Below are 121,896 nucleotides of genomic sequence, written 5' to 3'. Positions count from 1 at the left end.
GGTTGTGGTAGATATCACTACATTACTGTAGCTGTGTTCTATAAAGGGTTGTGGTAGATATCACTACATTACTGTAGCTGTGTTCTGTTAAGGGTTGTGGTAGATATCACTACATTACTGTAGCTGTGTTCTATAAAGGGTTGTGGTAGATATCACTACATTACTGTAGCTGTGTTCTGTAAAGGGTTGTGGTAGATATCACTACATTACTGTAGCTGTGTTCTATAAAGGGTTGTGGTAGATATCACTACATTACTGTAGCTGTGTTCTATAAAGGGTTGTGGTAGATATCACTACATTACTGTAGCTGTGTTCTGTAAAGGGTTGTGGTAGATATCACTACATTACTGTAGCTGTGTTCTATAAAGGGTTGTGGTAGATATCACTACATTACTGTAGCTGTGTTCTGTCTGTAAAGGGTTGTGGTAGATATCACTACATTACTGTAGCTGTGTTCTGTCTGTAAAGGGTTGTGGTAGATATCACTACATTACTGTAGCTGTGTTCTGTCTGTAAAGGGTTGTGGTAGATATCACTACATTACTGTAGCTGTGTTCTGGAATTGTATGTTTTTCTGTTATTGTTTTAACAGAACACTGGATAAAAATGCTTTGCAATGTAGTCCATTTGTCACATCCCTCGCTAAAGGTAGTCAGAGTCTATGAATGGGGTACATTACTTTATCGCCCTCTTGATCAGGTCATACCCTGAGGACCACTGTCTCAATCGGATCTACGGGAGTTGGTGATTTGATGTACCCCTCTCTGGACTTAGCCTTCGGGTCGGTGCGGGACTTCCTCCCCTTGACAGACGTGACCAGTACGCCTCCACGGGAGGCAAGAAGCCGGATTCCCGGGGTCCTTCTGGTAATAACTTGATACATTTGTCTAAAACATAGTAATTTCAAACATTTCTATACAATCACATTGTGTCTCTCTACTATGCGTGGGAATACTTAAGAAAATATTTCTTAAATAAAAATCACGTGGAGCTGATTTCCTGGTGTTTTTTACAGTATTTTATGGCCAACAATAAAAATTTGGCACAAAAACATTGTTATATTTTGCTCAGAAAACTCGGGGGCCCAAATAAAACCACTCCCGGGCCAAATTCAGCCACCAGTTGGGGAACCCTGACTTACAGATTCATGATATTGGCTAAACAATTTTTTTTAACTTATCTAGATTTTGTTTGCCAACACATATAGCCTCTGTCTGTCTGTCTGTCTGTCTGTCTGTCTGTCTGTCTGTCTGTCTGTCTGTCTGTCTGTCTGTCTGTCTGTCTGTCTGTCTGTCTGTCTGTCTGTCTGTCTGTCTCTCTCTCTCTCTCTCTCTCTCTCTCTCTGTCTCTCTGTCTCTCTGTCTCTCTGTCTCTCTCTCTCTCTCTCTCTCTCTCTCTCTCTCTCTCTCTCTCTCTCTCTCAATTTCAATTTCAATTCAATTCAATTTCAATTCAAGGGCTTTATTGGCATGGTAAACATGTGTTAACATTGCCAAAGCAAGTGAGGTAGATAATATATAAAGTGAATATATAAAGTGAAATAAACAATCAAAATTAACAGTAAACATCACACATACAGAAGTTTCAAAACAATAAAGACATTACAAATGTCATATTATATATATATATACAGTGTTTTAACAATGTACAAATGGTAAAGGACACAAGATAAAATAAATAAGCATAAATATGGGTTGTATTTACAATGGTGCGTGTTCTTCACTGGTTGCCCTTTTCTCGTGGCAACAGGTCACACATCTTGCTGCTTTGATGGCACACTGTGGAATTTCACCCAGTAGATATGGGAGTTTTTCTGTCTGTCTGTCTGTCTGTCTGTCTGTCTGTCTGTCTGTCTCTCTCTCTCTCTCTGTCTCTCTCTCTCTCTCTCTCTCTTTGTCTCTCTCTTTGTCTCTCTCTCTCTCTCTCTCTCTGTCTGTCTGTCTGTCTGTCTGTCTGTCTGTCTGTCTGTCTGTCTGTCTGTCTGTCTGTCTGTCTGTCTGTCTGTCTGTCTGTCTGTCTGTCTTGTCTCTGTCTCTCTCTCTCTCTCTCTCTCTGTCTCTCTCTCTGAGACTACCTCTCTGTCTCTCTCTCTCTCTCTCTCTGTCTCTCTGTCTCTGTCTCTCTCTCTCTCTCTCTCTCTCTGTCTCTCTCTCTCTCTCTCTCTCTCTGTCTCTCTGTCTCTGTCTCTCTCTCTCTCTCTGTCTCTGTCTCTCTGTCTCTCTCTCTCTCTCTGTCTCTCTCTCTCTCTCAATATGTATATTGCAGCAAATGTAAAAACATGCCCTTCCACATCTCCTCTGCATCATAGTGCTGAGTGTGAGACAGAATACCAATCTCCCTGTGATCTCACTGCAGCACTTTCCTATTGGTCGTTGTGGTGCTGACATTCCTGATGCATCACACACACAGACACTGGTGGGGGGTCAGGGGAAGGAGAGGGGGCTGGCTGGCTGTATATAAACGAGGGCTCTGCAGCGTCGCTGAGCTGGTGCAGTGCAAGACACTCGCTCATCCTCACCGATGGTCTGCAGAACAAGGGGGACTTTAAAAAAAATTAACATCTGAAACAAAAAAAACATCCTACATTAACAAAAAAAAATCTTGAAAAAATAACAAAACAACAAAAAATCCATCATGAGCTACGATCCTTATATCTCCTACCGCCGCACTTGGGACAGCTACCGAGGCTCTTCTCGACCTTCCACTACCAAATCCTTCATGTACCCCCCTCTCTACTCCTCCTCTTCCTCCCGAGCCCTGGGCCTGGCGGCTGGGAAGCAGCGTCCACCCGCCTCTTCCTCACTGCCGGATGCGTCTGCACGGATGGACCTGGCTGAGGCCTCCAGCCTCAACACAGAACTGCTGGGGCTCCGCAGTCAGGAGAAGGAGCAGCTGGTGGGCCTCAACGACCGCTTCGCCACCTACATCGACAAGGTGAGGCGCCTGGAGCAGCAGAACCGGGCCCTTCTGGCAGAGCTGGAGGCTCTCAGGCGGAGGCAGAGGGACCCGTCTCGTCTTCAGGGGCTCTACGAGGGTGAAGCCCGGAGCCTCAGGGCTGCAATCGACCAGAAGACAGGAGATAAGATGCGCATGGAGGCAGAGAGGGACTACCTGAAGGACGTGTACGGGCAGCTGAAGGAGCGCTATGAGGAGGAGGCGCAGTGCCGTGCGGTTGCGGAGGAGGCCCTGCAGAGGGCCCGGGAAGAAGTGGGGCGGGCCATGCTGTCTAACTGCGATGCAGAGGCCAGCGTTGTCTCCCTGGCCGAGGAGATGGGCTTCCTGAAGAAGGTGTTTGTGGAGGAGCAGGCGGAGCTGCAGGCCCAGGTTGTGGCGGCTAACGTGTGTGTCGACATGGAGGTGAGCAGGCCAGACCTGTCTGCGGCACTCAAGGAGATCCGGGCACAGTACGAGCGGCTGGCCAATAAGAACATGCAGGCGGCAGAGGACTGGTACCGGGGGAAGTTTGAGTCCGTGGCGGAGATGGCATCGAAGAACAACGAGGCGGTGCGCTCCATCCGGGAGGAGACCATGGAATACCGCCAGCTGCTCCAATCACGCTCCTCTGAGATCGAGGCCCTGCGGAACGTCATCGAGTCGCTGAACAAACAGCTGGAGGAGCTGGAAGAGCACCAGGGGGAAGAGGTCACGAAGTATCAGGTACAGAACCACTCAATCAATCAGAACCAGGGGGAAGAGGTCACGAAGTATCAGGTACAGAACCACTCAATCAATCAGAACCAGGGGGAAGAGGTCACGAAGTATCAGGTACAGAACCACTCAATCAATCAGAACCAGGGGGAAGAGGTCACGAAGTATCAGGTACAGAACCACTCAATCAATCAGAACCAGGGGGAAGAGGTCACGAAGTATCAGGTACAGAACCACTCAATCAATCAGAACCAGGGGGAAGAGGTCACGAAGTATCAGGTACAGAACCACTCAATCAATCAGAACCAGGGGGAAGAGGTCACGAAGTATCAGGTACAGAACCACTCAATCAATCAGAACCAGGGGGAAGAGGTCACAAAGTATCAGGTACAGAACCACTCAATCAATCAGAACCAGGGGAAGAGGTCACGAAGTATCAGGTACAGAACCACTCAATCAATCAGAACCAGGGGGAAGAGGTCACAAAGTATCAGGTACAGAACCACTCAATCAATCAAAACCAGGGGGAAGAGGTATAGAACCAGGGGGAAGAGGTATAGAACCAGGGGGAGAGGTATAGAACCAGGGGGAGAGGTATAGAACCAGGGGGAAGAGGTATAGAACCAGGGGGAGAGGTATAGAACCAGGGGGAGAGGTATAGAACCAGGGGGAGAGAGGTATAGAACCAGGGGGAGAGGTATAGCACCAGGGGGGAGAGGTACATGGTCTGAGAGGGAGATAAGGTACACAGTGACATAGGTATAGATGTCATAATGTGACCATTTCAAACTGGGGTAAGAACATAGCCAAAAACTCTTGTAGATATAGATGTGATCATGTGAAAGAGCAGTAACAGGCTGCTAGCAGCGCACGGGGTAGCTTACTCTGATGCTGCTGTGACTCTGATTTGGTCCCTACTCTATATGGAGAGTGTTTCACTGCACCAGCTTTCCCCAACCCCCTTCTCTCCTCTCCTACCCCCTTCTCTCCTCTCCTACCCCCACCTCTCCTCTCCTACCCCCACCTCTCCTCTCCAACCCCCAACCTCTCCTCTCCTACCCCCCCCTCTCCTCTCCTCTCCAACCCCCACCTCTCCTCTCCTTCCCCCACCTCACCTCTCCAACCCCCACCTCTCCTCCCCAACCCCCACCTCACCTCTCTTACCCCCACCTCACCTCTCCTCTCCAACCCCCTTCTCTCCTCTCCTACCCCCACCTCTCCTCTCCTACCCCCACCTCTCCTCTCCTACCCCCACCTCTCCTCTCCTACCCCCACCTCTCTTCTCCTACCCCCCTCTTCTCTCCTCTCCTACCCCCACCTCTCCTCTCCTACCCCCACCTCTCCTCTCCAACCCCCAACCTCTCCTCTCCTACCCCCCTCTCCTCTCCTCTCCAACCCCCTTCTCTCCTCTCCTACCCCCACCTCTCCTCTCCTACCCCCACCTCTCCTCTCCAACCCCCACCTCTCCTCTCCAACCCCCACCTCTCCTCCCCAACCCCAACCCCTCCTCTCCAACCCCAATCTCTCCTCTCCTACCCCCACCTCTCCTCTCCTACCCCCACCTCACCTCTCCAACCCCCACCTCTCCTCCCCAAACCCACCTCACCTCTCCTACCCCCACCTCACCTCTCCTCTCCAACCCCCACCTTTCCTCCCCAACCCCCACCTCATCTCTCCCCCAACCCCCACCTCACTTCTCCTACCCCCACCTCACCTCTCCCCCCAACCCCTACCCCTCCTCTCCAACCCCAACCCCTCCTCTCCAACCCCAACCTCTCCTCTACTACGTCCACCCCCCCCACATCTCCTCCCCCCCCCATCTCTCCACTCCACTCCACTCCTCGACCCCTGGTCCTCTCTCCCTCTCCTCCCCTCCCGCACATCTCCTCCTCCCCCCACCTCTCCCCACCTATCCATTCCACTCCTCCCCACCTGTCCACTCCACTCCTCCCCACCTGCTCCTCTCTCTCCTCCCCTCCCCCCACATCTCCTCCCCCCCCTCCCCACTTCTCCTCCCCCATCTCTCCACTCCACTCCTCCCCACCTGGTTCTCTCTCCCCCTCCCCCACATCTCCTCCCCCCCACTTCTCCTCCTCCCCCACCTATCCACTCCACTCCTCCCCACCTCCTCCTCCCCTCCCCCACATCTCCCCCACTTCTCCTCCTCCTCCCCACCTGCTCCTCTCTCTCCTCCCCTCCCCCACATCTCCCCCCCCACTTCTCCTCCTCCCCCCACCACTCCACTCCCTCCTCCCCACCTCCTCCTCTCTCTCCTCAGTAGTAATAGATCAGTCTGTGCAGGGAGTCGTCGTGGTCATTGTGTAGAGGTGAAGGTCTCCCAGGTTTGTCAGTATTCATGGACACCTCCATAAGGAGGCAAAATGACAGAGGAAGGTCACACCAAAGCTGTTATTCAGCTGAATATGTCCTTCCACTGTTTCTATATTTAGAATAATAAAAATCTGGTCTGAGACCTGGGCTGCATCTCAATACCACCTAATTTCCCATATAGTGTACTACACAGGGCTCTGGTCCAAGGTAATGCATTACATAGGGAACAGTTAGGGTGTCATTTGGAACACAGGCCCTTGCTGTTTAATGGACCTGATTTTTTTTCAAAGTGATATTGTTTCAGGTGAGGATAAATGGTCTGTTGTTTCAGGATAAATGGTCTGTTGTTTCAGGATAAATGGTCTGTTGTTTCAGGATAAATGGTCTGTTGTTTCAGGATAAATGGTCTGTTGTTTCAGGTGAGAATAAATGGTCTGTTGTTTCAGGTGAGGATAAATGGTCTGTTGTTTCAGGTGAGGATAAATGGTCTGTTCGTTTCAGGTGAGGATAAATGGTCTGTGGTTTCAGGTGAGGATAAATGGTCTGTTGTTTCAGGTGAGGATAAATGGTCTGTTGTTTCAGGTGAGGATAAATGGTCTGTTGTTTCAGGTGAGGATAAATGGTCTGTTGTTTCAGGTGAGGATAAAGGGTCTGTTCGTTTCAGGTGAGGATAAATGGTCTGTTGTTTCAGGATAAATGGTCTGTTGTTTCAGGTGAGGATAAATGGTCTGTTGTTTCAGGATAAATGGTCTGTTGTTTCAGGATAAATGGTCTGTTGTTTCAGGTGAGGATAAATGGTCTGTTGTTTCAGGTGAGGATAAATGGTCTGTTGTTTCAGGATAAATGGTCTGTTGTTTCAGGTGAGGATAAATGGTCTGTTGTTTCAGGTGAGGATAAATGGTCTGTTGTTTCAGTTGAGGATAAATGGTCTGTTGTTTCAGGTGAGGATAAACGATCTGGAGTGCGACATCAACGAGGCAAAGCAGGAGATGTCTCGCTACCTCAGAGAGTACCAGGACCTTCTCAATGTTAAAATGGCTCTGGACATTGAGATCGCGGCATACAGGTAACCTTAACCTTGGTCAGCCACTATCAGCCACTCTCAGCCACTCTCAGCCACTCTCAGCCACTCTCAGCCACTCTCAGCCACTATCAGCCACTCTCAGCCACTCTCAGCCACTCTCAGCCACTCTCAGCCACTCTCAGCCAGTATCAGCCACTATCAGCCACTCTCAGCCACTCTCAGCCACTCTCAGCCACTATCAGCCACTCTCAGCAACTCTCAGCCACTCTCAGCCAGTATCAGCCACTATCAGCCACTATCAGCCACTCTCAGCCACTCTCAGCCACTCTCAGCCAGTGTCAGCCAGTGTCAGCCACTGTCAGCCACTCTCAGCCACTCTCAGCCACTCTCAGCCACTCTCAGCCACTATCAGCCACTCTCAGCCACTCTCAGCCAGTATCAGCCACTATCAGCCACTCTCAGCCACTCTCAGCCACTCTCAGCCACTGTCAGCCACTCTCAGCCACTCTCAGCCACTCTCAGCCACTCTCAGCCACTCTCAGCCAGTATCAAATTACATCAAGGTTAATTTGTCATACGCACAGTATGCAGCAAGAAATACACAACACAACGAAATGCTTTACTTTCAAACATGTCAACCTGGATCTACAACAACTTGTGTTTGATACGGCCAACACATTGATACGACCAACACATTGATACGACCAACACATTGATACGACCAACACATTGATACGACCAACACATTGATACGACCAACACATTGATACGACCAACACAGTGATACGACCAAGACATTGATACGAACAACACATTGATACGACCAACACATTGATGCGACCAAGACATTGATACAAACAACACATTGATACGACCAACACAGTGATACGACCAACACAATGATACGACCAACACATTGATACGACCAACACAATGATGTGACCAACACAATGATACGACCAACATATTGATACGACCAACACAATGATACGACCAACACATTGATACGACCAACACAATGATGTGACCAACTCATTGATGTGACCAACACAATGATGTGACCAACACATTGATACGACCAACACATTGATACGACCAACACAATGATACGACCAACACATTGATTCGACCAACACAATGATACGACCAACACAATGATGTGACCAACTCATTGATGTGACCAACACAATGATGTGACCAACACATTGATACGACCAACACATTGATATGACCAACACAATGATACGACCAACACATTGATTCGACCAACACAATGATACGACCAACACAATGATACGACCAACACATTGATACGACCAACACATTGATATGACCAACACATTGATACGACCAACACATTGATACGACCAACACAGTGATACGACCAACACATTGATACAAACAACACATTGATACGACCAACACAGTGATACGACCAACACAATGATACGACCAACACATTGATACGACCAACACAATGATGTGACCAACACAATGATACGACCAACATATTGATACGACCAACACAATGATACGACCAACACATTGATACGACCAACACAATGATGTGACCAACTCATTGATGTGACCAACACAATGATGTGACCAACACATTGATACGACCAACACATTGATACGACCAACACAATGATACGACCAACACATTGATTCGACCAACACAATGATACGACCAACACAATGATGTGACCAACTCATTGATGTGACCAACACAATGATACGACCAACACATTGATTCGACCAACACAATGATACGACCAACACATTGATACGACCAACACATTGATGTGACCAACACATTTATATGACCAACACATTGATAAGACCAACACACTTATACGACCAACACAGTGATACGACCAACACAGTGATACGACCAACACATTGATTCGACCAACACAATGATACGACCAACACAATGATACGACCAACACATTGATTCGACCAACACAATGATACGACCAACACAATGATACGACCAACACATTGATACGACCAACACATTGATGTGACCAACACATTTATATGACCAACACATTGATAAGACCAACACACTTATACGACCAACACAGTGATACGACCAACACAGTGATACGACCAACACATTGATTCGACCAACACAATGATACGACCAACACAATGATACGACCAACACATTGATACGACTAACACATTGATACGACCAACACATTGATGAGACCAACACAATGATACGACCAACACATTGATACGACCAACACATTGATACGGCCAACACAATGATACGACCAACACATTGATACGACCAACACAATGATACGGCCAACACAATGATATGGCCAACACATTGATACGGCCAACACAATGATACGGCCAACATATTGATACGACCAACACATTGATACGACCAACACATTGATACGACCAACACATTGATACGACCAACACATTGATACGACCAACACATTGATACGACCAACACAATGATACGACCAACACATTGATACGACCAATACATTGATGTGACCAACACATTTATATGACCAACACATTGATAAGACCAACACACTTATACGACCAACACATTGATACGACCAACACAATGATACGACCAACACAGTGATGTGACCAACACATTGATATGACCAACACAATGATGTGACCAACACAATGATGTGACCAACACAGTGATACGACCAACACAATGATACGACCAACACATTGATACGACCAACACAATGATGTGACCAACACAATGATGTGACCAACACAGTGATAGGACCAACACATTGATACGACCAACACAATGATGTGACCAACACAATGATGTGACCAACACAATGATACGACCAACACATTGATACGACCAACACATTGATACGACCAACACATTGATACGACCAACACATTGATACGACCAACACATTGATACGACCAACACATTGATTCGACCAACACAATGATACGACCAACACATTGATGCGACCAACACATTGATTCGAACCAACACAATTATACGACCAACACATTGATGTGACCAACATATCGATACGACCAACACATTGATGTGACCAACATATCGATACGACCAACACATTGATGTGACCAACATATCGATACGACCAACACATTGATGTGACCAACATATCGATACGACCAACACATTGATACGACCAACACATTGATGTGACCAACACATTGATGTGACCAACATATCGATACGACCAACACATTGATGTGACCAACATATCGATACGACCAACACATTGATGTGACCAACATATCGATACGACCAACACATTGATGTGACCAACATATCGATACGACCAACACATTGATGTGACCAACATATCGATACGACCAACACATTGATGTGACCAACATATCGATACGACCAACACATTGATGTGACCAACATATCGATACGACCAACACTTTAATATGTATTTTCTTCACAGGAAACTGCTCGAGGGAGAAGAGTTCAGGCTGACCTTCTCTGCCCTGAACTAAATCCTCTTCACACTGAACCCCAATAACCCCGAACCCCAATATCTCAATAGCCTATACCCTAACCTAAACCATACTCTTTAGTCTTATAGCCCTACCATTGGTCTTCCTTCCACCCGTACCTAAACCCCATACTACCCCACCCTTACCTAAACCCCATACTACCCCACACTTACCTAAACCCCATACTACCCCACCCTTACCTAAACCCCATACTACCCCACCCTTACCTATACCCCATACTACCCACCCATACCTAAACCCCATACTACCCCACCCTTACCTCTACCCCTACTACCCCACCCTTACCTAAACATCTTACTACCCCACCCTTACCTCTACCCCATACTACCCCACCCTTACCTAAACCCCTTACTACCCCACCCTTACCTAAACATCTTACTACCCCACCCTTACCTATACCCCATACTACCCCACCCTTACCTAAACCACCTACTACCCCACCCTTACCTAAACCCCTACTACCCCACCCTTACCTAAACCCCTACTACCCCACCCTTACCTAAACCCCTACTACCCCACCCTTACCTATACCCCATACTACCCCACCCTTACCTAAACCCCATACTACCCCACCCTTACCTAAACATCTTAATACCCCACCCTTACCTAAACCCCATACTACCCCACCCTTACCTAAACCCCTACTACCCCACCCTTACCTAAACCCCTACTACCCCACCCTTACCTCTACCCCTACTACCCCACCCTTACCTAAACATCTTACTACCCCACCCTTACCTCTACCCCATACTACCCCACCCTTACCTAAACCCCTACTACCCCACCCTTACCTAAACCCCATACTACCCCACCCTTACCTAAACCCCTACTACCCCACCCTTACCTAAACCCCATACTACCCCACCCTTACCTCTACCCCTACTACCCCACCCTTACCTCTACCCCTACTACCCCACTCTTACCTAAACATCTTACTACCCCACCCTTACCTCTACCCCATACTACCCCACCATACCTAAACATCTTACTACCCCACCCTTACCTCTACCCCATACTACCCCACCCATACCTAAACATCTTACTACCCCACCCTTACCTCTACCCCCTACTACCCCACCCTTACCTAAACCCCATACTATCCCACCCTTACCTAAACCCCATACTACCCCACCCTTACCTAAACCCCATACTACCCCACCCTTACCTAAACCCCATACTACCCCTCCCTTAACTAAACCCCATACTACCCCACCCTTACCTATACCCCATACTACCCCTCCCTTACCTAAACCCCATACTACCCCACCCTTACCTAAACCCCATACTACCCCACCCTTACCTAAACCCCATACTACCCCACCCTTACCTAAACCCCATACTACCCCACCCTTACCTAAACCCCATACTACCCCACCTTTACCTATACCCCATACTACCCCACCCTTACCTAAACCCCATACCACCCCACCCCACCCTTACCTAAACCCCATACCTTCCTCCCCATAACTCATCCCCACTGTACCACCCTAATCTAGTACCACCCTAATCTTGAACAAACCCCCCTAAGCGTCCTGAACATCACCCTTCCGAAGACAGATGTGCCCTTGTTCTACACAAGAGGTCCACGATGAAGAGGTCCCCCTTCTTCTCCACACTGATGTTGTGACATCATACATCAACAAAATGGCCGCCAGGCAGAAGACTGCAGAGATACGCTGCACTGCATTAGCTCATACAGCTCAGCCTGTGAGCAATATCCTCCTGCTAGAGTTCCCCATCTCCGTTAGCCTGGTCCCAGATCAGTTTGTGCTGCCATGTCATCGGCTTATGGTCTCTGTCACACCAGCAGAAACAGATCTGGGCTACATCGCCATGATATCCAAGCATCAGGCTCAGTATTTCATTTGACTATCCCCTCCCCCATTGTGCAAACATTTGACCAATTGTTTGTAAAGGAGGACTTTATTAAAATGTCATTTAGCTTTGGATGCTTGGATTGTATCTGTGTGTTGTTCTCATGCTGATAGAAAGCTGTTGTGGGCGTATTGATTAGGAATATATTGATGTGGAGCTCTATCAACAGGATATTGATCCTGAACTGATCAGCACCCCTGGTTCTGTAACCGGTGGAACAGTAACCTTAAAGTTTATTTACCTTCTCTGTTACTCTTTCATGATATTTCCATCCTCTTATCAAATTTCCACAAGCTTCAGTCAGGCGAAGATAAGACAATAATTGGTTTTGGCATGTTGTTCATGAAACATAAATACTAAGCCAAGCGGTCTCTTGCCGTGTGAATGACAAGCTGTGTGTCAGGAAATGTCATGTAAAGACTGCATTATTAAGAGCTTAGTTACTGGTTTCTCCCTGTGATCTTAGAGAAATAACTCTTCTCTTCTGTTAGCCCTTTTCTGTTCTGTAAGACCTTCCGAACCTAGCCTGGGTACCAGTCTGTTTGTGCTAACATTCCGCTCCTTGCCGCCCATTGTCATACCAAACATGTTTGTCATATGACACGGTGTACAAGGGGTGGAATGGTAGCACAAAACACGTCTGGATTTCAGACTGGTCTGAACCTACAAGCTACAAGTAAATAGTTAAACAACGGAAGAACAACTTAGCCTGGTAACAGAAGTCTCCAGCCTGGTATCTCAAGCTCTTTGCTGTGCATATGTACGCCGACTGATCCTAGATCTGAAACTATCCCAAGTCTGCCCCTTATACTGTATGCGTGGTATACCTGTAAGGGCCAGCAACTTGCTGAATAAAATTACATAACTGAACTGCAAATTATTGCGTAAAATTGTTTTATATTTTTATATAATGTGATTGAATTATTCTAGCGTCGGGTCAAACAAAAGCATGTCTTGTAGGCTTTGGTGACCTCTTTATTACTAAAGTAGAAGAGCCTCTTCCTGTCTTCATCTGATATAGTGACCCATCCATCCAGGGTGATGTAATGTGTAGACTATAGATAACAGTACAGGTGACCTAGTAAAGAGATGTTCTTAACCAGAATAATAAGTCTCCCAGTGATCTGGGGTTATATATATATATATATATATATATATATATATATATGTTGTTTGTGGGTATAGATCGTATGTTAATTACAGTGTATATATATACAGAGCACACACCTTACATATAGGTCAGACACTGAGCAGCACTGCAGCATATCCCACAAACCCCTGTTCCTGGCAGGCAGCCGTGTGAAAATGCTATGTGTTGGCGGCTTGGTGCTGCATTGTTGTATCAGCACGATTCTATCCAGCCAGCAGGATGCAGCATATCCTTAACATACTGCACCCAATGGGGGAGACACAGAGAGAGAAAATATCTCCAACTCCAAATCAGACACAACCCAGCAGGCACAGGTCGTTGTATGACGGGCAGATTGTGGTTGTTTTTGAAAGGTTTTTAAGAGTTATTTCTTTAGACATCAATACGACGTCTTCTAGACTTCTAAAGACAAATTTAAAAATATATATTCAACAAGGAATATGACCTGCCTAAGAGACGTCTTTTTTCTGGCGTCTCTCGTAACTCATATCCAAACAAAAATATGACCTGTTTATTTACGACCTCCCAATATTACAAATGAAACGCTGTGCTCATACATCTGACAGCAGCCATGTTCACTGCAACCCATATGTATAGTACGTCACACCACTACACCCAGCTCCTATGACAACGGTGAGATCTTCTGTAAAGAGGAAATAGGCTTTTTAAAATAGCAAACACATCCTAAGGTCACATTCACAATCACTGTTGAACATGTATTTTGTACCAGCATATAATTAAGCAATAAGGCCTGAGGGGCTGTGGTAAATGGCCAATATACCACGGCTAAGGGCTGTACTTAGGCACGATGCAACACCGAGTGCCTGGACACAGCCCTTAGCCGTGGTAAATTGGCCATATAACACAAACCCCCGAGGTTCCTTATTTCTATTATTTTGGTTACCAACAAAATTTTGGTTACCAACAAAATTAGAGCAGTAAAAAATAACTGTTTTGTCATACCCGTCGTCAGCCAATCAGCATTCAGGGCTCGAACCACCCAGTTTATAATTTTGATTAGACAGATATTTATCTTGGAATAACAAAACCCCATCAGTAAGGAAAATAAATCTCTAGGTCAAATAACGTCTTTATTAACTGACATGTATAAAAGCAACAGATACCATTAATAAGAAGGTGCTAGAAGCGTATTATATGGTGAGCTACCGAGTGGCTAGGACAGGCAAGCCCCATACTATTGTGGAGGACTTAATTCTTCCTGCTGCCGCAGATATGGCTGGGACAATGCTGGGGGAAAAGGACAAACAAAATCAAACAACACTGTTTCACGACGCATCAGTGACAGGAGATGTTGAGACAATTACTGCTTCACATACAAGCCAGTGAATTCTATACAGCTGGATCAAATCAAATCAAATGTATTTATATAGCCCTTTGTACATCAGCTGATATCTCAAAGTGCTGTACAGAAACTCAGCCTAAAACCCCAAACAGCAAGCAATGCAGGTGTAGAAGCACGGTGGCTAGGAAAAACTCCCTAGAAAGGCCAAAACATAGGAAGAAACCTAGAGAGGAACCAGGTTATGTGGGGTGGCCAGTCCTCTTCTGGCTGTGCTGGGTGGAGATTATAAACCTAGAGAGGAACCAGGCTCTGAGGGATGGCCAGTCCTCTTCTGGCTGTGCCGGGTGGAGATTATAACAGAACATGGCCAAGATGTTCAAATGTTCATAGATGACCAACAGGAGATTATAACAGAACATGGCCAAGATGTTCAAATGTTCATAAATGACCAGCATGGTCAAATAATAATAAGGCAGAACAGTTGAAACTGGAGCAGCAGCACGGCCAGGTGGACTGGGGACAGCAAGGAGTCATCATGTCAGGTAGTCCTGGGGCATGGTCCTAGGGCTCAGGTCCTCCGAGAGGGAGAAAGAAAGAGAGAAGGAAAGAGAGAATTAGAGAGAAAACACTTAAATTCACACAGGACACCGGATAAGACAGGAGAAGTACTCCAGATATAACAAACTGACCCTAGCCCCCCGACACATAAACTACTGCAGCATAAATACTGGAGGCTGAGACAGGAGGGGTCAGGAGACAGTGTGGCCCCATCCGAGGACACCCCCGGACAGGGCCAAACAGGAAGGATATAACCCCACCCACCTTGCTAAAGCACAGCCCCCACACCACTAGAGGGATATCTTCAACCACCAACTTACCATCCTGAGACAAGGCTGAGTATAGCCCACAAAGATCTCCGCCACGGCACAACCCAAGGGGGGGCGCCAACCCAGACAGGAATATCACATCAGTGACTCAACCCACTCAAGGTACGCACCCCTCCTAGGGACGGTTTGAAAGAGCCCCAGTAAGCCAGTGACTCAGCCCCTGTAATAGGGTTAGAGGCAGAGAATCCCAGTGGAAAGAGGGGAACCGGCCAGGCAGAGACAGCAAGGGCGGTTCGTTGCTCCAGAGCCTTTCCGTTCACCTTCCCACTCCTGGGCCAGACTACACTCAATCATATGACCCACTGAAGAGATGAGTCTTCAGTAAAGACTTAAAGGTTGAGACCGAGTTTGCGTCTCTTACATGAATAGGCAGACCATTCCATAAAAATGGAGCTCTATAGGAGAAAGCCCTGCCTCCAGCTGTTTGCTTAGAAATTCTAGGGACAATTAGGAGGCCTGCGTCTTGTGACCGTAGCATACGTGTAGGTATGTACAGTAGGACCAAATCAGAGAGATAGGTAGGAGCAAGCCCATGTAATGCTTTGTAGGTTAGCAGTAAAACCTTGAAATCAGCCCTTGCCTTGACAGGAAGCCAGTGTAGGGAGGCTAGCACTGGAGTAATATGATACATTTTTGGGGTTCTAGTCAGGATTCTAGCAGCCGTATTTAGCACTAACTGAAGTTTATTTAGTGCTTTATCCGGGTAGCCGGAAAGTAGAGCATTCCAAGTAGTCTAACCTAGAAGTGACAAAAGCATGGATTAATTTTTCTGCATCATTTTTGGACAGAAAGTTTCTGATTTTTGCAATGTTACGTAGATGGAAAAAAGCTGTCGTCGTCGGGAGCAACTGCTTGCACGCGCGTTACCATTCCACTGTGGCGTCGGGATCCCCGAGCTGACGAGGTAAAAATCTGTCTTTCTGCCCCTGAACAAGGCAGTTAACCCACTGTTCCTAGACCATCATTGTAAATAAGAATTTGTTCTTAACTGACTTGCCTAGTTAAATAAAGGTCAAATTGACCGTTTTTTTTTTAAATTGAGAGACGAGCTTAAATGTTCTTTACTGACCATCATTTTCACTTCTCTGACCGCTTGCATGACGACGAGTTTCTCACACGACTGGCCTATCTGGGTGATGTTTTTTCTCACCTGAATGATCTGAATCTAGGATTACAGGGACTCTCCACAACTATATTCAATGTGCAGGACAAACTTGAGGCAATGATTAATACGTTGGAGCTCTTCCCTGTCTGTATTAACAAGGACAACACACAGGTCTTTCCATCAATGTATGATTTATTTTACGTGCAAATGAACTCCAGCTTACAGACAATGTCAAATGTGATATAGCAAAGCACCTGAGGGAGCTGGGTTCACAATTATGCAGGTACTTTCCCAAAACGGATGACACAAACAACTGGATTCATTATCCCTTCTCTTTGCATATTTGAGCTGTTCTTACCCTAATGTGGACTTAGAACCTATTTGGTAATATACCATCTTCTGTATACCACCCGTACCTTGTCTCAAAACAACTGATTGGCTCAAACGCATTAAGAAGGAAAGAAATTACACAAATTAACTTAAGGCACACCTGTTAATTGAAATGCATTCCAGGTGACTACCTCATGAAGCTGGTTGAGAGAATGCCAAGAGTGTACAAAGCTGTCATCAGGGTAAAGTTTGGCTACTTTGAAGAAACTAAAATCTAAAATATATTTTGATTTGTTTAACACTTTTTTGGTTGCTATCTGATTTCATATGTGTTATTTCATAGTTTTGATGTCTTCAGTATTATTCTACAATCTAGAAAGTAGTAAGAAACAAAGAAAAACCCTGGAATGAGTAGATGTTTCCAAACATTTTTTGCTTGGTACTGTATATACTTGATTTTGAATAGGCCCCAAGGTGTCACAAAGGCTGTCCTTCTACTCGCTAGCAGGATCCATCTTCCAGTAGCCGTTAGATGGTCAAGGATTTCCTGGAGGTTAGGCATGGGATGGGCATCCAGGTGTTTTTAATTCAGACCTCGGTAGTCAACACAGAATCAACCAGCTGTATTGATGATAGGCGATAAGCCTTCTTCCTGATTGGCTGTTCATCTGTGGTAAGGATGGTGTGGGTCACCACCTGTCTACACAGACCTTTGGCCATTGGTGCAGGACATTATGTAAGGCTTCCTGGGTGGATGTGTGCACAGCAGCCTTTTCCACAAGAGCCATGATGTGCCTGTCCCTCAGATGGTCACTGGGGGGCACTGTGCCTGTCCCTCAGATGGCCACTGGGGGCGCTGTGCCTGTCCATCAGATGGCCACTGGGGGGCGCTGTGCCTGTCCCTCAGATGGTCACTGGGGGGGCACTGCAAGACACAGCCATACCGCTGACAATGCTTCACAGCTGGGCTCTTCCGATCTGACATTTCCCTGGAGAAAAGGATGGTACTCCTGCCATCCGTCATGTTGCACGCCTGTCTGGAAGTTGAGCCAGACCCAGCACGGTAGGGAAGGCCAGACCCAGCACGGTAGGGAAGGCCAGACCCAGCACGGTAGGGAAGGCCAGACCCAGCACGGTAGTGAAGGCCAGGTGTAACTTGTGTATCACTAAGTGGAGAGCAGCTTGGCATGTCCACAGGACGTATGGCTTTGTCCATCTGCAAAGACAAATACTTGCTCAGAACAGGGCACTGTATTCAGATGGACTGTGGATCAAGTTCCTTTGCCTCCATCTGGTGGCCGCTTCTCCTGGTCCTTGCTGGACCTCAGGCAGAGAGCAGTTAAAGCCAGAGACGGCATTCACCCAGTTCTAGTGGGTGGTCTGGCCTGCCTGAGACGGCATTTACCCAGTTCTAGTGGGTGGTCTGGCCTGCCTGAGACGGCATTTACCCAGTTCTAGTGGGTGGTCTGGCCTGCCTGAGACGGCATTCACCCAGTTCTAGTGGGTGGTCTGGCCTGCCTGAGACGGCATTCACCCAGTTCTAGTGGGTGGCCTGGCCTGCCTGACAAGTCAGCTTATATGAGGGTCCCAAGCCGCACCAGCTCATCATGTGTGGGCTGCCCTTCTGAGACTGCTGGACTATTTCAGGTTACAATTTCCAAGTATGAGATTGCCCATTTCCTTTTTCAGCGGGACCAGGCTTCCAGTACACACAATTCTGCAATGGCAAGCAAAGTCTTGGATGCTCTTTTTGGCCTTGAATCCTCTTCGCCCCGTCCCCTCAGTCTTCAGAGAGAAATGACCAGAGGAATGCAGTCTTCAATTTGCCCCAGGTATTAACCTGCGACCTTTCAACTCGCCACCAGTCTATGGCTGTGACCTGTAGCACAGTAGTCACCAACAGCTCACACACACTATAGACACACACACACACACAAAATAAAATTTGATTTGACAATATAGACACCTATTTCAGTTGGGAGGAGGTCTTGTCTTCTGTCAATCATACCCACTAATATTAATATTTCATAACAGACACCCCCCCCCCCCTACAGTAATTACAGCTGAGGAAATCTGTGAGTTGATATCTACATATACTATATCTACTCCAACCAGGGAACCGTGTTAAAGAAGAGAGGATTAGTCATGACTGAGTAATTAGACAGGTCAGTGTGAAAACAGTAACGTGTTCATATTACACCACACACAAAATAAATCAAAGTATAATCTGAAAGATCATTTTAATGATTCATGGAATGTGTCTGTAACCAAAAGATTTGAAACACAGAAACAAGTCAAGCAATGACATGATGCCATTCAGATCAAAGTAGGTAAAGTCAGGTCAACAGACAGCAAATTATGTGTTCAGAAAATCTATTTTGTCTCCTGTTCTACCATGGCTACCTGCAGAGGTTAAACTGCTAAACATTGCCATCTGGTGGACAATAGCAGTATTGAAATGACAGTCTCAACAGAACAAATGAAAAACAGACATACCTGGTCTAAATCACTGTGTATTATGGCTTTCAGCTAGTTTAGTTGTGTTCCCATCGTCCACCCAGTTCTACCTTTGGCGTATTCTCTTGATTATACATTAATACACTTCTTTAAGTCGCAAAATAAAGTCTTTAAAATAAAAGTGGTGCACTTTGATATGAAAACGGACAATATAAACACAACACAATTTAACAACGATCCTCTCAAATTCCTTAACACGTTGAACTAAGGAAAAACACCAAAGACCATTCCTGATAACACTACATCAAGGAAACCTGTTGTTTCATCCATATGTGTAACAAGGTTTCCATCCAATCTTTTCACGAGTGTAAAGCACACGACGTTTAAACAAACAAAGTCACAACAGATCTGATGCAAACAAACATTTTCGGGAAACTTTCCAAAAGTCGACAAAACATGAAACCAGCCAGACTTTATGAAGCAAATATTGATATAATAACCATAATTTCTAAGTTAACTTGGAGTCACAGTTGTGTGGTCCTCCCACTACGACTCAATGGGAACATGTAGTTTATTAAACTAATAAAATAAGTTATGAACTTCAGGGTGGTGAAAGTCCACGGTGATGAGCTTGATGCTTCTTTCCAATAAATGTCGAGGGTCTTAATCTGCTGACATGAAGATCTATGCTTGACTGCTGTTTGACAAATACAATGATTCTCTTTTGTCCATAATAATAACACATCTCATGTAGGCTATAGGTGCGCTCCAGCCAGCGGCCCTGTATCTGCACACTGCCAGCTGTTGGCTAGAACGAACGTATCAATACCAGAGGGGGTACACACTTTATAACCAAAACCTTTTTTATGGAAAAAACCCCAGTCAAATCGCAAAAAAGTTTTCATGTGCACTATGTAAATCACACACAGCCCGTTATCTACAACTAGTCAATTTGATGGAAACACAGCCCGTTATCTACAACTAGTCAATTTGATGGAAACACAGCCCGTTATCTACAACTAGTCAATTTGATGGAAACACAGCCCGTTATCTACAACTAGTCAATTTGATGGAAACACAGCCCGTTATCTACAACTAGTCAATTTGATGGAAACACAGCCCGTTATCTACAACTAGTCAATTTGATGGAAACACAGCCCGTTATCTACAACTAGTCAATTTGATGGAAACACAGCCAGTTATCTACAACTAGTCAATTTGATGGAAACACAGCCCGTTATCTACAACTAGTCAATTTGATGGAAACACAGCCCGTTATCTACAACTAGTCAATTTGATGGAAACACAGCCCGTTATCTACAACCAGTCAATTTGATGGAAACACAGCCCGTTATCTACAACTAGTCAATTTGATGGAAACAGCCCGTTATCTACAACTAGTCAATTTGATGGAAACACAGCCCGTTATCTACAACTAGTCAATTTGATGGAAACACAGCCCGTTATCTACAACTAGTCAATTTGATGGAAACACAGCCCGTTATCTACAACCAGTCAATTTGATGGAAACACAGCCCGTTATCTACAACTAGTCAATTTGATGGAAACACAGCCCGTTATCTACAACTAGTCAATTTGATGGAAACACAGCCCGTTATCTACAACTAGTCAATTTGATGGAAACACAGCCCGTTATCTACAACTAGTCAATTTGATGGAAACACAGCCCGTTATCTACAACTAGTCAATTTGATGGAAACACATCTTTGGTGGGAAAATGCGTGTTTTGTTTTTGTGCAGTTTTTAGAATCTTCGCATGAAAATCCTGTCGCCAGCTGGATGGAAATCTAGCGTGTGGGAAGAAAGAATAAGAAAAACAAACTCCTCCGTCTTCCATAATGAATATCTACATAACTCCCTGTGTGGCCCTGATGAGGACTTATGTCGTGGAGAGAGAGACATGTCGTTTGACAATAGCATCCATACAGGCAACAGGCAATCAATATATCAAGGCTTTCTCCAATATAAAGTGAATGAGAACATAGCAGGGAACATGTCAGTACAGGGAACATGTCAGTACAGGGAACATGTCAGTACAGGGAACATGTCAGTACAGGGAACATGTCAGTACAGGGAACATGTCAGTAGAAGCCGTGATTCTGTCCCAGCGGTCCATTCCAAAAAACAGGATTAGCAAATTAGCCAGCTAACTTTGAAAAACAACAGCGACATATACACTACATTTCCTAATTGATAAAAAAAAAAAAAAAGATTTGTTTATTGGTTGTTGAGTCAATTATAGCTTATCGAATTTGAAGTCTACTTATATAACTTTTACATTTTTTAAAAAGCATATTTGAAAAGTAAGCCTGGGGGGGAAGACCTCTGATCCAGCTTCCAGGACCAGGTTATTGGTGTGTGGTTGTCTGCTGTTCACTTGTTGACCTTGTCCCTGTCGATGCCCTTGTGTTGTGGCACGTGTCTGAAGATGCAGGTATTGTGTCGGACACAGCCTGTGGTTCTCCAGAAGTAACACTCCTGACTCTTCTCTCTGTAACACACGGACAAGAGCTTTCAGAATACACAGACTGAAATGTTACCTAGTGACAGCTGCCGATGTAAAAAGGGCTTTATAAATAAACATCGGGTTTTTAGAAACTCAGGGGGGTCCGTTAGAATAGTAAAATACACAAGGTGCAATTTTGAAATGTCGTTGTGCATCAGCAGTTCCTCTTATGTCAGTCACTGACAATCAGTCATTTAGCCATGTCAGCTAACATGGTTTCAGATTGGTAAATTAGCCAAGCCGGCTATCTAAGCATGGTCGAACTACCGACCGGAGGGCCCTCATTGATTTTGATAGTCACATTACTAAAAACTGCAAACATTTTCTCTAAAGTCAAAATGTATAGAATTGCATGACATTTGGTAAAATGCTGAATCTTCTCTCCACCCCATGGTAAAATGTGTAGAAATGAACTCTAAAAATAAAATAATAATCTCTCCACTGTCAAGAGGTGGGCTGCTAAAATGTTTTGCTCCAAATGTGGTGGGGTCTGCACAACTGTGGCCCCTCATGATGAGTTCAGACTTTGTATGAGTCTCTCTATGTGAATCAGATTTTGGAGCTCTGACCACGTCGGATGCCAACCACCCTACCCCCTCCCAGATTGTCCTGGGGAATGTTGTCAGAAGTTCTCTCAGAAAAGTTCTCACTTGACATTTATGCGCCATGTCTGACCATTAATGCAGAGAGTTTACTCGCCGAAGAAGAAACTGAGGCGTCAGAACTGGGACTGCTGCTATGCCTCCACAATATAAATACAATCACGACTTTCCTTCCTGGTTGAGGATCAAACAGAGAACCCCCCCACCAGAGAGGAGGGGGGGGTCTTATGACTAACGACCGGTCGTAAACTCTCTCTGGACCTGCGGAACAAAGGAATCTGATGTGTGTGTAGAGAAGAGAACGTGCCGCCAAAACTCCAACATCCGAAAGTGGATAATGAGACAATATTTCTAACAAAGAATGTGGGAAATGGTTGGTGGGGATGGAAACAATAATTATGTCATGTCATTTAGCATGCTGTGATGTCATAACATCTAAATGTTGTAAAACTTATGATTAAATATGGAACTACGCTAAAAGAATGTGAATTTAGCCTTCTAAAAATGAGATAATTGTTATCATATACAGTTTTTCCCTGTCAGTAACCACACCCACGTGAACACAGACATTATGCCAAACGGATGGAACACCCCCTTTTTAAAGAGTGCATAAAAGGACTGCTAATGAAATTTACACCAGGACCGTGTGGAACAGTGGCTACATATTGAAATGGTTTAAAACTACCAGAACAGAAAATGGTAAGACTCAAAACTCTTGAGTGAAGAAGATTGAATGTTCCGATGTAGTCTGTCTGCAGCTGTCTAAGTACTTTAGTCTAGTAAACTCGGCTGAGAACCATCCGAGGGCGTACCACTGACGTATCCAGTCTAACGAACTCAAGAGACAAAGAAGCCTCCTACAACTGAGGACATTGTGAACTCCAGTGGACAACCAGAGACTTATGTCGACCTACTCTCCAGAGACGGATAAGTGGTTTCAACAGAGAGATGACAACCGCAAAGAAGTGTAAATATATGTGTTGCATTTCTTTTCGAATAGGCGGTCGTTCATGTGCAAACTATTCATTTTTCATGAGCATAGCGTCCACATGTATGTACCAGCCCACTTTGTCTCTCCCTCTCTCTTATCTTACCATTGTGTAACAAGCCATCATATCGGGTTAGTCCACTAGGGACTTTCATTGCATTATGTTAGTAATCAATTCAACGTGTGTGTTTATGTATTTAAGCCAATTTGTGTATCGCTGAATCATCATTTAGACTATGGTTCGTGCAGATATCCAATAATTTTGCGACGTTCAGAATGAGACTGATATGAGGTAATAATGACTAATAGATGACTGGTATGATAATGATATATTCTGATATATTCTTGAGTTCATTCGGGAAACGGTAACTCATTAAACAAACTTTATCCGTGGTGCACCAAGTTACTAATGAGTTAATTGTTACATGATTCATTTAATCCCGTAATAACTAAACATAGTTAGTTGATGTGATAAAATAGCCGTCATCACATGAATGATAGACACGTCACGACAACAAGAGGCTGGGTGTGTGTTTTCTACTCACGGTGCGTTGGTGAGGGTGAAAGCTAATTGGGACAAGCCCAGTTTCTTCTGCATCACTCTATCGGGGTGACGGACAGCCAGCATCACTCCGTTCAACACCTCACCCTGACAGACAAGAAACAGAGACAGACAAGAAACAGCTGGAGACTCAGTGCAGGCTGATAGAACCAAGTTCTATCTCTGCAAATCTAGGTTGACAGGCTGATATATGACAGAGAACAATATATATTAGATGTCGACCGATTAATCGGAATGGCCGATTAATTAGGGCCGATTTCAAGTTTTAATGACAAATCGGAAATCGGTATTTTTGGGCGCAATGTATTTTTTTATACCTTTATTTAACTAGGCAAGTCAGTTAAGAACACAGTCTTATTTTCAATGATGGCCTAGGAACGGTCGGTTAACTGCCCTGTTCATGGGCCGAACGACAGATTTTCACCTTGTCGGCTCGGAGGATCCAATCTTGCAACCTTACAGTTAACTAACTAATCTAACAATCAATCAATCAATCATAATCACTAGTTATAACTACACAGGGTTGATGATATTACTCATTTATCTAGCGTGTCCTGCGTTGCATATAATTGGCTGGGGGATGATTTAACAAAAGCGCATTTGCGAAAAAAGCACAATCGTTAGACGACTGTACCTAACCATAAACCTCAATGCCTTTCTTAAAATCAATACACAGAAGTATATCTTTTTAAACCTGCATATTTAGCTAAAATAAATCCAGGTTGGCAGGCAATATTAACCAGGTGAATGTGTCATTTCTCTTGCGTTCATTGCACGCGGAGTCAGGGTATATGCAACAGTTTGGGCTGCCTGGCTCATTGCCAACTAATTTCCCAGAATGTTACGTAATTATGACATAACATTGAAGGTTGTGCAATGTAACAAGAATATTTAGACTTATGGATGCCACCGGTTAGATAAAATACCGAACGGTTCCTTATTACACTGAAATAATAAACGTTTTGTTTTCGAAATGATAGTTTTCGGATTCGACAATATTAATGACCAAAGGCTCGTATTTCTGTGTGTTTTATGTTATAATTAAGTCTGATTTGATAGAGCAGTCTGACTGAGCGATGGTAGGCAGCAGCAGGCTCATAAGCATTCATTCAAACAGCACTTTTGTGCGTTTTGCCAGCAGCTCTTCGCAAGCACAGCGCTGTTTATGACTTCAAGCCAATCAGCCTAATGGCTGGTGTAACCAATGTGAAATGGCTAGCTAGTTAGCTGGGTGTGCGCTAATAGCATTTCAAACATCAATTGCTCTGAGACTTGGAGTAGTTATTCCCCATGCTCTGCAAGGGCCGCGGCTTTTGTGGAGCAATGGGTAACGCTGCTTCGAGTGTGGCTGTTGTCGATGTTGTCGATGATGGGCGAAGAGGGGGACGGAAGCTATACTGTTACACTGGCAATACTATAGTGCCTATAAGAACATCCAATAGTCAAAGGTATATGAAATACAAATGGTATAGAGAGAAATAGTCCTATAACTACTATATTAACTACAACCTAAAACTTCTTACCTGGGAATATTGAAGTCTCATGTTAAAAGGAACCACCATCTTTCATATGTTCTCATGTTCTGAGCAAAGAACTGAAACGTTATCTTTATTACATAGCACATATTGCACTTTTACTTCTCCAAGACTTTGTTTTTGCATTATTTAAACCAAATTGAACATGTTTCATTATTTACTTGAGGCTAAATTGATTTTTATTGATGTATCATATTAAGTTAATATGATACATCATTGTCATTATAACAAATAAATACGTTTTTAAATTATAAAATATATATATATATATATATACATACATACACGCCTCCAACTCAATCATCAAGTTTGCGGACGACACAACAGTGGTAGGCTTGATTACCAACAACGACGAGACGGCCTACAGGGAGGAGGTGAGGGCCCTCGGAGTGTGGTGTCAGGAAAATAACCTCACACTCAACGTCAACAAAACTAAGGAGATGATTGTGGACTTCAGGAAACAGCAGAGGGAGCACCCCCTATCCACATCGATGGAACAGTAGTGGAGAGGGTAGCAAGTTTTAAGTTCCTCGGCATACACATCACAGACAAACTGAATTGGTCCACTCACACAGACAGCATCGTGAAGAAGGCGCAGCAGCGCCTCTTCAACCTCAGGAGGCTGAAGAAATTCGGCTTGTCACCAAAAGCACTCACAAACTTCTACAGATGCACAATCGAGAGCATCCTGGCGGGCTGTATCACCGCCTGGTACGGCAACTGCTCCACCCTCAACTGTAAGGCTCTCCAGAGGGTAGTGAGGTCTGCACAACGCATCACCGGGGGCAAACTACCTGCCCTCCAGGACACCTACACCACCCGATGTTACAGGAAGGCCATAAAGATCATCAAGGACATCAACCACCCAAGCCACTGCCTGTTCACCCCGCTATCATCCAGAAGGCGAGGTCAGTACAGGTGCATCAAAGCTGGGACCGAGAGACTGAAAAACAGCTTCTATCTCAAGGCCATCAGACTGTTAAACAGCCACCACTAACATTGAGTGGCTGCTGCCAACACACTGACACTGACTCAACTCCAGCCACTTTAATAATGGGAATTGATGGGAAATGATGTAAATATATCACTAGCCACTTTAAACAATGCTACCTTATATAATGTTACTTACCCTACATTATTCATCTCATATGCATACGTAGATACTGTACTCTATATCATCGACTGCATCCTTATGTAATACATGTATCACTAGCCACTTTAACTATGCCACTTTGTTTACATACTCATCTCATATGTATATACTGTACTCGATATCAGCTACTGTATCTTGCCTATGCTGCTCTGTACCATCACTCATTCATATATCCTTATGTACATATTCTTTATCCCCTTACACTGTGTATAAGACAGTAGTTTTGGAATTGTTAGTTAGATTACTTGTTGGTTATTACTGCATTGTCGGAACTAGAAGCACAAGCATTTCGCTACACTCGCAGTAACATCTGCTAACCATGTGTATGTGACAAATAAAATTTGATTTGATATATATATATATATATATATGTATATATATATTTTTTTAATTGTCTGATTAATCAGTATCGGCTTTTTTTCTAATATATATATATTAGATATATTATCACTGGCAGACGTACGGCGGCAACAGACCTTAAAAGGAGTCCAGCCATAGGCAGACAGCAACAGACAGTAACCGACAGTAACCGACAGCAACAGACAGTAACCGCCAGCAACCGACAGTAACCGACAGTAGCAGGCAGTAACCGACAGTAGCAGGCAGTAACAGACAGCAACAGACAGTAGCAGGCAGCAACAGGCGTACAGCAATAGACAGTAGCAGGCAGCTACAAACAGTAGCAGGCAGTAACAGACAGCAGCAGGCAGCAGCAGACAGCAACAAGCAGCAACAGGCGTACAGCAATAGACAGTAGCAGGCAGCTACAGACATTAGCAACAGGCAGCAACAGGCATCTTTGAGCAGTCGCAGATGTCCTGATATTTTCTAACATGTTTGATTTTATGAGCACAAAATCTGCAAAGATCTTGAAGGTGGAGCTGAGGAAGCGACACATTTTGAGAACGATGAACAGCAATAGCCAATGAGAGCTCGCCAGAGAAAAATCCAGTCTCATCGTTTAGTGGGTGACCCAGTCTCCCCCACATCGTTTAGTGGGTGTCCCAGTCTCCCCCACATCGTTTAGTGGGTGACCCAGTCTCCCCCACATCGTTTAGTGGGTGACCCAGTCTCCCCCACATAGTTTAGTGGGTGACCCAGTCTCCCCACATCGTTTAGTGGGTGACCCAGTCTCCCCACATCGTTTAGTGGGTGACCCAGTCTCTACCACATCGTTTAGTGGGTGACCCAGTCTCTACCAAATTGTTTAGTGGGTGACCCAGTCTCCACCACATCGTTTAGTGGGTGACCCAGTCTCCACCACATCGTTTAGTGGGTGACCCAGTCTCTACCACATCGTTTAGTGGGTGACCCAGTCTCTACCACATCGTTTAGTGGGTGACCCAGTCTCTACCACATCGTTTAGTGGGTGACCCAGTCTCCACCACATCGTTTAGTGGGTGACCCAGTCTCCACCACATCGTTTAGTGGGTGACCCAGTCTCTACCACATCGTTTAGTGGGTGACCCAGTCTCTACCACATCGTTTAGTGGGTGACCCAGTCTCTACCACATCGTTTAGTGGGTGACCCAGTCAATACCACATCGTTTAGTGGGTGACCCAATCTCATCGTTTAGTGGGTGATCCAGTCTCCACCACATCGTTTAGTGGGTGACCCAGTCTCCACCACATCGTTTAGTGGGTGACCCAGTCTCTACCACATCGTTTAGTGGGTGACCCAGTCTCTACCACATCGTTTAGTGGGTGACCCAGTCTGTACCACATCGTTTAGTGGGTGACCCAGTCTCTACCACATCGTTTAGTGGGTGACCCAGTCTCTACCACATCGTTTAGTGGGTGACCCAGTCAATACCACATTGTTTAGTGGGTGACCCAGTCTCATCGTTTAGTGGGTGATCCAGTCTCCACCACATCGTTTAGTGGGTGACCCAGTCTCTACCACATCATTTAGTGGGTGACCCAGTCTCCCCACATCGTTTAGTGGGTGACCCAGTCTCTACCACATTGTTTAGTGGGTGACCCAGTCTCCACCACATTGTTTAGTGGGTGACCCAGTCTCCACCACATCGTTTAGTGGGTGACCCAGTCTCCACCACATCGTTTAGTGGGTGACCCAGTCTCCACCACATCGTTTAGTGGGTGACCCAGTCTCTACCACATCGTTTAGTGGGTGACCCAGTCTCTACCACATCGTTTAGTGGGTGACCCAGTCTCTACCAAATCGTTTAGTGGGTGACCCAGTCTCTACCACATCGTTTAGTGGGTGACCCAGTCTCTACCACATCGTTTAGTGGGTGACCCAGTCTCTACCACATTGTTTAGTGGGTGACCCAGTCTCTACCACATCGTTTAGTGGGTGACCCAGTCAATACCACATTGTTTAGTGGGTGACCCAGTCTCTACCACATCGTTTAGTGGGTGACCCAGTCTCCACCACATCGTTTAGTGGGTGACCCAGTCTCCACCACATCGTTTAGTGGGTGACCCAGTCTCTACCACATCGTTTAGTGGGTGACCCAGTCAATACCACATTGTTTAGTGGGTGACCCAGTCTCTACCACATCGTTTAGTGGGTGACCCAGTCTCCACCACATCGTTTAGTGGGTGACCCAGTCTCCACCACATCGTTTAGTGGGTGACCCAGTCTCTACCACATCGTTTAGTGGGTGACCCAGTCTCTACCACATCATTTAGTGGGTGACCCAGTCTCCACCACATCGTTTAGTGGGTGACCCAGTCTCTACCACATCGTTTAGTGGGTGACCCAGTCTCTACCACATCGTTTAGTGGGTGACCCTGTCTCTACCACATCGTTTAGTGGGTGACCCAGTCTCTACCACATCGTTTAGTGGGTGACCCAGTCTCTACCACATTGTTTAGTGGGTGACCCAGTCTCTACCACATTGTTTAGTGGGTGACCCAGTCAATACCACATCGTTTAGTGGGTGACCCAGTCTCTACCACATTGTTTAGTGGGTGACCCAGTCTCTACCACATCGTTTAGTGGGTGACCCAGTCTCCCCACATCGTTTAGTGGGTGACCCAGTCTCCCCACATCGTTTAGTGGGTGACCCAGTCTCCCCCACATCGTTTAGTGGGTGACCCAGTCTCTACCACATCGTTTAGTGGGTGACCCAGTCTCTACCAAATCGTTTAGTGGGTGACCCAGTCTCTACCAAATCGTTTAGTGGGTGACCCAGTCTCTACCACATCGTTTAGTGGGTGACCCAGTCAATACCACATCGTTTAGTGGGTGACCCAGTCTCTACCACATCGTTTAGTGGGTGACCCAGTCTCCCCACATCGTTTAGTGGGTGACCCAGTCTCCCCACATCGTTTAGTGGGTGACCCAGTCTCCCCACATCGTTTAGTGGGTGACCCAGTCTCCCCACATCGTTTAGTGGGTGACCCAGTCTCTACCACATCGTTTAGTGGGTGACCCAGTCTCTACCAAATCGTTTAGTGGGTGACCCAGTCTCTACCACATCGTTTAGTGGGTGACCCAGTCTCTACCACATCGTTTAGTGGGTGACCCAGTCTCTACCACATCGTTTAGTGGGTGACCCAGTCTCTACCACATCGTTTAGTGGGTGACCCAGTCAATACCACATCGTTTAGTGGGTGACCCAGTCTCATCGTTTAGTGGGTGATCCAGTCTCCACCACATCGTTTAGTGGGTGACCCAGTCTCCACCACATCGTTTAGTGGGTGACCCAGTCTCTACCACATCGTTTAGTGGGTGACCCAGTCTCTACCACATCGTTTAGTGGGTGACCCAGTCTGTACCACATCGTTTAGTGGGTGACCCAGTCTCTACCACATCGTTTAGTGGGTGACCCAGTCTCTACCACATCGTTTAGTGGGTGACCCAGTCAATACCACATTGTTTAGTGGGTGACCCAGTCTCATCGTTTAGTGGGTGATCCAGTCTCCACCACATCGTTTAGTGGGTGACCCAGTCTCTACCACATCATTTAGTGGGTGACCCAGTCTCCCCACATCGTTTAGTGGGTGACCCAGTCTCTACCACATCGTTTAGTGGGTGACCAAGTCTCTACCACATTGTTTAGTGGGTGACCCAGTCTCTACCACATTGTTTAGTGGGTGACCCAGTCAATACCACATCGTTTAGTGGGTGACCCAGTCTCTACCACATTGTTTAGTGGGTGACCCAGTCTCTACCACATCGTTTAGTGGGTGACCCAGTCTCTACCACATTGTTTAGTGGGTGACCCAGTCTCTACCACATCGTTTAGTGGGTGACCCAGTCTCTACCACATCGTTTAGTGGGTGACCCAGTCAATACCACATCGTTTAGTGGGTGACCCAGTCTCTACCACATCGTTTAGTGGGTGACCCAGTCTCTACCACATCATTTAGTGGGTGACCCAGTCTCTACCACATCGTTTAGTGGGTGACCCAGTCTCATCGTTTAGTGGGTGACCCAGTCTCTACCACATCGTTTAGTGGGTGACCCAGTCTCTACCACATCGTTTAGTGGGTGACCCAGTCAATACCACATCGTTTAGTGGGTGACCCAGTCTCTACCACATCGTTTAGTGGGTGACCCAGTCTGTACCACATCGTTTAGTGGGTGACCCAGTCTCATCGTTTAGTGGGTGACCCAGTCTCGACCACATCGTTTAGTGGGTGACCCAGTCTCTACCACATCGTTTAGTGGGTGACCCAGTCTCCACCACATCGTTTAGTGGGTGACCCAGTCTCATCGTTTAGTGGGTGACCCAGTCTCATCGTTTAGTGGTTGACCCAGTCTCATCGTTTAGTGGTTGACCCAGTCTCCACCACATCGTTTAGTGGTTGACCCAGTCTCCACCACATCGTTTAGTGGTTGACCCAGTCTCCACCACATCGTTTAGTGGGTGACCCAGTCTCCACCACATCGTTTAGTGGGTGACCCAGTCTCTACCACATCGTTTAGTGGGTGACCCTGTTATTACGATTTTGAAAGTGGTGTAGTGTACAGACAGAGGTACAGGCAGACGTACAGGCAGACGTACAGACAGAGGTACAGACAGAGGTACAGACAGAGACTTACATGTAGAGTCCTGATGGCTCTCTCACAGTGGTCCATGTCGGTGTAGTTGATAAATGCACAGTTGGAAGAACGCAAGATTTTGATACTGTGGATCGTCCCAGCACTGACAGAGAGACAATTACAACCCATTAACAGTCTTCTAGTCATCGTCTTATGTTACAGTAATATATATATACATATATATATATATATAGAATCCAGGGCCGAGACGTGTTGCCTCAGTTGAACAGGGTGGTTATGTGCTGCTAGAGAAGGGGAAGGAAGAGGAGAAAAACAGGAGAGAATGAGGTGATGGAGACAGGAGAGAGGAGAGGACAGGAGATGGAGACAGGAGAGGTGGTGGAGACAGGAGAGGACAGGAGAGGTGGTGGAGACAGGAGAGGACAGGAGAGGAGGTGGAGACAGGAGAGGACAGGAGAGGTGGTGGAGACAGGAGAGGACAGGAGAGGTGGTGGAGACAGGAGAGGACAGGAGAGGAGGTGGAGACAGGAGAGGAGGAGGAGGAGGATGTTCCTACCTGCTGAAGAGGCTGTGTAGCATTGGTTGTGTTGTGTTGGGCCCCAAACAGCCAACATATACAGGAAACAGACTGCTGTGGAGAGAGAAACATCTTCAGTGGCAGGAAGTCCAATGAAAAGTAATTCCAACAGTACCCAGCTATCAGACTCAATGCTACAAATCAACAGTACCCAGCTATCAGACTCAGTGTGCTATAACAGACAGCCCTAGACTCTTACTGTATGATAGCCATGCTAGGGCTCGCCAGAGTAACCATTCAAACAGGGCTCGCCAGAGTAACCATTCAGACAGGGCTCGCCAGAGTAACCATTCAAACAGGGCTCGCCAGAGTAACCATTCAAACAGGGCTCGCCAGAGTAACCATTCAAACAGGGCTCGCCAGAGTAACCATTCAAACAGGGCTCGCCAGAGTAACCATTCAAACAGGGCTCGCCAGAGTAACCATTCAAACAGGGCTCGCCAGAGTAACCATTCAAACAGGGCTCGCCAGAGTAACCATTCAGACAGGGCTCGCCAGAGTAACCATTCAGACAGGGCTCGCCAGAGTAACCATTCAAACAGGGCTCGCCAGAGTAACCATTCAAACAGGGCTCGCCAGAGTAACCATTCAAACAGGGCTCGCCAGAGTAACCATTCAAACAGGGCTCGCCAGAGTAACCATTCAGACAGGGCTCGCCAGAGTAACCATTCAAACAGGGCTCGCCAGAGTAACCATTCAAACAGGGCTCGCCAGAGTAACCATTCAAACAGGGCTGTTCAAGGTCACCTCTCCAGAGCGACATACAGAAGCAACCTGGGTCAACGCCCTGCTCAAGGTCTCGTCGACAGATCTCCCACCAACCCTCCCAAGATCCCCCACATTTCCCCAAGAGCTGCCCCTCAACCATCCAAGACCCCCACCCCTGAGAAAATAATAATGATAGTTCCACCCCCCCATGCACCAACCAACAAAATGAACCAAAGAGAAAGGAAAACAGAAAACAATGCAAAAAACCTAAAAACATCAAGGCCAACTAAAATCATAACATCAAGGCCAACTGAACATGTTTCAGTGCATCTATGGCACTATTTACCGTCTGTGTATCCGCGTATGTGCATTTGAATGAGAGTGTGTGTATGTGTACAAACACCTGCACGGCATCAGCCTCAGACAACCCAGCATTAGCTGTAACACTGCCCCTCACTGTCATTTAAATCTACTTTTTGTTATGTTTGTTATGTTTTTTAAAAACGTTTTAAAAATACTTTTATTCTTTGACCGTCACTCTATTCCCCATCTATCTCCAACTCCACATCCCAACACTCAGCCCATCCCATCTATCTCCAACTCCACATCCCAACCCTCTGCTTCCCTCAGCCAATCCCATCTATCTCCAACTCCACATCCCAACCCTCTGCTTCCCTCAGCCAATCCCATCTATCTCTGCCACCCTCTTCGGATTTCTATGCACCATTAACAATGCTGTGATGTTTAACGTAAACATTTTCTATCGAATAGAATCTACAGATTGCCTGTTGAAGATAAATACTTTTACTAAGAGTATTAGTAGTTTAGTAATTCACTGACCCGGTCTCTCCAGATCTCCTAACAGTACTATTTCTAGGGTGAATTTTAGATCAATGCTATGCATTTTCAGCCATTCCTGAACATGAGACCAGAAACAGGCGACCTGCGGGCAATACCAAAATAAACGGTCTATTGATTCTGTATCCTCACAACAAAATCTGCAGAGCTTCGATGATTTTATGCCCCATATATTCAACATTTTGTTGGTGGCAAGAATTCTATATAATAATTTTAGCTGAAAAGCACAAAACTCCCCGAAATGACAACTCCACCATTCCAATTTACAATCATTTAATATCAAAATACCATTTTCAAACATCTTTCCCATAAACACAGGTATTTCATCAACCAGCACATTGAGTTCAGCCATAATATTTGTTCTCCCTTTTCAGGGGGATGAAATTAAAATTGTAACCAGCTCTGCAATGCTGGTAATAAAGAGAGATACTTTGAAAAAGGTTTCATTTTCAATTAATCGAAAATGAGACATGGCAATCTGCACAAAGGCAAAAAGGCTATTTTTAAACAATGGACGAGCTTTTCTAAGTAATCTACACGCTTTATTTTGTCTGGTTCAGCGTCCCAGATAAAGCAAAATATGTTTTGCTCATATGATTTGAAAAACGAATCATCAGCTCCAGAAGTAAGTGAGAAAACTGAGATATGACTAAGGAGTTAATCAGGACAATTTTTCCATAAATAGACAGGCATTTACCTCTCCAAAAGTTTTCTATTGGAATTCATTGCGGAGAGCTCATTTATATCTATTGTGATCTGAATACCGAGTATGTCTACGTCACCATCAGCCCATTTTATAGGAAAACTGCAGGGTAATGTAAAAGTTGTATTTTTTAAAGATCCAATATGTAATATTGTACACATAATTAGGTTTTGGTCCAGAGAATCCAGAAACGTTTTCGTCCAGAGAATCCAGAAACGTTTTCTAGATCTTCAATGAGACATTGCAGGGATCTAGCTTGCGGACTTTATATAAAACTTGGACACCTTTGTTTTTAAGCCTTGGATTTCTAATCCTCTACTGTTGTTACTGGATCTGATTTTAATAGATAGCATTTCGATGGCCATAACGAATAGATATGGTGACAGCGGACACCCTTGTTTAACTACTCTTGACAATTCAAAACTCTGAGAAGTAGCCATTATTTACTATTTTACACCTGGGGTTGGTATACATTACTTTTACCCATTTTATAAGAGAATCACCAAAATTGAAAAAAATCCAGGAATTTATAAATAAAATCCAGTCTTACTTTATCAAATGCCTTTTCAAAAGCTGTTATAAATACTAGGCCTGGCTTCTTAGATGTTTATGATGTTCTATTATTTCTAGTAGTTGTCGTATATTATTGTCCATGTAAAAAACCTGTATGATCAGAATGAACAATACCTGGTAAAACCCGTTTAATTCTGAGTGCTATGCATGTCGCTAGTATTTTTACATCACAACATTGAAGTGTAAGGGGCCTCCAGTTTTTTAGCTAGACCGGGTCTTTATATTTGCCATCTGGGTCTTGTTTTAATAATAGAGAAATCAGACCGTCCTGCTGAGTACCTGACAGACTACCATTTCTATAGTAGTTATAATAATCAAACAACGGAGCTTTTAGTATATCAAAAAAGGCTCGATATACCTCTAGGTATGACCTTCATGTCTTAAAGTAATGGACTGTCATTTCTCTTTGTTTATTTTAGCTGTTCTTACATAGTCCCATTTGGTAAAATACCAAGTCCGTATTGTCTTCTGTATACCACCTCTACCTTGTCACAACACAACTGATTGGCTCAAACGCATTAACCTCTCTAGGGTAGGGGGCAGCATTTGGAATTTTGGATGAAAAGCATGCCCAAAATACACGGCCTGCTACTCGGGCCCAGAAGATATGATATGCATATAACTGGTAGATTTGGATAGAAAACACTCTAAAAGTATACAAAACTGTTAAAATAGTGTATGTGAGTATAACAGAGCTGATTTAGCAGGCGAAAACCTGAGAAAAATCCATCCAGGAAGTCGTTTTTTTTTGTTTTGTAGTTTTCTATTCAATGCCATTACAGTATCCATTGACTTAGGACTCCATTTGCAGTTCCTATGCCTTCCACTAGATGTCAACAGTCTTTAGAAATCGTTTCAGGCTTGTATTCTTATAAATGAGGGAGTAAGACCAGTCTGAACAAGTGGACCCTAACATGTCGAAGAGCTTTTTCAGGCGCATGTGCATTTCTTGTTTACCTTGTAGATCATGTAGGCTAAAAAAACCAACCTGAGGATTGAATATAAACATCGTTTGACATGTTTCTATGAACTGTACGGATACAATTTGGATTTTTTGTCTGATTGTTTTGACTGAGTTTGAGCCTGTGGATTACTGAAGAAAACACGCTAACAAAACGGAGGTTTTTGGATATAAAGAGACTTCATCGAACAAAAGGAACATTTATTGAGTAAATGAATGTCTTCTGATTGCCACCATATGAAGATCATCAAAGGTAAGGGATTAATTTTATCTCTATTTCTGAGGTTTTGTAACGCTTCTGCTTGGCTGGTTACTGTTAGTAATAATTTGTCAACTGGGCTATGTTCTGGGCTAGGTATGCTTTCACCTGAAAAGCATTTTATAAATTTGACACTGTGGTTGGTTTAACAAGAAGTTAATCTTTAAACCTATGTATTATGTTTTGTTTTCTGAATTTTTATAATGAGCATTTCTGTAATTGAATTTGGCACTCTGCAACCTCACTGGATGTTGGCCAGATGGGACGCTAGCGTCCTACGTACCCTAGAGAGATTAAGGGGAAAAAAATCCACAAATTAACAAGGCATACTTGATAATTGAAATGCATTCCAGGTGACTACCTCGTGAAGCTGGTTGAGAGAATGCCAAGAGTGTGTAAAGTTGTCATCAAGGTAAACGGTGGCTACTTTGAAAAATATATTTTGATTAATTTAACACTTTTTTGGTTACTACATGATTCCATATGTGTTCTTTCATAGTTTTGATGTCTTCACTATTATTCTATAATTTAGGAAATAGTAAAAAATAAAGAAACCCCTTGAATGAGTAGGTGTTCTAAACCTTTTGACTGGTACTGTGTCTCACCTTGTGCTCCCTCCCGGTGCAACGTGGTGTACAGGGCCTGGGGTAGTGGATCTGGGTTCAGGGCCTGGGGTAGTGGATCTGGGTTTAGGTCTGGTTTGGAGGAGAGGTTTAGGCCTGGGGCCCACTCCCTCCCACGTCGCACTGTCCTCTGCTGAGGTGGCAGCCGCAGGAAAGTCATTACTACCATATTCATCTACGGGGAGACACACACAGAGACAGAAGTCATAACACCACATATTCAAAACGTCTTTATGAATTGGAGGATATTAACAGTAGCCTGAGTCACAGCTCTGTTTGTGCCGTTGTGACAACGCATTGTCACTTGGCATATTTGGCAAGACAGCACAAACTGATGTGGGACTCAGGCTCCTGTCAAGTCTAGTTGTTTACCTTCAATACCAGACAGGACATTAACCGCCTTCTCAAAGTCTCCATGGACAATCAGCGCATTAGAGCTCTGCTCACGAGTAAATCCCATTTCCTAGGATAAAAAAACATCACACATTCAATCAGCACGTTAGAGAGAGAGAGAGATGTTATAACACTGATGCGTGAGAGAGAGAGATGTTATAACACTGATGCGTTGGGCAGACCGCACCACCCTCTGGAGAGGCCTGTGGTTGCAGTCATTCATTAGTCAACAAAGTAGGTACACAAGCATGCACACACACACCTATACAGGTGGAAAGAGAGAGACAGAGATATTCTATCTTACTTAATGACACCCTATGGTAGGTAATGGAAGAGATGCTGCACTACAGAAGGCATTATAAACTATCCTATAACCTGAACATGTGGCAGGTAGACTAGTGGTGAAAGTGTGGGGTCAATAACCGAAAAGGTTGCTGGACCGAATCTCCAAGGTAAAAAAATCTGTCGTTCTGCCCCTGAACAAGGCAGTTAACCCACTGTTCCCCAGGCGCCGAAGACGTGGATGTTGATTAAAGTCAGCCTCTCCCGCACCTCTCTGATTCAGAGGGGTTGGGTTAAACGTGGAAGACACACCTCTCTGATTCAGAGGGGTTGGGTTAAATGCGGAAGACATATTTTCAGTTGTACAACTGACTAGTTCTCTCTCTTTCCCAAAGCCACAAAAAAAACATTCAAAGCGCTGAAGCAAGTCACAATTTATCTTCATTGAAAATTACCATCTGAAAAATTAAAACATCTAAAATTACCATTTTATTTCATGATATTTTTTTTAAATGATGTTTGTATGTTCGTATATAAATGTTTTTCTTGTTTATACGCTACCCTGCCTGTGGACTATCATCCAGAAGGCGAGGTCAGTACAGGTGCATCAAAGCTGGAACCGAGGGGCAGGAAAAACAGCTTCTATCTCAAGGCCATCAGTCTGTTAAATAGCCATCACTAGCCGGTAACACCCGGTTACTCAACCCTGCACCTTAAAAGGCTGCTGCCCTATATACATAGACTTGAAATCACTGGCCACTTTAATAATGGAACACTAGTCACTTTAATAATGTTTACATATTTTTTGCTTTACTCATCTCATCTGTATATACTGTATTCCCTTCTACTGTATTCCATTCTACTGTACTTTATTCTACTGTACTTTAGTCTACTGTATTCTAGTCTATGCCATTCTACTCATCCTAATATTTATATATTCCTGTACTCCATTATTTTACTTTTAGGTTGTATGTATATTGTTGTGAATTATTAGACACGACTACACTGTTGAAGCTAGAAACACATTTCTCTACACTTGTAATAACATCTGCATGTGACAAATAAAATTGGATTTGATTGCAGACATTAAATTAGCTGTTGTACAATACCAGTCAAAAGTTTGGACACTCCTACTCATTCAAGGGTTTCTTTATATTGTCGAATAACAGTGAAGACATCAAAACTATGAAATAACACATATGGAATCATGTAGTAACCAAAAAAAGTGTTAAACAAAATCAAAATATGTTATATTTTAGATTCTTCAAAATTTAAGACATGAAGGTCAGTCAATAAAGGAACATTTAGAGAACTTAACGTGTCTTCAAGTGCAGTCGCAAAAACCATCAGGCACTATGATGAAACTGCCTCTCATGAGGACAGCCACAAGAATGGAAGACCCAGAGTTACCTCTGCTGCAGAGGATAAGTTCATTAGAGTTTACGGCACCTCAGATTGCAGCCCAAATAAATGCTTCAGAGTTCAAGTAACAGACATCTCAACATCAACTGTTCAGAGGAGACTCAGGCCTTCATGGTCAAATTGCTGCAAAGAAACAACTACTAAAGGACACCAATAAGAAGAGACTTGCTTGGGCCAAGAAACACAAGCAATGGACATTAGACCGGTGGAAATCTGTCCTTTGGTCTGATGAGTCCAAATTGGAGATGTTTGGTTCCAACCGCCGTGTCTTTGTGAGACACAGAGTAGGTGAATGGATGATCTCCGTATGTGTGGTTCCCACCGTGAAGCATGGAGGAGGAGGTGCGATGGTGCTTTGCTGGTGACACTGTCAGTGATTAATTTAGAATTCAAGGCACACTTAACCAGCATGGCTACAACAGCATTGTGCAGTGATACACCATCTCATCTGGTTTGTGCTTAGTGGGACAATCATTTGTTTTTCAACAGGACAATGACCCAAAACACACCTCCAGGCTGTGTAAGGGCTATTTGACCAAGAAGAAGAGTGATGGAGTTCTGCATCAGATGACCTGGTCTCCACAATCACCCAACCTCAACCCAATTGAGATGGTTTGTGATGAGTTGGACCGCAGAGTGAAGGAAAAGCAGCCAACAAGTGCTCAGCATATGTGGGAACTTCAATACTTTAGTAAAAGCCTTCCAGGTGAAGTTGGTTGAGAGAATGGGGCGGCAGGGTAGCCTAGTGGTTAGAGCGTTGGACTAGTAACCGGAAGGTTGCAAGTTCAAACCCCCGAGCTGACAAGGTACAAATCTGTCGTTCTGCCCCTGAACAGGCAGTTAACCCACTGTTCCTAGGCCGTCATTGAAAATAAGAATTTGTTCTTAACTGACTTGCCTATTACTATACAATGTAGAAAATAACAAACAAAAAATAACTTGAACGAGTAGGTGTCCAAACTTTGGACTGGTACTATGTTATAATGTACCCTGAAATGTAGATTTTCTTTCAACCTACGTAGAATCTAAATTATTATAATATTACTGCATGCTATGTTAAAAGAGGCTTCCGTACATACCATCAGCTGCATGATCTGAACTTTCATCAACTCCTGAGCAGCATCTGAACACAAACTGTCCTGCATTAATACCTCCTTATAGGTCTGGCATGCCTCAAAGTACCTCTGGACAGAGAGAGGGAGGGGGTGGACAGAGAGAGAGGGAGGAGAGAGAGAGGGAGGACAGACAGAGAGAGAGAGAGGGAGGACAGACAGAGAGAGAGAGAGGGAGGACAGACAGAGAGAGAGAGAGGGAGGACAGACAGAGAGAGAGGGAGGACAGACAGAGAGAGAGAGGGAGAGAGAGAGAGGGGAGGACAGACAGAGAGGGAGGACAGACAGAGAGAGAGAGGGAGAGAGAGAGAGAGGGAGGACAGACAGAGAGAGAGAGGGAGGACAGACAGAGAGAGAGAGGGAGGACAGACAGAGAGAGAGAGAGAGAGGCAGCACATAGTGAGATTGACAAACATTATACAAAGACATAGAAGATAAAATCCTGAAGTTGAATTGCATAAAGTATTGTAATGTTGTGTACCTTGAGTCCAGACAGAGCCTTCCCCTTCCTATATAGTCCTTTAATCCAACCAGGCTCCATGGAGAGGGCCAGATCGGCATCACTCAAGGCCCGATCATACTGCTGCATCTTCTCATAACAAAAGGACCGGTTCCCAAACAGCCTACAACAGGACATCAGGGCTGTGTTCAGAAAACATCAGAGTGGCCTAGCATTGGTAGGGAGGGGGTAAGCGCTGGTAGGGGGGGTGAGCGCTGGTGGGGGGTGTGAGCGCTGGTAGGGGGATGTGAGCGCTGGTAGGGGGTGTGAGCGCTGGTAGGGGTGTGAGCGCTGGTAGGGGGGATGTGAGCGCTGGTGGGGGATGTGAGCGCTGGTAGGGGGTGTGAGCGCTGGTAGGGGTGTGAGCGCTGGTAGGGGGTGTGAGCGCTGGTAGGGGGTGTGTGCGCTGGTAGAGGGGTGTGCGCTGGTAGGGGGATGTGAGCGCTGGTAGGGGGATGTGAGCGCTGGTAGGGGGATGTGAGCGCTGGTAGGGGGGATTGTGAGCATTGGTAGGGGGATGTGAGCATTGGTAGGGGGATGTGAGCGCTGGTAGGGGGTGAGCGCCCGGTAGGGGGATGTGAGCGCCCGGTAGGGGGATGTGAGCGCCGGTAGGGGGTGTGAGCGCCCGGTAGGGGGTGTGAGCGCCCGGTGGGGGGTGTGAGCGCCCGGTAGGGGGGATGTGAGCGCCCGGTAGGGGGGGATGTGAGCGCTGGTAGGGGGATGTGAGCACTGGTAGGGGGAGGGATGTGAGCGCTGGTAGGGGGATGTGAGCGCTGGTAGGGGGATGTGAGCGCTGGTAGGGGGATGTGAGCGCTGGTAGGGGGATGTGAGCGCTGGTGGGGGGATGTGAGCGCTGGTAGGGGGTGTGAGCGCTGGTAGGGGGGATGTGAGCGCTGGTAGGGGGATGTGAGCGCTGGTAGGGGGTGTGAGCGCTGGTAGGGGGATGTGAGCGCTGGTAGGGGGTGTGAGCGCTGGTAGGGGGTGTGAGCGCTGGTAGGGGTGTGAGCGCTGGTAGGGGGATGTGAGCGCTGGTAGGGGGTGTGAGCGCTGGTAGGGGGATGTGAGCGCTGGTAGGGGGATGTGAGCGCTGGTAGGGGGTGTGAGCGCTGGTAGGGGGTGTGAGCGCTGGTAGGGGTGTGAGCGCTGGTAGGGGGTGTGAGCGCTGGTAGTGGGGTGTGAGCGCTGGTAGGGGGGTGTGAGCGCCCGGTAGGGGGGATGTGAGCGCCAGTAGGGGGATGTGAGCGCCCCGGTAGGGGGAGGGATGTGAGCGCCCGGTAGGGGGGATGTGAGCGCCCGGTAGGGGGTGTGAGCGCCCGGTAGGGGGATGATGTGAGCGCCCGGTAGGGGGATGTGAGCGCCCGGTAGGGGGGATGTGAGCGCCCGGTAGGGGGATGTAGCGCCCGGTAGGGGGATGTAGCGCCCGGTAGGGGGGATGTGAGCGCCGGTAGGGGGGATGTGAGCGCCCGGTAGGGGGATGTGAGCGCCGGTAGGGGGGATGTGAGCGCCCGGTAGGGGGATGTGAGCGCTGGTAGGGGGATGTGAGCGCTGGTAGGGGGATGTGAGCACTGGTAAGGGGGGGATGTGCGCTGGTAGGGGGATGTGGCGCTGGTGGGGGGTGTGAGAGCTGGTAGGGGGATGTGAGCGCTGGTAGGGGGATGTGAGCGCTGGTAGGGGGATGTGAGCGCTGGTGGGGGGTGTGAGAGCTGGTAGGGGGATGTGAGCGCTGGTAGGGGGGATGTGAGCGCTGGTAGGGGGATGTGAGCGCTGGTAGGGGGATGTGAGCGCTGGTAGGGGGATGTGAGCGCTGGTAGTAGGGTGTGAGCGCCCGGTAGGGGGGATGTGAGCGCCGGTAGGGGGATGTGAGCGCCGGTAGGGGGATGTGGCGCCCGGTAGGGGGGATGTAGCGCCCGGTAGGGGGATGTGAGCGCCGGTAGGGGGATGTGAGCGCCCGGTAGGGGGATGTGCGCTGGTAGGGGGGATGTGAGCGCTGGTAGGGGGATGTGAGCGCTGGTAGGGGGATGTGAGCACTGGTAAGGGGGATGTGAGCGCTGGTAGGGGGATGTGAGCGCTGGTGGGGGGTGTGAGAGCTGGTAGGGGGATGTGAGCGCTGGTAGGGGGATCTGAGCGCTGGTAGGGGATCTGAGCGCTGGTAGGGGGGATGTGAGCGCTGGTAGTGGGGGATGTGAGCGCTGGTAGGGGGGTGTGAGCGCTGGTAGGGGGTGTGAGCGCTGGTAGGGGGATGTGAGCGCTGGTAGGGGGATGTGAGCGCTGGTAGGGGGGGATGTGGCGCTGGTAGGGGGATGTGAGCGCTGGTAGTGGGGGGATGTGAGCGCTGGTAGGGGGATGTGAGCGCTGGTAGTGGGGGGATGTGAGCGCTGGTAGTGGGGGGATGTGAGCGCTGGTAGTGGGGGATGTGAGCGCCCGGTAGGGGGTGTGAGCGCCCGGTAGGGGGGATGTGAGCGCCCGGTAGGGGGATGATGAGCGCCCGGTAGGGGGATGTGAGCGCCCGGTAGGGGGATGAGCGCCCGGTAGGGGGTGGCGCCCGGTAGGGGGGATGTGGCGCCGGTAGGGGGATGTGGCGCGCCGGTAGGGGGATGTAGCGCCCGGTAGGGGGATGTGAGCGCCCGGTAGGGGGATGTAGCGCCCGGTAGGGGGATGTGAGCGCCCGGTAGGGGGATGTGAGCGCCCGGTAGGGGGATGTGAGCGCTGGTAGGGGGATGTGAGCGCTGGTAGGGGGATGTGAGCGCTGGTAGGGGGATGTGAGCACTGGTAGAGGGGGATGTGAGCGCTGGTAGGGGGGATGTGAGCGCTGGTAGGGGGATGTGAGCGCTGGTGGTGGGGGTGTGAGAGCTGGTAGGGGGATGTGAGCGCTGGTAGGGGGATCTGAGCGCTGGTAGGGGGATGTGAGCGCTGGTAGTGGGGGATGTGAGCGCTGGTAGGGGGATGTGAGCGCTGGTAGGGGTGTGAGCGCTGGTAGGGGGATCTGAGCGCTGGTAGGGGGATGTGAGCGCTGGTAGTGGGGGGATGTGGCGCTGGTAGGGGGATGTGAGCGCTGGTAGTGGGGGGATGTGAGCGCTGGTAGTGGGGGATGTGAGCGCTGGTAGGGGGGTGTGGCGCTGGTAGGGGGTGTGAGCGCTGGTAGGGGGGTGTGAGCGCTGGTAGGGGTGTGAGCGCTGGTAGTGGGGTGTGGCGCTGGTAGGGGTGTGAGCGCCCGGTAGGATGTGAGCGCCAGTAGGGGGGATGTGAGCGCCGGTAGGGGGATGGGATGGCGCCGGTAGGGGGGGGGGATGTGAGCGCCCGGTAGGGGGTGAGCGCCCGGTAGGGGGATGTGAGCGCCCGGTAGGGGGATGAGCGCCCGGTAGGGGGGATGTGAGCGCCGGTAGGGGGATGTGAGCGCCGGTAAAGGGGGATGTGAGCGCCCGGTAGGGGGATGTAGCGCCCGGTAGGGGGATGTGAGCGCCCGGTAGGGGGATGTGAGCGCCGGTAGGGGGATGTGAGCGCTGGTAGGGGGATGAGCGCTGGTAGGGGGGATGTGAGCGCTGGTAGGGGGATGTGAGCACTGGTAAGGGGGGATGTGAGCGCTGGTAGGGGGATGTGAGCGCTGGTGGGGGTGTGAGAGCTGGTAGGGGGATGTGAGCGCTGGTAGGGGGGATGTGAGCGCTGGTAGGGGGATGTGAGCGCTGGTGGGGGTGTGAGAGCTGGTAGGGGGATGTGAGCGCTGGTAGGGGGATGTGAGCGCTGGTAGGGGGGATGTGAGCGCTGGTAGGGGGGATGTGAGCGCTGGTAGGGGGATGTGAGCGCTGGTAGTGGGGTGTGAGCGCCCGGTAGGGGGATGTGAGCGCCCGGTAGGGGGATGTGAGCGCCGGTAGGGGGATGTGAGCGCCCGGTAGGGGGATGTGAGCGCCCGGTAGGGGGATGTGAGCGCCCGGTAGGGGGGATGTGGCGCTGGTAGGGGGATGTGGCGCTGGTAGGGGGATGTGAGCGCTGGTAGGGGGGATGTGAGCACTGGTAAGGGGGGATGTGAGCGCTGGTAGGGGGATGAGCGCTGGTGGGGGGTGTGAGAGCTGGTAGGGGGATGTGAGCGCTGGTAGGGGGATCTGAGCGCTGGTAGGGGGATCTGAGCGCTGGTAGGGGGGATGTGAGCGCTGGTAGTGGGGGATGTGAGCGCTGGTAGGGGGTGTGAGCGCTGGTAGGGGGTGTGAGCGCTGGTAGGGGGATGTGAGCGCTGGTAGGGGGATGTGAGCGCTGGTAGGGGGGATGTGAGCGCTGGTAGGGGGATGTGGCGCTGGTAGTGGGGGGATGTGAGCGCTGGTAGGGGGATGTGAGCGCTGGTAGTGGGGGGATGTGAGCGCTGGTAGTGGGGGGATGTGAGCGCTGGTAGTGGGGGGATGAGCGCCGGTAGGGGGGTGTGAGCGCCCGGTAGGGGGATGTGAGCGCCGGTAGGGGGATGTGGCGCGCCCGGTAGGGGGATGTGAGCGCCCGGTAGAGGGGATGTGAGCGCCCGGTAGGGGGTGTGAGCGCCCGGTAGGGGGGATGTGAGCGCCGGTAGGGGGATGTGAGCGCCGGTAGGGGGATGTAAGCGCCGGTAGGGGGATGTGAGCGCCCGGTAGGGGGATGTGAGCGCCCGGTAGGGGGATGTGAGCGCCGGTAGGGGGGATATGAGCGCCCGGTAGGGGGATGTGAGCGCTGGTAGGGGGGATGAGCGCTGGTAGGGGGATGTGAGCGCTGGTAGGGGGATGTGAGCACTGGTAAGGGGGGATGTGAGCGCTGGTAGGGGGGATGTGAGCGCTGGTAGGGGGATGTGAGCGCTGGTGGTGGGGGTGTGAGAGCTGGTAGGGGGGATGTGAGCGCTGGTAGGGGGATCTGAGCGCTGGTAGGGGGGATGTGAGCGCTGGTAGTGGGGGGATGTGAGCGCTGGTAGGGGGATGTGAGCGCTGGTAGGGGGTGTGAGCGCTGGTAGGGGGATCTGAGCGCTGGTAGGGGGATGTGAGCGCTGGTAGTGGGGGGATGTGAGCGCTGGTAGGGGGGATGTGAGCGCTGGTAGTGGGGGGATGTGAGCGCTAGTAGTAGGGATGTGAGCGCTGGTAGTGGGGGGTGTGAGCGCCCGGTAGGGGGATGTGAGCGCTGGTAGAGGGGTGAGCGCCGGTAGGGGGGATGTGAGCGCCGGTAGGGGGATGAGCACTGGTAGGGGGATGTGAGCGCTGGTAGGGGGATGTGAGCGCTGGTGGGGGGGGATGTGAGCGCTGGTAGGGGGTGTGAGCGCTGGAAGGGGGTCTGAGCGCTGGTAGGGGGATGTGAGCGCTGGTAGGGGGTGTGAGCGCTGGTAGGGGGTGTGAGCGCTGGTAGGGGGTGAGCGCTGGTAGGGGGATGTGAGCGCTGGTAGGGGGATGTGAGCGCTGGTAGGGGGTGTGAGCGCTGGTAGGGGGTGTGAGCGCTGGTAGGGGGTGTGAGCGCCCGGTGGGGGTGGGTGTGAGCGCTGGTAGGGGGTGTGAGCGCTGGTAGGGGGTGTGAGCGCTGGTAGGGGGATGTGAGCGCCGGTAGGATGTGAGCGCCCGGTAGGGGGGATGTGAGCGCCCGGCAGGGGGATGTGAGCGCCCGGTAGGGGGATGTGAGCGCCCGGTAGGGGGATGATGAGCGCCCGGTAGGGGGGATGATGAGCGCCCGGTAGGGGGATGTGAGCGCCGGTAGGGGGTGTGGCGCCGGTAGGGGGGATGAGCGCCGGTAGGGGGGTGTGAGCGCCCGGTAGGGGGATGTGAGCGCCCGGTAGGGGGGATGTGAGCGCCCGGTAGGGGGATGAGCGCCCGGTAGGGGGATGTGAGCCCGGTAGGGGGATGTGAGCGCCCGGTAGGGGGATGTGGCGCTGGTAGGGGGATGTGAGCGCTGGTAGGGGGGGATGTGAGCGCTGGTAAGGGGGATGTGAGCGCTGGTAGGGGGATCTGAGCGCTGGTAAGGGGGATCTGAGCGCTGGTAGGGGGATGTGAGCGCTGGTAGGGGGATGTAGGGGGATGTGAGCGCTGGTAGGGGGATGTGAGCGCTGGTAGGGGGATGTAGGGGGATGTGAGCGCTGGTAGGTGGGGGTGTGAGCGCTGGTAGGGGGATGTGAGCGCTGGTAGGGGGATGTGAGCGCTGGTAGGGGTGTGAGCGCTGGTTGGGGGATGTTTCAGAATAAGAGTTGTGTACTAGACAGGAATAGGGTGCCATTTCAGAATAGAGTTGTGCACTAGACAGGAATAGGGTGCCATTTCAGAATAGAGTTGTGCACTAGACAGGGAATAGGGTGCCATTTCAGAATAAGTGTTGTGCACTAAACAGGGAATAGGGTGCCATTATGAATGCATTTCACAGTTATTTACTCATATCATACATAAGCCGAGTGCCAACCAGTGTCCTTGCCTTTCATACTCACTTAAATTCTGTAGGATTGTGTTTAATAGCGTCAGTGAAATACTTGACTGCCATTTCCAGCTGGCCACAGGCTGCGAACTGGTTTCCTATGACTGGGGAGAGGAGAGAGACTTAAACACATGGCATTTGTAGTTTAAATACTGGAAATAAACCACCCAAGTGCTTTGATGTTTCAGATCAGTAAGAGCTTGGATATGTCCCAAATGACCCTGTTCCCTACATAGTATATTACTTTTGAGCAAAGCTCTATGGGTCCTGGTGCACTGTACAGAGTAGAGCGTGGCATTTGGGACACACATTGTGATTGACATTACTGATATGAATGGAGTTTGGACTTACGGGCGAGCTCTGTGCTTCGTTTAAGAATATCATCAACATTGGCCTCCACCTTTTTCTGTTGGGATGCATAGTGTCATAGTTAGTACGTCACAGCGCAGGAGGTCTACGTCGTGACACTACAGACAGACCGTACTAAACAGAAATAGTACATGCTTATGTTCAACATAATCAGAAAGTTACATTTTTTTTCAAAATCACCTCCTTTTTCCTGACAATAACCTCCTGCTGTTCCTTCTCCTGCTGCTGTTCCTTCTCCTGCTGCTGTTCCTTCTCCTGCTGCTGTTCCTTCTCCTGCTGCTGTTCCTTCTCCTGCTGCTGTTCCTTCTCCTGCTGCTGTTCCTTCTCCTGCTGCTGTTCCTTCTCCTGCTGCTGTTCCTTCTCCTGCTGCTGTTCCTTCTCCTGCTTCTGGATAATAATTTTCTTCTCTGGTTTGGGGTTCTGCTCTAGTTGTCGTTTAGCAATACAAGCAGCCGTAGAGACGAAGCAGCTACTCATATCCAACTCCTGTATGGGGACAGATCCAAGATGGAGGAGCAAGTGCTAAGGGGAATATGAATGGATTTGTATTTATTTGATGGAACTATTAGATGCAATTGTCTAAGTGAAATGAGTTACACAGAATTGTGAAGAATTGTATTTTACAAATATACAGAATGCGCAGATTACTTCCTTCCAGTGACATTCTCTACATGAATCATTAAATAATGTCAATAATGAATATTACAGGGCTGCCGAATGGCGCAGCGGTCTAAGGCACTTCATCTTAGTGCTGGAGGCCTCACTACAGACCGTGGTTCGATTCCAGGCTGTATTACAACCAACACCAGCGCACAATTGGCCCAGCGCCGTCTGGGTTTGGCCGGGGTAGGCCATCATTGTAAATAATAATTTGTTCTTAAATAAAAAGTTAAATTACTAGTACACATATGCACAACATGCGATAATGACATATCAGAGCGTTAATGACATAGCAGAGCGTTAATGACATAGCAGAGCGTTATAACATGCGTTAATGACATAGCAGAGCGTTAATGACATAGCAGAGCGTTAATGACATAGCAGAGCGTTAATGACATAGCAGAGCGTTAATGACATAGCAGAGCGTTAATGACATAGCAGAGCGTTAATGACATGCGTTAATGACATAGCAGAGCGTTATAAAATGCGTTAATGACATAGCAGAGCGTTAATGACATAGCAGAGCGTTAATGACATAGCAGAGCGTTATAACATGCGTTAATGACATAGCGGAGCGTTACAACATACGTTAATGACATAGCAGAGCGTTATAACATGCGTTAATGACATAGCAGAGCGTTATAACATGCGTTAATGACATAGCAGAGCGTTATAACATGTGTTAATGACATAGCAGAGCGTTATAACATGCGTTAATGACATAGCAGAGCGTTATAACATGTGTTAATGACATAGCAGAGCGTTATAACATGTGTTAATGACATAGCAGAGCGTTATAACATGCGTTAATGTCATAGCAGAGCGTTATAACATGCGTTAATGACATAGCAGAGCGTTATAACATGGGTTAATGACATAGAGCGTTATAACATGCGTTAATGACATAGCAGAGCGTTATAACATGTCTTAATGACATAGCAGAGCGTTATAACATGGGTTAATGACATAGAGCGTTATAATATGGGTTAATGACATAGAGCGTTATAATATGTGTTAATGACATAGCAGAGCGTTATAACATGTCTTAATGACATAGCAGAGCGTTATAACATGGGTTAATGACATAGAGCGTTATAACATGCGTTAATGTCATAGCAGAGCGTTATAACATGCGTTAATGACATAGCAGAGCGTTATAACATGGGTTAATGACATAGAGCGTTATAACATGCGTTAATGACATAGCAGAGCGTTAATGACATAGCAGAGCGTTATAACATGCGTTAATGGAGTTTCACCAGTAATACAGTACACTCCTCTTACAGTGATCACTCCGTGGAGGACAATTGAAACACTGTAAACAGTTGATTAGGGCTTTGGAACCTCTTAGCCTAGCAATTTGACTGGTAAATTCAAGAGTACACTCCATAAAGCTGTCAGTCTAACCATTATGCCACCATTGACTTGAATGGGGAGGCCTGTAAGCAGGGTGCACTGTAGAATGAAAATGACACATACGGGAGCTAAAGGAACCAAAACAAACCTCTGGCTCCCTGGCTAAGCCCTCGTCTCCCACGTCCTCCTGGTCCTCATTACTGCTACCACAGTTCTCCTCCAAAGGAGAATCCTGCGCCTCCTGCTGCCTGCTACAGGCTGCAGTACCACCAGGTCCCGGACCAAGGCGCTCCTCTGTAAACTCCTTCTCCTCCTGCTGCTCTCGCTCAATGTTTAAATCTCCTCCCTGTTTCTCCGAGCGGCTGGGCCTCCTTGGCCCTTGATTCTCCTAGGAGGCATAAAAAAGGCAATTATGTTCCTTGTACAAACTCATATCCAAGATACAAGGGAAGTGTAGTCAGTTGTAATGTAACAATATGTGCAGTAGAGTGACTCTCCACCAGTGGGGTGCAGTAGAGTGACTCTCCACCAGTGGGGTGCAGTAGAGTGACTCTCCACCAGTGGGGTGCAGTAGAGTGACTCTCCACCAGTGGGGTGCAGTAGAGTGACTCTCCACCAGTGGGGTGCAGTAGAGTGAAAGTAGAACAGAAACACTTACAGGCTCCTTTTCTTTTCCTGCACGTCTCCTCTCCTTCTGTCGCTGTGGGAGGGAGGTGAGAACAGAGAGAAATACCTGCATGAGAACAACAGGTGTTTCTCTGGAGGGTGAAGACCACTTGCATCCCACGACTGGCGGGACAGACAGACTGGACACTACAGGCGGGACAGACAGACGGGACACTACAGGCGGGACAGACAGACGGGACACTACAGGCGGGACAGACAGACGGGACACTACAGGCGGGACAGACAGACGGGACACTACAGGCGGGACAGACAGACGGGACACCACAGGCGGGACAGACAGACGGGACACCACAGGCGGGACAGACAGACGGGACAGACAGACGGACACCCCAGGCGGGACAGACAGACGGACACCCCAGGCGGGACAGACAGACAGACACCACAGGCGGGACAGACAGACGGACACCACAGGCGGGACAGACAGACGGACACCACAGGCGGGACAGACAGACGGACACCACAGGCGGGACAGACAGACACTACAGGCGGGACAGACAGACAGACACTACAGGCGGGACAGACAGACACTCCAGGCGGGACAGACAGACTGGACACTACAGGCGGGACAGACAGACAGACAGACACTCCAGGCGGTATTTAATTTAACTTTTACTAGGCAAGTCAGTTAAGTACAAATTCTTATTTACAATGACGACCTACCCCGGCCAAACCCGGACAATGCTGGGCCAAATGTGCCCCGCCCTACAGGACTCCCGGCCGGTTGTGATACAGCCTGGATTCGAACCAGGGTGTCTGTAGTGACGCCTCTAGCACTGAGATGCAGTGCCTTAGATCGCTGCGCAACTCGGAATATAATCAACTAGATTTTGGTAAATATAGGAGATATTCTGTCAGTCGTTGGAGGTTATCTGGCAAGTTTAGCAACTTTGGTAATTTGACTTTTGTTTGACAGCCGTTACAGATAAATTGTACAACGCTATACTCTATGCATTGTTGGGGTTTGTTCCTTATCAATCATTGGCTCATTGGTGAAATTAGCATTCAGAAAATATCTTTAACTTCATTGGGATAAGAGGCAGTATTTTCACGTCAGGATGGGGCGGCAGGGTAGCTTAGTGGTTAGAGCGTTGGACTAGTAACCGAAAGGTTGCAAGTTCAATTCCCCGAGCTGACAAGGTACAAGTTTGTTCTGCCCCTGAACAGGCAGTTAACCCACTGTTCCTAGGCCATCATTGAAAATAAGAATTTTCTTAACTGACTTGCCTAGTTAAATAAAGGTTGAATAAATAAAAGGATGAAAAGCTTGTCCAAAGTAAACTGCCTGCTACTCAGGCCCAGAAACTAAGATATGCATATTATTAGTAGATTTGGATAGAAAACACTCTGAAGTTTCTAAAACTGTTTGAATGATGTCTGAGTATAACAGAACTGATTTGGCAGGCGAAACCCCAATGACAAACCATTCAGAATGTTTTATTTTTTGGGGTCACTTTTCAATAAGTTTTCATTGGGATTCCAGATTTCTAAGGGGCAGGCTTGCAGTTCCTACCGCTTCCACTAGATGTCAACAGTCTTTAGAAATTGGTTCAGGTTTTTCCTTTGAGAAATTAAGAAGTAGCACTGATCAGACCGAGGCTTGAGGGAAGTGACCTCTTTGTTAGAGGCGCGTGACCTGAAAAGCACGCCCCACTTTGTTTTCCTCCGGTATTGAACGCTGTTTATTTCGTTTTTAATTTTATTGATTATTTACGTTAAAAAAATACCTTAAGTTGTATCAGGAAAGTTGTTTGAAATGTTTGGACGAAGATTACAGGTAACTTTTGAGATATTTTGTAGCCATGTCGCGCGTGTTAGAACCGGTGTTTTTCTGAATCAAACGCGCCAAATAAATTGACAGTTTGGATGTATATCAACGGAATTTATCAAACAAAAGGACCATTTGTGATGTTTCTGGGACATATTGGAGTGCTAACAGAGGAAGATCTTCAAAGTTAAGGCATGAATTATATCGATATTTCTGCGTTTTGTGTCGCGCCTGGCGGGGTGAAGTACGATTGCCCATGTTTGTTTGCTGAGGTGCTATACTCCGACTACACACTACACAGACAGACAGACACTAGACACTACACAGACAGACACTAGACACTACACAGACAGACACTACACAGACAGACACTACACAGACAAGACACTAGACACTACACAGACAGACACTACACAGACAGACACTACACAGACAGACACTAGACACTACACAGACAGACACTAGACACTACACAGACACTAGACACTACACAGACACTACACAGACAGACACTAGACACTACACAGACAGACACTAGACACTACACAGACAGACACTAGACACTACACAGACAGACACTAGACACTACAGACAGATACTAGACACTACAGACAGATACTAGACACTACAGACAGATACTAGACACTACAGACAGATACTAGACACTACAGACAGACACTAGACACTACAGACAGATACTAGACACTACAGACAGACACTAGACACTACAGACAGACACTACACAGACAGACAGACACTACACAGACAGACAGACACTACACAGACAGACAGACACTAGACACTACACAGACAGACACTAGACACTACACAGACAGACACTAGACACTACAGACAGATACTAGACACTACAGACAGATACTAGACACTACAGACAGATACTAGACACTACAGACAGACACTAGACACTACAGACAGACACTAGACACTACAGACAGACACTACACAGACAGACAGACACTAGACACTACACAGACAGACACTAGACACTACACAGACAGACACTACACAGACAGACACTAGACACTACACAGACAGACACTAGACACTACAGACAGACAGATACTACACAGACAGACACTAGACACTACACAGACAGACACTAGACACTACAGACAGACAGATACTACACAGACAGACACTAGACACTACACAGACAGACACTAGACACTACAGACAGACACTACACAGACAGACACTAGACACTACAGACAGACACTACACAGACACTAGACACTACACAGACACTAGACACTACACAGACAGACAGACACTAGACACTACACAGACAGACACTAGACACTACACAGACAGACACTACACAGACAGACACTAGACACTACACAGACAGACACTAGACACTACAGACAGACAGATACTACACAGACAGACACTAGACACTACACAGACAGACACTAGACACTACAGACAGACACTACACAGACAGACACTAGACACTACAGACAGACACTACACAGACACTAGACACTACACAGACAGACACTACACAGACACTAGACACTACACAGACAGACACTACACAGACAGACACTACACAGACAGACACTACACAGACAGACACTACACAGACAGATACTACACAGACAGATACTACACAGACAGACACTAGACACTACACAGACAGACACTAGACACTACAGACAGACACTACACAGACAGACACTAGACACTACACAGACACTAGACACTACAGACACTACACAGACAGACACTACACAGACACTAGACACTACAGACACTACACAGACAGACACTACACAGACAGACACTACACAGACAGACACTACACAGACAGACAGACACTAGACACTACACAGACAGACACTAGACACTACACAGACAGACACTACACACTACACAGACAGACACTACACAGACAGACACTAGACACTACACAGACAGACACTAGACACTACAGACAGACAGATACTACACACAGACACTAGACACTACACAGACAGACACTAGACACTACAGACAGACACTACACAGACACACTAGACACTACAGACAGACACTACACAGACAGACACTACAAAGACAGACACTAGACACTACACAGACACTAGACACTACACAGACACTACACAGACAGACACTACACAGACAAACACTACACAGACAGACACTACACAGACAGACACTACACAGACAGACACTACACAGACAGACACTACACAGACAGACACTAGACACTACACAGACAGACACTAGACACTACAGACAGACACTACACAGACAGACACTAGACACTACAGACAGACACTACACAGACACTAGACACTACACAGACAGACACTACACAGACACTAGACACTACACAGACAGACACTACACAGACAGACACTACACAGACAGACACTACACAGACAGACACTACACAGACAGACACTACACAGACAGACACTACACAGACAGATACTACACAGACAGACACTAGACACTACACAGACAGACACTAGACACTACAGACAGACACTACACAGACAGACACTAGACACTACACAGACACTAGACACTACAGACACTACACAGACAGACACTACACAGACACTAGACACTACAGACACTACACAGACAGACACTACACAGACAGACACTACACAGACAGACACTACACAGACAGACACTACACAGACAGACACTACACAGACAGACACTACACAGACAGACACTACACAGACAGACACTACACAGACAGACACTACACAGACAGACACTACACAGACAGACACTAGACACTACACAGACAGACACTACACAGACAGACACTACACAGACACTACACAGACAGACACTACACAGACAGACACTACACAGACACTACACAGACAGACACTACACAGACAGACACTACACAGACAGACACTACACAGACAGACACTACACAGACAGACACTAACCTTCTTTTTAAGTCTTTTCTTTTCTGCTTTTTCTTTTAGTTTGCTCTCTTCTTCTATTAGTTCCCTGCCGTTTTTTTCAGCCTCCTAAAAAGGAAAGTTATTCTCAGTAAAAACATCCTATGTTGAATGTAATACCAAACGATGTGATTGACTGAAAAAGTTGTTTGGCATCTTACCTCAGGAGTGAGTTGTCTTATACATGGGTGGGGGGTTAAGGGTAGCTTTGAGCTACTATGCCCTAAAAAATTGTGTGTAAAACCGCAATAGGCTTTTTTATCTTTGCGTTTTTTGTCATCATAATAGTCGTTGTCATCGTCGTATTCATCGTCAATATAGTCACCCACGAAGGGGTTGACAATATCAAGACCTGGAAATCAAATATGAGGTGAAATGCATGGCAATGGACAACAATAATTCATATCTGTTGATGAACTAAAGCAGTCTTTCCCAATCCTGGCCCTGGGGACCCAAAGGAGCAATCCTGGCCCTGGGGACCCAAAGGAGCAATCCTGGCCCTGGGGACCCAAAGGAGCAATCCTGGCCCTGGGGACCCAAAGGAGCAATCCTGGCCCTGGGGACCCAAAGGAGCAATCCTGGCCCTGGGGACCCAAAGGAGCAATCCTGGCCCTGGGGACCCAAAGGAGCAATCCTGGCCCTGGGGACCCAAAGGAGCAATCCTGGCCCTGGGGACCCAAAGGAGCAATCCTGGCCCTGGGGACCCAAAGGAGCAATCCTGGCCCTGGGGACCCAAAGGAGCAATCCTGGCCCTGGGGACCCAAAGGAGCAATCCTGGCCCTGGGGACCCAAAGGAGCAATCCTGGTCCTAGGGACCCAAAGGAGTGCACATGATTGTCCTTAGTAGCACTATACAGGGGATTCAAATAATCAACATCATCAAGCTTTGATTATTTGAGTCAGCTGTGTAGAGCTAGTGAAAAAAAATAGAATGTGTACTAACTGCAGTCCCCGGGACCAGGACTGGGAAATGCTGAACTAAATCAATAAATAGTATTGTGTAATGACAATTCACATTACGTCTACATCTTTACAAGGCAGACAAGCCCAGACATGTAGGTCCCTCACCTGGCCTTTCATTAGGTCAACGTTCCAAATAACACTATTCCCAATGTAGTGCACTACATAGGGGACCAGGGTCCACATGGCTCTTGTCTAAAGTAGTGTACTACATAGGGGACCAGGGTCAACATGGCTCTAGTCTAAAGTAGTGCACTACATAGAGAACAGGGTGCCGTTTAGGACACAGCCTCTGAGTTGACCTGAACATGACCTTGCTATCAGCAACAGCATATGACTTGAATCATTCAAAGATTTCTTAACAAAAATGTACTAGCTAAACAGTGTTTCTTATCAATCTAGTCATTTATAGGGAACAGAGTACCACTCAGAACTGTATGTTCTTACCCAACAGGCCATAGTTAAAGGCGTCCATAAAGGTGTAATTAGTGGTTCTTCCATTTATCAGATCCACCATAGCTTCCTGTCGGTGAGAGAGATTCAAGTTGATTTTGGCCACAGTAGCTGGGAACCATGAGGCTATATAGCTAACTATATACAGTAGCTGGGAACCATGAGGCTATATAGCTAACTATATACAGTAGCTGGGAACCAAACACACACACACACACACACACACACACACACACACACACACACACACACACACACACACACACACACACACAACTCACGTGGGTATGCAAAATGTGTGGATTCTCCTGCATGATGACATGATCTGATGATGTGAAGAGAAAATATGATCAGAGACTTCAGGAAATGTTACCATATGTCTATGTGCGCATCTTCAACAAATAACGTTACATGGCATAGCTAGCTAATTATGTTCAGAATGACAACAATTTTCTATTAACGTGCGTGGTTGATGTTTACATGTGTTACCACCTCGTCCTAGAGCCACCTGCTCCTTCCTACACGCTAGTGCACAAGCTGAAGAAAACAGGAGCTGAAGTTTGTTAACTTAATAAGGTTACCTCAAATTCAGTAGTGGTTAACGTTAGCTAGCTAACGTTGGTGTTATATAGCTAGCTACCTTTCCTTGGTTACGCGAGGAAACTGACAATTTCAAGCTAGCTCATCATCAATCTTACCTGGTTTCCAATCTCTCTTTCTAAAGTGAGACATTTTATGATTTGATTAATTTGTGGTGGTTAATTAGAAAGAAACGGACTCCTTTTGAAACTCGACGTCTTCCTAGTTCCTCTTTTTCCGCGTTGTCATGACTCATCGACCATTTAACATGACGCCAACACGCTGCTGCGTAGCGAACCGCCCCCTTCCATAGTTACCACAGCCACAAAATATTACCCCCCTCCCCCCTCCATACGTGTCCGTTTCCGCTCCGAGAACCGAAACTAGCCTAGTAGTCACTAGTTACCACAGCCACAAAGTCACCCCCCACCTCCATACGTGTCCATTTCCCCTCTGCTCCGAGGAGAACCGAAACTAGCGTAGTAGTCGACTAGTTACCACAAGCACAAAGTCCTACCCCCGCCCCCGCCTATTTGTAGATTTTATCTTCTTAAAAATGTGATGCTTCTGACCTTGACCACACTGCTAACCTTATGCTTAACCTTACATTAAGAAAAAAAAAAGCTAATCTTAGTTTTCATACATTTTTACAATATAGACAATTTCAACATTGTGGCAACCAGCCAGAGAGGAAGAAATGTAATTGACCTTTTATTTAACTAGGCAAGTCAATTATGAACAAATTCTTATTTAGTATGATCTCTTATTTAGTAAAATCTCCACCCGGCACAGCCAGAAGAGGCTATGTGGCCACCCCACATAGCCTGGTTCCTCTCTAGGTTTCTTCCTAGGTTTTGGCCTTTCTAGGGAGTTTTTCCTAGCCACCATGCTTCTACAGCTGCATTGCTTGCTGTTTGGGGTTTTAGGCTGGGTTTCTGTACAGCACTTTGAGATATCAGCTGATGTACATATATTTGATTTGATTCATGACAGCCTAGGTTAACTGCCTTGTTCAGGGATTTGGGGATTTGATCAAGCAACCTTTACAGTTATTGGCCCAACACTCTAACCACTAGGCTACCTGCAGCCCTAATGCCCAACCCATTCATCTGCGGTTACTTCTGTTTATAAAATTGCAGGCAATTTTTATTTAAACTTTATTTAACTAGGCAAGTCAGTTAAGAACAAAATCTTATTTTCAATGACGGCCTAGGAACAGTGGGTTAACTGCCTGTCCAGGGGCAGAACGACAGAGTTATACCTTGTCAGCTCGGGGGTTTGAACTTTCAACCGGTTGCTAGTCCACCGCTCTAACCACTAGGCTACCCTGCTGCCCCAATTAAAGAGTTGCAAATAAATTGTTTCTATAGCTTTGTTTCCATCCAACTGGCAACTGATTTTCATGCGAATATTCTAAAATCCTAATTTTAAAAAATGCACATTTTCCCATGTGTATCCATCAAATGAACTTGTTGCAGATAAAAAGCTGTGCGTGATGACATAGTGCACATGAAAATACTTTTTTGCGAATAAATTCTCATGTAGTGAATAAAAAATACAAGTGATTGACAGAGTCGAAAGCCTTGGCCAGGTCAATGAATACGGCTGCACAGTATTGTCTTTTATCGATGCCGGTTATGATATCGTTTAGGACCTTGAGCGCGGCTGATGTGCACCCATGACCAGCTCGGCAACCAGATTGCATAGCGGAGAAGGTAAATAGGTTTTCATCGCATTTTAAACTCTACCGATGATTTTCTCACAAAAAAATGTTGCGTTATATAGCGAGTGTACCCACTCTGGTATGTCGTGGAAATACTAATCAATAATGAGGAGAGACAAGGCCAATCACCAATCAGGATATTACTTTATTCAGATCTTATAACGTCAATTAATTATTGCAATAATGAAACTGGTCGACAAACCACCCTTAGATGAATCGTTGAGAGCCCAACGAGCATATTTGAGCCACAGCATTTTATAGCAAAGTACATCCCCCTGAATGTTCATGACAAACAACAGATGTGTGGAATGGGTCAAAGGGTTAGATCTTGTATGAAAGAAATGAATAATTCACAGCAGACAGTATCTGCCGTAAAGACTGTTCTCATTGTATGGAAACCAGAGTTTGGCCCCCAAGAAGAGGCTCTTATCTCATCCCTGGTACCTCACAGTACAGAAACACCAACTCATTCTATGGCATAAATCAATTGTCAGCTCAAGCTATCTCTAACTCGAGTAAACACCATGTCCTTGACAATACCCAGACTAGGATCTCGAGTGGAAACCATCTGTTTACTATTTGTTAAGTATAGTTGTTAATATTAAACAAAACAGGTAAACATGTTCATTTCTCTCTCACAGGTATTGGCAAGTGCACAGTGGTGTAAAGTCCTTAAGTAAAAATACTTTAAATGAATACTTAAGTAGTTCTTTGGGGTATCTGTTCTTTTACTCCACTATATCCCTAAAGAAAAGTCAGCACTTTTAATTCCATACATTTTCCCTGACACCCAAAAGTAGTCGTTACATTTCGAATGGGCTTCCGGCGCCGACAGAGATGGCCGCCTCGCTTCGCGTTCCTAGGAAAGTATGCAGTGTTTTGTTTTTTTACATGTTATTTCTTACATTAGTACCCCAGGTCATCTTAGGTTTCATTACATACAGTCGAGAAGAACTACTGAATATAAGATCAGCGTCAACTCACCATCAGTACGACCAAGAATATGTTTTTCGCGATGCGGATCCTGTGTTCTGCCTTTCAAACAGGACAACGGAATGGTTCCCATGCAGCGACCCAAAAAAACGACTCCGAAAAAGAGGGAAACGAGGCGGTCTTCTGGTCAGACTCCGGAGACGGGCACATCGTGCACCACTCCCTAGCATTCTTCTCGCCAATGTCCAGTCTCTTGACAACAAGGTTGATGAAATCCGAGCAAGGGTAGCATTCCAGAGGGACATCAGAGACTGTAACGTTCTTTGCTTCACGGAAACATGGCTCACTGGAGAGACGCTATCGGGGGCGGTGCAGCCAGCGGGTTTCTCCACGCATCGCGCCGACAGAAACAAACATCTTTCTGGTAAGAAGAGGGGCGGGGGCGTATGCCTTATGGCTAACGAGACATGGTGTGATGAAAGAAACATACAGGAACTCAAATCCTTCTGTTCACCTGATTTAGAATTCCTCACAATCAAATGTAGACCGCATTATCTACCAAGAGAATTCTCTTCGATCATAATCACAGCCGTATATATCCCCCCCCAAGCAGACACATCGATGGCTCTGAACGAACTTTATTTGACTCTTTGCAAACTGGAATCCATTTATCCGGAGGCTGCATTCATTGTAGCTGGGGATTTTAACAAGGCTAATCTGAAAACAAGACTCCCTAAATTTTATCAGCATATCGATTGCGCAACCAGGGGTGGAAAAACCTTGGATCATTGTTACTCTAACTTCCGCAACGCATATAAGGCCCTGCCCCGCCCTCCTTTCGGAAAAGCTGACCACGACTCCATTTTGTTGATCCCTGCCTACAGACAGAAACTAAACCAAGAGGCTCCCACGCTCAGGTCTGTCCAACGCTGGTCCGACCAAGCTGACTCCACACTCCAAGACTGCTTCCAGCACGTGGACTGGGATATGTTTCGTATTGCGTCAGATAACAATATTGACGAATACGCTGATTCGGTGTGCGAGTTCATTAGAACGTGCGTTGAAGATGTCGTTCCCAGAGCAACGATTAAAACATTCCCTAACCAGAAACCGTGGATTGATGGCAGCATTCGCGTGAAACTGAAAGCGCGAACCACTGCTTTTAATCAGGGCAAGGTGACTGGTAACATGACCGAATACAAACAGTGCAGCTATTCCCTCCGCAAGGCTATCAAACAAGCTAAGCGTCAGTACAGAGACAAAGTAGAATCTCAATTCAACGGCTCAGACACAAGAGTCATGTGGCAGGGTCTACAGTCAATCACGGACTACAAGAAGAAATCCAGCCCAGTCACGGACCAGGATGTCTTGCTCCCAGGCAGACTAATTAACTTTTTTGCCCGCTTTGAGGACAATACAGTGCCACTGACACGGCCTGCAACGAAAACATGCGGACTCTCCTTCACTGCAGCCGAGGTGAGTAAGACATTTAAACGTGTTAACCCTCGCAAGGCTGCAGGCCCAGACGGCATCCCCAGCCGCGCCCTCAGAGCATGCGCAGACCAGCTGGCCGATGTGTTTACGGACATATTCAATCAATCCCTATACCAGTCTGCTGTTCCCACATGCTTCAAGAGGGCCACCATTGTTTCTGTTCCCAAGAAAGCTAAGGTAACTGAGCTAAACGACTACCGCCCCATAGCACTCACTTCCGTCATCATGAAGTGCTTTGAGAGACTAGTCAAGGACCATATCACCTCCACCCTACCTGACACCCTAGACCCACTCCAATTTGCTTACCGCCCAAATAGGTCCACAGACGATGCAATCTCAACCACACTGCACACTGCCCTAACCCATCTGGAAAAGAGGAATACTTATGTGAGAATGCTGTTCATCGACTACAGCTCGGCATTCAACACCATAGTACCCTCCAAGCTCGTCATCAAGCTCGAGACCCTGGGTCTCGACCCCGCCCTGTGCAACTGGGTACTGGACTTCCTGACGGGCCGCCCCCAGGTGGTGAGGGTAGGCAACAACATCTCCACCCCGCTGATCCTCAACACTGGGGCCCCACAAGGGTGCGTTCTGAGCCCTCTCCTGTACTCCCTGTTCACCCACGACTGCGTGGCCACGCACGCCTCCAACTCAATCATCAAGTTTGCGGACGACACAACAGTGGTAGGCTTGATTACCAACAACGACGAGACGGCCTACAGGGAGGAGGTGAGGGCCCTCGGAGTGTGGTGTCAGGAAAATAACCTCACACTCAACGTCAACAAAACTAAGGAGATGATTGTGGACTTCAGGAAACAGCAGAGGGAGCACCCCCCTATCCACATCGATGGAACAGTAGTGGAGAGGGTAGCCTCGGCATACACATCACAGACAAACTGAATTGGTCCACTCACACAGACAGCATCATGAAGAAGGCGCAGCAGCGCCTCTTCAACCTCAGGAGGCTGAAGAAATTCGGCTTGTCACCAAAAGCACTCACAAACTTCTACAGATGCACAATCGAGAGCATCCTGGCGGGCTGTATCACCGCCTGGTACGGCAACTGCTCCGCCCACAACCGTAAGGCTCTCCAGAGGGTAGTGAGGTCTGCACAACGCATCACCGGGGGCAAACTACCTGCCCTCCAGGACACCTACACCACCCGATGTTACAGGAAGGCCATAAAGATCATCAAGGACATCAACCACCCGAGCCACTGCCTGTTCACCCCGCTATCATCCAGAAGGCGAGGTCAGTACAGGTGCATCAAAGCTGGGACCGAGAGACTGAAAAACAGCTTCTATCTCAAGGCCATCAGACTGTTAAACAGCCACCACTAACATTGAGTGGCTGCTGCCAACACACTGACACTGACACTGACTCAACTCCAGCCACTTTAATCATGGGAATTGATGGGAAATGATGTAAATATATCACTAGCCAATTTAAACAATGCTACCTTATATAATGTTACTTACCCTACATTATTCATCTCATATGCATACGTATATACTGTACTCTATATCATCGACTGCATCCTTATGTAATACATGTATCACTAGCCACTTTAACTATGCCACTTTGTTTACATACTCATCTCATATGTATATACTGTACTTGATACCATCTACTGTATCTTGCCTATGCTGCTCTGTACCATCACTCATTCATATATCCTTATGTACATATTCTTTATCCCCTTACACTGTGTATAAGACAGTAGTTTTGGAATTGTTAGTTAGATTACTTGTTGGTTATTACTGCATTGTCGGAACTAGAAGCACAAGCATTTCGCTACACTCGCATTAACATCTGCTAACCATGTGTATGTGACAAATAAAATTTGATTTGATTTGATTTTGAATGCTTAGCAGGACAGAAAATGATTCAGTTCTACACTTTTATCAAGTGAACATCCCTGGTCGTCCCTACTGCCTCTGATCTCGCGGAATCACTAAACAAAAATGCTACGTTTTTAAATGATGTCTGAGTGTTGGAGTGTGACCCTGGCTATCCGTAAATAAAAATAAAAAAGACAATTATGCCATCTGGTTTGCTTAATATAAGGAATTTTAAATTAGTCATACTTTTACTTTTACTTTTGATACTTAAGTTTATTTAAAACCAAATACTTTTAGACTTTTACTCAAGTAGTATTTTACTGGGTGACTCACTTTTACTTGAGTCATTTTCTATTAAGGTATCTTTACTTTTATTAAAGTATGAGAATTGAGTTTCCACAACTGCAAGTGTGCTCTAGCCAACATCTCAATCTGCACACTGTTGGCTAGAGCGCACGTATAGCCGACACAATGAGATTATTACGGTGCTTTCAATACAACTGGAAACTCAGAAAAAAACTCGGTCTAATATGAAGTCAATGATCTTCAGGTCGGAAAGTAGGAGCTAGAAAGAGGCCCGAGTTCCCGAGTTGGAATTCCGAGTTGGATAACCGTGCCAAAAAAATAAAATCCAGTCGGAGCTCGTTTTTTTCCTAGTTCCCAGTTTTCTTGAACGCACTGTAGTCGGAGATTTTCCAGTTCCAAGTGCCTAGTTGTTTTAAACGTTGCATTATTATGGACAAAGAAGTGAGAAAGGCTGGTCATGGCTCACATCAACACCATCAAATCCCGAAAATCCTAGACCCACTCCAATTCGTAAACCACCCCAACACCCACCAACCCCTCTTTTACGCTGCTGCTACTCTCTGTTCATATATTTTATATTATATTTTACTTCACCTTTATTTAACCAGGTAGTTGAGAACAAGTTCTCATTTACAATTGCGACCCGGCCAAGATAAAGCAAAGCAGTTCGACACAAACAACAACACAGAGTTACACATGGAGTAAAACAAACATACAGGCAATAATACAGTATAAACAAGTCTATATACGATGTGAGCAAATGAGGTGAGATAAGGGAGGTAAAGGCAAAAAAAGGCCATGGTGGCAAAGTAAATACATTATAGCAAGTAAAACACTGGAATGGTAGATTTGCAGTGGAAGAATGTGCAAAGTAGAAATAAAAATAATGGGGGCAAAGGAGCAAAATAAATAAATAGGTGGGCTATGTACAGGTGCAGTAATCTGTGAGCTGCTCTGACAGTTGGTGCTTAAAAAATATATGCATAGTCACTTTAACCATATCTACATACTACCTCAATCAGCCCGATTAACTGGTGTCTGTATGTAGCCTCGCTACTGTCTTTTTACTGTTGTTTTATTTCTTTACCTACCTATTGTTCACCTAATACCCTTTTGCACTGTTGGTTAGAGGCTCGTAAGTAAACATTTCACTGTAATGCACCTGTTGTGTTCAGCGCACGTGACAAATAAACTTTGATTTGATTTGATCCACAGATGATGCAATCTCAATTGCACTCCACACTTCCCTTCCCCATCTGGACAAAAGGACTAAAAAAAGGACAAAAGGACTACAGAACTAGTCAATGGTTTGGACACACCCACTCATTCAAGGGTTTCTCTTTATTTTTACTATTTTCTACATTGTAGAAAAATACTGAAGATATCAAAACTATGAAATAACACATATGGAATTATGTAGTAACCAAAAAAGTGTTAAACAAATCAAAATGATATATTTTAGATTATTCAAAATAGCAACCCTTTGTCTTGACAGCTTTGCACACTCTTGGCATTCTCTCAACCAGCTTCATGAGGTAGTCACCTGGAATGCATTTCAATTAACAGGTGTGCCTTGTTAAAAGTTCATTTGTGGAATTTCTTTCCTTCTTAATGCGTTTGAGACAATCAGTTATGTTGTGACAAGGTAGGGTTGGTATACAGAGGATAGCCCTATTTGGTAAAACACCAAGTCCATATTATGGCAAGAACAGCTCAAATAAGCAAAGAGAAACAACAGTCCGTCATTACTTTAAGACATGAAGGTCAGTCAGTCTGGAAAATTTCAAGAACTTGGAAAGTTTCTTCAAGTGCAGTCGCAAAAACCATCCAGCGCTATGATGAAACTGGCTCTCATGAGGACTGCCACAGGAAAGGAAGACCCAGAGTTACCTCTGCTGCAGAGGATAAGTTCATTAGAGTTAACTGCACCTCAGATTGCAGCCCAAATAAATGCCTCTCAGTAACAGACATCTCAACATCAACTGTTCAGAGGAGACTGCGTGAATCAGGCCTTCATGGTCGAATTGCTGCAAAGAAACCACTACTAAAAGGACACCAATAAGAAGAGACTTGCCTGGGCCAAGAAACACGAGAGCGAGAATACAGTAGATGGCATGTGTCCGAAAGTGATTGATGACCTATTTTATGTATCACGTGGTTATGCCCATTTATGTACATCCTGTCCGGATGTTCTCACGCTATCGAGTGAGTGCTTATGTAACCTGATAGAGCAGCTGGTTAGGGTAAAGCATGTGTTTGCAATAAAGCTGTCTTGATGATTGATGTGTAGTGACCTTGTTGAACTGTGGAGTGTGTTTGAACATTTGAAAGAGTTGGGAAATGTTGTAGTAAACTTATGGATCTGCTGTTAGGGGAGCATGTATATGAAACAGTAATTTCTGGGGTTAGGGTATGCCTCAGTTTAAGTAAGAGCTGTGAACACTACGAGCGCCAAGAAACCACAAGAGAGATAATCTACATAAAACATGGCTCCTAGACACATTGTCGGTGTATTGTGTCCTTCGTGTCATGAACACAATGACAAAACCATCGAGGCCATTCTTTGTGAGGCCTCTGATTGTTTGGTGTGCTGGATACGACGGACGGACATATGGGGGTACATTTTCCAACCGGACGATTCAACTGTGAAGATTTTCACAAACAGCTGTCTCAGCACCCTTTATCAACCAAAAACAGGGAGTTTTTCTCCTGCCTTGCAGATGAGTGAATGGCTTGAGATAAGACTTGCTCTATGTCAAATCAAACAGGCCCTGAGTGGAACATCCCTGCCAGGGTACGCATTGGAAGAGGGAGTCTGCGGTCGAGATGATTTGAAAGCCATAAGAATCTCTTCAGTGGCATATAGTCCAGACTCCAAAGTGACAATTTTAGGTTGTGCCGAATTAAATAGTTCAAATGAAACCAAATCACTTAGTTGGTATTTTCTGCACAGAGGTCAACTATTCTGTGCCTGTCTTTAGCTTTAGATGGGGAGATTATTTTGACGTGCTTGAAATAATGAAACAAGTGGAAAATCTTTTCCAACATTGTGAACATTTGCGTCACTGTCCTCAAGGCAGAACTTGGCCTTAAAGGCAAGAAGGTTGCTCTATCATGGAAAAGAAAACATACGAAACCTGGATGGCAATGGAGATCAAGCGTGGAAGAGAGTGTCTGAACCAGCCACAGCTTGACAATGGGGATTTAGAGACGGAGGGAGGTGTTGGTTTACAATAGATCCTTCACAATACCCTTTTCTCTAAGAAAGGAATTAAAGAATAATTACATATAAACATGTATATTTAGTTCAATAATAACGTGTAATATGTACTAAAGATTTTAAAAATGTAATTTACATTGAATGAAATATCAGGCTCTCTCTGTCTACGTACCTCAAAGGTTGTGTGCGAAAACGGTTAAAATATATATATATATATTTAGAAAGATATATTATACATGTAAACATTTTAAGCGGAATTAAAGTGTAGTATTGTATGATAATATACAGTAGCTAAAAACCATATGGGAGACAGTTTTCATGTCTTTGGTTATGCAAACATTTGTTTATTAATTGTTTATTAATGAGATATTTCTCATTAATAATAATGTAATTTAATTATATATGGATCATGCCTTGCTTTGGTCATGTGTTCTCTTATGGGTCTATGCTTTTAATTACAATATAGCAATTATGTTCTCGGCTCAATTACTTAGAAGGGCTTGTGTTCCCACCCCTCCCATGTGTGCCCAGGTGCATATTTGGTAGCCCATATACATTCAGGATGTAAGGCTTACTAGTTATGGCAAATGTTAGGAAGACAACAACAAAAAACAGCACAGCTTTACATTTTATTTGGGTATTTTTCATTTACCACGTTGATTAGCTCCAGCCATTGGAAGCTTGGTACAAAGAAAAAGAACGCAATTCAACCATTGATGGATTATTAACATAATAATAATAATAATGTTATATTATTATTGTAATAATACAAATCTGTCAATCAAGCAAATGTTTCTTAAATCCCCTTTTTGCATAAGCAGTTGTCACAAAGTGGTTTACAGATACCCAGTCTAAAAATCTATCAATGCATATGCCAAAGCATATGCACCTAATATATATATTATATATATATATATATATATATATAAACCTAGAGAGGTACCATGCTCCGAGGGCTGTGCTGAGTGGACATTTAAGAGTACATGTTGAGTACATATTCAAAATGTTCCAACCTGCGTAGATGACCATCAGGATCATATTACAACCTGTACTCTATTACTGTAAAGTTGGTGATTTTGGCGATGGGCTCAGGGATGACGAACTCTCTGACCCGTGTGTAGCCCACGTTCTCATACAGCCTCTGTGCATCAGTCTGCACTACAGACGTGTAGAGGACGACCGCAGGGAAGCCCCTCTCCCTGCTGAAGTCTGCCACTGTCCTGCTGAGGGCCTTGGCGATGCCCATCCCCCGGTGTGTATGACGTACAGACAACCTCTTCAGCTCCATGCAGCCTGGTTCCCTCTCCGCGGGCAGGCAGGCCACCGTTGCCACCACCCGGCCGTCGCTCTCAGCCACCCAGAAACACGAGTCCTTGTTCTCCAGGTAGGTCTCCTGGATGTGGTCGAGGTCCTTCCTCAGGCAGGTGTCGATGTAGCTGTTGAAGAGGTAGCCCACCAGCTGCTTGGCCCCGGCCAGGAGGAGAGTGACTCCTACTACAGGCAGCAGGACGGACTTGGAGCTGGCCAGCAGGGCGCAGAACGTGACCATCAGGATCATCTGGGTCAGGGGCTGTTTGAGGAGGTGCATGAAGGAGGAGGGGATGTGCTCGCTCATCCCCATGGTGAAGATCTCCTTCACGGTCTCCTTGTCATCTTCCTGGTATCTTCGGATAGTGATGTCAGCAGCCATGGCACTGGTCTGTAGGGTTGGGCCGATATGATTAAATTCAATATTGTGATATTTGACATTGATGATATAGTGATGTGCAAGATGATATATCACGAATTACAAAAAAATACTTATTTGAACTTTACAAATCCAAAACGGTGCAGTTTATCAGTTTTAGGCTGTATCAAAAGCCTTGTTTTTTCACCTTACGAAGATGACTTAAATGACAGGGCGACTATTATATCATAAATAAGCAAAATAATTACAGACCTGGAATGATTTAACACAGTCTGGAATGATTTAGTCATTAACGGTGCAAAACAATTATATTGTATATCAAGAGGAGCATATAATAGAAGACGTCTGCCCTTCAATAACCTACTGGTCTGTCTAGTGTCTGCCCTTCAATAACCTACTGGTCTGTCTAGTGTCTGCCCTTCAATAACCTACTGGTCTGTCTAGTGTCTGCCCTTCAATAACCTACTGGTCTGTCTAGTGTCTGCCCTTCAATAACCTACTGGTCTGTCTAGTGTCTGCCCTTCAATAACCTACTGGTCTGTCTAGTGTCTGCCCTTCAATAACCTACTGGTCTGTCTAGTGTCTGCCCTTCAATAACCTACTGGTCTGTCTAGTGTCTGCCCTTCAATAACCTACTGGTCTGTCTAGTGTCTGCCCTTCAATAACCTACTGGTCTGTCTAGTGTCTGCCCTTCAATAACCTACTGGTCTGTCTAGTGTCTGCCCTTCAATAACCTACTGGTCTGTCTAGTGTCTGCCCTTCAATAACCTACTGGTCTGTCTAGTGTCTGCCCTTCAATAACCTACTGGTCTGTCTAGTGTCTGCCCTTCAATAACCTACTGGTCTGTCTAGTGTCTGCCCTTCAATAACCTACTGGTCTGTCTAGTGTCTGCCCTTCAATAACCTACTGGTCTGTCTAGTGTCTGCCCTTCAATAACCTACTGGTCTGTCTAGTGTCTGCCCTTCAATAACCTACTGGTCTGTCTAGTGTCTGCCCTTCAATAACCTACTGGTCTGTCTAGTGTCTGCCCTTCAATAACCTACTGGTCTGTCTAGTGTCTGCCCTTCAATAACCTACTGGTCTGTCTAGTGTCTGCCCTTCAATAACCTACTGGTCTGTCTAGTGTCTGCCCTTCAATATTCTACTGGTCTGTCTAGTGTCTGCCCTTCAATAACCTACTGGTCTGTCTAGTGTCTGCCCTTCAATAACCTACTGGTCTGTCTAGTGTCTGCCCTTCAATAACCTACTGGTCTGTCTAGTGTCTGCCCTTCAATAACCTACTGGTCTGTCTAGTGTCTGCCCTTCAATAACCTACTGGTCTGTCTAGTGTCTGCCCTTCAATAACCTACTGGACTGTCTAGTGTCTGCCCTTCAATAACCTACTGGTCTGTCTAGTGTCTGCCCTTCAATAACCTACTGGTCTGTCTAGTGTCTGCCCTTCAATAACCTACTGGTCTGTCTAGTGTCTGCCCTTCAATAACCTACTGGTCTGTCTAGTGTCTGCCCTTCAATAACCTACTGGACTGTCTAGTGTCTGCCCTTCAATAACCTACTGGTCTGTCTAGTGTCTGCCCTTCAATAACCTACTGGTCTGTCTAGTGTCTGCCCTTCAATAACCTACTGGTCTGTCTAGTGCATGCCCTTCAATAACCTACTGGTCTGTCTAGTGTCTGCCCTTCAATAACCTACTGGTCTGTCTAGTGTCTGCCCTTCAATAGTGACAACACAGTAAGAGCCGACAGTCTCCTTAAATCCTACCGTTCAACCCAAACATGGTAGTCAGTCACACCCCACCAGAGTTCAACCCAAACATGGTAGTCACTCACACCCCACCAGAGTTCAACCCACAAACATGGTAGTCAGTCACACCCCGCCAGAGTTCAACCCAAACATGGTAGTCAGTCACACCCCACCAGAGTTCAACCCAAACATGGTAGTCAGTCACACCCCACCAGAGTTCAACCCAAACATGGTAGTCAGTCACACCCCACCAGAGTTCAACCCAAACATGGTAGTCAGTCACACCCCACCAGAGTTCAACCCAAACATGGTAGTCAGTCACACCCCACCGGAGTTCAACCCAAACATGGTAGTCAGTCACACCCCACCAGAGTTCAACCCAAACATGGTAGTCAGTCACACCCCACCAGAGTTCAACCCAAACATGGTAGTCAGTCACACCCCACCAGAGTTCAACCCAAACATGGTAGTCAGTCACACCCCACCAGAGTTCAACCCAAACATGGTAGTCAGTCACACCCCACCAGAGTTCAACCCAAACATGGTAGTCAGTCACACCCCACCAGAGTTCAACCCAAACATGGTAGTCAGTCACACCCCACCAGAGTTCAACCCAAACATGGTAGTCAGTCACACCCCACCAGAGTTCAACCCACAAACATGGTAGTCAGTCACACCCCACCGGAGTCTACTCTGGCACCCTGTCTATCATCCATAAACTCAGACACTGGTCTGCCCTACAATACATACAGAGACAACAGTGAGAGCTGACAGTCTAGTAGTCTACACACTACGAATCATAGAAATATCATTTAACAGGCCTCTCCATTCAAATCACTGATGGTATAATGGGTGGACTGGCAGCCATAGTGAGTGCATTAGTTTAGCAGTCAAATTGCCAAGGGTTAAAAGGTTAAGCCCTTTCTAGAGTATTTGTCTATGCTACAACCTACCTACCACTCATCATTCCAAGGTACTTACACCAGCAACACATCTCCCTCCCAACCCTCATCAACAGACTCTGTGTCCTTGGTGGTGGTCTTGCCTCTTTCAGCAACACCAGTGTAATTACATAAAGTGCATTCGGAAAGTATTCAGACCCCTTGACTTTTTCCACATTTTGTTATGTTACAGCCTTATTCTAAAATGGATTAATTTGTTTTTTTTATGACACTACAAGTTTGGCACACCTGTATTTGGGGAGTTTCTCCCATTCTTCTCTGCAGATCCTCTCAAGCTCTGTCAGGTTATATGGGGAGCGTTGCTGCACAGCTATTTTCAGGTCTCTCCAGAGATGTTCGATCGGGTTCAAGTCCGAGCTCTGGCTGGGTCACTCAAAGACATTCAGAGACTTGTCCAGAAGCCACTCCTGCGTTGTCTTGGCTGTGTGCTTAGGATCGTTGTCCTGTTGGAAGGTGAACCTTCACCCCAGTCTGAAGTCCTGAGCGTTCTGTACTTGTCTCTGTACTTTGCGCCGTTAATCTTTCCCTTGATCCTGACTAGTCTCCCAGTCCCTACCGCTGAAAAACATCCCCACAGCATGATGCTGCCACCACCATGCTTCACCGTAGGGATGGTGCCAGGTTTCCTCCAGACGTGACGCTTGGAGTCTAAAGAAATCTTGGTTTAATCAGACCAGAGAATCTGGTTTCTCATGGTCGGAGTCCATTAGGTGCAATTTTGGCAAACTCCAAGCGGGCTGTCATGTGACTTTTACTGAGGAGTGGCCACTACCATAAAGGCCAGACGGAAGCCACTCAGTAAACCGGTACCCCTGTATATAGCCTCGCTATTGTTATTTTACTGCTGCTCTTTAATTATTTGTTACTTTTATTTATTTTTTCTTAAAAATGCATTGTTGGTTAAGGGCCTGTAAGTAAGCATTTCACTCTAAGGTCTACACCTGTTGTATTCGGGGCATGTGACAAATTGTTTGATTTGATAAGTGGGGTGCTGCAGAGATGGTTGCCCTTCTCTCTGGAGTTCTGTCAGAACGATCATGGGTCACCTCCCTGACCAAGGCCCTTCCCCCACGATTTCTCAGTTTGGCCGGGCAGCCAGCTCTAAGAAGTCTTGGTGCTTCCAAACTACTTCCATTTAAGAATGATGGAGTCCACTGTGTTCTAGGGGACCTTCAATACAGCAGACATTTCTCTGGTACTCATGGCTTTGGTACTCATGGCTTGGTTTTTGCTGACATGCATGTCAACTGTGGGACCTTATATAGACAGGTGTGTGCCTTTCCAAATCATGTCCAATCATTTGAATTTACCACAGGTGGACTCCAATCAAGTTGTAGAAACATCTAAGAGGACAGGAAGCCAGACACCTGAGAGGACAGGAGGCCAGCCACCTGAGAGGACAGAAACATCTCAAGGATGATCAATGGAAACAGGATGCAGCTGAGCTCTATTTCAACTCTCATAGCAAAAGGTCTGAATACTTATGTAAATAACGTATTTCTGTTTTAGTTTCTTTTATACATTTGCAAACATTTCTAAAAACCTGTTTCACTTTGTCATTATGGGGTATTGTGTGTAGATTGATGAGGAATTTGTATTCATTTAATCCATTGTAGAATAAGGCTGTAACGTAACAAAATGTGGAAAAATGGAAGGGGTCTGGATACTCTCTGAATGCATTGTGTTGCTTTCAATTGTACTGGGTTGCACAAAAACAGTCCCTGAGAAGCCACAAGTTAAATACAATTCCATGTCAACTTACTGTGCCAGTGGGCAGGACGGTGGTCATTATGACAGGGGGGAATTTGAGACAAAATATCTAAAGGTTTGTATTATTAAAACAGACTTTCCAAATGTGAAAAGGAATTGTATTTAACTTGTGGATTCCTAGGTACTGTTTTTGTGCAACCAAATACGGTTGAAAACAACGCTAGTGTACACTGAGCGTACAAAACATTAGGAACACTTTAGTAATATTGAGTTGCACCCTTTTTGCCCTTTCTGGTGTCATGTAAAAAAAATCTTCCCAGCGTGAAATAGCTCCTACTCGTTATGATGGTGGTGTGATTGTGATTGTGATTTTTTTGTAAGTTGTTGAATATGCAATTTAAAAGAAAGGCTGTCAATAAATATATATTATTTTTTTTACAAACAAATAAATAAACAAAAGAGGAATAGTCACATGCAAACTATTTACATTGCCAGGAATCCTAAACAAAAAAATCATATTCATTAATAAAACAAATTTTAATTTATTTAATTTCCTTTTTGTTTTTCTGTGGTTGATGTTTAAATTCATTTTTAAAGTGAAAAAAAAGTTAGGTTTTGAATTAGACCATTTGAATTTGTGAATATGAAATGGACCTAATATTATTAGCAGTTGAATGAAATATACTACATCTTTATCAGAATTCCTAAAATAAACATATCAAAACCATTAAATTGTACAACCTGTCCTGTTTCCTTTGTAACAAAGACCTGTATGTCAATCACAAAAAAATGACACTATAAATACAGGTAAAAAACTAATGAAAAATGGTCTGACCAACCAAAATAATTCTATTTTCACATTCTCACATCAAACAAATTGGATATATTTGTTGTTCCATAGAAAGTATCTGTGAGGGGGAACTGTTTGTTTATACGCTAACGTCCAAGCTAAAAGTGCTTATAGAATTTGGCCAATTTTACTGGGATTTTATCCACATCAAAATGACACCGAAGCAGAAATTCTAAACACCAACAGTCAAATAAATACTCAGGGAAGACATTCCAGATACTGTTCTGGTTCAAATATACTGCAGAATACAATTTATTTTCTAAGTATTATTTCAACCTCATAACCTCCTTGTTCTTGGGTATAACTGAGAATATCTTTCTGTAGATAGGGAGGATTGCCCCTCCAAATACAATTATGCAAAATCTTATCTAAGTCCTTTTTACAATTTTAGGGGGGTAAGTAAAGTGATAACGAGACATAAACCGATCTGGATAACCCTTCAATTTTGGACTTGGGAACATTTTCACACCTGGAGAATTTTTACAGCATGATGTCACACACAGACACACACACACAAACACAAGATAGGAAATACTTCACACCGGGAAGATTTTAACATGACACCTACTACCATACCCCGTTCAAAGGCACTTAAATATTTAGTCTTGTACATTCACTCTATGAATGGCACGTTGCAACCCAGTTGCACAAATACACAATCAATGTTTCTCAAAATACATATTACCGTGCTCTGAGCACAGGAGGGTCGGGGTATGAGTCCAAATCAAACTATGAGAAACGGGGCACGGAGGGCACTTCTCGAATGCATAGTCCCTTTTTAAATATTTTGAAGCATGCATCGACGCAAGCTTCAGCCTAAAGTATGCAAATAAATATGACGCAAACACGTAAAAAATTATGCAAATATATTGAAATCAATGGCGGACATTTTTTGAGCTGAAGCGAGAGAAAATACACTCCCGACTTCGAAATTAAATGTTTTTTCACATCTATGTTGCCTGACTACAATATTGTATCTTGATACTTGAATAAATACATGCTGTGTTAATTGTGGCCTGTTTACCTGCCTACGTACCGTATATCGCAAGCCCATTTTAACTCAATAGGGCTAACTGGCTAAGTAACGTTGTTAGATAGACAAGATGGCCACGAATCATTTGGACCTCCAAGATGATGGCGACGGGGATTTCCCCAAGGGCATAAGGCGAGGGTGTGTCTTAAGATCTCTTTCATTATTTAATTCAAGGGGCTTTATTGGCATGGGAAACATGTTAACGTGAGGTAATATACAAAATCCAGCCCAGTCACGGACCAGGATGTCTTGCTCCCAGGCAGACTAAATAACTTTTTTGCCCGCTTTGAGGACAATACAGTGCCACTGACACGGCCTGCAACGAAAACATGCGGTCTCTCCTTCACTGCAGCCGAGGTGAGTAAGACATTTAAACGTGTTAACCCTCGCAAGGCTGCAGGCCCAGATGGCATCCCCAGCCGCGCCCTCAGAGCATGCGCAGGCCAGCTGGCCGGTGTGTTTACGGACATATTCAATCAATCCCTATACCAGTCTGCTGTTCCCACATGCTTCAAGAGGGCCACCATTGTTCCTGTTCCCAAGAAAGCTAAGGTAACTGAGCTAAACGACTACCACCCCGTAGCACTCACTTCCGTCATCATGAAGTGCTTTGAGAGACTAGTCAAGGACCATATCACCTCCACCCTACCTGACACCCTAGACCCACCCCAAATTGCTTACTGCCCAAATAGGTCCACAGACGATGCAATCTCAACCACACTGCACACTGCCCTAACCCATCTGGACAAGAGGAATACCTATGTGAGAATGCTGTTCATCGACTACAGCTCGGCATTCAACACCATAGTGCCCTCCAAGCTCGTCATCAAGCTCGAGACCCTGGGTCTCGACCCCGCCCTGTGCAACTGGGTACTGGACTTCCTGACGGGCCGCCCCCAGGTGGTGAGGGTAGGCAGCAACATCTCCTCCCCGCTGATCCTCAACACTGGGGCCCCACAAGGGTGCGTTCTGAGCCCTCTCCTGTACTCCCTGTTCACCCACGACTGCGTGGCCACGCACGCCTCCAACTCAATCATCAAGTTTGCGGACGACACAACAGTGGTAGGCTTGATTACCAATAACGACGAGACAGCCTACAGGGAGGAGGTGAGGGCCCTCGGAGTGTGGTGTCAGGAAAATAACCTCACACTCAACGTCAACAAAACTAAGGAGATGATTGTGGACTTCAGGAAACAGCAAAGGGAACACCCCCCTATCCACATCGATGGAACAGTAGTGGAGAGGGTAGCAAGTTTTAAGTTCCTCGGCATACACATCACAGACAAACTGAATTGGTCCACTCACACAGACAGCATCGTGAAGAAGGCGCAGCAGCGCCTCTTCAACCTCAGGAGGCTGAAGAAATTTGGCTTGTCACCAAAAGCACTCACAAACTTCTACAGATGCACAATCGAGAGCATCCTGGCGGGCTGTATCACCGCCTGGTACGGCAACTGCTCCGCCCTCAACCGTAAGGCTCTCCAGAGGGTAGTGAGGTCTGCACAACGCATCACCGGGGCAAACTACCTGCCCTCCAGGACACCTACACCACCCGATGTTACAGGAAGGCCATAAAGATCATCAAGGACATCAACCACCCGAGCCACTGCCTGTTCACCCCGCTATCATCCAGAAGGCGAGGTCAGTACAGGTGCATCAAAGCTGGGACCGAGAGACTGAAAAACAGCTTCTATCTCAAGGCCATCAGACTGTTAAACAGCCACCACTAACATTGAGTGGCTGCTGCCAACACACTGACACTGACTCAACTCCAGCCACTTTAATAATGGGAATTGATGGGAAATGATGTAAATATATCACTAGCCACTTTAAACAATGCTACCTTATATAATGTTACTTACCCTACATTATTCATCTCATATGCATACGTATATACTGTACTCTATATCATCGACTGCATCCTTATGTAATACATGTATCACTAGCCACTTTAACTATGCCACTTTGTTTACATACTCATCTCATATGCATATACTGTACTCGATACCATCTACTGTATTTTGCCTATGCTGCTCTGTACCATCACTCATTCATATATCCTTATGTACATATTCTTTATCCCCTTACACTGTGTATAAGACAGTAGTTTTGGAATTGTTAGTTAGATTACTTGTTGGTTATTACTGCATTGTCGGAACTAGAAGCACAAGCATTTCGCTACACTCGCATTAACATCTGCTAACCATGTGTATGTGACAAATAAAATTTGATTTGATTTGAAAAGTGAAATAAACAAAAATTAACAGTAAACATTACACTCACAGAAGTTCCAAAGGAATAAAGACATTACAAATGTCATGTCATATTATATATATATATATATATATATATATACAGTGTTGTAACAGTGTACAAATGTGTCTCTAACCTGTCTCCTCCCCTTCATCTACACTGATTGAAGTGATCATAGCGCTCACCTGGCCAATCTGTCGCGGAAAGAACACGTGTTCCTAGTGTTTTATACATCCGCGTTGGTAAAAGCACCTCGCTGCCCCGACACCTGACTGCAGTGTCAGTGTCCTGTCGGTTATCCGATTAAGATGGGACATCAAACCATAGATCATCCCTTAACTATAATTTTAAAAATCGTCTTTTGATACATAGCTGTATTATTTATCAAATAATTGATATAAACTAAAATAGTTTGTCCCGATTAGCAAATAGCACGTGACTCTACTGAAAAGCTACATTTATAAATGGTTAGCTAACCAGTCAAATGATATCTTGGCTATCAAAATAGTAATATTTCTGCTGTAATGAAAACGATGTTTGTAATAGATAGCCCACCTGATTTAGTTATGTCTCAGAGAAATATAATCCAACTTGACACAACTAGCAGATTTCCTAATTTCCGTTTTTTTTGCAGAGGTGGGAGGGATTTACGGTATAGCTTGCTTCCAATTGGCTGAAAGCGAGACCTTAGATTCATAGCTGATACATTCTGAAGTTTATTTTAGCACAATTATTTAAAAGAATAGAAAGAAACAAGGCCAATGTAGAAATACAGAAAGGTAAAACAAGGGGCAGTTTAACACGTGAAAAATTATCTTGATAAAAAATGTTTTTCTAGAAAGACAAGCATTTCGCTGCACCTATTACAACATCTGCAAATCTTTGTATGCGAACAATAAACTTTGATTTCATTTCCATAAGCCACAACAAAGAAATGGTCTGAAGTTCAAACATATAAAAAGACACACCTTAACCCCTCAGCCCTCAAATTAAGTGGACACCTCTGATGATGTCTGACGAGTGTACCTTTGCAGGTGCGAGGGAGGAATGGGTTTTAAATGGACCGGCCTTGCCCGGAAATTCGTCTCTCGACATCCCGCTATGATTGTGTTTTCAGCCACTGGTAGCTTGTGGGTACTTCATATGCGCTACAGTCAATTATGAGTGCATGTCTACTTATATAAAATATATAATTATTAATATATGTCTACTGTATGGTAGCTAGCTAACTAACGTTATCCTGCCTAGCTGGAACTTCTGAAGAAGGGAAATTATTTATTTATACAATTTCCAAAAGATAACCAAACAAAAACATATTTACTTTTTTACGTAGTAGCAACATTTCGAAATGATTTGCATTCGTTTTTACTTACACTTGCATGTTGACTTCACCATTAATGTTGTTTTTAAGCTTTCGCAGATTTTTCTTAGCGGATGTGCAATTGTCGCGAATTGAATTCTGGGGAGTTTCAGGCCCTGGTGTGAACATAATTGTACACTGAGTAATGGCATTTCCGGCCCTTTTCAGTGAGCCTGCTATTTTGGATCCCAAACGGCTCTTTAAAAATATATATGTTTTGTTTGCGATAGTTTGACTCTGATTGGTGTTAAAACAATTCTAAGTAAATTATTACATGAAATCATACCTTAACCACAATGTATTTAAAAATGCATTTGGTTTGTTATGAAAAAGAATGCTATTAAACATGTGCATTTAAAATATAACTTTTTAATGTATATAAACAAAGTGCATATAAATCTGACCATTCAAAACGAATACAATCTGAACAGCATAATAACAGAAAATTACACCATATCAAAGAAAGATAAATAACTGTGCAAAACTGCAGCATCCCACTTAAAACATTAAAATGGTCCCTCTTTTCTCTCTCTTCTTTATTGCCATGTTATAACCAGCAGCACACAGCAACGCTGACCATATTTTTATTTTATGGGAGATTTGTATTTTTTTTTTCTTGTACAGTACCATTACATTATTGACATAATTCTCAGAATTGTAAACCTGAAACGTTTCAATAGATTATGAAGAGAACATGCTTGTCATTGTTATAATATGACAGACCAGCTAGATCTACTGTCTCTATTATATTATGACAGACCATCTAGATCTACTGTCTCTATTATATTATGACAGACCAGCTACATCTACTGTCTCTATTATATTATGACATACCAGCTAGATCTACTGTCTCTTTTATATTATGACAGACCAGCTAGATCTACTGTCTCTAGTATAATAGAGACAGTAGATCTAGCTGGTCTGTCATAATAGAGACAGTAGATCTAGCTGGTCTGTCATAATAAAATAGAGACAGTAGATCTAGCTGGTCTGTCATGATAGAGACAGTAGATCTAGCTGGTATATCATAATATAATAGAGACAGTAGATGTAGCTGGTCTGTCATAATATAATAGAGACAGTAGATCTAGCTGGTCTGTCATTATATGATAGAGACAGTATATCTAGCTGGTCTGTCATTATATGATAGAGACAGTATATCTAGCTGGTCTGTCATAATATAAAAGAGACAGTAGAGCTAGCTGGTCTGCATTAATATAATAGAGACAGTAGATCTAGCTGGTCTGTCATAATATAACAGAGACAGTAGATCTAGCTGGTCTGTCATAATATAATAGAGACAGTAGATGTAGCTGGTCTGTCATAATATAATAGAGACAGTAGTTCTAGCTGGTCTGTCATAATGTACGAGAGATAGTAGATCTAGCTGGTCTGTCATAATATAATAGAGACTGTATATCTAGCTGGTCTGTCATATTATAGTAGAGACAGTAGATCTAGCTGGTCTCTCATAATATAATAGAGACAGTAGATCTAGCTGGTCTGTCATATTATAGTAGAGACAGTAGATCTAGCTGGTCTGTCATAATATAATATAATAGAGACAGTAGATCTAGCTGGTCTGTCATAATATAATAGTGACAGTAGATGTAGCTGGTCTGTCATAATATAATAGTGACAGTAGATCTAGCTGGTCTGTCATGATATAACAGAGACAGTAGATCTAGCTGGTCTGTCATATTATAATAGAGACAGTATATCTAGCTGGTCTGTCATAATATAATTGAGACAGTATATCTAGCTGGTCCGTCATAATAGAATAGAGACAGTAGATCTAGCTGGTCTGTCATAATATAATAGAGACAGTATATCTAGCTGGTCTGTCATAATATAATAGAGACAGTAGATCTAGCTGGTCTCTCATAATATAATAGAGACAGTAGATCGAGCTGGTCTGTCATATTATAGTAGAGACAGTAGATCTAGCTGGTCTGTCATAATATAATAGAGACAGTAGATCTAGCTGGTCTGTTATAATAGAGACAGTAGATCTAGCTGGTACGTCATAATATAATAGAGACAGTAGATCTAGCTGGTCTGTCATATTATAATAGAGACATATCTAGCTGGTCTGTCATAATATAATAGAGACAGAATATCTAGCTGGTCTGTCATAATAGAATAGAGACACTAGATCTAGCTGGTCTGTCATATTATAATAGAGACAGGAGATCTAGCTGGTCTGTCATATTATAATAGAGACAGTAGATCTAGCTGGTCTGTCATAATATAATAGAGCCAGTAGATCTAGCTGGTCTGTCATAATATAACAGAGACCGTAGATCTAACTGGTCTGTCATAATATAATAGAGACAGTAGATCTAGCTGGTCTGTCATAATATAATAGAGACAGTAGATCTAGCTGGTCTGTCATAATATAACAGAGACAGTAGATCTAGCTGGTCGGTCATAATATAATAGAAACAGTAGATCTAGCTGGCATGTCATAATATAATAGAGACAGTAGATCTAGCTGGTCTGTCATAATATAATAGAGACAGTAGATCTAGCTGGTCTGTCATATTATACTAGAGACAGTAGATCTAGCTGGTCTGTCATAATATAAAATAGACAGTAGATCTAGCTGGTCTGTCATAATATAATAGAGACAGTAGATCTAGCTGGTCTGTCATAATAGAGACAGTAGATCTAGCTGGTCTGTCATAATATAATAGAGACAGTAGATCTAGCTGGTCTGTCATGATAGAGACAGTAGATCTAGCTGGTATATCATAATATAATAGAGACAGTAGATGTAGCTGGTCTGTCATAATATAATAGAGACAGTAGATCTAGCTGGTCTGTCATTATATGATAGAGACAGTATATCTAGCTGGTCTGTCATAATATAAAAGAGACAGTAGATCTAGCTGGTCTGTCATAATAGAGACAGTAGATCTAGCTGGTCTGCATTAATATAATAGAGACAGTAGATCTAGGTGGTCTGTCATAATATAACAGAGACAGTAGATCTAGCTGGTCTGTCATAATATAATAGAGACAGTAGATGTAGCTGGTCTGTCATAATATAATAGAGACAGTAGTTCTAGCTGGTCTGTCATAATGTAATAGAGATAGTAGATCTAGCTGGTCTGTCATAATATAATAGAGACTGTATATCTAGCTGGTCTGTCATATTATAGTAGAGACAGTAGATCTAGCTGGTCTGTCATAATATAATAGAAACAGTAGATCTAGCTGGTCTGTCATAATATAATAGAGACAGTAGATCTAGCTGGTCTGTCATAATATAATAGAGACAGTAGATCTAGCTGGTCTGTCATATTATACTAGAGACAGTAGATCTAGCTGGTCTGTCATAATATAAAAGAGACAGTAGATCTAGCTGGTCTATCATAATATAATAGAGACAGTAGATCTAGCTGGTCTGTCATAATATAGACAGTAGATCTAGCTGGTCTGTCATAATATAATAGAGACAGTAGATCTAGCTGGTCTGTCATGATAGAGACAGTAGATCTAGCTGGTCTATCATAATATAATAGAGACAGTAGATCTAGCTGGTCTGTCATAATATAATAGAGACAGTAGTTCTAGCTGGTCTGTCATAATATACGAGAGATAGTAGATCTAGCTGGTCTGTCATAATATAATAGAGACTGTATATCTAGCTGGTCTGTCATATTATAGTAGAGACAGTAGATCTAGCTGGTCTGTCATAATATAATAGAGACAGTAGATCTAGCTGGTCTGTCATATTATAGTAGAGACAGTAGATCTAGCTGGTCTGTCATAATATAATAGAGACAGTAGATCTAGCTGGTCTGTCATAATAGAGACAGTAGATCTAGCTGGTCTGCACTAATATAATAGAGACAGTAGATCTAGCTGGTCTGTCATAATATAACAGAGACAGTAGATCTAGCTGGTCTGTCATAATATAATAGAGACAGTAGATCTAGCTGGTCTGTCATAATATAATAGAGACAGTAGATCTAGCTGGTCTGTCATAATATAATAGAGACTGTATATCTAGCTGGTCTGTCATATTATAGTAGAGACAGTAGATCTAGCTGGTCTCTCATAATATAATAGAGACAGTAGATCTAGCTGGTCTGTCATATTATAGTAGAGACAGTAGATCTAGCTGGTCTGTCATAATATAATAGAGACAGTAGATCTAGCTGGTCTGTCATAATAGAGACAGTAGATCTAGCTGGTCTGTCATAATATAATATAATAGAGACAGTAGATCTAGCTGATCTGTCATAATATAATAGAGACAGTGTATCTAGCTGGTCTGTCATAATATAATAGAGACAGTAGATCTAGCTGGTCTGTCATAATATAATAGAGACAGTAGATCTAGCTGGTCTGTCATAATATAATAGAGACAGTAGATCTAGCTGGTCTGTCATAATATAATAGAGACAGTAGATCTAGCTGGTCTGTCATAATATAACAGAGACTTTAGATCTAGCTGGTCTGTCATAATATAATAGAGACAGTAGATCTAGCTGGTCTGTCATAATATAATAGAGACAGTAGATCTAGCTGGTCTGTCATAATATAATAGAGACAGTAGATCTAGCTGGTCTGTCATAATATAATAGAGACAGTAGATCTAGCTGGTCTGTCATAATATAACAGAGACAGTAGATCTAGCTGGTCTGTCATAATATAATAGAGACAGTAGATCTAGCTGGTCTGTCATAATAGAGACAGTAGATCTAGCTGGTCTGTCATAATATAATAGAGACAGTAGATCTAGCTGGTCTGTCATGATAGAGACAGTAGATCTAGCTGGTATATCATAATATAATAGAGACAGTAGATGTAGCTGGTCTGTCATAATATAATAGAGACAGTAGATCTAGCTGGTCTGTCATTATATGATAGAGACAGTATATCTAGCTGGTCTGTCATAATATAAAAGAGACAGTAGATCTAGCTGGTCTGTCATAATAGAGACAGTAGATCTAGCTGGTCTGTCATTAATATAATAGAGACAGTAGATCTAGCTGGTCTGTCATAATATAACAGAGACAGTAGATCTAGCTGGTCTGTCATAATATAATAGAGACAGTAGATGTAGCTGGTCTGTCATAATATAATAGAGACAGTAGTTCTAGCTGGTCTGTCATAATATAATAGAGACAGTAGATCTAGCTGGTCTGTCATAATATAATAGAGACTGTATATCTAGCTGGTCTGTCATATTATAGTAGAGACAGTAGATCTAGCTGGTCGGTCATAATATAATAGAAACAGTAGATCTAGCTGGCTGGTCTCATAATATAATAGAGACAGTAGATCTAGCTGGTCTGTCAAAATATAATAGAGACAGTAGATCTAGCTGGTCTGTCAACTTAGAATAGAGACAGTAGATCTAGCTGGTCTGTCATAATATAATAGAGACAGTAGATCTAGCTGGTCTGTCATAATATAAAAGAGACAGTAGATCTAGCTGGTCTGTCATAATATAATAGAGACAGTTGATCTAGCTGGTCTGTCATAATATAATAGAGACAGTAGATCTAGCTGGTCTGTCATAATATAATAGAGACAGTAGATCTAGCTGGTCTGTCATAATAGAGACAGTAGATCTAGCTGGTATATCATAATATAATAGAGACAGTAGATGTAGCTGGTCTGTCATAATATAATAGAGACAGTAGTTCTAGCTGGTCTGTCATAATGTACGAGAGATAGTAGATCTAGCTGGTCTGTCATAATATAATAGAGACTGTATATCTAGCTGGTCTGTCATATTATAGTAGAGACAGTAGATCTAGCTGGTCTCTCATAATATAATAGAGACAGTAGATCTAGCTGGTCTGTCATATTATAGTAGAGACAGTAGATCTAGCTGGTCTGTCATAATATAATATAATAGAGACAGTAGATCTAGCTGGTCTGTCATAATATAATAGTGACAGTAGATGTAGCTGGTCTGTCATAATATAATAGTGACAGTAGATCTAGCTGGTCTGTCATAATATAATAGAGACAGTAGATCTAGCTGGTCTGTCATAATATAATAGAGACAGTATATCTAGCTGGTCTGTCATAATATAATAGAGACAGTATATCTAGCTGGTCCGTCATAATAGAATAGAGACAGTAGATCTAGCTGGTCTGTCATAATATAATAGAGACAGTATATCTAGCTGGTCTGTCATAATATAATAGAGACAGTAGATCTAGCTGGTCTCTCATAATATAATAGAGACAGTAGATCGAGCTGGTCTGTCATATTATAGTAGAGACAGTAGATCTAGCTGGTCTGTTATAATAGAGACAGTAGATCTAGCTGGTCTGGCATAATATAATAGAGACAGTATATCTAGCTGGTCCGTCATAATATAATAGAGACAGTAGATCTAGCTGGTCTGTCATATTATAATAGAGACATATCTAGCTGGTCTGTCATAATATAATAGAGACAGAATATCTAGCTGGTCTGTCATAATAGAATAGAGACACTAGATCTAGCTGGTCTGTCATATTATAATAGAGACAGGAGATCTAGCTGGTCTGTCATATTATAATAGAGACAGTAGATCTAGCTGGTCTGTCATAATATAATAGAGACAGTAGATCTAGCTGGTCTGTCATAACATAATAGAGACAGTAGATCTAGCTGGTCTGTCATATTATAGTAGAGACAGTAGATCTAGCTGGTCTGTCATAATATAATAGAGACAGTAGATCTAGCTGGTCTGTCATAATAGAGACAGTAGATCTAGCTGGTCTGCATTAATATAATAGAGACAGTAGATCTAGCTGGTCTGTCATAATATAACAGAGACAGTAGATCTAGCTGGTCTGTCATAATATAATAGAGACAGTAGTTCTAGCTGGTCTGTCATAATGTACGAGAGATAGTAGATCTAGCTGGTCTGTCATAATATAATAGAGACTGTATATCTAGCTGGTCTGTCATATTATAGTAGAGACAGTAGATCTAGCTGGTCTCTCATAATATAATAGAGACAGTAGATCTAGCTGGTCTGTCATATTATAGTAGAGACAGTAGATCTAGCTGGTCTGTCATAATATAATAGAGACAGTAGATCTAGCTGGTCTGTCATAATAGAGACAGTAGATCTAGCTGGTCTGTCATAATATAATATAATAGAGACAGTAGATCTAGCTGATCTGTCATAATATAATAGAGACAGTGTATCTAGCTGGTCTGTCATAATATAATAGAGACAGTAGATCTAGCTGGTCTGTCATAATATAACAGAGACCGTAGATCTAACTGGTCTGTCATAATATAATAGAGACAGTAGATCTAGCTGGTCTGTCATAATATAATAGAGACAGTAGATCTAGCTGGTCTGTCATAATATAATAGATACATTAGATCTAGCTGGTCTGTCATTTTATAATTGAGACAGTAGATATAGCTGGTCTGTCATAAAATAATAGAGACAGTAGATCTAGCTGGTCTGTCATTATATAGAGACAGTAGATCTAGCTGGTCTGTCGTAATATGATAGAGACAGTAGATCTAGCTGGTATATCATAATATAAAAGAGACAGTAGATTTAGCTGGTCTGTCATAATATAATAGAGACAGTAGATCTAGCTGGTCTGTCATTCTATAATAGAGACAGTAGATCTAGCTGGTCTGTCATAATATAACAGAGACAGTCGATCTAGCTGCTCTGTCATAATATAATAGAGACAGAGACAGTAGATCTAGCTGGTCTCTCATATTATAATTGAGACAGTAGATCTAGCTGGTCTGTCATAATATAATAGAGACAGTAGATCTAGCTGGTCTGTCATAATATGATAGAGACAGTATATCTAGCTGGTCTGTCATAATATAATAGAGACAGTAGATCTAGCTGGTCTGTCATAATATAAAAGAGACAGTAGATCTAGCTGGTCTGCATTAATATAATAGAGACAGTAGATCTAGCTGGTCTGTCATAATATAACAGAGACAGTAGATCTAGCTGGTCTGTCATAATATAATAGAGACAGTAGATGTAGCTGGTCTGTCATAATATAATAGAGACAGTAGTTCTAGCTGGTCTGTCATAATGTGCGAGAGATAGTAGATCTAGCTGGTCTGTCATAATATAATAGAGACTGTATATCTAGCTGGTCTGTCATAATATAATAGAGACAGTAGATCTAGCTGGTCTGTCATAATATAATAGAGACAGTAGATCTAGCTGGTCTGTCATAATATAATAGAGACAGTAGATCTAGCTGGTCTGTCATAATATAATAGAGACAGTAGATCTAGCTGGTCTGTCATATTATACTAGAGACAGTAGATCTAGCTGGTCTGTCATAATATAAAATAGACAGTAGATCTAGCTGGTCTGTCATAATATAATAGAGACAGTAGATCTAGCTGGTCTGTCATAATAGAGACAGTAGATCTAGCTGGTCTGTCATAATATAATAGAGACAGTAGATCTAGCTGGTCTGTCATAATAGAGACAGTAGATCTAGCTGGTCTGTCATAATATAATAGAGACAGTAGATCTAGCTGGTCTGTCATAATATAATAGAGACAGTAGATCTAGCTGGTCTGTCATTATATGATAGAGACAGTATATCTAGCTGGTCTGTCATAATATAAAAGAGACAGTAGATCTAGCTGGTCTGTCATAATAGAGACAGTAGATCTAGCTGGTCTGCATTAATATAATAGAGACAGTAGATCTAGCTGGTCTGTCATAATATAACAGAGACAGTAGATCTAGCTGGTCTGTCATAATATAATAGAGACAGTAGATGTAGCTGGTCTGTCATAATATAATAGAGACAGTAGTTCTAGCTGGTCTGTCATAATGTGCGAGAGATAGTAGATCTAGCTGGTCTGTCATAATATAATAGAGACTGTATATCTAGCTGGTCTGTCATATTATAGTAGAGACAGTAGATCTAGCTGGTCTGTCATAATATAATAGAGACAGTAGATCTAGCTGGTCTGTCATATATAGAGACAGTAGATCTAGCTGGTCTGTCATAATATAATATAATAGAGACAGTAGATCTAGCTGGTCTGTCATAATATAATAGAGACAGTGTATCTAGCTGGTCTGTCATAATATAATAGAGACTGTATATCTAGCTGGTCTGTCATAATATAATAGAGACAGTAGATCTAGCTGGTCTGTCATAATATAATAGAGACAGTAGATCTAGCTGGTCTGTCATATTATAGTAGAGACAGTAGATCTAGCTGGTCTGTCATAATATAATAGAGACAGTAGATCTAGCTGGTCTGTCAAAATAATAATAGACAGTAGATCTAGCTGGTCTGTCATAATATAATATAATAGAGACAGTAGATCTAGCTGGTCTGTCATAATATAATAGGGACAGTAGATCTAGCTGGTCTGTCATAATATAATAGAGACAGTAGATCTAGCTGGTCTGTCATAATATAACAGAGACAGTAGATCTAGCTGGTCTGTCATGATATAACAGAGACAGTAGATCTAGCTGGTCTGTCATAATATAGAGACAGTAGATCTAGCTGGTCTGTCATAATATAGAGACAGTAGATCAAGTTGGTCTGTCATTATATAATAGAGACAGTAGATCTAGCTGGTCTGTCATAATAGAGACAGTAAATCTAGCTGGTTTGTCATATTATAATAGAGACAGTAGATATAGCTGGTCTGTCATCATATAATAGAGACAGTAGATCTTGCTGGTCTGTAATATTATAGTAGAGACAGTAGATCTAGCTGGTCTGTCATAATATAACAGAGACAGTAGATCTAGCTGGTCTGTCATAATATAATAGAGACAGTAGATGTAGCTGGTCTGTCATAATATAATAGAGACAGTAGATCTAGCTGGTCTGTCATAATATGATAGAGACAGTAGATCTAGCTGGTCTGTCATAATAGAGACAGTAGATCTAGCTGGTCTGTCATAATATAATAGAGACAGTAGATCTAGCTGGTCTGTCATAATAGAGACAGTAGATCTAGCTGGTCTGTCATAATATAATAGAGACAGTAGATCTAGCTGGTCTGTCATAATAGAGACAGTAGATCTAGCTGGTCTATCATAATATAATAGAGACAGTAGATGTAGCTGGTCTGTCATAACATAATAGAGACAGTAGATCTAGCTGGTCTGTCATAATATAAAAGAGACAGTAGATCTAGCTGGTCTGTCATAATAATAGAGACAGTAGATCTAGCTGGTCTGTCATAATATAATAGAGACAGTAGATCTAGCTGGTCTGTCATAATATAATAGAGACAGTAGATCTAGCTGGTCTGTCATATATAATAGAGACAGTAGATCTAGCTGGTCTGTCATAATATAATAGAGACAGTAGATCTAGCTGGTCTGTCATAATATAATAGAGACAGTAGATCTAGCTGGTCTGTCATAATAGAGACAGTAGATCTAGCTGGTCTGTCATAATATAATAGAGACAGTAGATCTAGCTGGTCTGTCATATTATACTAGAGACAGTAGATGTAGCTGGTCTGTCATAGTATAATAGACACAGTAGATCTAGTTGGTCTGTCATAATAGAGAGTGGAGATCTAGCTGGTCTGTCATAATATAACATAATAGAGACAGTAGATCTAGCTGATCTGTCATAATATAATAGAGACAGTAGATCTAGCTGGTCTGTCATAATATAATAGAGACAGTAGATCTAGCTGGTCTGTCATAATATAATAGAGACAGTAGATCTAGCTGGTCTGTCATAATATAATAGAGACAGTAGATCTAGCTGGTCTGTCATAATAGAGACAGTAGATCTAGCTGGTCTGTCATAATATAATAGAGACAGTAGATCTAGCTGGTCTGTCATAATAGAGACAGTAGATCTAGCTGGTCTGTCATAATATAATAGAGACAGTAGTTCTAGCTGGTCTGTCATAATGTACGAGAGATAGTAGATCTAGCTGGTCTGTCATAATATAATAGAGACTGTATATCTAGCTGGTCTGTCATATTATAGTAGAGACAGTAGATCTAGCTGGTCTCTCATAATATAATAGAGACAGTAGATCTAGCTGGTCTGTCATATTATAGTAGAGACAGTAGATCTAGCTGGTCTGTCATAATATAATAGAGACAGTAGATCTAGCTGGTCTGTCATAATAGAGACAGTAGATCTAGCTGGTCTGTCATAATATAATATAATAGAGACAGTAGATCGAGCTGGTCTGTCATAATATAATAGAGACAGTAGTATCTAGCTGGTCTGTCATAATATAATAGAGACAGTAGATCTAGCTGGTCTGTCATAATATAACAGAGACAGAGATCTAGCTGGTCTGTCATAATATAATAGAGACAGTAGATCTAGCTGGTCTGTCATAATATAATAGAGACAGTAGATCTAGCTGGTCTGTCATAATATAATAGAGACAGTAGATCTAGCTGGTCTGTCATAATATAATAGAGACAGTAGATCTAGCTGGTCTGTCATAATATAATAGAGACAGTAGATCTAGCTGGTCTGTCATAATATAATAGAGACAGTAGATCTAGCTGGTCTGTCATAATATAATAGAGACAGTAGATCTAGCTGGTCTGTCATAATATAATAGAGACAGTAGATCTAGCTGGTCTGTCATAATATAATAGAGACAGTAGATCTAGCTGGTCTGTCATATATATAGAGAGACAGTAGATCTAGTTGGTCTGTCATAATAGAGAGTGGAGATCTAGCTGGTCTGTCATAATATAACATAATAGAGACAGTAGATCTAGCTGGTCTGTCATATTATAATAGAGACAGTAGATCTAGCTGGTCTGTCATAATATAATAGAGACAGTAGATCTAGCTGGTCTGTCATAATATAATAGAGACAGTAGATCTAGCTGGTCTGTCATATTATAGTAGAGACAGTAGATCTAGCTGGTCTGTCATAATATAATAGAGACAGTAGATCTAGCTGGTCTGTCATAATATAATAGAGACAGTAGATCTAGCTGGTCTGTCATAATATAATAGAGACAGTAGATCTAGCTGGTCTGTCATAATATAATAGAGACAGTAGATCTAGCTGGTCTGTCATAATATAATAGAGACAGTAGATCTAGCTGGTCTGTCATAATATAATAGAGACAGTAGATCTAGCTGGTCTGTCATATTGTAATGGAGACTGTAGATCTAGCTGGTCTGTCATAATATAAAAGAGACAGTAGATCTAGCTGGTCTGTCAAAATATGAGACAGTAGATCTAGCTGGTCTGTCATATTATAATAGAGACAGTAGATCTACCTGGTCTGTCATAATATAGTAGAGACAGTAGATCTAGCTGGTCTGTCATAATATAATAGAGACAGTAGATCTAGCTGACCTGTCATATTATAATAGAGACAGTAGTTCTAGCTGGTCTGTCATAATGTAATAGAGATAGTAGATCTAGCTGGTCTGTCATAATATAATAGAGACTGTATATCTAGCTGGTCTGTCATATTATAGTAGAGACAGTAGATCTAGCTGGTCTGTCATAATATAATAGAGACAGTAGATCTAGCTGGTCTGTCATATTATAGTAGAGACAGTAGATCTAGCTGGTCTGTCATAATATAATAGAGACAGTAGATCTAGCTGGTCTGTCATAATATAATAGTGACAGTAGATGTAGCTGGTCTGTCATAATATAATAGTGACAGTAGATCTAGCTGGTCTGTCATGATATAATAGAGACAGTAGATCTAGCTGGTCTGTCATATTATAATAGAGACAGTATATCTAGCTGGTCTGTCATAATATAATTGAGACAGTATATCTAGCTGGTCCGTCATATATAGAATAGAGACAGTAGATCTAGCTGGTCTGTCATAATATAATAGAGACAGTATATCTAGCTGGTCTGTCATAATATAATAGAGACAGTAGATCTAGCTGGTCTCTCATAATATAATAGAGACAGTAGATCTAGCTGGTCTGTCATATTATAGTAGAGACAGTAGATCTAGCTGGTCTGTCATAATATAATAGAGACAGTAGATCTAGCTGGTCTGTCATAATATAATAGAGACAGTAGATCTAGCTGGTCTGTCATAATATAATAGAGACAGTAGATCTAGCTGGTCTGTCATATTATAATAGAGACATATCTAGCTGGTCTGTCATAATATAATAGAGACAGAATATCTAGCTGGTCTGTCATAATAGAATAGAGACAGTAGATCTAGCTGGTCTGTCATATTATAATAGAGACAGGAGATCTAGCTGGTCTGTCATATTATAATAGAGACAGTAGATCTAGCTGGTCTGTCATAATATAATAGAGACAGTAGATCTAGCTGGTCTGTCATAACATAATAGAGACAGTAGATCTAGCTGGTCTGTCATATTATAGTAGAGACAGTAGATCTAGCTGGTCTGTCATAATATAATAGAGACAGTAGATCTAGCTGGTCTGTCATAATAGAGACAGTAGATCTAGCTGGTCTGTCATAATATAATAGAGACAGTAGATCTAGCTGGTCTGTCATAATATAATAGAGACAGTAGATCTAGCTGGTCTGTCATAATATAATAGAGACAGTAGATCTTGCTGGTCTGTCATAATATAACAGAGACAGTAGATCTAGCTGGTCTGTCATAATATAATAGAGACTGTATATCTAGCTGGTCTGTCATATTATAGTAGAGACAGTAGATCTAGCTGGTCTGTCATAATATAATAGAGACAGTAGATCTAGCTGGTCTGTCATATTATAGTAGAGACAGTAGATCTAGCTGGTCTGTCATAATATAATAGAGACAGTAGATCTAGCTGGTCTGTCATAATATAATAGAGACAGTAGATCTAGCTGGTCTGTCATAATATAATATAGAGACAGTAGATCTAGCTGGTCTGTCATAATATAATAGAGACAGTAGATCTAGCTGGTCTGTCATAATATAATAGAGACAGTAGATCTAGCTGGTCTGTCATAATATAATAGAGACAGTAGATCTAGCTGGTCTGTCATATATAATAGAGACAGTAGATCTAGCTGGTCTGTCATAATATAATAGAGACAGTAGATCTAGCTGGTCTGTCATAATATAATAGAGACAGTAGATCTAGCTGGTCTGTCATAATATAATAGAGACAGTAGTTCTAGCTGGTCTGTCATAATATAATAGAGATAGTAGAGATCTAGCTGGTCTGTCATAATATAATAGAGACTGTATATCTAGCTGGTCTGTCATATTATATAGAGAGACAGTAGATCTAGCTGGTCTGTCATAATATAATAGAGACAGTAGATCTAGCTGGTCTGTCATAATATAATAGAGACAGTAGATCTAGCTGGTCTGTCATAATATAAAAGAGACAGTAGATCTAGCTGGTCTGTCATATTATACTAGAGACAGTAGATGTAGCTGGTCTGTCATAATATAATAGAGACAGTAGATCTAGCTGGTCTGTCATAATATAATATAGATAGATCTAGCTGTCTCTATTATATTATATTAATGAGACCAGCTAGATCTACTGTCTCTATTATGACAGACCAGCTAGATCTATACTGTCTATCATATATATGACAGAGACCAGCTAGATCTACTGTCTCTGTTATATACAGACCAGCTAGATCTACTGTCTCTGTCATATTATGACAGACCAGCTAGATCTACTGTCTCTGTTATATTATGACAGACCAGCTAGATCTACTGTCTCTGTTATTTTATGACAGACCAGCTAGATCTACTGTCTCTATTATGTTATGACAGACCAGCTAGAACTACTGTCTCTATTATATTATGACAGACCAGCTAGATCTACTGTCTCTATTATATTATATTATGACAGACCAGCTAGATCTACTGTCTCTATTATGACAGACCAGCTAGATCTACTGTCTCAATTATATTAGGACAGACCAGCTAGATCTACTGTCTCTATTATATTATTATAACAGACCAGCTAGATCTACTGTCTCTATATTATGACAGACCAGCTAGATCTACTGTCTCTATTATATTATGACAGACCAGCTAGATCTACTGTCTCTACTATAATATGACAGACCAGCTCGATCTACTGTCTCTATTATATTATGAGAGACCAGCTAGATCTACTATCTCTAGTATTATGACAGACCAGCTAGATCTACTGTCTCTATTATATTATGACAGACCAGCTACATCTACTGTCTCTATTATATTATGATATACCAGCTAGATCTACTGTCTCTTTTATATTATGACAGACCAGCTAGATCTACTGTCTCTTTTATATTATGACAGACCAGCTAGATCTACTGTCTCTATTATACAGACCAGCTAGATCTACTGTCTCTATTATATTATGACAGACCAGCTAGATCTACTGTCTATTTTATATTATGACAGACCAGCTAGATCTACTGTCTCTATTATATTATGACAGACCAGCTAGATCTACTGTCTCTATTATATTATGACAGACCAGCTAGATCTACTGTCTCTATTATATTATGACAGACCAGCTAGGTCTACTGTCTCTATTATATTATGACAGACCAGCTAGATCTACTGTCTCTATTATATTATGACAGACCAGCTAGATCTACTGTCTCTATTATATTATGACAGACCAGCTAGATCTACTGTCTCTATTATATTATGACAGACCAGCTAGATCTACTGTCTCTATTATATTATGATAACAGACCAGCTAGATCTACTGTCTCTATTATATTATGACAGACCAGCTAGATCTACTGTCTCTATTATATTATGACAGACCAGCTAGATCTACTGTCTCTATTATATTATGACAGACCAGCTAGATCTACTGTCTCTATTATATTATGACAGACCAGCTAGATCTACTGTCTCTATTATATTATTATGACAGACCAGCTAGATCTACTGTCTCTTTTATATTATGACAGACCAGCTAGATCTACTGTCTCTATTATATTATGACAGACCAGCTAGATCTACTGTCTCTATTATATTATGACAGACCAGCTAGATCTACTGTCTCTATTATATATGACAGACCAGCTAGATCTACTGTCTCTATTATATTATGACAGACCAGCTAGATCTACTGTCTCTATTATATATGACAGACCAGCTAGATCTACTGTCTCTATTATATTATGACAGACCAGCTAGATCTACTGTCTCTATTATATTATGACAGACCAGCTAGATCTACTGTCTCTATTATATTATGACAGACCAGCTAGATCTACTGTCTCTATTATATTATGACAGACCAGCTAGATCTACTGTCTCTATTATATTATGACAGACCAGCTAGATCTACTGTCTCTGTTATATTATGACAGACCAGCTAGATCTACTGTCTCTATTATATTATGACAGACCAGCTAGATCTACTCTCTATTATATTATGACAGACCAGCTAGATCTACTGTCTCTATTATATTATGACAGACCAGCTAGATCTACTGTCTTTATTATATTTTGACAGACCAGGTAGATCTACTGTCTCTATTATATTATGACAGACCAGCTAGATCTACTGTCTCTATTATATTATGACAGACCAGCTAGATCTACTGTCTCTATTATATTATGACAGACCAGCTAGATCTACTGTCTCTATTATATTATGACAGACCAGCTAGATCTACTGTCTCTATTATATTATGACAGACCAGCTAGATCTACTGTCTCTATTATTATGACAGACCAGCTAGATCTACTGTCTCTATTATATTATGACAGACCAGCTAGATCTACTGTCTCTATTATATTATGACAGACCAGCTAGATCTACTGTCTCTATTATATTATGACAGACCAGGTAGATCTACTGTCTCTATTATATTATGACAGACCAGCTAGATCTACTGTCTCTATTATATTATGACAGACCAGCTAGATCTACTGTCTCTATTATATTATGACAGACCAGCTAGATCTACTGTCTCTATAATATGACAGACCAGCTAGATCTACTGTCTCTATTATATTATGACAGACCAGCTAGATCTACTGTCTCTATTATATTATGACAGACCAGCTAGATCTACTGTCTCTATTATATTAAATTATGACAGACCAGCTAGATCTACTGTCTCTATTATATATGACAGACCAGCTAGATCTACTGTCTCTATTATATTATGACAGACCAGCTAGATCTACTGTCTCTATATATTATGACAGACCAGCTAGATCTACTGTCTCTATTATATTATGACAGACCAGCTAGATCTACTGTCTCTATTATATTATGACAGACCAGCTAGATCTACTGTCTCTATTATATTATGACAGACCAGCTAGATCTACTGTCTCTTTTTATATTATGACAGACCAGCTAGATCTACTGTCTCTATTATATTATGACAGACCAGCTAGATCTACTGTCTCTATTATATTATGACAGACCAGAGATCTACTGTCTCTATTATATTATGACAGACCAGCTAGATCTACTGTCTCTATTATATTATGACAGACCAGCTAGATCTACTGTCTCTATTATATATGACAGACCAGCTAGATCTACTGTCTCTATTATATTATGACAGACCAGCTAGATCTACTGTCTCTATTATATTATGACAGACCAGCTAGATCTACTGTCTCTATTATATTATGACAGACCAGCTAGATCTACTGTCTCTATTATATTATGACAGACCAGCTAGATCTACTGTCTCTATTATATTATGACAGACCAGCTAGATCTACTGTCTCTATTATATTATGACAGACCAGCTAGATCTACTGTCTCTATTATATTATGACAGACCAGCTAGATCTACTGTCTCTATTATATTATGACAGACCAGCTAGATCTACTGTCTCTATTATATTATGACAGACCAGCTAGATCTACTGTCTCTATTATATTATGACAGACCAGCTAGATCTACTGTCTCTATTATATTATGACAGACCAGCTAGATCTACTGTCTATTATATTATGACAGACCAGCTAGATCTACTGTCTCTATTATATTATGACAGACCAGCTAGATCTACTGTCTCTATTATATTATGACAGACCAGCTAGATCTACTGTCTCTATTATATTATGACAGACCAGCTAGATCTACTGTCTCTATTATATTATTATAACAGACCAGCTAGATCTACTGTCTCTATATTATATTATGACAGACCAGCTAGATCTACTGTCTCTATTATATTATGACAGACCAGCTAGATCTACTGTCTCTATTATATTATGACAGACCAGCTAGATCTACTGTCTCTATTATATTATGACAGACCAGCTAGATCTACTGTCTCTATTATATTATGACAGACCAGCTAGATCTACTGTCTCTATTATATTATGACAGACCAGCTAGATCTACTGTCTCTATTATATTATGACAGACCAGCTAGATCTACTGTCTCTATTATATTATGACAGACCAGCTAGATCTATGTCTCTATTATATTATGACAGACCAGCTAGATCTACTGTCTCTATTATATTATGACAGACCAGCTAGATCTACTGTCTCTATTATATTATGACAGACCAGCTAGATCTACTGTCTCTTTATATTATGACAGACCAGCTAGATCTACTGTCTCTATTATATAATGACAGACCAGCTAGATCTACTGTCTCTATTATATTATGACAGACCAGCTAGATCTACTGTCTCTATTATATTATGATATGACCAGCTAGATCTACTGTCTCTATTATATTATGACAGACCAGCTAGATCTACTGTCTCTATTATATTATGACAGACCAGCTAGATCTACTGTCTCTATTATATTATGACAGACCAGCTAGATCTACTGTCTCTATTATATATGACAGACCAGCTAGATCTACTGTCTCTATTATATTATGACAGACCAGCTAGATCTACTGTCTCTATTATATTATGACAGACCAGCTAGATCTACTGTCTCTATTATATTATGACAGACCAGCTAGATCTACTGTCTCTATTATATTATGACAGACCAGCTAGATCTACTGTCTCTATTATATTATGACAGACCAGCTAGATCTACTGTCTCTATTATATTATGACAGACCAGCTAGATCTACTGTCTCTATTATATATTATGACAGACCAGCTAGATCTACTGTCTCTATTATATTATGACAGACCAGCTAGATCTACTGTCTCTATTATATTATGACAGACCAGCTAGATCTACTGTCTCTATTATGACAGACCAGCTAGATCTACTGTCTCTATTATATTATGACAGACCAGCTAGATCTACTGTCTCTATTATATTATGACAGACCAGCTAGATCTACTGTCTCTATTATATGACAGACCAGCTAGATCTACTGTCTCTATTATATTATGACAGACCATCTAGATCTACTGTCTCTTTTATATTATGACAGACCAGCTAGATCTACTGTCTCTATTATATTATGACAGACCAGCTAGATCTACTGTCTCTATTATATTATGACAGACCAGCTAGATCTACTGTCTCTATTATATTATGACAGACCAGCTAGATCTACTGTCTCTATTATATTATGACAGACCAGCTAGATCTACTGTCTCTATTATATTAAATTATGACAGACCAGCTAGATCTACTGTCTCTATTATATTATGACAGACCAGCTAGATCTACTGTCTCTATTATATTATGACAGACCAGCTAGATCTACTGTCTCTATTATATTATGACAGACCAGCTAGATCTACTGTCTCTATTATATTATGACAGACCAGCTAGATCTACTGTCTCTATTATATTATGACAGACCAGCTAGATCTACTGTCTCTATTATATTATGACAGACCAGCTAGATCTACTGTCTCTATTATATTATGACAGACCAGCTAGATCTACTGTCTCTATTATATTATGACAGACCAGCTAGATCTACTGTCTCTATTATATTATGACAGACCAGCTAGATCTACTGTCTCTATTATATTATGACAGACCAGCTAGGTCTACTGTCTCTATTATATTATGACAGACCAGCTAGATCTACTGTCTCTATTATATTATGACAGACCAGCTAGATCTACTGTCTCTCTCTATTATATTATGACAGACCAGCTAGATCTACTGTCTCTATTATATTATGACAGACCAGCTAGATCTACTGTCTCTATTATATTATGACAGACCAGCTAGATCTACTGTCTCTACTATAATATTACAGACCAGCAAGATCTACTGTCTCTATTATGACAGACCAGCTAGATCTACTGTCTCTATTATATTATGACAGACCAACTTGATCTACTGTCTCTATTATATTATGACAGACCAGCTAGATCTACTGTCTCTATTATAATATGACAGACCAGCTAGATCTACTGTCTCTATTATATTATGACAGACCAGCTAGATCTACTGTCTCTATTATATTATGACAGACCAGCTAGATCTACTGTCTCTATTATATTATGACAGACCAGCTAGATCTACTGTCTCTTTTATATTATGACAGACCAGCTAGATCTACTGTCTCTATTATAATATGACAGACCAGCTAGATCTACTGTCTCTATTATATTATGACAGACCAGCTAGATCTACTGTCTCTATTATATTATGACAGACCAGCTAGATCTACTGTCTCTTTATATTATGACAGACCAGCTAGATATACTGTCTCTATCATATATGACAGACCAGCTAGATCTACTGTCTCTATTATATTATGACAGACCAGCTAGATCTACTGTCTCTATTATATTATGACAGACCAGCTAGATCTACTGTCTCTATTATATTATGACAGACCAGCTAGATCTACTGTCTCTGTTATTATGACAGACCAGCTAGATCTACTGTCTCTATTATATTATGACAGACCAGCTAGATCTACTGTCTCTATTATATTATGACAGACCAGCTAGATCTACTGTCTCTATTATATTATATTATGACAGACCAGCTAGATCTACTGTCTCTATTATGACAGACCAGCTAGATCTACTGTCTCTATTATATTATGACAGACTAGCTAGATCTACAGTCTCTACTATAATATGACAGACCAGCTAGATCTACTGTCTCTATTATATTATGAGAGACCAGCTAGATCTACTGTCTCTATTATATAATGACAGACCTGCTAGATCTACTGTCTCTATTATATTATGACAGACCAGCTAGATCTACTGTCTCTATTATATTATGACAGACAAGATAGATCTACTGTCTCTATTATAATATGACAGACCAGCTAAATCTACTATCTCTTTTATATTATGACAGACCAGCTAGATCTACTGTCTCTATTATATATAGACAGACAAGCTATATCTACTGTCTCAATTATAATATGACAGATCAGCTAGATCTAATGTCTCTATTATATTATGACAGACCCGCTAGATCTACTGTCTCTATCAAATTATGACAGACCAGCTAGATCTACTGTCTCTATTATATTATGACAGACCCGCTAGATCTACTGTCTCTATCAAATTATGACAGACCAGCTAGATCTACTGTCTCTATTATATTATGACAGACCAGCTAGATCTACTGTCTCTATTATAATATGACAGACCAGCTAGATCTACTGTCTCTATTATATTATGACAGACCAGCTAGATCTACTGTCTCTATTATATTATGACAGACCAGCTAGATCTACTGTCTCTATTATATTATGACAGACCAGCTAGATCTACTGTCTCTATTATATTATGACAGACCAGCTAGATCTACTGTCTCTATTATATTATGACAGACCAGCTAGATCTACTGTCTCTATTAAAATATGACAGACCAGCTAGATCTACTGTCTCTATTATATTATGACAGACCAGCTAGATCTAATGTATCTATTAAAATATGACAGACCAGATAGATCTATTGTCTCTATTATATAATGACAGACAAGCTAGATCTACTGTCTCTATATATTGACAGACCAGCTAGATCTACGGTCTCTATTATATTATGACAGACCAGCTATATCTACTGTCTCTTTTATATTATGACAGATCAGCTACATCTACTGTCTCTATTATATTATGAAAGACCAGCTAGATCTACTGTCTCTATTATATTATCATAGACCAGCTAGATCTACTCTCTCTATTATAGTATGACAGACCAGCTAGATCTACTGTCTCTATGTCTCTATTATATTGTGACAGACCAGCTAGATCTACTGTCTCTATTATATTATGACAGACCAGCTAGATCTACTGTCTCTATTATTTTATGACAGACCAGCTAGATCTACTGTCTCTATTATATTATGACAGACCAGCTAGATCTACTGTCTCTATTATATTATACAGACCAGCTAGATCTACTGTCTCTATTATATTATGACAGACCAGCTAGATCTACTGTCTCTATTATATTATGACAGACCAGCTAGATCTACTGTCTCTATTATATTATGACAGACCAGCTAGATCTACTGTCTCTATTATATTATGACAGACCAGCTAGATCTACTGTCTCTATTATATTATGACAGACCAGCTAGATCTACTGTCTCTTATATATGACAGACCAGCTAGATCTACTGTCTCTGTTATATTATGACAGACCAGCTAGATCTACTGTCTCTATTTATATTATGACAGACCAGCTAGATCTACTTTCTCTATTATATTATGACAGACCAGCTAGATCTACTGTCTCTATTATATTATGACAGACCAGCTAGATCTACTGTCTCTATTATATTATGACAGACCAGCTAGATCTACTGTCTCTATTATATTATGACAGACCAGCTAGATCTACTGTCTCTATTATATTATGACAGACCAGCTAGATCTACTGTCTCTATTATATTATGACAGACCAGCTAGATCTACTGTCTCTATTATATTATGACAGACCAGCTAGATCTACTGTCTCTAATATATTATGACAGACCATTTACATCTACTGTTCTTATTATATTATGACAGACCAGCTAGATCTACTCTCTCTATTATATTATGACAGACCAGCCATATCTACTGTCTCTATTATATTATGACAGACCAGCTAGATCTACTGTCTCTATTATATTATGACAGACCAGCTAGATCTACTGTCTCTATTATATTATGACAGACCAGCTAGATCTACTGTCTCTATTATATTATGACAGACCAGCTAGATCTACTGTCTCTATTATATTATGACAGACCAGCTAGATCTACTGTCTCTATATATTATGACAGACCAGCTAGATCTACTGTCTCTATTATATTATGACAGACCAGCTAGATCTACTGTCTCTGTTATTTTATGACAGACCAGCTAGATCTACTGTCTCTATTATATTATGACAGACCAGCTAGATCTACTGTCTCTATTATATTATATTATAACAGACCAGCTAGATATACTGTCTCTATTATATTATGACAGACCAGCTAGATCTACTGTCTCTATTATATTATGACAGACCAGCTAGATCTACTGTCTCTACTATAATATGACAGACCAGCTCGATCTACTGTCTCTATTATATTATGAGAGACCAGCTAGATCTACTGTCTCTATTATAATATGACAGACCAGCGAGATCAACTGTCTCGATTATAATATGACAGACCAGCTAGATCTACTGTCTCTATTATGTTATGACAGACCAGCTAGATCTACTGTCTATGTTATATTATGACAGACCAGCTAGGTCTACTTTCTCTATTATATTATGACAGACTTGCTAGATCTACTGTCGCTAGTATATCATGACAGACCAGCTAGATCTACTGTCACTATTATATTATGACAGACCAGCTACATCTACTGTCTCTATTATATTATGACAGACCAGCTAGATCTACTGTCTATGTTATATTATGACAGACCAGCTAGGTCTACTTTCTCTATTATATTATGACAGACCAGCTAGATCTACTGTCTCTATTATATTATGACAGACCAGCTAGATCTACTGTCTCTATTATATTATGACAGACCAGCTAGATCTACTGTCTCTATTATATTATGACAGACCAGCTAGATCTACTGTCTCTATTATATTATGACAGACCAGCTAGATCTACTGTCTCTGTTATGTTATGACAGACCAGCTAGATCTACTGTCTCTATTATATTATGATAGACCAGCTAGATCTACTGTCTCTATTATATTATGACAGACCAGCTAGATCTACTGTCTCTATTATATTATATTATGACAGACCAGCTAGATCTACACTGTCTATTATGACAGACCAGCTAGATCTACTGTCTCTATTATATTATGACAGACCAGCTAGATCTACTGTCTCTATATAATATGACAGACCAGCTAGATCTACTGTCTCTATTATAATATGACAGACCAGCTAGATCTACTGTCTCTATTCTATTATGATGACCAGCTAGATATACTGTCTCTATTACATTATGACAAACCAGCTAGATCTACTGTCTCTATTATGACAGACCAGCTAGATCTACTGTCTCTATTATAATATTACAGACCAGCTAGATGTACTGTCTCTATTATATTATGACAGACCAGCTAGATGTACTGTCTCTATTATGACAGACCAGCTAGATCTACTGTCTCTATTACATTATGACAAACCAGCTAGATCTACTGTCTCTATTATGACAGACCAGCTAGATCTACTGTCTCTATTATATTATGACAGACCAGCTAGATGTACTGTCTCTATATTATGACAGACCAGCTAGATCTACTGTCTCTTTTATATTATGACAGACCAGCTAGAAATACTGTCTCTATCATATAATGACAGACCAGCTAGATCTACTGTCTCTATTATATTATGACAGACCAGCTAGATCTACTGTCGCTAGTATAATATGACAGACCAGCTAGATCTCCTGTCTCTATGATATTATGACAGACCAGCTAGATCTACTGTCTCTATTATATTATGACAGACCAGCTAGATCTACTGTCTCTATTATATTAAATTATAACAGACCAGCTAGATATACTGTCTATATTATGACAGACCAGCTAGATCTACTGTCTCTATTATATTATGACAGACCAGCTAGATCTACTGTCTCTACTATAATATGACAGACCAGCTCGATCTACTGTCTCTATTATATTATGAGAGACCAGCTAGATCTACTATCTCTAGTACATTATGACAGACCAGCTAGATCTACTGTCTCTATTATATTATGACAGACCAGCTACATCTACTGTCTCTATTATATTATGACATACCAGCTAGATCTACTGTCTCTTTTATATTATGACAGACCAGCTAGATCTACTGTCTCTAGTATAATATGACAGACCAGCTAGATCTACTGTCTCTATTATATTATGACAGACCAGCTAGATCTACTGTCTCTATTATGACAGACCACCTAGATCTACTGTCTCTTTTATATTATGACAGACCAGCTAGATATACTGTCTCTATCATATAATGGCAGACCAGCTAGATCTACTGTCTCTATTATATTATGACAGACCAGCTAGATCTACTGTCTCTATTATATTATATTATGACAGACCAGCTAGATCTACTGTCTCTATTATATTATGACAGACCAGCTAGATCTACTGTCTCTACTTATATTATGACAGACCAGCTAGATCTACTGTCTCTATTATATTATGACAGACCAGCTAGATCTACTGTCTCTATTATATTATGACAGACCAGCTAGATCTACTGTCTCTAGTATATTATGACAGACCAGCTAGATCTACTGTCTCTATTATATTATGACAGACCAGCTAGATCTACTGTCTCTATTATATTATGACAGACCAGCTAGATCTACTGTCTCTATTATGACAGACCAGCTAGATCTACTGTCTCTGTTATTATGACAGACCAGCTAGATCTACTGTCTCTATTATATTATGACAGACCAGCTATATCTACTGTCTATTATATTATGACAGACCAGCTAGGTCTACTGTCTCTATTATATTATGACAGACCAGCTAGATCTACTGTCTCTATTATGACATACCAGCTAGATCTACTGTCTCTATTATATTATGACAGACCAGCTAGATCTACTGTCTCTATTATATTATGACAGACCAGCTAGATCTACTGTCTCTATTATATTATGACAGACCAGCTAGATCTACTGTCTCTGTTATTTTATGACAGACCAGCTAGATCTACTGTCTATATTATATTATATTATAACAGACCAGCTAGATATACTGTCTATATATTATGACAGACCAGCTAGATCTACTGTCTCTATTATATTATGACAGACCAGCTAGATCTACTGTCTCTATTATAATATGACAGACCAGCTAGATCTACTGTCTCTATTATAATATGACAGACCAGCTAGATCTACTGTCTCTATTATAATATGACAGACCAGCTAGATCTACTGTCTCTATTATAATATGACAGACCAGCTAGATCTACTGTCTCTGTTATATTATGACAGACCAGCTAGATCTACTGTCTCTGTTATATTATGACAGACCAGCTAGATCTACTGTCTCTATTATATTATGACAGACCAGCTAGATCTACTGTCTCTATTATATTATGACAGACCAGCGAGATCAACTGTCTCTATTATAATATGACAGACCAGCTAGATCTACTGTCTCTATTATGTTATGACAGACCAGCTAGATCTACTGTCTATGTTATATTATGACAGACCAGCTAGGTCTACTTTCTCTATTATATTATGACAGACTTGCTAGATCTACTGTCGCTAGTATATCATGACAGACCAGCTAGATCTACTGTCACTATTATATTATGACAGACCAGCTACATCTACTGTCTCTATTATATTATGACAGACCAGCTAGATCTACTGTCTCTATTATATTATGACAGACCAGCTTGATCTACTGTCTCTACTATAATATGACAGACCAGCTCAATCTAATGTCTCTATTATATTATGAGAGACCAGCTAGATCTACTGTCTCTATTATATTATGACAGACCAGCTAGATCTACTGTCTCTATTATATTATATTATGACAGACCAGCTAGATCTACTGTCTCTATTATGTTATGACAGACCAGCTAGATCTACTGTCTCTATTATATTATGACAGACCAGCTAGATCTACTGTCTCTATTATAATATGACAGACCAGCTAGATCTCCTGTCTCTAATATAATATGACAGACCAGCTAGATCTAGTGTCTCTATTCTATTATGATGTACCAGCTAGATATACAGTCTCTATTATATTATGACAGACCAGCTAGATCTACTATCTCTAGTATATTATGACAGACCAGCTAGATCTACTGTCTCTATTATATTATGACAGACCAGCTACATCTACTGTCTCTATTATATTATGATATACCAGCTAGATCTACTGTCTCTATCATGACAGACCAGCTAGATCTACTGTCTCTATTATATTATGACAGACCAGCTAGATCTACTGTCTCTATTATATTATGACAGACCAGCTAGATCTACTGTCTCTATTATATTATGACAGACCAGCTAGATCTACTGTCTCTATTATATTATGACAGACCAGCTAGATCTACTGTCTCTGTTATATTATGACAGACCAGCTAGATATACTGTCTCTATATATAATGACAGACCAGCTAGATCTACTGTCTCTATTATATTATGACAGACCAGCTAGATCTACTGTCTATATTATATTATAATAGACCAGCTAGATATACTGTCTATATTATGACAGACCAGCTACATCTACTGTCTCTATTATATTATGACAGACCAGCTAGATCTACTGTCTATATTATATTATATTATAACAGACCAGCTAGATATACTGTCTATATTATGACAGACCAGCTAGATCTACTGTCTCTATTATAATATGACAGACCAGCTAGATCTACTGTCTCTGTTATATCATGACAGACCAGCTAGATCTACTGTCACTATTATATTATGACAGACCAGCTACATCTACTGTCTCTATTATATTATGACAGACCAGCTAGATCTACTGTCTCTATTATATTATGACAGACCAGCTAGATCTACTGTCTCTATTATATTATTACAGGCCAGCTAGATCTACTGTCTCTATTATATTAAGAGAGACCAGCTAGATCTACTGTCTCTAATATAATATGACAGACCAGCTAGATCTACTGTCTCTATTATATTATGACAGACCAGCTAGATCTACTGTCTCTATTATATTATGACAGACCACCTAGATCTAATGTCTCTCATATATAATGACAGACCAGCTAGATCTACTGTCTCTATTATATTATGACAGACCAGCTAGATCTACTGTCTCTATTATATTATGACAGACCAGCTAGATCTACTGTCTCTATTATATTATGACAGACCAGCTAGCTCTACTGTCTCTATTATATTATGACAGACCAGCTAGATCTACTGTCTCTATTATGACAGACCATCTAGATCTACTGTCTCTATTATATTTTGACAGACCAGCTAGATCTACTGTCTCTATTATATTTTGACAGACCAGCTAGATCTACTGTCTCTATTATATTATGACAGACCAGCTAGATCTACTGTCTCTATTATATTATATTATGACAGACCAGCTAGATCTACTGTCTCTATTATATTATGACAGACCAGCTAGATCTACTGTCTCTACTATATTATGACAGACCAGCTAATCTACTGTCTCTATTATATTATGACAGACCAGCTAGATCTACTGTCTCTATTATATTATGACAGACCAGCTAGATCTACTATCTCTATTACATTATGACAGACCAGCTAGATCTACTGTCTCTATTATATTATGACAGACCAGCTAGATCTACTGTCTCTATTATATTATGACAGACCAGCTAGATCTACTGTCTCTATTATATTATGACATACCAGCTAGATCTACTGTCTCTTTTATATTATGACAGACCAGCTAGATCTACTGTCTCTAGTATAATATGACAGACCAGCTAGATCTACTGTCTCTGTTATTTTATGACAGACCAGCTAGATCTACTGTCTCTATTATATTATGACAGACCAGCTAGATCTACTGTCTATATTATATTATATTATAACAGACCAGCTAGATCTACTGTCTCTATTATATTTGACAGACCAGCTAGATCTACTGTCTCTATTATATTATGACAGACCAGCTAGATCTACTGTCTCTATTATAATATGACAGACCAGCTAGATCTACTCTCTCTATTATATTATGACAGACCAGCTAGATCTACTGTCTCTATTATATTATGACAGACCAGCTACATCTACTGTCTCTATTATATTATGACAGACCAGCTAGATCTACTGTCTCTATTATATTATGACAGACCAGCTAGATCTACTGTCTATGTTATATTATGACAGACCAGCTAGGTCTACTTTCTCTATTATATTATGACAGACTTGCTAGATCTACTGTCGCTAGTATATCATGACAGACCAGCTAGATCTACTGTCTCTATTATATTATGACAGACCAGCTAGATCTACTGTCTCTATTATATTATGACAGACCAGCTAGATCTACTGTCTATGATATATTATGACAGACCAGCTAGATCTACTGTCTCTATTATATTATGACAGACCAGCTAGATCTACTGTCTCTAGTATATTATGACAGACCAGCTAGATCTACTGTCTCAAATATATTATGACAGACCAGCTAGATCTACTATCTGTGTTATATTATGACAGACCAGCTAGATCTACTGTCTCTATTATATTATGACAGACCAGTTTGCTGTACTTGCTCTATTATATTATGACAGACCAGCTAGATCCACTGTCTCTATAAAATTATGACAGACCAGCTAGATCTACTGTCTCTATTATATTATGACAGACCAGCTAGATCTACTGTCTCTATTATATTATATTATGACAGACCAGCTAGATCTACTGTCTCTATTATATTATGACAGACCAGCTAGATCTACTGTGTCTATTATATTATGACAGACCAGCTAGATCTACTGTCTCTACTATAATATGACAGACCAGCTAGATCTACTGTCTCTATTATATTATGACAGACCAGCTAGATCTACTGTCTCTATTCTATTATGACAGACCAGCTAGATATACTGTCTCTATTATATTATGACAGACCAGCTAGATCTACTGTCTCTAGTATATTATGACAGACCAGCTAGATCTACTGTCTCTATTATATTATGACAGACCAGCTAGATCTACTGTCTCTATTATATTATGACAGACCAGCTAGATCTACTGTCTCTATTATATTATGACAGACCAGCTAGATCTACTGTCTCTATTATATTATGACAGACCAGCTAGATCTACTGTCTCTATTATTATGACAGACCAGCTAGATCTACTGTCTCTATTATATTATGACAGACCAGCTAGATCTACTGTCTCTATTATGATTAGACAGACCAGCTAGATCTACTGTCTCTTTTATATTATGACAGACCAGCTAGATCTACTGTCTCTATCATATAATGACAGACCAGCTAGATCTACTGTCTCTATTATATTATGACAGACCAGCTAGATCTACTGTCTCTATTATATTATGACAGACCAGCTAGATCTACTGTCTCTATTATATTATGACAGACCAGCTAGATCTACTGTCTCTATTATATTATGACAGACCAGCTAGATCTACTGTCTCTATTATGATTATGACAGACCAGCTAGATCTACTGTCTCTATTATATTATGACAGACCAGCTAGATCTACTGTCTCTTATATTATGACAGACCAGCTAGATCTACTGTCTCTATTATATTATGACAGACCAGCTAGATCTACTGTCTCTATTATATTATGACAGACCAGCTAGATCTACTGTCTCTATTATATTATGACAGACCAGCTAGATCTACTGTCTCTATTATATTATGACAGACCAGCTAGATCTAATGTCTCTAGTATATATATGACAGACCAGCTAGATCTACTGTCTCTATTATATTATGACAGACCAGCTAGATCTACTGTCTCTATTATATTATGACAGACCAGCTAGATCTACTGTTTCTATTATATTATGACAGACCAGCTAGATCTACTGTCTCTGTTATATTATGACAGACCAGCTAGATCTACTGTCTCTATTATATTATGACAGACCAGCTTGATCTACTGTCTCTATTGTATTATGACAGACCAGCTAGATCTACTGTCTCTATTATATTATGAGAGACCATCTAGATCTACTGTCTCTATTATATTATGTTATGACAGACCAGCTAGATCTACTGTCTCTATTGTATTATGACAGACTAGCTAGATCTACTGTCTCTATTATATTATGACAGACCAGCTAAAACTACTGTCTCTATTATATTATGACAGACCAGCTAGATCTATTTTCTCTATTATATTATGACAGACCAGCTAGATCTACTGTCTCTATTGTATTATGACAGACCAGCTAAATCTACTGTCTCTATTATATTATGACAGACCAGCTAGATCTACTGTCTCTATTATGACAGACCAGCTAGATCTACTGTCTCTATTATATTATGACAGACCAGCTTGATCTACTGTCTCTATTATATTATGACAGACCAGCTAGATCTACTGTCTCTATTATATTATGACAGACCAGCTAGATCTACTGTCTCTATTATGACAGACCAGCTAGATCTACTGTCTCTTTTATATTATGACAGACCAGCTAGATATACTGTCTCTATCATATAATGACAGACCAGCTAGATCTACGGTCTCTATTATATTATGACAGACCAGCGAGATCAACTGTCTCTATTATAATATGACAGACCAGCTAGATCTACTGTCTCTATTATGTTATGACAGACCAGCTAGATCTACTGTCTCTATTATATTATGACAGACCAGCTAGATCTACTGTCTCTATTATATTATGACAGACCAGCTAGATCTACTGTCTCTATTATATTATGACAGACCAGCTAGATCTACTGTCTCTATTATATTATGACAGACCAGCTAGATCTACTGTCTCTATTATATTATGACAGACCAGCTAGATCTACTGTCTATTTTATATTATGACAGACCAGCTAGATCTACTGTCTCTATTATAATATGACAGACCAGCTAGATCTACTGTCTCTATTATATTATGACAGACCAGCTAGATCTACTGTCTCTATTATATTATGACAGACCAGCTAGATCTACTGTCTCTATTATATTATGACAGACCAGCTAGATCTACTGTCTCTGTTATATTATGACAGACCAGCTAGATCTACTGTCTCTATTATATTATATTATGACAGACCAGCTAGATCTACTGTCTCTATTATATGACAGACCAGCTAGATCTACTGTCTCTACTATATATTATGACAGACCAGCTAGATCTACTGTCTCTATTATATTATGACAGACCAGCTAGATCTACTGTCTCTATTATATTATGACAGACCAGCTAGATCTACTGTTTCTATTATATTATGACCGACCAGCTAGATCTACTGTCTCTGTTATATTATGACAGACCAGCTAGATCTACTGTCTCTATTATATTATGACAGACCAGCTAGATCTACTGTCTCTATTATATTATGACAGACCAGCTAGATCTACTGTCTCTATTATAATATGACAGACCAGCTAGATCTACTGTCTCTATTATGTTATGACAGACCAGCTAGATCTACTGTCTCTATTATGACAGACCAGCTAGATCTACTGTCTCTTTTATATTATGACAGACCAGCTAGATCTACTGTCTCTATTATGACAGACCAGCTAGATCTACTGTCTATTTTATATTATGACAGACCAGCTAGGTCTACTGTCTCTATTATATTATGACAGACCAGCTACATCACATGTCTCTAGTATAATATGACAGACCAGCTAGATCTACTGTCTATATTATATTATGACAGACCAGCTAGATCTACTGTCTCTATTATATTATGACATACCAGCTAGATCCTCTGTTTCTATTATATTATGACCGACCAGCTAGATCTACTGTCTCTATTATATTATGACAGACCAGCTAGATCTACTGTCTCTATTATGACAGACCAGCTAGATCTACTGTCTCTATTATATTATGACAGACCAGCCAGATCTACTGTCTCTATTATATTATGACAGACCAGCTAGATCTACTGTCTCTATTATGTTATGACAGACCAGCTAGATCTACTGTCTCTATTATATTATGACAGACCAGCTAGATCTACTGTCTCTATTATATTATGACAGACCAGCTAGATCTACTGTCTCTATTATATTATGACAGACCAGCTAGATCTACTGTCTCTATTATATTATGACAGACCAGCTAGATCTACTGTCTCTATTATATTATGACAGACCAGCTAGATCTAATGTCTCTATTATATTATGACAGACCAGCTAGATCTACTGTCTCTATTATATTATGACAGACCAGCTAGATCTACTGTCTCTATTATATTATGACAGACCAGCTAGATCTACTGTCTCTATTATATTATGACAGACCAGCTAGATCTACTGTCTCTATTATATTATGACAGACCAGCTAGATCTACTGTCTCTATTATATTATGACAGACCAGCTAGATCTACTTTCTCTATTATATTATGACAGACCAGCTAGATCTACTGTCTCTGTTATATTATGACAGACCAGCTAGATCTACTGTCTCTATTATATTATGACAGACCAGCTAGATCTACTGTCTCTATTATATTATAACAGACCAGCTAGATCTACTGTCTCTATTATATTATGACAGACCAGCTAGATCTACTGTCTCTATTATATTATATTATGACAGACCAGCTAGATCTACTGTCTCTATTATATTATAACAGACCAGCTAGATCTACTGTCCCTATTATATTATGACAGACCAGCTAGATCTACTGTCTCTATTATAATATGACAGACCAGCTAGATCTACTGTCTCTATTATATTATGACAGACCAGCTAGATCTACTGTCTCTATTATATTATGACAGACCAGCTAGATCTACTGTCTCTATTATATTATGACAGACCAGCTAGATCTACTGTCTCTATTATATTATGACAGACCAGCTAGATCTACTGTCTCTATTATATTATGACAGACCAGCTAGATCTACTGTCTCTATTATGACAGACCAGCTAGATCTACTGTCTCTATTATATTATGACAGACCAGCTAGATCTACTGTCTCTATTATATTATGACAGACCAGCTAGATCTACTGTCTCTTTTATATTATGACAGACCAGCTAGATCTACTGTCTCTATTATATTATGACAGACCAGCTAGATCTACTGTCTCTATTATATTATGACAGACCAGCTAGATCTACTGTCTCTATTATATTATGACAGACCAGCTAGATCTACTGTCTCTATTATGACAGACCAGCTAGATCTACTGTCTCTATTATATTATGACAGACCAGCTAGATCTACTGTCTCTATTATACAGACCAGACCAGCTAGATCTACTGTCTCTATTATATTATGACAGACCAGCTAGATCTACTGTCTCTATTATATTATGACAGACCAGCTAGATCTAATGTCTCTATTATATAATGACAGACCAGCTAGATCTACTGTCTATTTTATATTATGACAGACCAGCTAGATCTACTGTCTCTATTATATTATGACAGACCAGCTAGATCTACTGTCTCTATTATATTATGACAGACCAGCTAGATCTACTGTCTCTATTATATTATGACAGACCAGCTAGATCTACTGTCTCTATTATATTATGACAGACCAGCTAGATCTACTGTCTCTATTATATTATGACAGACCAGCTAGATCTACTGTCTCTATTATATTATATTATGACAGACCAGCTAGATCTACTGTCTCTATTATGACAGACCAGCTAGATCTACTGTCTCTATTATATTATGACAGACCAGCTAGATCTACTGTCTCTATTATATTATGACAGACCAGCTAGATCTACTGTCTCCATTATATTATGACAGACCAGCTAGATCTACTGTCTCTATTATATTATGACAGACCAGCTAGATCTACTGTCTCTTTTATATTATGACAGACCAGCTAGATCTACTGTCTCTATTATATTATGACAGACCAGCTAGATCTACTGTCTCTATTATATTATGACAGACCAGCTAGATCTACTGTCTCTATTATATTATGACAGACCAGCTAGATCTACTGTCTCTTTTATATTATGACAGACCAGCTAGATCTACTGTCTCTATTATTATGACAGACCAGCTAGATCTACTGTCTCTTTTATATTATGACAGACCAGCTAGATCTACTGTCTCTCTATTATATATGACAGACCAGCTAGATCTACTGTCTCTTTTATATTATGACAGACCAGCTAGATCTACTGTCTCTATTATATTATGACAGACCAGCTAGATCTAAATGTCTCTATTATATTATGACAGACCAGCTAGATCTACTGTCTCTATTATATTATGACAGACCAGCTAGATCTACTGTCTCTATTATATTATGACAGACCAGCTAGATCTCTGTTTCTATTATATTATGACAGACCAGCTAGATCTACTGTCTCTATTATATTATGACAGACCAGCTAGATCTACTGTCTCTATAATATTATGACAGACCAGCTAGATCTACTGTCTCTATTATATTATGTCAGACCAGCTAGATCTACTGTCTCTATTCTATTATGACAGACCACTTACATCGACAGTCTCTATTATATTATATTATGACAGACCAGCTAGATTTACTGTCTCTATTATAATATGACAGACCAGCTAGATCAACTGTCCCTATTTCATTATGACAGACCAGCTAGATCTACTCTCTCTATTATGATATTACAGACCAGCTAGATCTACTGTCTCTATTATATTATGACAGACCAGCTAGATCTACTGTCTCTATTCTATTATGACAGACCACTTACATCGACAGTCTCTATTATATTATGACAGACCAGCTAGATTTACTGTCTCTATTATAATATGACAGACCAGCTAGATCTACTGTCTCTATTATATTATGAAAGACCAGCTAGATCTACTGTCTCTATATATGACAGACCAGCTAGATCTACTGTCTCTTTTATATTATGACAGACCAGCTAGATCTACTGTCTCTATTATAATATGACAGACCAGCTAGATCTACTGTCACTATTATATTATGACAGACCAGCTAGATCTACTGTCTCTATTATATTATGACAGACCAGGTAGATCTACTGTCTCTATTATATTATGACAGACCAGCTAGATCTACTGTCTCTATTCTATTATGACAGACCAGCTAGATCTACTGTCTCCATTATATTATTATGACAGACCAGCTAGATCTACTGTCTCTATTATATTATGACAGACCAGCTAGATCTACTGTCTCTATTCTATTATGACAGACCAGCTAGATCTACTGTCTCTATTATATTATATTATGACAGACCAGCTAGATCTACTGTCTCTATTATATTATGACAGACCAGCTAGATCTACTGTCTCTATTATATTATGACAGACCAGCTAGATCTACTGTCTCTATTATATTATGACAGACCAGCTAGATCTACTGTCTCTATTATATTATGACAGACCAGCTAGATCTACTGTCTCTATTATATTATGACAGACCAGCTAGATCTACTGTCTCTTTTATATTATGACAGACCAGCTAGATCTACTGTCTCTATTATATTATGACAGACCAGCTAGATCTACTGTCTCTATTATATTATGACAGACCAGCTAGATCTACTGTCTCTATTATATTATGACAGACCAGCTAGATCTACTGTCTCTTTATATTATGACAGACCAGCTAGATCTACTGTCTCTATTATGACAGACCAGCTAGATCTACTGTCTCTTTATATTATGACAGACCAGCTAGATCTACTGTCTCTATTATGACAGACCAGCTAGATCTACTGTCTCTTTTATATTATGACAGACCAGCTAGGTCTACTGTCTCTATTATATTATGACAGACCAGCTAGATCTAATGTCTCTATTATATTATGACAGACCAGCTAGATCTACTGTCTCTATTATATTATGACAGACCAGCTAGATCTACTGTCTCTATTATATTATGACAGACCAGCTAGATCTACTGTCTCTATTATATTATGACAGACCAGCTAGATCTACTGTCTCTATTATATTATGACAGACCAGCTAGATCTACTGTCTCTATTATATTATGACAGACCAGCTAGATCTACTGTCTCTATTATATTATGACAGACCAGCTAGATCTACTGTCTCTATTATATTATGACAGATCAGCTAGATCTACTGTCTCTATTATATTATATTATGACAGACCAGCTAGATCTACTGTCTCTATTATGACAGACCAGCTAGATCTACTGTCTCTATTATATTATGACAGACCAGCTAGATCTACTGTCTCTATATATTATGACAGACCAGCTAGATCTACTTTCTCTATTATATTATGACAGACCAGCTAGATCTACTGTCTCTATTCTATTATGACAGACCAGCTAGATCTACTGTCTCTATTATATTATGATAGACCAGCTAGATCTACTGTCTCTATTATATTATGACAGACCAGCTAGATCTACTGTCTCTATTATATTATGACAGACCAGCTAGATCTACTGTCTCTATTATGACAGACAGACCAGCTAGATCTACTGTCTCTATTATATTATGACAGACCAGCTAGATCTACTGTCTCTATTATGACAGACCAGCTAGATCTACTGTCTCTTTATATTATGACAGACCAGCTAGATATACTGTCTCTATTATATAATGACAGACCAGCTAGATCTACTGTCTCTATTATATTATGACAGACCAGCTAGATCTACTGTCTCTATTATATTATGACAGACCAGCTAGATCTACTGTCTCTATTATGACAGACCAGCTAGATCTACTGTCTCTATTATATTATGACAGACCAGCTAGATCTACTGTCTCTATTATGACAGACCAGCTAGATCTACTGTCTCTTTTATATTATGACAGACCAGCTAGATCTACTGTCTCTATTAAAATATGACAGACCTGCTAGATCTACTGTCTCTATTATATTATGACAGACCAGCTAGATCTACTGTCTCTATTATATTATGACAGACCAGCTAGATCTACTGTCTCTATTATATTATGACAGACCAGCTAGATCTACTGTCTCTAGTATAATATGACAAACCAGCTAGATCTACTGTCTCTATTATAATATGACAGACCAGCTAGATCTACTGTCTCTATTATATTATGACAGACCAGCTAGATCTACTGTTTCTATTATATTATGACAGACCAGCTAGATCTACTGTCTCTATTATATTATGACAGACTAGCTAAATCTACTGTCTCTATTATATTATGACAGACCAGCTAGATCTACTGTCTCTATTATGACAGACCAGCTAGATCTACTGTCTCTATTATAATATGACAGACCAGCTAGATCTACTGTCTCTATTATATTATGACAGACTAGCTAAATCTACTGTCTCTATTATATTATGACAGACCAGCTAGATCTACTGTCTCTATTATGACAGACCAGCTAGATCTACTGTCTCTATTATAATATGACAGACCAGCTAGATCTACTGTCTCTATTATATTATGACAGACCAGCTAGATATACTGTCTCTATTATATGATGACAGACCAGCTAGATCTACTGTCTCTATTATATTATGACAGACCAGCTAGATCTACTGTCTCTTTATATTATGACAGACCAGCTAGATCTACTGTCTCTTATATTATGACAGACCAGCTAGATCTACTGTCTCTATTATATTATGACAGACCAGCTATATCTACTGTCTATTATATTATGACAGACCAGCTAGGTCTACTGTCTCTATTATATTATGACAGACCAGCTAGATCTACTGTCTCTATTATATTATGACAGACCAGCTAGATCTACTGTCTCTATCATATTATGACAGACCAGCTAGATCTACTGTCTCTATTATATTATGACAGACCAGCTAGATCTACTGTCTCTATTATATTATGACAGACCAGCTAGATCTACTGTCTCTATTATATTAAATTATAACAGACCAGCTAGATCTACTGTCTCTATTATATTATGACAGACCAGCTAGATCTACTGTCTCTATTATATTATGACAGACCAGCTAGATCTACTGTCTCTATTATAATATGACAGACCAGCTAGATCTACTGTCTCTATTATATTATGACAGACCAGCTAGATCTACTGTCTCTAGTATATTATGACAGACCAGCTAGATCTACTGTCTCTATTATATTATGACAGACCAGCTAGATCTACTGTCTCTATTATATTATGACAGACCAGCTAGATCTACTGTCTCTTTTATATTATGACAGACCAGCTAGATCTACTGTCTCTAGTATATTATGACAGACCAGCTAGATCTACTGTCTCTATTATATTATGACAGACCAGCTAGATCTACTGTCTCTATTATATTATGACAGACCAGCTAGATCTACTGTCTCTATTATATTATGACAGACCAGCTAGATCTACTGTCTCTATTATATTATGACAGACCAGCTAGATCTACTGTCTCTATTATATTATGACAGACCAGCTAGATCTACTGTCTCTATTATATTATGACAGACCAGCTAGATCTACTGTCTCTATTATTTTATGACAGACCAGCTAGATCTACTGTCTCTATTATATTATGACAGACCAGCTAGATCTACTGTCTCTATTATATTATATTATAACAGACCAGCTAGATCTACTGTCTCTATTATATTATGACAGACCAGCTAGATCTACTGTCTCTATTATATTATGATAGACCAGCTAGATCTACTGTCTCTATTTATGACAGACCAGCTAGGTCTACTGTCTCTATTATATTATGACAGACCAGCTAGATCTACTGTCTCTATTATATTATGACAGACCAGCTAGATCTACTGTCTCTATTATGTTATGACAGACCAGCTAGATCTACTGTCTCTATTATATTATGACAGACCAGCTAGATCTACTGTCTCTTTATATTATGACAGACCAGCTAGATCTACTGTCTCTATTATTATGACAGACCAGCTAGATCTACTGTCTCTATTATATTATGACAGACCAGCTAGATCTACTGTCTCTTTTATATTATGACAGACCAGCTAGGTCTACTGTCTCTATTATATTATGACAGACCAGCTAGATCTAATGTCTCTATATATTATGACAGACCAGCTAGATCTACTGTCTCTATTATATTATGACAGACCAGCTAGATCCACTGTCTCTATTATATTATGACATACCAGCTAGATCTCTGTTTCTATTATATTATGACAGACAGCTAGATCTACTGTCTCTGTTATATTATGACAGACCAGCTAGATCTACTGTCTCTATTATATTATGACAGACCAGCTAGATCTACTGTCTCTATTATATTATGACAGACCAGCTAGATCTACTGTCTCTATTATATTATGACAGACCAGCTAGATCTACTGTCTCTATTATATTATATTATGACAGACCAGCTAGATCTGTCTCTATTCTCTATTATGACAGACCAGCTAGATCTACTGTCTCTATTATATTATGACAGACCAGCTAGATCTACTGTCTCTACTATAATATGACAGACCAGCTAGATCTACTGTCTCTATTATATTATGACAGACCAGCTAGATCTACTGTCTCTATTGTATTATGACAGACCAGCTAGATCTACTGTCTCTATTATATTATGACAGACCAGCTGGATCTACTGTCTCTCTTATATTATGACAGTCCAGCTAGATCTACTATCTCTATTGTATTATGACAGACCAGCTAGATGTACTGTCTCTATTATGACAGACCAGCTAGATCTACTGTCTCTATTACATTATGACAAACCAGCTAGATCTACTGTCTCTATGATGACAGACCAGCTAGATCTACTGTCTCTATTGTATTATGACAGACCAGCTAGATCTACTGTCTCTATTATATATGACAGACCAGCTAGATCTACTGTCTCTTTATATTATGACAGACCAGCTAGATATACTGTCTCTATTATATAATGACAGACCAGCTAGATCTACTGTCTCTATTATATTATGACAGACCAGCTAGATCTACTGTCTCTATTATATTATGACAGACCAGCTAGATCTACTGTCTCTATTATATGACAGACCAGCAAGATATACTGTCTCTATTATATTATGACAGACCAGCTAGATCTACTGTCTCTATTATGACAGACCAGCTAGATCTACTGTCTCTATTATATTATGACAGACCAGCTAGATCTACTGTCTCTATTATATTATGACAGACCAGCTAGATCTACTGTCTCTATTATATTATGACAGACCAGCTAGATCTACTGTCTCTATTATATTATGACAGACCAGCTAGATCTACTGTCTCTATTATAATATGACAGACCAGCTAGATCTACTGTCTCTATTATATTATGACAGACCAGCTAGATCTACTGTCTCTATTATATTATGACAGACCAGCTAGATCTACTGTTTCTATTATATTATGACAGACCAGCTAGATCTACTGTCTCTATTGTATTATAGACCAGCGAGATCTGCTGTCTCTATTATATTATGACAGACCAGCTAGATCTACTGTCTCTATTATAATATGACAGACCAGCTAGATCTACTGTCTCTATTATATTATATTATATTATGACAGACCAGCTAGATCTACTGTCTCTATTATATTATGACAGACCAGCTAGATCTACTGTCTCTATTATAATATGACAGACCAGCTAGATCTACTGTCTCTATTATATTATGACAGACCAGCTAGATCTACTGTCTCTATATATTATGACAGACCAGCTAGATCTACTGTCTCTATTATATTATGACAGACCAGCTAGATCTACTGTCTCTATTATATTATGACAGACCAGCTAGATCTACTATCTCTAGTATATTATGACAGACCAGCTAGATCTACTGTCTCTATTATGACAGACCAGCTAGATCTACTGTCTCTATTATATTATGACAGACCAGCTAGATCTACTGTCTCTAGTATATTATGATATACCAGCTAGATATACTGTCTCTATTATGACAGACCAGCTAGATCTACTGTCTCTATTATATTATGACAGACCAGCTAGATCTACTGTCTCTATTATATTATGACAGGCCAGCTAGATCTACTGTCTCTATTATAATATGACAGACCAGCTAGATCTACTGTCTCTATTATATTATGACAGACCAGCTAGATCTACTGTCTCTATTATATTATGACAGACCAGCTAGATCTACTGTCTCTATCATATAATGACAGACCAGCTAGATCTACTGTCTCTATTATATTATGACAGACCAGCTAGATCTACTGTCTCTATTATTTATGACAGACCAGCTAGATCTACTGTCTCTATTATATTATGACAGACCAGCTAGATCTACTGTCTCTATTATATTATGACAGACCAGCTAGATCTACTGTCTCTATTATATTATGACAGACCAGCTAGATCTACTGTCTCTATTATATTATGACAGACCAGCTAGATCTACTGTCTCTATTATGACAGACCAGCTAGATCTACTGTCTCTATTATATTATGACAGACCATCTAGATCTACTGTCTCTGTCTCTATTATATTATGACAGACCAGCTAGATCTACTGTCTCTATTATATTATGACAGACCAGCTAGATCTGCTGTGTCTATTATATTATGACAGACCAGCTAGATCTACTGTCTCTATTATATTATGACAGACCAGCTAGATCTACTGTCTCTATTATATTATGACAGACAAGCTAGATCTGCTGTCTCTATTATATTATGACAGAGCAGCTAGATCTACTGTCTCTCTTATATTATGACAGACCAGCTAGAATATACAGTCTCTATTATATTATGACAGACCAGCTAGATCTACTGTCTCTATTGTATTATGACAGACCAGCTAGATCTACTGTCTCTATTATATTATGACAGACCAGCTAGATCTACTGTCTCTTTTATATTATGACAGACCAGCTAGATCTACTGTCTCTATTATATTATGACAGACCAGCTAGATCTACTGTCTCTATTATATTATGACAGACCAGCTAGATCTACTGTCTCTATTATATTATGACAGACCAGCTAGATCTACTGTCTCTTTTATATTATGACAGACCAGCTAGATCTACTGTCTCTATTATATTATGACAGACCAGCTAGATCTACTGTCTCTATTATATTATGACAGACCAGCTATATCTACTGTCTATTATATTATGACAGACCAGCTAGGTCTACTGTCTCTATTATATTATGACAGACCAGCTAGATCTACTGTCGCTAGTATAATATGACAGACCAGCTAGATCTCCCGTCTCTATGATATTATGGCAGACCAGCTAGATCTACTGTCTCTATTATATTATGACAGACCAGCTAGATCTACTGTCTCTATTATATTAGGACAGACCAGCTAGATCTACTGTCTCTATTATATTAAATTATAACAGACCAGCTAGATATACTGTCTATATTATGACAGACCAGCTAGATCTACTGTCTCTATTATATTATGACAGACCAGCTAGATCTACTGTCTCTACTATAATATGACAGACCAGCTCGATCTACTGTCTCTATTATATTATGACAGACCAGCTAGATCTACTGTCTCTATTATATTATGACAGACCAGCTAGATCTACTGTCTCTATTATATTATGACAGACCAGCTAGATCTACTGTCTCTATTATATTATGACAGACCAGCTAGATCTACTGTATCTATTATATTAAGAGAGACCAGCTAGATCTAATCTCTCTATTATAATATGACATACCAGCATGATCTACTGTCTCTATTATATTATGACAGACCCGCTAGATCTGCTGTCTATATTATATTATGACAGACGAGCTAGATCTACTGTCTCTAATATAGTATTACAGGCCAGCTAGATCTACTGTCTCTATTATATTAAGAGAGACC

At 42.3% G+C, this 121,896-nt stretch overlaps 3 protein-coding genes across 11 annotated transcripts; 1 reads left to right on the top strand and 2 right to left on the bottom strand.

Annotated features, from left to right (window-relative positions):
- The first annotated feature begins 2,469 nt into the window (after positions 1-2,469).
- si:dkey-33c12.3 (uncharacterized protein LOC335380 homolog) lies at positions 2,470-10,728 on the top strand. The gene is made up of 3 exons (XM_042330385.1): positions 2,470-3,657; positions 6,921-7,045; positions 10,459-10,728. Exons 1-3 carry the CDS (start codon positions 2,635-2,637, stop codon positions 10,508-10,510), a joined length of 1,200 nt encoding a protein of 399 aa, XP_042186319.1. The 5' UTR covers positions 2,470-2,634; the 3' UTR covers positions 10,511-10,728.
- A 10,513-nt stretch (positions 10,729-21,241) lies between these two features.
- Positions 21,242-57,412, bottom strand: LOC112226698 (zinc finger CCCH domain-containing protein 13). 5 transcript variants are annotated; one of them, XM_042330382.1, is made up of 18 exons: positions 57,252-57,411; positions 56,835-56,878; positions 56,548-56,623; positions 55,302-55,492; positions 55,126-55,209; positions 50,390-50,464; positions 49,880-50,119; positions 47,896-48,201; positions 47,698-47,752; positions 47,360-47,450; positions 40,936-41,077; positions 40,422-40,526; positions 37,618-37,708; positions 37,228-37,420; positions 32,540-32,614; positions 32,023-32,125; positions 24,301-24,404; positions 21,242-22,150 (listed from the first exon to the last, which is right to left on the bottom strand). In XM_042330382.1, the coding sequence occupies exons 1-18, from the start codon at positions 57,283-57,285 to the stop codon at positions 22,033-22,035; spliced, it is 2,127 nt and encodes a 708-aa protein (XP_042186316.1). In that variant the 5' UTR covers positions 57,286-57,411; the 3' UTR covers positions 21,242-22,032. The 5 variants fall into 5 exon arrangements, with proteins under 5 accessions (XP_042186316.1, XP_042186318.1, XP_042186315.1 ...); XM_042330384.1 differs by having other exon boundaries at positions 50,390-50,431; XM_042330381.1 differs by lacking the exon at positions 24,301-24,404 and having other exon boundaries at positions 32,540-32,611; positions 57,252-57,412.
- A 9,850-nt stretch (positions 57,413-67,262) lies between these two features.
- On the bottom strand, positions 67,263-78,367 carry nat8 (N-acetyltransferase 8). 5 transcript variants are annotated; one of them, XM_024391189.2, is made up of 2 exons: positions 78,262-78,367; positions 67,263-68,351 (listed from the first exon to the last, which is right to left on the bottom strand). In XM_024391189.2, the coding sequence occupies exon 2, from the start codon at positions 68,340-68,342 to the stop codon at positions 67,692-67,694; it is 651 nt and encodes a 216-aa protein (XP_024246957.2). In that variant the 5' UTR covers positions 68,343-68,351; positions 78,262-78,367; the 3' UTR covers positions 67,263-67,691. The 5 variants fall into 5 exon arrangements, with proteins under 5 accessions (XP_024246957.2, XP_024246955.2, XP_024246959.2 ...); XM_024391187.2 differs by lacking the exon at positions 78,262-78,367 and adding an exon at positions 77,915-77,983; XM_024391191.2 differs by lacking the exon at positions 78,262-78,367 and adding an exon at positions 77,857-77,941.
- Positions 78,368-121,896: the final 43,529 nt, after the last annotated feature.

Source organism: Oncorhynchus tshawytscha, linkage group LG11, assembly GCF_018296145.1.
Source record: "Oncorhynchus tshawytscha isolate Ot180627B linkage group LG11, Otsh_v2.0, whole genome shotgun sequence".
Taxonomy (NCBI): Eukaryota; Metazoa; Chordata; class Actinopteri; order Salmoniformes; family Salmonidae; genus Oncorhynchus; species Oncorhynchus tshawytscha.
This window is presented reverse-complemented; position numbering and strand designations above follow the sequence as displayed.

What these genes read in the sequence shown, in the direction of transcription:
- LOC112226698 (XM_042330380.1), bottom strand. Translation starts at nt 57,285, where the DNA reads ATGTCTCACTTTAGAAAGAGAGATTGGAAACCAG. An exon ending in CACACATTTTGCATACCCAC is followed by an intron (nt 56,624 to 56,834) that starts GTGAGTTGTGTG and finishes TCTCACCGACAG; the next exon opens with GAAGCTATGGTGGATCTGAT. An exon ending in AGAAAAGACTTAAAAAGAAG is followed by an intron (nt 50,465 to 55,125) that starts GTTAGTGTCTGT and finishes GTTCTCATGCAG; the next exon opens with GTATTTCTCTCTGTTCTCAC.
- si:dkey-33c12.3 (XM_042330385.1), top strand. Translation starts at nt 2,635, where the DNA reads ATGAGCTACGATCCTTATATCTCCTACCGCCGCACTTGGGACAGCTAC. An exon ending in AAGAGGTCACGAAGTATCAG is followed by an intron (nt 3,658 to 6,920) that starts GTACAGAACCAC and finishes CTGTTGTTTCAG; the next exon opens with GTGAGGATAAACGATCTGGA. An exon ending in ATTGAGATCGCGGCATACAG is followed by an intron (nt 7,046 to 10,458) that starts GTAACCTTAACC and finishes TTTTCTTCACAG; the next exon opens with GAAACTGCTCGAGGGAGAAG.
- nat8 (XM_024391187.2), bottom strand. Translation starts at nt 77,983, where the DNA reads ATGTCGAGAGACGAATTTCCGGGCAAGGCCGGTCCATTTAAAACCCAT. An exon ending in CCTCCCTCGCACCTGCAAAG is followed by an intron (nt 68,352 to 77,914) that starts GTACACTCGTCA and finishes CCAACCCTACAG; the next exon opens with ACCAGTGCCATGGCTGCTGA.